This window comes from Pseudophryne corroboree, chromosome 1 (assembly GCF_028390025.1).
Source record: "Pseudophryne corroboree isolate aPseCor3 chromosome 1, aPseCor3.hap2, whole genome shotgun sequence".
Classification (NCBI taxonomy): Eukaryota; Metazoa; Chordata; class Amphibia; order Anura; family Myobatrachidae; genus Pseudophryne; species Pseudophryne corroboree.
The window spans coordinates 299,005,954-299,150,132 of NC_086444.1; positions in this window are offsets into that span (position 1 = coordinate 299,005,954).

Genomic DNA, 144,179 nt, shown 5'->3' on the forward strand with positions numbered 1-144,179 from the left:
TACACTTCAACTGTGAGAGACAGAATCTGAAAAAAAAGCAGGAAATCACATTGTATGTGTCACAACTGAGGGCCTGAGCTGACGGGAGGCAGCCTCAGTTGTAGGGGCTGAGATGTACCGGAACCTGGGAGGTTGTATCAGACCCCTGGACATGTAAGTAACATGAATAATAACTGCCCGAAGGCGTGACCACGACAACTTGGATAAAAGTCAATGATGTTTATTATGACAACTCCGCAACACAGCAGCAGTAAAAGAAAACGTAAAAAGTCAGCAAAGAATAAATACAGTTCCTGGGTACTACAGGATGGCAGGAGCCACAGGGCACTGGTAGTGTGAGATAGTTCTTATGATCTTCTAGATGGAAAGTCCTTACCAGGCCCGACTGTAGCAATGGAGATAACCCAGGATTGTGCCAGCTGGTGTTCCAGGAAAAGCTGGGTTGCTGAAGATAAAACAGCTGCTGTGGATACTGGCTGGAACCAGACTGTTGTTAGCACGGAGTGGATACTGGCTGGAACCAGTTAAATAATAAATGAACTTGGGAGCGATGAAATATGAACTGAAATGTAGAACTTGAGAGCGGAGAAATAATAATACCGGTGGAGAGTGGTAAAGTGTAGAAAGGACACCGGCCCTTTAAGGGAAGCTGTACTCTGCTGGAAGCTGAGCTGGAAGCAGGTAATGTTGTAGCTGGAAACAGATGAATCCACAATGGATTGGAGAGTCAGGCTACACCGCAGGTGGAATGCTGGTGCGGGTCTCTATGGTGGAAGTCTTGAGACAGGAGCTGGAACCTGGAAGACAATCACAGGAGAGAGACAAACAGGAACTAGGTTTGACAACCAAAGCACTGACGCCTTCCTTGCTCAGGCACAGTGTATTTATACCTGCAGCAAGGAAGGGATTGGCTAGGCAATTATGCAGATTATCAATACTGAGAACAGATTGGTGGAAATGATCAGCTGACAGAATCCAAGATGGCTGCGCCCATGCAGACACTTGGAGGGAAGTTTGGTTTGTAATCCATGTGGTAATGAAAACAGTAATGGCGGCGCCGGCCACCGGAGACAGGAGGCGCCAGGCTGACAGATGCACATCCAACCACGCGGACACAGCGGAGGCCGCGGCTGACGTAATCGCCACTCAGACACTCTGCATGCAGAAGTTCAGGGACGGCGGCGGAGGCCGCGGGAGACGCCATGCCAGGTGTAATATGGCGTTTACTGTGACAGCGTCCCAGAGTGACAGGAGAGGATACAGGAATGTACACATCAGGATAACAGATGGGATCCGGTCCTGGAGCACTGAGCCAGCCTTAGGAGGCATCTGATGGGTAAGAAATGGCGTCCAGATACCCGGATCGTGACAGCACCCCCCCCTTTAGGAGTGGCCCCAGGACACTTCTTTGGCTTTTGAGGAAACTTGGAATGGAATCTCCGGGCCAAGGCAGGAGCATGGACATCAGAAGCATTGGTCCATGAACGTTCCTCAGGGCCATAACCCTTCCAGTCAATAAGATATTGTAGTTGACCGTAACGGTGACGTGAGTCCAGGATCTTGGCCACTTCATACTCAACGCCTCGTTGAGTTTGGACTTTCGGAGTTGGAGGAAGTGAGGAATGAAACCGATTCAAGATCAGCGGTTTCAACAGGGAAACATGGAATGTCCTGGGTATTTTTAAGAAGGGAGGCAACTGGAGTCTGTAAGCAACAGGATTGATGACTTGTTCAATCTTGAAAGGACCGATATAGCGAGGTGCAAACTTCATACTGGGAACTCTTAACCTCAAATTCTTCGTGGATAACCATACCCGATCACCCACCTTGAGAGCAGGAACTGCTCGACGCTTCTTATCCGCAAACTTCTTGTACCTGAACGATGCCTTGAGCAGAGCTGATCGTACGCTCTTCCAGATATTGGCAAATTGATGCAAGGTGATATCCACTGCGGGAACAGAAGTTGCTGGAAGCGGTTGGAACTCAGGGACTTTAGGGTGGAATCCAAAGTTAGTGAAGAATGGTGTTGAAGCAGATGAAGAATGATACTGGTTGTTATGACAGAACTCGGCCCAGGGAAGTAATTGAACCCAGTCATCTTGAGAGGAGGACACATAGATGCGGAGGAAGGCCTCCAAGTCCTGATTCACCCTCTCGGTTTGACCATTGGTCTGAGGATGGTAAGCCGTGGAAAACTTTAGCTTGACTTGGAGGACTTGACATAAACTTCGCCAGAATTTGGCTGTGAATTGAACTCCTCGATCTGAGATAATTTCTTCAGGAAGACCGTGGAGTCGGAAGATCTCTTGTATGAATACTTGAGCCAACTTGGAAGCTGACGGAAGACCGGTGAGAGGAATGAAGTGTGCCATCTTGGTGAACCGGTCAACTACCACCCAGATGGTATTGAACTTGTTGCACATGGGTAAGTCTGTAATGAAATCCATCGACAAGTGGGTCCATGGTCGACGGGGAACGGATAGTGGAACCAGTTGCCCCGCAGGCGACTGGCGGGATACTTTATGTTGGGCACACTTTGGGCAAGATGCAATAAACTCCAAGACGTCCTTTTTCAGAGTTGGCCACCAATAGGACCTAGAGATAAACTCCAGGGTTTTTTGGATACCTGTATGTCCGGCAAAACGGGAAGCATGGGCCCAATGCATGAGCTTCTTCCTTAGCATCGGCTTCACAAAACTTTTCCCTGATGGGGGCGTAGAGTCCATCCCTACCGTGGAGAATGCCAACGGATTTATAATAGGATGCTTGTCTGAAGACTCTGACTCATTTTCTTGCTCCCATGAGCGGGAAAGGGCATCGGCCTTGCGATTCTGAGAGCCCGGACAGAACTGGAGTTTAAAGTCGAACCTGGAAAAGAAAAGTGCCCATCTGGCCTGACGAGGGTTGAGACATTGTGCGCCCTTCAGGTATAAAAGGTTCTTGTGGTCTGTAAGTATGGTGATTGAATGAGAAGCTCCCTCCAACAGATACCTCCACTCTTCTAGAGCGAGCTTGATGGCTAGCAACTCCTGGTCGCCAATGGCATAGTTGCGCTCAGCTGGGGAGAACTTCCGGGAGAAGAAACTGCAAGGGTGTAAATGGCCATCTTTAGCCCTCTGAGATAACACCGCTCCTACTCCAACGGAGGAGGCATCCACCTCTAAGATGAAAGGAGAGTCGATGTCAGGCTGTTTCAGAACAGGCGCAGAGATGAACCTTTGTTTTAAAAGATGGAATGCTTGCATGGCTTCTTCAGACCACTTGGACGGGTTAGCACCCTTCTTAGTGAAAGCAGTAATAGGCGCCACAATGGTGGAAAAGTCTCGTATAAACTTTCGGTAATAGTTGGCGAACCCTAAGAACCTCTGGACCCCTTTGAGGGTTAAGGGTACCGGCCAATTTTGGATTGCTTGTAGTTTCTCAGGATCCATCTCTAGTCCGGAACCGGACACAATGTACCCTAGAAACGGAATGGACTTGACTTCAAAGACGCATTTTTCTAATTTGCAATAGAGATGATTGACACGGAGACGGGACAGAACCTCTTTAACCCAAAAACGATGTTCCTCTAAATCGTTGGCAAAAATGAGGATATCGTCTAGATAGACCACGACATGACGGTATAGAATGTCTCTGAAGATCTCATTGACAAAATGCTGGAAGACAGCTGGAGCATTGCTCAATCCGAAGGGCATGACGAGGTACTCATAATGTCCGTCACGGGTGTTAAAGGCGGTCTTCCACTCGTCACCCTCACGGATCCGGATGAGATTGTATGCACCTCGCAAGTCCAGCTTTGTAAAGATGGTAGCTCCGCTAACTCTGTCAAAGAGCTCAGTAATCAGGGGTAAAGGATAACGGTTCTTGATGGTAATGTCGTTCAAACCTCTGTAGTCGATGCACGGCCGCAGACCACCATCTTTCTTTTTTACAAAAAAGAAGCCTGCGCCGGCTGGAGAAGAAGAAGGTCGAATGAACCCCTTTGCTAGGTTCTCTTTAATATATTCCTCCATAGAATGCGTCTCAGGCAGAGACAATGGATAAGTTCGGCCTCGAGGTGGAACCTTCCCTGGAACGAGATCAATCGGACAGTCCCATTCTCTATGAGGAGGAAGGATATCAGCAGAAGCTTTACTGAACACATCCGTGAAATCTTGATATGGAGGAGGTGGAACATCAGACGACCTGGGGGAGGAAGAACAGACAGGCAATACTTTAAACAAACATGTCTCAGCACAGGAGGAACCCCATGCCAGGATTTGCGTAGTCGTCCAATCAATTGTAGGATTGTGAAGACGGAGCCATGGAAGGCCCAGGACCACAGGATGTGTGGCTCTTGGAATCACTAAAAAAGAAATAAGTTCGGAATGAAGAACTCCCACTCTCAGACGAACTGGTAGAGTCCTTAAAGAAATAACTGCATCAAAAATTTTGCTGCCATCCACGGCAGTTAAAGAAATGGACGAAGGAAGTCTCTCGGTGGGTAGGGACCACCGTTTAACATAGGCTTCGGTAATAAAGTTCCCAGCTGCTCCGGAATCAAGGAGGGCAAGGACGTTCCGATAACGTTGAGCAACTTGAAGCGAGACTGGGAGATTACAATCTTGAGGAGATGGAGAGGAGATCATTACTCCTAGCCGGCCCTCTCCTTGGCGAGCTAGGATTTGGAGTTTCCCGGACGTTTGGGACAGGCATTAATGGTGTGAGACGGAGCTGCACAATAGAGACAGAGAAACTCGGAGAGACGTCTTCGGCGCTCAGCAGGAGTTAAACGGGAACGGCCAAGTTGCATGGGCTCATCTTTAGATGGTGACAGTTGACGAGGAGGAGGAGCAGAAGATTTTGGAGCAGATGATCTTCCACGCTCAGTTGCTCTCTCTCTGAAACGTAAATCAACTTTCGTGCAGAGTGAGATTAGCTCATCTAACTTAGAAGGTAAGTCTCTGATAGCTAACTTATCTTTAATACGCTCAGATAAGCCATGCCAGAATGCAGCATACAGGGCCTCGTCGTTCCATGCCAGTTCGGATGCCAGGATCTGGAACTGTATCAGATATTGTCCTACAGTACGTGACCCCTGGCGTAAACGGAGAATCTCGGATGAAGCTGAGGTTACCCGGCCTGGCTCGTCGAAGATGCGCCTGAATGTTGACACGAAGGCAGTGTAGGAAGATAGCAGGGTGTCGGACCTCTCCCATAACGGTGATGCCCAATCAAGGGCTGAGCCACTGAGAAGAGAAATAATGTAGGCAATTTTTGTACGGTCACTGGGAAAATTGCCAGGTTGTAGCTCAAACTGAATCTCACACTGGTTGAGAAATCCCCTGCAGAATCTTGGAGATCCGTCAAATTTTGCTGGCGTTGGAAGATGAAGACGTGGAGCAGAAATGGGTAAGGTGGGTGGGGTTATAGCTGGAGTCACTGTGGTTGACGCACCAGACGCGCCTGATCCACGGAGAGTTGTCTGAATCCCATCCAGCCGAGTAGAGAGATCCTGGAGACAGCGGATGATGTGGCCCTGTGCAGCCTCCTGATGTTCTAGTCGGGCTGCCAGTTCTTGCATCGGCCTGGCCGCTTGATCCTGGTCTCCGGCTGGATTCATTAGGTCAGTGCTTACTGTCACAACTGAGGGCCTGAGCTGACGGGAGGCAGCCTCAGTTGTAGGGGCTGAGATGTACCGGAACCTGGGAGGTTGTATCAGACCCCTGGACATGTAAGTAACATGAATAATAACTGCCCGAAGGCGTGACCACGACAACTTGGATAAAAGTCAATGATGTTTATTATGACAACTCCGCAACACAGCAGCAGTAAAAGAAAACGTAAAAAGTCAGCAAAGAATAAATACAGTTCCTGGGTACTACAGGATGGCAGGAGCCACAGGGCACTGGTAGTGTGAGATAGTTCTTATGATCTTCTAGATGGAAAGTCCTTACCAGGCCCGACTGTAGCAATGGAGATAACCCAGGATTGTGCCAGCTGGTGTTCCAGGAAAAGCTGGGTTGCTGAAGATAAAACAGCTGCTGTGGATACTGGCTGGAACCAGACTGTTGTTAGCACGGAGTGGATACTGGCTGGAACCAGTTAAATAATAAATGAACTTGGGAGCGATGAAATATGAACTGAAATGTAGAACTTGAGAGCGGAGAAATAATAATACCGGTGGAGAGTGGTAAAGTGTAGAAAGGACACCGGCCCTTTAAGGGAAGCTGTACTCTGCTGGAAGCTGAGCTGGAAGCAGGTAATGTTGTAGCTGGAAACAGATGAATCCACAATGGATTGGAGAGTCAGGCTACACCGCAGGTGGAATGCTGGTGCGGGTCTCTATGGTGGAAGTCTTGAGACAGGAGCTGGAACCTGGAAGACAATCACAGGAGAGAGACAAACAGGAACTAGGTTTGACAACCAAAGCACTGACGCCTTCCTTGCTCAGGCACAGTGTATTTATACCTGCAGCAAGGAAGGGATTGGCTAGGCAATTATGCAGATTATCAATACTGAGAACAGATTGGTGGAAATGATCAGCTGACAGAATCCAAGATGGCTGCGCCCATGCAGACACTTGGAGGGAAGTTTGGTTTGTAATCCATGTGGTAATGAAAACAGTAATGGCGGCGCCGGCCACCAGAGACAGGAGGCGCCAGGCTGACAGATGCACATCCAACCACGCGGACACAGCGGAGGCCGCGGCTGACGTAATTGCCACTCAGACACTCTGCATGCAGAAGTTCAGGGACGGCGGCGGAGGCCGCGGGAGACGCCATGCCAGGTGTAATATGGCGTTTACTGTGACAGCGTCCCAGAGTGACAGGAGAGGATACAGGAATGTACACATCAGGATAACAGATGGGATCCGGTCCTGGAGCGCTGAGCCAGCCTTAGGAGGCATCTGATGGGTAAGAAATGGCGTCCAGATACCCGGATCGTGACAGTATGACTTTTAAACAATTTATTTGTATATTCTTGCGGAAAATAAATATTTGGACAATCAAAAAGTTTAACTCAATACTTTGTAATATAACCTCGGTTGGCAATTACAGAGGTCAAACGTTTCCTGTAGTGCTTGACCAGGTTTGCATACACTGTAGCAGGTATTTTGGCCCACTCTTCCATGCAGATCTTCTCTAGATCTGTCATGTTTTGGGGCTGTCGCCGGGCAACACGGACTTTCAACTCCCTCCACAGATTTTCTATTGGGTTGAGGTCTGGAGACTGGCTAGGCCACTCCAGGACCTTGAAATGCTTCTTATGGAGCCACTCCTTAGTTGCCCAGGCGGTGTGTTTGGGGTCATTGTCATGCTGGAAGACCCAGCTATGTTCCATCTTCAATGCTCTTACTGAGGTAAGGAGATTTTTGACCAAAGTCTCACGATACATCCTCTCCTTAATACGGATCAGTCGTCCTGTCCCCTTTGCAGAAAAGCAACCCCAAAGCATGATGTTTCCACCCCATGCTTCACAGTGGGTATGGTGTTCTTGGGATGCCATTCATCATTCTTCTCCCTCCAAACACGGCAAGGGGAGTTTATACCAAAAAGTTAAATTTTACTCTCATCTGACCACATGACATTCTCCCAATCCTCCTCTGGTTCATCCAGATGGTCACTGGCAAACTTTAGACGGGCCTGGACATGTGCTGGTTTAAGCAGGGGGACCTTTCGAGCGCTGCAGGATTTCAATCCATGACGATGTAGTGGGTTAATAATGGTAACCTTTGTGACTGTGGTCCCAGCTCTCTTGAGGTCATTGACCAGGTCCCCCCGTTTAGTTCTGGGCTGATTCCTCACCATTCTCAAGATCATTGATACCCCACAAGGTGAAATCTTGCATGGAGCCCCAGGTCGAGGGAGATTGTCAGTGATCTTGTATTTCTTCCATTTTGTAATAATTGCGCCAACAGTTGATCTGTTCTCACCAAGCTGCTTTCCTATTGTCGAGTAGCTCATCCCAGTCTTGTGCAGCTCTACAATTTTCTCCCTGGTGTCCTTAGATAGCTCTCTGGTCTTGGCCATGGTGGAGAGGTAGCAGTCTGACTGTTTGATCGTGTGGACAGGTGTCTTTTATACAGATAACCAGTTGAAACAGCTGCCATTAATACAGGTAACGAGTGGAGGCTAGAAGAGCTTCTTAAAGAAGAAGTAACAGGTCTGTGAGAGCAGGAAATCTTGCTGCTTGGTAGGTGTCCAAATATTTATTTTCCACAAGAATATACAAGTAAATTGTTTAAAAATCATACAATGTGATTTCCTTTTTTTTTTTTTTCAGATTCAGTCTCTCACAGTTGAAGTGTACCTATGATGGAAATTACAGACCTCTTTCATCTTTTTAAGTGGGTCAACTTGCTCAATCGGTGGCTATCCAAATACTTTTTTTCCCCCACTGTATATATATCATATTTTTTTACGGTGACTACAATAATGGAGCCTTTTTCTGACCAGATTGTGATGTTCATGAAGTCGAATCCCGGCCGCCCACAATCTGATCATTGGTCCCTTTCCGACCGGAGGCTTGTCAAATCCTTTTCAAATTGAATATGTCGAATTCAGTGCCTGGGAAGGAGGGCTTCGACAGTCGAATGCTGTAGAATCGGAAAACTGTTGAATCCACTGCGGGATTCGGCACCAATTAAATATACCCCATAGAGGTGGTCCAACCACTTAGAAGTGTGCATCTATGGACAGATACTGGTGTTTGGTGTTACCTGTCCTCTGGGGATTCAAGGAGTGTGGAATAAGTTTCTGGATGTGCAGTGCATAGGTAGAGTAGAAACAATGTGAAGGCACACCAGAGTTGTAATTAGTGGCAGTGCAGCTGGTGCATTGTACCATGGCCTGCCACAGTGAAGGTGCCCACAGCATTACATTGAGTCATACTGCCTCATTATGCTGTATGCTGGCGAGCCGCATGCCCATCCCTGCTCTACGGGCCACCAGTCCCCCAGTAATGTACTGCAGCTGCCTGAGACTGAGCTGGCAGCTGCTGCCTGTCTGATTACGGTATGGCCGGAGGGTGAGGAGGGGCCTCGATCCCCTCTCCTCTCTCAATTGCTCCCACCCCGGCTTCCTTTATCAGAGGAGTACATCTGGGAAATGCTACTGAAGTACAGAAACAAGAAAGGTGCTCACTTAGCGCATGCAAAGATATGTAAAGGCAGTAAGAAAAGATGGGGAGGTGAATGTCATTGTTGACCTAGGGACAAATTACCTGGCTAATGCTGAAATCATGGCCGCAAAAGATGAATTTGGGAAGTTGGTGACTGCTCTAAAGGAGGTGACAACCACTGTAACCTTTTCAGAAGTATAGCCAGTACACAAGTTTCCAAACCACTGGGTGTGAGTGGTACAGTGCATCTGGAAAGTATTCACAGCGCTTCACTTTTTCCACATTTTGTTATGTTACAGGCTTACAGCCTTATTCAAAAATGGAATAAATTCATTTTTCCCTCAAAATTATACACACAATGGGGGTCATTCCGAGTTGATCGCTCGCTAGCAGATTTTAGCAGCATTGCACACGCTAGGCCGTTGCCCTCTGGGAGTGTATCTTAGCTCGGCAGAATTGTGAACGAAAGATTAGCAGAATTGCGAATAGAAAATTCTTAGCAGTTTCTGAGTAGCTCGAGACTTACTCCTACACTGCGATCAGCTCAGCCCATTTCATTCCTGGTTTGACGTCACAAACACGCCCTGCGTTCGGCCAGCTACTCCCCCGTTTCTCCAGACACTCCCGCGTTTTTTCCTGGCACGCCTGCGTTTTTCCGCACACTCCCAGAAAACGGTCAGTTTCCGCCCAGAAACACCCACTTCCTGTCAATCACACTCCGATCACTTCAACAATGGAAATTCTTCATTCGGACGTGAGTAAATCTACTAAGTTTTGTGCTAAAATACTTAGCGCATGCGCACTGTGTACCATGCGCATGCGCATTTTCGCATTAATCGCTGCGTTGCAAAAATCGGCAACAAGCGAACAACTCGGAATGACCCCCCCATACCCCATAATGACAATGTGAAAAAAAAGTTTTTTTGAGATTTTTGCAATTTTATTAAAAATAAAAAACTAAGAAATCACATGTACATAAGTATTCACTGTCACAACTGAGGGCCTGAGCTGACGGGAAGCAGCCTCAGTTGTAGGGGCTGAGATGTACCGGAACCTGGGAGGTTGTATCAGACCCCTGGACATGTAAGTAACATGAATAATAACTGCCCGAAGGCGTGACCACGACAACTTGGATAAGAGTCAATGATGTTTATTATGACAACTCCGCAACACAGCAGCAGTAAAAGAAAACATAAAAGTCAGCAAAGAATAAATACAGTTCCTGGGTACTACAGGGTGGCAGGAGCCACAGGGCACTGGTAGTGTGAGATAGTTCTTATAATCTTCTAGATGGAAAGTCCTTACCAGGCCCGACTGTTGCAATGGAGATAACCCAGGATTGTACCAGCTGGTGTTCCAGGAAAAGCTGGGTTGCTGAAGATAAAACGGCTGCTGTGGATACTGGCTGGAACCAGACTGTTGTTAGCACGGAGTGGATACTGTCTGGAACCAGTTAAATAATAAATGAACTTGGGAGCGATGAAATATGAACTGAAATGTAGAACTTGAGAGCGGAGAAATAATAATACCGGTGGAGAGTGGTAAAGTGTAGAAAGGACACCGGCCCTTTAAGAGAAGCTGTACTCTGCTGGAAGCTGGGCTGGAAGCAGGTAATGTTGTAGCTGGAAACAGATGAATCCACAATGGATCAGAGAGTCAGGCTACACCGCAGGTGGAATGCTGGTGCGGGTCTCTATGGTGGAAGTCTTGAGACAGGAGCTGGAACCTGGAAGACAATCACAGGAGAGAGACAAACAGGAACTAGGTTTGACAACCAAAGCACTGACGCCTTCCTTGCTCAGGCACAGTGTATTTATACCTGCAGCAAGGAAGGGATTGGCTAGGCAATTATGCAGATTAACAATACTGACAACAGATTGGAGGAAATGATCAGCTGACAGAATCCAAGATGGCTGCGCCCATGCAGACACTTGGAGGGAAGTTTGGTTTGTAATCCATGTGGTAATGAAAACAGTAATGGCGGCGCCGGCCACCGGAGACAGGAGGCGCCAAGCTGACAGGTGCACATCCAACCACGCGGACACAGCGGAGGCCGCGGCTGACGTAATCGCCACTCAGACACTCTGCATGCAGAAGCTCAGGGACGGCTGCGGAGGCCGTGGGAGACGCCATGCCAGGTGTAATATGGCGTTTACTGTGACCGTGTCTACGAGTGACAGGAGAGGATACAGGAATGTAAACATCAGGATAACAGATGGGATCCGGTCCTGGAGCGCTGAGCCAGCCTTAGGAGGCATCTGATGGGTAAGAAATGGCGTCCAGATACCCGGATCGTGACAGCACCCCCCCCTTTAGGAGTGGCCCCAGGACACTTCTTTGGCTTTTGAGGAAACTTGGAATGGAATCTCCGGACCAAGGCAGGAGCATGGACATCAGAAGCATTGGTCCATGAACGTTCCTCAGGGCCATAACCCTTCCAGTCAATAAGATATTGTAGTTGACCGTAACGGTGACGTGAGTCCAGGATCTTGGCTACTTCATACTCAACGCCTCGTTGAGTTTGGACTTTCGGAGTTGGAGGAAGTGAGGAATGAAACCGATTCAAGATCAGCGGTTTCAACAGGGAAACATGGAATGTCCTGGGTATTTTTAAGAAGGGAGGCAACTGAAGTCTGTAAGCAACAGGATTGATGACTTGTTCAATCTTGAAAGGACCGATATAGCAAGGTGCAAAATTCATACTGGGAACTCTTAACCTCAAATTCTTCGTGGATAACCATACCCGATCACCCACCTTGAGAGCAGGAACTGCTCGACGCTTCTTATCCGCAAACTTCTTGTACCTGAACGATGCCTTGAGCAGAGCTGATCGTACGCTCTTCCAGATATTGGCAAACTGATGCAAGGTGATATCCACTGCGGGAACAGAAGTTGCTGGAAGCGGTTGGAACTCAGGGACTTTAGGGTGGAATCCAAAGTTAGTGAAGAATGGTGTTGAAGCAGATGAAGAATGATACTGGTTTTTATGACAGAACTCGGCCCAGGGAAGTAATTGAACCCAGTCATCTTGAGAGGAGGACACATAGATGCGGAGGAAGGCCTCCAAGTCCTGATTCACCCTCTCGGTTTAACCATTGGTCTGAGGATGGTAAGCCGTGGAAAACTTTAGCTTGACTTGAAGGACTTGACATAAACTTCGCCAGAATTTGGCTGTGAATTGAACTCCTCGATCTGAGATAATTTCTTCAGGAAGACCGTGGAGTCGGAAGATCTCTTGTATGAATACTTGAGCCAACTTGGAAGCTGACGGAAGACCGGTGAGAGGAATGAAGTGTGCCATCTTGGTGAACCGGTCAACTACCACCCAGATGGTATTGAACTTGTTGCACATGGGTAAATCTGTAATAAAATCCATCGACAAATGGGTCCAAGGTCGACGGGGAACAGATAGTGGAACCAGTTGCCCCGCAGGCGACTGGCGGGATACCTTATGTTGAGCACACTTTGGGCAAGATGCAATAAACTCCAAGACGTCCTTTTTCAGAGTTGGCCACCAATAGGACCTAGAGATAAACTCCAGGGTTTTTTGGATACCTGTATGTCCGGAAAAACGGGAAGCATGGGCCCAATGCATGAGCTTCTTCCTTAGCATCGGTTTCACAAGACTTTTCCCTGATGGGGGCGTAGAGTCCATCCCTACCGTAGAGAATGCCAACGGATTTATAATAGGATGCTTGTCTGAAGACTCTGACTCATTTTCTTGCTCCCATGAGCGGGAAAGGGCATCGGCCTTGCGATTCTGAGAGCCCGGACAGAACTGGAGTTTAAAATCGAACCTGGAAAATTAAAGTGCCCATCTGGCCTGACGAGGGTTGAGACATTGTGCGCCTTTCAGATATAAAAGGTTCTTGTGGTCTGTAAGTATGGTGATTGAATGAGAAGCTCCCTCCAACAGATACCTCCACTTTTCTAGAGCGAGCTTGATGGCTAGCAACTCCTGGTCGCCAATGGCATAGTTGCGCTCAGCTGGAGAGAACTTCCGGGAGAAGAAACTGCAAGGGTGTAAATGGCCATCTTTAGCCCTCTGAGATAACACCGCTCCTACTCCAACGGAGGAGGCATCCACCTCTAAGATAAAAGGAGAGTCGATGTCAGGCTGTTTCAGAACAGGCGCAGAGATGAACCTTTGTTTTAAAAGATGAAATGCTTGCATGGCTTCTTCAGACCACTTGGACGGGTTAGCACCCTTCTTAGTGAAAGCAGTAATAGGCGCCACAATGGTGGAAAAGTCTCGTATAAACTTTCGGTAATAGTTGGCGAACCCTAAGAACCTCTGGACCCCTTTGAGGGTTAAGGGTACCGGCCAATTTTGGATTGCTTGTAGTTTCTCAGGATCCATCTCTAGTCCGGAACCGGACACAATGTACCCTAGAAACGGAATGGACTTGACTTCAAAGACGCATTTCTCTAATTTGCAATAGAGATGATTGACACGGAGACGGGACAGAACCTCTTTAACCCAAAAACGATGTTCCTCTAAATCGTTGGCAAAAATGAGGATATCGTCTAGATAGACCACGACATGACGGTATAGAATGTCTCTGAAGATCTCATTGACAAAATGCTGGAAGACAGCTGGAGCATTGCTCAATCCGAAGGGCATGACGAGGTACTCATAATGTCCGTCACGGGTGTTAAAGGCGGTCTTCCACTCGTCACCCTCACGGATCCGGATGAGATTGTATGCACCTCTCAAGTCCAGCTTTGTAAAGATGGTAGCTCCGCTAACTCTGTCAAAGAGCTCAGTAATCAGGGGTAAAGGATAACGGTTCTTGATGGTAATGTCGTTCAAACCTCTGTAGTCGATGCACGGCCGCAGACCACCATCTTTCTTTTTTACAAAAAAGAAGCCTGCGCCGGCTGGGGAAGAAGAAGGTCGAATGAACCCCTTTGCTAGGTTCTCTTTAATGTATTCCTCCATAGAATGCGTCTCAGGCAGAGACAACGGATAAGTTCGGCCTCGAGGTGGAACCTTCCCTGGAACGAGATCAATCGGGCAGTCCCATTCTCTATGAGGAGGAAGGATATCAGCAGAAGCTTTACTGAACACATCCGTGAAATCTTGATATGGAGGAGGTGGAACATCAGACGACCTGGGGGAGGAAGAACAGTCAGGCAATACTTTAAACAAACATGTCTCAGCACAGGAGGAACCCCATGCCAGGATTTGCGTAGTCGTCCAATCAATTGTAGGATTGTGAAGACGGAGCCATGGAAGGCCCAGGACCACAGGATGTGTGGCTCTTGGAATCACTAAAAAAGAAATAAATTCGGAATGAAGAACTCCCACTCTCAGACGAACTGGTAGAGTCCTTAGGGAAATAACTGCATCAAAAATCTTGCTGCCATCCACGGCAGTTAAGGAGATGGACGAAGGAAGTCTCTCGGTGGGTAGGGACCACCGTTTAACATAGGCTTCGGTAATAAAGTTCCCAGCTGCTCCGGAATCAAGGAGGGCAATGACGTTCCGATAACGTTGAGCAACTTGAAGCGAGACTGGGAGATTACAATCTTGAGGAGATGGAGAGGAGATCATTACTCCTAGCCGGCCCTCTCCTTGGCGAGCTAGGATTTGGAGTTTCCCGGACGTTTGGGACAGGCATTAATGGTGTGAGACGGAGCTGCACAATAAAGACAGAGAGACTCGGAGAGACGTCTTCGGCGCTCAGCAGGAGTTAAACGGGAACGGCCAATTTGCATGGGCTCATCTTTAGTTGGTGACAGTTGGCGAGGAGGAGGAGCAGAAGATTTTGGAGCAGATGATCTTCCACGCTCAGTTGCTCTCTCTCTGAAACGTAAATCAACTTTCGTGCAGAGTGAGATTAGCTCATCTAACTTAGAGGGTAAGTCTCTGGTAGCTAACTCATCTTTAATACGCTCAGATAAGCCATGCCAGAATGCAGCATACAGGGCCTCGTCGTTCCATGCCAGTTCGGATGCCAGGATCTGGAACTGTATCAGATATTGTCCTACAGTACGTGACCCCTGGCGTAAACGGAGAATCTCAGATGAAGCTGAGGTTACCCGGCCTGGCTCGTCGAAGATGCGCCTGAATGTTGACACGAAGGCAGTGTAGGAAGATAGCAGGGTGTCGGACCTCTCCCATAACGGTGATGCCCAATCAAGGGCTGAGCCACTGAGAAGAGAAATAATGTAGGCAATTTTTGTACGGTCACTGGGAAAATTGCCAGGTTGTAGCTCAAACTGAATCTCACACTGGTTGAGAAATCCCCTGCAGAATCTTGGAGATCCGTCAAATTTTGCTGGCGTTGGAAGATAAAGACGTGGAGCAGAAATGGGTAAGGTGGGTGGGGTTATAGCTGGAGTCACTGTGGTTGACGCACCAGACGCGCCTGATCCACGGAGAGTTGTCTGAATCCCATCCAGCCGAGTAGAGAAATCCTGGAGACAGCGGATGATGTGGCCCTGTGCAGCCTCCTGATGTTCTAGTCAGGCTGCCAGTTCTTGCATCGGCCTGGCCGCTTGATCCTGGTCTCCGGCTGGATTCATTAGGTCAGTGCTTACTGTCACAACTGAGGGCCTGAGCTGACGGGAGGCAGCCTCAGTTGTAGGGGCTGAGATGTACCGGAACCTGGGAGGTTGTATCAGACCCCTGGACATGTAAGTAACATGAATAATAACTGCCCGAAGGCGTGACCACGACAACTTGGATAAAAGTCAATGATGTTTATTATGACAACTCCGCAACACAGCAGCAGTAAAAGAAAACATAAAAGTCAGCAAAGAATAAATACAGTTCCTGGGTACTACAGGGTGGCAGGAGCCACAGGGCACTGGTAGTGTGAGATAGTTCTTATAATCTTCTAGATGGAAAGTCCTTACCAGGCCCGACTGTAGCAATGGAGATAACCCAGGATTGTACCAGCTGGTGTTCCAGGAAAAGCTGGGTTGCTGAAGATAAAACGGCTGCTGTGGATACTGGCTGGAACCAGACTGTTGTTAGCACGGAGTGGATACTGGCTGGAACCAGTTAAATAATAAATGAACTTGGGAGCGATGAAATATGAACTGAAATGTAGAACTTGAGAGCGGAGAAATAATAATACCGGTGGAGAGTGGTAAAGTGTAGAAAGGACACCGGCCCTTTAAGAGAAGCTGTACTCTGCTGGAAGCTGGGCTGGAAGCAGGTAATGTTGTAGCTGGAAACAGATGAATCCACAATGGATCAGAGAGTCAGGCTACACCGCAGGTGGAATGCTGGTGCGGGTCTCTATGGTGGAAGTCTTGAGACAGGAGCTGGAACCTGGAAGACAATCACAGGAGAGAGACAAACAGGAACTAGGTTTGACAACCAAAGCACTGACGCCTTCCTTGCTCAGGCACAGTGTATTTATACCTGCAGCAAGGAAGGGATTGGCTAGGCAATTATGCAGATTAACAATACTGACAACAGATTGGAGGAAATGATCAGCTGACAGAATCCAAGATGGCTGCGCCCATGCAGACACTTGGAGGGAAGTTTGGTTTGTAATCCATGTGGTAATGAAAACAGTAATGGCGGCGCCGGCCACCGGAGACAGGAGGCGCCAAGCTGACAGGTGCACATCCAACCACGCGGACACAGCGGAGGCCGCGGCTGACGTAATCGCCACTCAGACACTCTGCATGCAGAAGCTCAGGGACGGCGGCGGAGGCCGCGGGAGACGCCATGCCAGGTGTAATATGGCGTTTACTGTGACCGCGTCTCAGAGTGACAGGAGAGGATACAGGAATGTAAACATCAGGATAACAGATGGGATCCGGTCCTGGAGCGCTGAGCCAGCCTTAGGAGGCATCTGATGGGTAAGAAATGGCGTCCAGATACCCGGATCGTGACATTCACAGCCAAAATTGAGCTCAGGTGCACCCTGTTTCCACTGATCATCCTTGAAATGTTCCTACAGCTTAATTGGAGTCCCCCTGTGGTAAATTCAGTTGATTGGACATGATTTAGAAAGGCACACGCCTGTCTATATAAGGTCCCACACTTGACTGTGCATGTCTGAGCACAAACCTCAAAGGAATTGTCTGTAGACCTCTGAGACAGGATTGTCTCGAGGCACAAATCTGGGGAAGGGTACAGAAAAATATCTGCTGCTTTGAAGGTCCCAATGAGCACAGTGGTCTCCATCATCCGTAAATGGAAGAAGTTCTGAACCACCTCTTCCTAGAGCTGGCCGGCCATCTACACTGTGCAATCGGCGGAGAAGGGCCCTAGTCAGGGAGGTGACCAAGAACCCAATGGTCACACAAGGAGCAATGCAGCCAACCTGTGTCCGTCATCACCTAGGACAACGTTGCTGCCATGTCAGCCATAGTTAAGGTGGATGCCACGGTGACCATGGCCCAGTTAGAGAAGGAGATGGGCATCTCATCGGAATCCATTCACTTGATAGTCCACAAAAAACTTGGCCTGAGCAGGTTCTCTGCATGCTGGGTGCACCATCAGCTGACTCAAGAACAGAAGGAGGCTCAGGTATGTCACGTCCTGGGTCCCTTTGTACTCAGCTGATGGTTTCCGGGATGCGTTTATGGAATCAGACTGCCACATTTAACTAGGAGGACGAATATAAGACTTTCTCATGTGTTGCTATAACCGAGTGTTGGCGAGACCTGACCAGAGGCACGGAGTCTAACGCACCGGCAGGTTTTCACCAGTGACCCCTCCAATGAGGATTTGGGTTTCGCTGCTTCAGATAGGCAGGTTGCAGCCCCCTGGACAGGTGCTCAGAAATAGCTGAGGAATCTTAAAGGAATTAACTAGTGGCAGATTCCAAAGATCACAGTAAGTAATTGGAGGGTACTGAACATCTAAGTGTTATGTGAAATTGGAGGTCTTTCTGGGTGCCGGTTGTTAAAATCTGCAGCTATGACATGGAAACTTTGTTCTCCAGATATCAAAATGACCTAAATTCTCTCCTCTTTTGTTAAAGCCATCTTCAGTTACCTGCAACAACCAAAAAAGTGTTGTAACTTTTGAACCATAACTGCTATTTCAATTCTGTTTTTAGCAATAAACTTTTCAGCAAATTGTGATGTTGTTTGACATGATACACGACCCCCTTTCCCTTTGAAAAAACTGACTTAGATTCAATATGGCAGATTACAAGATGGCGCCCATGTTCGGGACATATCCTGAAAGATAGCCCACCTCACCCATACCTTACTGGAGTATTAAATGTTCCCAGTTCCTGTACAGTTTTTGAAACAAAAGGGTGTACTGCAACTTTTGAATCACCCTGTGCTTACCTCACCCCTGTCGGGATATTCTCCATCAAGATGCCGCTGTCGGTCATTTGACCGCCAGCATACCGACCACCAGTAAATAGTATCACACCCGTTCTGACTCTAGTGTGTGCCTTCTGTCTCTGATCTGCTGCCTAACCCTGCGCCTCTGCTCCTGGGAACTGTGCAAGCTGCTTCCATCCTGCATACAGTGAGGCTATTACCTTCACTCTGCAGGTCATCGCTATTACCAGTGACCAAGGCTGCATTGTCTTAGCTCTGTTCGGTGCCGCTGTTCACCTCCAGTTCCAGTCTGGTTCAGCCTGCTATTCACCTCCAGTTTCAGTCTGGTTAAGTCTACAGTTCTCTAGTTCCAGTCTGGTTTCACCTGCTGTTCCCTCTGGTTCCAGCCTAGTTTCACCTGTTGTTATCCTTTGGTTCCAGTCTGGTTCAGCCTGCTGTACTTCTCCGGGTCCAGTCTGGCTTCACCTGTTGTTATCCTCGGAATCCAGTCTGGTTCAGTCTGCTGTACTTCTCTGGTTTCAGTCCAGTTCTACCAGCTGTATTACTCCTGTTCCAGTCTGGATCAAGCCTGCTCCACCCTGCTACCTTCACTCCAGTTTCCAGTTCAGTCCAGCCTGTTTCCTACACTTAAGTTCCAGTACAGTTCGATCTGAGCTTTGACCACATTACTCTGAGGTATCTAGATATATCATTAACTGTTATAGTGCTCTCAAGTGCCAAGTGTCCAGTCTGCTTTCAGTTTGTGATTTCAAGCAAGTCTTCTGTATTTCAACTCAACTACTCATCGTAGGTTTTAGTGGATTGTCTCTGGTTATGAATGCTTCAGTCTGTTCACTGTCCTTTACATCACCTTCTCATCATGACAGCTCCAAGACTATCTCTAGGATTCTCGGTATACCATCGATGGGGGTTGTGTTCTGAGGGTCCTCTGAGTTTTGGGGTTTGTGCTCGCCACTAGGGTGGTTAACTCTGGCTCTTGGTGTCTGGGTATTGGATCTATGTCCCTTTCTGAGGGTTTAGACTCCAGGCATCCAGCTCTGGTATCTGGGTTGTAATTCTTAGTGGATTCCAGGCGGACTATTGATTACCTTTTTATCCCATTCTGCTTCTGAGTTATCAAGTATTGGTTAATAGCCTCATTGTCCTGAGGATCCAGGCCTGAGTTCCTCTCACTTGGTTCCAGGTGATGGCAAGGAGTGTCCAGTGATTGCCAAACTCTTTGATGACCTATGGTCACTTCCTAATATGATGGCTAATTCATGAGTAAGCATGGGGTGTCCAGTGGTCATTGAACTCTTTGATGACCCATGGTCACTTCCTTAATTGGTGGCTAATCCATAACTGAGCATCTGATACACTTACTCTGATTCCAGTGTAATTCATAAACCCAGTCAATGGGTCCTGACTGGCATCTGATAACCAAACCCGTGACACAGTAAGTCAAAGCATGATGACGTGATTTACAATGAAATGTGCGACCATGCTCCCAGCCCAGCGAAGTGGATAGGAATCAATAAACTTGACTACTCTCCCAGGAGTTTGGGAGAAATCTAAAAAAATTGGGAGTCTTACAGATATTCCAGGAGAGTAGGTAAATATGCTCTTAACAAACCTGCATGTTTAACAGATCTCAGTATCACAATTGAAATAATTAGCTACACCAGTGGATCTTTTAAAATGTGTCAGTCAGTAATGAATACACCTGAGGTCTGGAGCTAAGCTGGGTACACACTGACTGGTCGACATATGGGAACCTGGGTACACATTGAGCGATGTTAATGAAGGACGGAACGATCACTGTTCCATCCTTCATTAGCATACATGGTGTAGCTAGCGATATCATCAGGTTTGATGTGCAGCACATCAAACCTGACAACACCGCTAGCGATCGTGGCCGCCACATATCACGCATACACAAAGCCTGATATGCGCCATATGTCGGTCCGGTCCACCGGAACAGACGACATATAGCTCAGTGTATACCCAGCTTTTGGGAAACACTAGACATAAGCTGTCCATACTTAAAGAGTTATCTTTCCAATTATCCAATTAGTTGGCTGATTTTAACGAAAATCTGGTAATGTATGGGAGCAAATGAAACACTGGACAATTGCCAAAAATGGTTTTTCAGACAAATTGGTTAAATCCATTTGATTTAACCAAATTGCCTGATTGACCCTTTTCATCCAATTGTTATACAATTCACCAATTGTTATACAAGCCTCCAATAGAGATGACACTTGAATTGTAAATCAGGGCCAATGTAATATATTATAAGGAAAGCAATATAGCAGCAATAGGAATGACATAATTTTCTTACAAAAAAAGTAGCAACTCCTGCACTCTGGAGGCTAAATATATCTTGAGCAATTGGAGTTTTCTCTGGAACACAGCTCTGCAGCATGTTGATTTGGATCCAGTGGCTTTGTGCACGATGCTGGCAAGATGACAGCAGCAGCAAGGGTTGAATGTGCTTGGAAAAGGTGCTGCAGTCTGTGTGAAGAGCTCATCCCTCCCAAGTCACATCCCTTGCTCAGTCTGTTTTGGCATTGCTGTGCCTTCTCTATATTTGTTTTTAAAATGAAGAACAGATTTCCATCTCTATGTTTGACAATAACACAATTAAATGTGTGATGTAAGAGATTTTTCAGTGGATAAACTAAATATATGTGGATGATACAAAGGATAGCTATCAACCACTGTTAGGAGACAATAAATCCGAAAAGGCTATATAATGTGTATCCAAGGCCTGAATTGATGCAAAGCCCAAGATAAAGGTAAGGGGTTGTAGGTGTGACACCGCTCTAATTTTGCATTGTTAATTTTTATTTTACAACGATATTGTATCTGCACACTCACTCTTTTTATCAGATAGAAATCTGGAACATAAGTTCCATAGCAAAACCCCTATTAGATTATTGGTAACTACCATTCACTGCGGGGGTGCTACCAACTACAGCTATAGTAAACACAAAAAGAGAAAGGAGGAAAGGGCTGTATTATCAGTGCACGTAAAGAGGATTGGACCTGGTTATCACATCCCCCTATATTAATTTAAAATTTAACTTTTATTCATATCTATTAAAAAAAATAATTTTAGCAATTCATTGATTACAAACTATTATTACTTTATGTAATGCCAACATATTATGGGATCCGGTCAGGATCCCGGCAGCCGAAACACCGATGCCGGAATCCCGACACTGCTCGGAATGCTCGCACCAGCATCCCGCCAGGGATCACAATCCCAGAGCCGGAATCCCGACCGCTGGGATCACGAACGAGCGTTTACTGGGGCTGCGTTCATGTAAGCCATGCTGGGGGTTAGGTTTAAGCTGCAGGAGGTGGGCTAGGGCTAGGCTCTGGGAAAGGGAGGGTTAGGGTTAGGCTGCAGGGAGGGCGGTTAGGTTTAAGCTGTGAAAAGGGAGGGTTAGGGGGGCATTGGGTGCAGGTTAGTATACTTACCTAGCACCTGTTGAGATTCTAAGCATAAGTATACAGTGGTCGGTCTTCTGACACCCGGCATCCCGAATGCCGGCATATCGCCATATTACATATTGCTTTGCTTAGAATGTTTCACCATACATATCTGTGTCTGCCCAGTGGAACTTACCATCTACATTCAACCGAGTAACCATTAGAATTACTTAAATTACTGATGGTCTTACAGATGATCCGATGCTGTGTCTTAGGATGCAGCACTCGGATCAGCGATGCTAGCAGGAGGCGTCTTTTTCCCGTAGACATCTTTCTGCATTAGCAAATGGCCATAACTAGGGGGTGCTAAGGGGCGCCGGACTTGAGGGTGACACGGAGAACTCTTCCCAGCTCCCTCACACAGTTGCTCCTCTCCACCTACCCGCCGCGATCACCTCCTGCAGCCGCGTATGACACCGTCACGTCATGGTCCCACCGCTGCTGCAAAGTCTCTTTCTCCCTCTGCCTCCCTCTGCATGTGCGGCCACCGGACTCCGGAGCCTCCCTCTGCACACTCTCCTGCCCAGCTGCCTAACTGCTTACCAGGACCTCCAGGGAGAAGCTGGGAGAGTACAGAGCCGGCAAAAAAGTTAATCGCATCCTCCACTTTGAGCTGAGGAAAGTGGGCATTGGGAGGTAGGAGGCTGGGAATTACAATATATGTATATACAGTATATGTGTGTGTGTATATATGTGTGTATATATATATATATATATATATATATACACTGCTCAAAAAAATAAAGGGAACACTTAAACAACACAATGTAACTCCAAGTCAATCACACTTCTGTGAAATCAAACTGTCCACTTAGGAAGCAACAATGATTGACAATCAATTTCACATGCTGTTGTGTAAATGGAATAGACAACAGGCGGAAATTATAGGCAATTAGCAAGACACCCCCAATAAAGGAGTTGTTCTGTAGGTGGTGACCATAGACCACTTCTCAGCTCCTATGCTTTCTGGCTGATGTTTTGGTCACTTTTGAAATCTGGCGGTGCTTTCACTCTAGTGGTAGCATGAGACGGAGTCTACAACCCACACAAGTGGCTCAGGTAGTGCAGCTCATCCAGGATGGCACATCAATGAGAGCTGTGGCAAGAAGGTTTGCTGTGTCTGTCAGCGTAGTGTCCAGAGCATAGAGGCGCTACCAGGAGACAGGCCAGTCAGGAGACGTGGAGGAGGCCGTAGGAGGGCAACAACCCAGCAGCAGGACCGCTACCTCCGCCTTTGTGCAAGGAGGAACAGGAGGAGCACTGCCAGAGCCCTGCAAAATGACCTCCAGCAAGCCACAAATGTGCATGTGTCTACTCAAACGATCAGAAACAGACTCCATGAGGGTGGTATGAGAGCCCGACGTCCACAGGTGGGGGTTGTGCTTACAGCCCAACACCGTGCAGGACGTTTGGCATTTGCCAGAGAACACCAAGATTGGCAAATTCGCAACTGGCGCCCTGTGCTCTTCACAGATGAAAGCAGGTTCTCACTGAGCACATGTGACAGCCGTGACAGTCTGGAGACGCCAAGGAGAACGTTCTGCTGCCTGCAACATCCTCCAGCATGACTGGTTTGGCAGTGGGTCAGTAATGGTGTTGGGTGGCATTTCTTTGCTCGCCAGAGGTAGCCTGACTGCCATTAGGTACCGAGATGAGATCCTCAGACCCCTTGTGAGACCATATGCTGGTGCGGTTGGCCCTGGGTTCCTCCTAATGCAAGACAATGCTAGACCTCATGTGGCTGGAGTGTGTCAGCAGTTCCTGCAAGACGAAGGCATTGATGCTATGGACTGGCCCGCCCGTTCCCCAGACCTGAATCCAATTGAGCACATCTGGGACATCATGTCTCGCTCCATCCACCAACGCCACGTTGCACCACAGACTGTCCAGGAGTTGGCAGATGCTTTAGTCCAGGTCTGGGAGGAGATCCCTCAGGAGACCATCCGCCACCTCATCAGGAGCATAGTAACATAGTAACATAGTAACATAGTATCTAAGGTTGAAAAAAGACAATTGTCCATCGAGTTCAACCTATTTGTGGTCTCCTGTGCACGATTATTTTGTAGAAAATTTGGACTGAAGTTGATGACTGCCGTTACGTTTTACCCCTCTTTTTTATAATAACCATAGTGCGTGACTATGCCCCGTAACCCTGGATATCCTTATCCATTAGGAATTTATCTAACCCATTCTTAAAGGTGTTGACTGAGTCTGCCATTACAACTCCCTCAGGCAGGGAATTCCAAACACGTATCGTCCTTACCATAAAAAAGCCTTTACGCCGTATAGTGCGGAATCTCCTCTCCTTTAACCTGAGCAAGTGTCCACGAGTTCTCTGTGTTGATCTAACCAAAAACAGGTCCTGCGCAAGATCTGTATAATGTCCCCTTATATATTTGTAAATGTTGATCATGTCCCCTCTTAATCTCCTCTTTTCCAGTGTAAACATGCCTAGTCTTGCAAGCCTTTCCTCGTATTCCAGCGTCTCCATACCCTTAATTAGTTTGGTCGCCCGCCTTTGAACCTTTTCTAGCTCCAGGATATCCATTTGTAGTAAGGTGCCCAGAATTGTACACAGTATTCAAGGTGTGGCCTCACAAGTGATTTATATAATGGGAGTATAATACTCTCGTCCCTAGCATCAATTCCCCGTTTTATGCATGCTAATATCTTATTAGCTTTCTTTGCTGCAGTCCTACTTTGGGTACTACTGCTTAGTTTGCTATCTATGAGGACACCTAAGTCCTTTTCCAGTACAGAATCCCCTAATTTTACCCCATTTAGTAGGTAGGTGTTAGTTTTGTTCTTGTTACCACAGTGCATTACCTTACACTTGTCTGTATTGAAGCGCATTCTACATTTCACTGCCCAAGCTTCTAATTTAACTAAGTCATTCTGAAGCGACTCAGCATCCCCCTCCGCATTTATAACTTTACACAATTTGGTATCATCTGCAAAAATTGACACCATGCTCTCTAGACCTTCTGTTAGGTCATTAATGAAAATATTGAACAATAGCGGTCCTAATACTGAGCCTTGTGGCACACCACTTAGCACTTCAGTCCAAGTTGAAAAAGATCCATTAACCACAACGCGCTGCTCCCTATTATCTAACCAGTTTTTGACCCAAGTGCATATTGTGCTTCCTAACACTGATTCTTGTAGCTTGTAGATAAGTCTCATGTGTGGTACAGTGTCGAATGCTTTGGAAAAATCTAAAAAGATTACATCCACCTCTTTACCCTGATCTAGGTTTACGCTTACTGTTTCATAAAAGCCAAGTAAATTGGTTTGACAGGATCTGTCCTTCATAAACCCACATTGATTCCTTTTAATGACCTTATTGACTTCAAGGAACTTCTGAATACTATCTCTTAGAATACCTTCCAAAACTTTCCCCACTATAGAGGTAAGACTAACTGGTCTATAATTACCTGGTTCAGCTTTACTTCCCTTTTTGAATATAGGCACTACTTCCGCTATACGCCAGTCTTTGGGAACCATGCCTGATATTACTGAGTCCTTAAAGATCAAAAATAGCGGTTTTGCAAGTTCAGAGTGAAGCTCCATTAGAACCCTTGGGTGAATACCATCGGAACCTGGTGACTTATTAATCTTTAAATGTTTTAATCGGTCACAGACTACTTCCTCGCATAAAAAAGTACCTATCAGTGGGATATTCTCATTATTGAGATTATGTGTTAGTCCCTGAATTGGGTCCTCTCTAGTAAATACTGTTGAAAAAAACTCATTTAGTGTGTCCGCTATGTCATTATCATTTTTGCTTAAGACTCCCAATTTGTCTTTTAAAGGGCCTATACTCTGCTTCTTTAATCTCTTGCTATTAATGTATTTAAAGATTTTTTGGGGATTCGCTTTGCTTTCCTTTGCTACTAGTTTTTCAGTTTCTACTTTAGCTGCTCTTATTTCCATTTTGCATATTTTGTTACATTCCTTATAGTGCTGAAATGACTCTGCTTCCCCGTCAGATTTGTATTTTTTTTTTTTTTTTAAATAAGTTTTATTGATTTATGCATAAGGAGTCTCAAAGGTATAAACGTTAGACAACATTTTTTGGATCATTACAGAATGTGTAACATTTTGAGGCAATATAAAAGATAAAAATCGGTATGTATACTTTCTAACAGCATTGGGCGTGATGATCCATTTTATCGAATAACAAAGAGCGTAAGTGGAAACTTCAATATAGTTACGGAAAAAACAAAACGTTAGAAGAAAGAAAAAGAGTAAGAGAAGATAAAGAGGGGTAGGGGGGTTGGGGGGGGGGTCGGCCACACAGGGCTGGTCACTAGGTCGGTTCCTATCATCCGTATCTAGAGCGAATCAAATGGTTGTCAATGGCAATTCAGCTTTAAAGTGCGTTGTCCAAGGCGTCCAGGTGCGTATGAAAGTGACGGAAGTGTCATGTAGGGCAGCTGTAATGCGTTCTAGTTTATATGTAGTCCATATAGCATTAACAGTGGCGGGAAGAGTAGGTGGTGAGGTGGACTTCCAATTCGCTGCAATTTGGCATTTGGCCGTATTTAGGATGTGTTTGATTAGTTTTAGTAGATGGCTAGGTGTGTCTGGGATTGGGCGTGAAAGTAGAGAGTAAGAAGGGGAGGCTGGAACAACCACCTCAGTAATTTCTAGTATTAATTTATGAATTTGTCGCCAGTAGCGTCGGGCGATCCCACAGGACCACCAAACATGCAGCATGGTTCCCCTCTGTCCACAATGTCTCCAACATCTGTCAGAGCAGGACGGATATATAGCCTGGAGTCTAGATGGCACAAGGTACCATCGATAGTAAATTTTATAAGAATTTTCTTTGATACGAACCGATAAGGAGCTCTTAGCGATTTCCTGTCTGATATCAACCCACTCCTCTATCGTCAATGCCTCTCCCATATCCCTTTCCCATGCTATTTCATGAGACTCTTTGGCAGGGGAATTGTATGATAGCAAAATTTGATAAATAGCAGACAGCAAACCTTTTGTGGAACGTTGCCCACAACATAAAGATTCAAATGCCGTTTTAGGTGAAGGGTGAGCATTGTGTCTTAAAGTAGAGTAAAGGTGACGAATTTGTAGGAATTGATAGAAGGATGATTGGGGAAGAGCGAATCGCGATTGCAGGTCCGCAAACATGGGGAATGAAGAAAGGGGGGCCAGATCGAACAAGAAAAGGATATTGTGAGAAGTCCAGTGCTTAAAAGCAAGGTGGTTGGTGCCGGGGGGGAACTTGGAATTGTTCCATAGGGGGGTCAGCAACGGGTTATAGGAACGAAGGCGATAATAGCGGGTGCATTGATCCCAGACCGATAGAGCAAATCGCATTGTCGGCAATAGGAGAGACGAAGCCGGGCGGCAGCGGGGCTCGCACCATAGCAGGGTTGAAGGAGAGTATACATTTATCACTTGAGCTTCCAAGAGAGTCCATAATCTCTGTTCAGGGGGTGAGTGCCATAATGCACAAGAGGCCAGATGTGTGGCACGATAGTAATTGATCAGGTCCGGCATACCTAGGCCCCCTGAGTCTCTATGCTGCTGGATTATTCGTATCTTAACTCTGGGCTTCTTTCCAGCCCAAATGAAAATCGAAAGATCTCTTTGCAGATTCTTCAATATTTTGGTCGGGATATGGATAGGGAGGGTCTGCCAAAGATATAGCAAGCGTGGGAGTATATTCATTTTAATAGCAGCTATACGCCCAAGCCAAGAGATAAAGAATTTATTCCAGCCCCCCAGGTCAGTACGTATGGAAGCGAATAGACGCGGAAAGTTTGCCGTGTATAATGATGTGTGAGACTTTGTTAAATAGATTCCTAGATACTTAATTTTGGTGTGTTGCCACTTAAATGGGTAGGAGGACTGAAGGAGGCGTAGGTCCCGAGGAGTCACATGTATATCTAAGATTTCTGTTTTGCTAGCGTTAAGTTTGTAATTAGATAGCGAGCTATAAGATTGAATCTCCTCAAACAGGTGTTGTAGAGATACATGTGGGTCAGTCAAGGTAAGAATGACGTCATCCGCATATAGCGCTATCTTGAAGTCATGATTTCCCACCTTGATGCCCGAGATGTTGGTATTCAATCTGATTTTGGCCGCCAACGGTTCCATCACCAGAGCAAATAGCAATGGAGAAAGTGGGCAGCCCTGCCGGGTGCCATTTCTAATTGAGAGTGATGGGGAAGCTAGGCCGTTGACGAGGATGGAGGCTGAGGGATTGTAGTAAAGTGCAATAACGGCATTATAAAAGGCTCCATGCAAGCCCATGTTCTTCAAAGTTTGACGGATAAAGGGCCATGCCACAATATCAAAGGCTTTTTCTGCATCCAAAGCCACCACCAGGGTCGGAAGGGACTCTCGTTGAGAGAGATGTATAAGGTTGATAAGCCGGCGAGTATTGTCCGCCGCCTGTCGATTAGGTATAAAGCCGACTTGGTCTGGATGTATCAGGGTCGGTAGAAATGGGGCTAATCTGTTCACCAGAATTTTGGCGAATAGTTTAAGGTCTGTATTTAACAATGAGATGGGCCTATAATTTGTCATTTCAAGCGGGTCACGGTCAGGTTTGGGTATAACGATAATGTTAGCCCTGGTGGTTGCTGCGTCCAGGGAGCCCAGTTCTAATAAAGAGTTGAATAACGAGTGAAGCATGGGGAGAAGTGAGTGCGCAAATTTTTTGTAATAGATGGCCGTATAGCCATCGGGACCTGGGGCCGAGGAACGGCGCAATTGAGATATTGTGACCAGAATTTCCTCGTTGGAGATAGGGGCGTTAAGCGTTTCCAAGTCTGAAGCCGTAAGTTTTGGTAAGCGACATGTGGTGAGGTAATGTTGGATGTTGGAAATGTGAGATGAATCATTGGGAGTAGGTGGGGGTAAGTTATAGAGTGATTCATAATAATCATGAAATTGCGAGGCCATAATTTTGGGGTCACAGGTCACGGTTCCGTCAGAGCATTTCAGAGCAAGTATGCGGTTTTGCGTCCTTTTAGCTCGGAGGCGGCGAGCCAGTAGAGTGTCAGCTCTATCAGATTTTTCATAGAATTTCTGGCGGATCCATAGAAGAGATTTAACCGTTTTCTTCGTGAGAATTTGTGATAGCTGTCCCTTAAGTGAGAGAATTTTGGTGTAAAGACGCTTTTTCGGAAAGCGCTGGTGAAGAAGGGTTAGAGAAGTTAGTTCCGTTTCCAAGTCATGAATACGTTTAATCTCTATCTTCTTATGTGTTGAGGCAAGATTGATAAGTTGGCCACGAAGCGTAGCCTTATGAGCCTCCCATAACACTGCAGGAGATATATCCGTAGAGCTATTTTCAGCACAGTAAGTCTGAATCATGGCGGTGATGTCAATAATGTTAGAGGGTTTAAGGAAAAGGGACTCTTGTAAACGCCATGTCCGAGGGGACGATAAAGTATGAGGGACAGTAACGTCCAAAAGAAGGGCGTAGTGATCTGACCAAGTAGTGGGGATTACTTGTGCCCCGTGGAGATTCTGAGTGGAATCACGGTCCACAAAGATGTAATCTATACGGGTGTAGAGATCGTGTGGGGGTGAGTAGTGTGTGAAGCCTCTGGCAGAGGGATATAAGGTCCTCCAGCTATCGTACAAGTTGTGAGAGGAGATACAATTTCGCAGGGGCTTAGACAATCTCATGTGTGATGATGTCCCTATTACCGGGCGGGACCTATCAAATCGAGGGTCAAGAGTTACATTACAATCCCCTGCAATTATAATTTTGGAGTTCGGGAATTTAGCGAGCTGGTCAGAGAAGGACCCATAAAAGGAACCATGCTGCATGCCTGGGGCATATATGGACGCTAGAGTAATAGATTGCTGATTGAGGGTGCCTGAGAGAATTACAAATCTACCCTTATCGTCATGATAAGAGTCTTGTATGACTATAGGAAGGTCTTTGTGGAGCAGTATAGCAGTTCCCCTGCGTTTGGCTGACATAGTAGAGTGAAAAGTGTGGGGGTATTTTTTGCTGTTTAAGGAAGGATGGGGGGACTTGAAGTGTTTCTCTTGGAGAAATACTATATCTGGCTTGTGTCTGGCAAAAAAGTGAAACGCCATGGAGCGCTTTGTCGGAGAATTGAGGCCATTGACATTCATAGAGAGTCATTTCAGAGTCATGGTGGGTAGTAATCACCCATGCGGAACATAGCGAGCAACCACTGATGCGGCCAACTGCAGAGCAGAGAAAGGGACAGTGAAGAAAGAATGAGAAGAAGAGCAGAAAGAAACTCTAAGTGCAGGCCCATGTCTTATGAGCGGGTTGGGCCTGCAAGAGGAAGGGGTAGTGCCACAAAGGCAGCCCCTTCAATGTGGGGGGTAATGACAGTATAAGAAAAAAATAATTAGAGAACCAGGACGTGAACAACACAAACTAAGACATCCCGCGGTCAAGCGCGAGGGAGTAAAGATAAACAGGTCATGGGCTAAAAGAGAGCAAATTGACTTCACAGCTTATCTAGGCAAACACATAACTAAATGAGCACAGCGGCAATATCTAATTGCGGAGCGGGGGTGGGGGGGAGGGAAGGAAGGAGAAAATAGGAAGCAAATAGGGTCACATGATAACATTTAGTGAGTAACTGTAGTAGATAATAACGGGAAGCAACTTAGGGGTGATAATAGGTACGGGTATGCAGTCAGTGCCAGGCCCAAGTTACTGAAATAAATCCTAGCCTTCCCACTTCAAGGCACCGTAAGCACATTTTTATTTCCCCCGAGTCTAGGCACGACCAACACCCGTATGACCGATAAATCCAACAGTCCGTAGAGTAATATGAGTAATATTAATAAGGTAAAAAAAAAAAAAGGGGAGGGGGGGAGGGGCAAGTGTCCCGCAATCAGCGAAATATAGTTACGTGTCTGCAATCCTCAAAGTGTCACGTTATTTCGTAGACCAATCTGGAGTCGGTGCCACAGGTCTAGGTGAAGATGTGGAAGCGAGTTGATTTCTGAGGTCGCTAGGTAAAGAATCAAAAATGCCAAGAGTCTTGAGGAGGTCATAGCCCTGAGCAGGGGTTCTAATGGAGTGATGGGACCCATCCTTGGTCACGTGGAGTTGGAAAGGGAATCCCCATTTGTATTTAATAGAGTTAGAACGAAGGGCTCTAGTAATCTCCGCAAGGTCTCGGCGTTTCTTGAGTGTAGAAGGAGCCAGATCTTGATAAATTTGAAGTTGGGTGCCTAAATAATCCACAGACTGGAGTTCCCGCGCTGCCGACATCACTTTTTCCTTAGATTTATAATAGTGGAATCGGAGGATGACGTCACGGGGCGGTTGGGAGGGTGGAGGTCGAGGGCGGAGCGCTCTGTGCGCTCTATCCAGAAGGAACAGGTCTTTCGGAGTATCAGGGAGTAGATTCAGGAACAGGCCTTCCAAAAAACCCGGGAGGGCGTCCAATGCAACGCTCTCAGGGATGTTACGGATTCTGATATTATTTCTCCTGTTCCGGTTGTCCAAATCCTCTAGGTGGTCCTCATGCACGTCGACATCAGTGCGGAGGTCAAGCATCTCCTGTTCAAGCACGGCCTGGTACTGGCACACTTCGTCCACCTTGCGTTCCAACGCATCCGTACGGGTGCCCAAATCGGTCAGATCTTTTCTGAATTCTGCCAGCGCCGATCTCATTTCGGTTTGAATAGTTTTAGTCACAATAGCGACGACATCTTGGGTGGTGAGGGAAGCTCTTGGTGATGAAGCATCCTCCGAGTCGGACATGCGTTCCGCAGTTGATGAGTTACGAGAAGTGGCTCCCGCTTTCTCCCATGCTCGCAGGATGCTGGGTTTATTAGCAGCATTTGATTTACGATTTTTTTGCGACATAATGGGGCGGGAGAGAAGGTATTCAAGGTATCCAATTCGCGGAGGGGAGTTCCAATGTTGGTAAAAAAGAGTTATGCAAGACCTGGGCTAAAGCATTAGCTGACCCTCATGCGCTAGCTGACCGCAGGATAGGCTAGGGTCGGGCCGATATCATGGGCGCCATGAGGCGCTTTGGAGAGCTCGGGCCGTCGTCAGTTGAGCTGTACTGTGTGGAGGAGTGAGGCCCTTCAGTGCCCCGGGGTCTGTGTCAACAGCAGTTATAATATAATGAGCCAGTCAGCAGGCCACTACAGGGACCAGCCACGTCTCTCCCAAGTTACCCCACTGCCGAGGGGAGGGTATTCTTTACCTCCTGCGCCCCCACTGCAGTAAATAGGGGGAGGGAGAGAGACAGGTGCCGCTGGTGTGTTGTATGATAGAGGTGAGTCACTTTGTGGCCGAGTGCTGCAATATGGATGCCAGCACATGAAAGTTCCTCCGGGCCTGATATAAGCAGCCAGCCCCTATCTCAGCTCACCTGTGATCGGTAACCAGAGATCCTGACAAGCGGCAGTCCCAGCCGCTAAGGAGGGGGCGCCGGGTAAAGTGCGGTAAACCGCTGGCGGGGATCTGGGCCTCCCGTCCCTCTCCCTTGATCAGGCCGCGGTGAGATGGCGGCCGCACTCACGCTGCTGCTGTCCTCGGCTGTACGGAGCTCCGGGCGCCAGGTGCTGTTAAGGGCTGCTGCCGGGCCGAGGCAAGGTCCCGCTATTCCCCTCACTGATCTCACTTACTGTGAGAGGTGGATCCGAGTGCGCGGCTCCGGGACGACAGAACGGGACCCGCTTCTAATCTAGGCCCCGGCTTCGGTCTGGGGAGAGGGCCGCAACCCGCAGGAGCGCTGAAAAGCAGATGGGGCACAGCGGGAAAGGTAAAAGGGTGTAGGTGGGGGACCCAGGTGCACTTAAAAAGGGGCCTTTTGGCAGCTTTATGCACAGGAGCTCTTGAGCTGCACGTCTGCCTCCTGTGGTAGTTAGGCCACGCCCTCCAGATCTAATAAATCTAATAAAGTGCACTGTATACACAAAAGAGAGAGATATGGGGTAGGAAGCCTCAGTGCAGTGCTTGCAGGCAGTTATCTGTATAGAGCTTAAGGGTTGATTCAATGTCCCACTGAAATATGAAGCCTGCTGCCCAGCGAGCACATCAGGAGCAGCACAATTCAGAGGAGCCTGCTCCGCCACCTCCAAGATGGCCGCCGTCAGCCCCAGTGAGTCCCTGCTCCGTCCGCCACTGCCAGCGATCTGCAGGTTCAGGGGCCAGCCCGTGCCCCCGCTGTCTTCAGCAAGGCCCCACCAGTAAGCCCAGGTCACTAACGGGCCGCTCGTACGAGCGCTGCGTCCGCACCGCACCCGCCGCCACAACCAATATGGCCGCCGCCACCGGATCCCCTCAGCTCGGCACGGCACAGCTAGTTACTCATGGCTCCAGGGGCTCTCCTCACCGCCGCGTCTATTCAGCAAAGGCTCCCAGGTAGGAGGCCTGCAGTGGGGCAGGCCGTTGAGCGGTGTGCAGCGCCCGGCGGTCGTCGGAGCGCGGACGGAGGGCTCCCAAATTTAGGTCCCGGCTTCAACGTGGGGGGAAGGCCGCAACCTGCAAGCATAGGACGAGCCTATGCCCCGGCTCCGCAGCGCACCCCCAGTACACACAGAGCAGCAAGGGCCGCTGTAGGATGTTTTGGGGAACAGGTAGATGGGGTTAGGTAGATATAAAGGGGTTTAAGAGGGTTTTTTTCAGCAGGAGCTCTCCTGGGACACTTCCTTCCAGTTCAGGCCACAAGCCACACCCCCCCAGATTTGTATTTTTTAAATGCTTTCCTTTTCTTGCCCATAAGTTCCTTTATCTTTTTGTTAAGCCACATCAGTTTGTGATTTTTATTCCTTTTTTTGCTGCTCGTAGGAATAAATTTGAGTGTATTTTTAGCTAGCAGGAATTTTAGTACCTCCCATTTCTCCGTAGTATTTTTTCCTAAAAACAAACCTTCCCATTCAATATCCCTAAAAAATACCCTCATCTTTTCAAAATTCGCTTTGCTAAAGTTTAGAGTCCTAGTTGAGCCAGTATAGGGCTGTTTATGAAAACTGATATTGAATGTGACCATATTGTGGTCGCTGTTTCCTGTGGGTTCCCCTACTGTAATACCTGATACCAAATCCCCATTGTTTGTTAATACCAGGTCTAAGATTGCATTGTACCTAGTTGGTTCCTCAATTAGTTGAAGTAAGTAGTTATCATTAAGTGTGTTTAAAAACATATTGCCCCCAGCAGTATCACATGAATCGTTTTTCCAGTTTATCTCTGGATAGTTAAAATCTCCCATCACTGCTATGTCTCCTACTCCTGCTGCTCTTTCAATTTGCTTTAGTAACAGTTCCTCATCAGATACGTTGATACCAGGCGGCCTATAGCATACACCCAATACTATCTTTTTTATTTCTTTTCCCCCGGATGCAATTTCAACCCATAATGTTTCGACAGTGTCTACAGTCCCCTCCTGAATATCTTCCCGTATATTAGGTTTCAAAAACGGCTTTACGTAAAGACACACCCCTCCACCCTTTTAATTTAGTCTGTCTCTCCTAAACAGTGTATACCCCTCTAGATTGACTGTCCAATCATGAGATTCGTCCCACCAAGTTTCAGTAATGCCTATAATATCATACTGTTTGCTTGCTGCAAGTATTTCTAGTTCGCCCTTTTTACCAGTAATGCTTCTAGCGTTTACATACATACAACTAAGATAAGTATTTTCCCTTGGGTTAGGGACATCTTTCACCTTATGTAGCAATGATTACCTGTAATCGTCATTGGTTAGTGCTTTGGTAAAATCTCTTTTAGTACCCATGTTAGTAACCTTACCGCCTGCTCTTACCCTCAATTACCCAGGCATTGTAGGGAGGTCATACAGGCACGTGGAGGCCACACACACTACTGAGCCTCATTTTGACTTGTTTTAAGGACATTACATCAAAGTTGGATCAGCCTGTAGTGTGTTTTTCCACTTTAATTTTGAGTGTGACTCCAAATCCAGATCTCCATGAGTTAATAAATTTGATTTCCATTGATAATTTTTGTGTGATTTTGTTGTCAGCACATTCAACTATGTAAAGAACAAAGTATTTAATAAGAATATTTCATTCATTCAGATTTCAGATCTAGGATGTGTTGTTTAAGTGTTCCCTTTATTTTTTTGAGCAGTGTGTATGTATGTATGTATGTATATATATATATATATATATATATATATATATATATATATATATATACATATATACAAGAAATCCCTGCACTCTCACAAATACTACAGCCAACAGCTGGGGTGCCAATCAGAGTCCCACCCTTTTTGTGGCAGGGCCCATAGTACAATACAGGTTATCCCGCACTGATGGGAAAAGATAGCACTCTCCAGACTTAGCATCCAATAAATCAAAATAGTAAATTTTAATGTAAGGGTAATCTCACAGTTCCAAAGTGGTTTCAAAAACGATTTCCAACGTTTCGGTCCCCAGCGGGACCTTTTTCAAGGAATATACAGTCCAGTCAGCAGGGTCAGCAATACAGCATAAATAAGCTTGGCAGGAAACCGGAGACACAGATATTTCCTCACCGGTCCCTGCTAAATACCCATCTAAAAGGCGCCAAACACGCCCCCAACACGGCCGTGGGCCGTGTGGAACGCATAGATGGAACGCAAGCGTGTCACTTCCGCCGGAAGTGGGCTGCGTCCAAAGATATGGCCCATACACTGAATCAAACTAGCGGTCACCATTCACGAGTGAACCGCAATTGGAACGCAGCGCGTCACTTCCGGTATTACCGGTGACGAGCTGCGTCCATGGCAACCGATGTCCACAGTCATCACAGTCTCGGTTGCGGACATCACTTCCGCCAACGTCACAGGTTGCGGCGCCGGGTAAACATAGCACATTAGTTTCAGAACAAAGGGTAACACCCTTAGTAATATTTTATTGGGGCTCTTTAGTGAATATTGTTAATAGGGATCAGAACGGCCTGCGTTCCACAGGCCGGAAGTGAATTGATCCGGTTGCCATGGCGACCCTTAGGTAATATAGCACACAATTAGAGTATAGCAGAGGCCAGTGAGGTCACTCAATTGGGAAATATACACTGCTAAGAAAGCATAGAACCAAGGATAGAGCATAATGTAACAATCAAAATTGGAGAAACAATCAAAAAATAGAAACATTATTATAAACTCATACAGATACATTTTAGTGAAATCAAAAAGACATCATGTATTTCAACAATTCCTGGTTCCATACTCAGCAGTGTGTGGGCTATGCAGAACTGTAATAATATAAAATGAAAAGTCTTTTATAAAGTTTCTCAAAAAATAAAGTGGAATGCTATTTCAAAAAAATTGACAGAGGGTTATTCTCATTCATACCCCTCGGGGCTATTGTATCAAGTCTGTGTATCCACAGGCTCTCCCTCTTCTTCAACAAGAGGGCACGGTCTCCACCCCTGGGCGGTGGGGGTATCCAATCAATCAATTTAGACCTTAGATCAGAGACTTGATGTCTCAATGTCATGAAGTGTCTGGCTACCGGCAAAACTGCTGACCCCGTAGCGATGGCTTGATGTATCAACGTCCTGTGGTTTGCCATGCGATCTCGAAAGCGTCTCGTGGTCATGCCCACATAATACAGCCCGCAGGGGCAGGTCAAAATATAAATCAAGTGGTCCATGCAATCTAAATTTTATGGCTATGGGGCGACCAGAATGCGGGTGCGGAAAGCAGGGACCAGTTAACATGGCCCTATATGTGGTGCAACCAGTGCACTTGAAGCATCCAGGGCGTCTTTCATGTAGCCATGTAGTGCTCTGCGTCCCTTCATTACCGACCATGGGTCTCAGAAGTAGCTGTTTTAAATTAGCCGATCTTCGATAGGCCATCGTGGGTGGAGGACTCCTTTTCAATGTTAGGCGATCATCCGTGACCAGAATGGGCCAGTTCCTACGTATGGTCCCCTTGAGTCTATTGGAGAAATTGTCATATGTGGTGGTGAAAACCATTCACTCTGGTGTATGCGTAGTCCGAGTTGTAGTTACGGTTGAATCAAACTTATTCCTTGCTTTAGTTATACATCTTAGCACATTCTTCTTCTCATAGCCCCGTTCCAGGAATCTTGAAGTCATCTCGGACAATCCATGTTGCTATTGTCAGAGTTATTACGCATGACTCTTAGAAATTGTGAAATGGGAAGATTGTCCTTGAGGGCGGGCGGATGCTGACTGCTTGGATGCAACAAGGTATTCCTGTCTGTTGGCTTTCTATAGAGACTAGTACTGATCCGACCCCCTTCTAAGGAGATTGAGATGTCTAGGAAGTAAACATTGTGCGGATCAATCTGGTATGTGAAGTTAACCGGATTATCCAGCTCGTTCAGCGAGGTGATCATCTGATGGAAGGATTCAATCGTCCCTTTCCACAACATGAAAATGTCATCTATAAATCTCTTATAGAACAATATGTGTGCTCCAAACCGGGGTAGGATGTGTTGTTGCTCATATTCAGACATGAAAATATTCGCGTACGCCGGCACTAAGTTGGATCCCATCGCTGTCCCTTTGTATTGTAGGTAGTAGTTTCCTTGGTACAAAAAATGATTGTGCTTGAGGACTAGACTTGTCAGCTCCAATAAGAAGTGTACTGGTGGTCCAATCGGCGGTTGTTGTTGCCAGGCATTAGCCAATGCCCGTAAACCTTGGTCATGCAGAATGATGGTGTATAAAGAGCAGACGTCCATAGTCACAAGCAGGATATCATCAAATTCATCAGGGAGGGCATGGAGCTTTTGTAGGAAATCCGTTGAATCTCGTAAGTAACTATCTCCCTGTTGTACTATGGGCTGGAGAAAAGTGTCAACGTAAATAGCTAGTGGCTGTAGTAATGAATTTCTAGATGAAATAATAGGTCTACCGGGTGGTTTCATGGACTTTAGGGAGGGTGTAGATGATGGGACATACCGGATATTCAACAGTAAGGAAATCATGTGTATTTTTGTCTATATAGTGTTCTTTATAAGCCCTGTTCAGTAAGTGATCAACTGCTGCTTTGATCTCTTGAATGGGATTATGGGATAAGCAAACGTAGGTTGTCTCATCGGTCAACTGCCTCATGATCTCGGTATTATAGTCCACCCAGTCCTGCACTACCACTGCTCCCCCTTTGTCGGCGGGTCTAATCACAATGCTTGTGTCTTGTTTCAATGAATTTAATGCTTTACGCTCGGCCAAGGTCAAGTTGTCAAAACGTTTAGTGGATGCAAGTGATAGAGCATCATACTCGATCATGCGGGTGAATGTTTTTATGCTCGCGTTGGAGGAGGTTGGATCAAATGTGGAGGGTTTCTGAAACTGGATCTTATCCATACCTATATCAGTGGCAAAGTGTTCCCTTAACCTAAGCTTACGTCCAAACTTATAAATGTCAACCGCAGTATCAAACTGCCGATGGGGGGCCGTAGGTATGAAAGACAGACCCCTGGAGAGGAGTTTTACAGTGGCCTCATCCAGTGTTTTACTCGAAAGGTTAAAGACTAGGTTCTGGTCTTGTCCCTGCACCTTCGCCAGGTGTCTCCCCTTCCTTGGGTGCGGCCTCCGTGGCTTGCAACTGGAGGGAGGTCGGGGGTGGTGGTATGGTCTAAGAAAGGCCTGTGTGCTGGGCGACCATCTGATAACTCTGTATCTGAGGCCGAAGAGCCAGTATCCTGAGTGTAAGGTTGTCTACGTCCCTGGCGCCGTGGTCTAAATGGTCTCTGTTGTCTATTGGACCTAGAGTCACTTAGTAGCCACATGTAAACCGTATGGTTTTGATAATCCGAGGTGACCGTGGTCAGCTTACTGCGCTTAAATATATATATATATATATATATATATAGTGGGGCAAAAAAGTATTTGGACAGCCACTGATTGCGCAAGTTGACCCACTTAAAAAGATGAGAGAGGTCTGTAATTTCCTTCATAGGTACACTTCAACTGTGAACGACAGAATCTGAAAAAAAAAAAACTAGGAAATCACATTGTATGATTTCTAAACAATTTATTTGTATATTCTTGCAGAAAATAAATATTTGGACAATCAAAACGTTTAACTCAATACTTTGTAATATAACCTCGGATGGCAATTACAAAGGTCAAACGTTTCCTGTAGTTCTTGACCAGGTTTGCACACACTGTAGCAGGTATTTTGGCCCACTCTTCCATCCAGATCTTCTCTAGATCTGTCATGTTTTGGGGCTGTCGCCGGGCAACATGGACTTTCAACTCCCTCCACAGATTTTCTATTGGGTTGAGGTCTGGAGACTGGCTAGGCCACTCCAGGACCTTGAAATGCTTCTTACGGAGCCACTCCTTAGTTGCCCAGCCGGTGTGTTTGGGGTCATTGTCATGCTGGAAGACCCAGCCACGTTCCATCTTCACTGCTCTTACTGAGGGAAGGAGGTTTTTGCCCAAAATACATGGCCCCATTCATCCTCTCCTTAATACGGATCAATCGTCCTGTCCCCTTTGCAGAAAAGCAGCCCCAAAGCATGATGTTTCCATCCCCATGCTTCACAGTGGGTATGGTGTTCTTGGGATGCCATTCATCATTCTTCTCACTCCAAACACGGCGAGTGGAGTTTATACCAAAAAGTTTGATTTTGCTCTCATCTGACCACATTACATTCTCCCAGTCCTCCTCTGGATCATCCAGATGGTCACTGGCAAACTTTAGACGGGCCTGGACATGTGCTGGCTTAAGCAGGGGGACATTTTGGGTGCTGCAGGATTTCAATCCATGACGACGCAGTGTGTTACTAATGGTAACCTTTGTGACTGTGGTCCCAGCTCTCTTGAGGTCATTGACCAGGCCCCCCATGTAGTTCTGGGCTGATTCCTCACCGATCTCAAGATCATTGACACCCTACGAGGTGAGATCTGGCATGGAGCCCCAGGTCGAGGGAGATTGTCAGTGATCTTGTATTTCTTCCATTTTTTAATAATTGCGCCAACAGTTGATCTCTTCTCACCAAGCTGTTTGCCTATTGTCGAGTAGCTCATCCTAGCCTTGTGCAGCTCTACAATTTTGTCCCTGGTGTCCTTAGACAGCTCTCTTGTCTTGCCCATGGTGAGGAGGTAGCAGTCTGACTGTTTGAGGGTGTGGACAGGTGTCTTTTATACAGATAACCAGTTCAAACAGGTGCCATTAATACAGGTAACGAGTGGAGGATAGAAGAGCAGGTCTGTGAGAGACAGAAATCTTGCTGCTTGGTAGGTGTCCAAATATTTATTTCCCACAGGAATATACAAGTTAATTGTTTAAAAATCATACAATGTGATTTCCTGTTTTTTTTTTTTTTTTTCCAGATTACGTCTCTCACAGTTGAAGTGTACCTATGATGGAAATTACAGACCTCTCTCATTTTTTTAAGTGGGTCAACTTGCATAATCGGTGGGTGTCCAAATACTTTTTTGCCCCACTGTATTTATAGACATATTATGTGTATATATGTGTATATATAGATATATTATGCCCCACTGTATATATAGATATTTTTGCCCCACTGTATATATAGATATATTATGTGTATATATATATATATATAAATAAATAGACATATACATATGTGTGTGTGTATGTATATATATATATATATATAATAAGGGCACGGTCGTGCCCTTATATTAAGGCTGAATCGAACAAACGGAATTCTCCCATAGGGAATTTCTGAGATGGGGGCATGGTGTTTGAGGGGCTACAACTCAAAAGTGACTGGACGTACTGAGCTGAAATTTGGCATGGGCGCGTAGAATCGTCACCCGGTGCTGCATGCCAAATTTCAGGGCAAAATAATAAAAAGTGAGGAATTGGGAGTAACCTAAAGTTCCAACTGTCAGTTTTTTTCTGCGATTTCCTCTGTGGCTTTTTGACAACGTTTTCCCATAGAGTGAATCAGAATTTTTTTTGGGAAGGCATAACTCAGGATAGAGGACAAATTAAGACTTGGGGTTTGTTTTATTAGATAGATCTTGCCCCAGTGTAGTGCCTTTTGGGGTTGTGGTTTTTCATAAAGTTATAATTTTTTTAATTAAGTAAAATATGCCCCATTATAAAGATAGGGCTTTTCAATTTGTTGCGGCTGCGCAGTGGCCGCCAGCAGGGGGTGAACACAGATGAGCTTCACTGGCTTGTACTGGCAGTTGGGCACGAGGAGCGGGCGGGAAGCAGTGTCTCGTGCATGACGAGGACAGCTGCAGGCGGCGGGAGGATGAGAAGGAGGGAGCGTCTACAAGATCCGGAGGAGATCGCGGGACGTGAGCGACGGAGGGAGCCTTACTGGGGGAGGAGAACGACGGAGCAGTCACACCGGAAGAAGCCGGAGGAAGCCGGGTCCCCTTCAGGAGTGTCAGCGGGAGGAGATAGCCGCAGGTCCACTTACCTCAGCGGGAGCGTCGCCCTCCCTGCTGTGTCCGTCCATCCCCCCCCCGCCCTCCCTGCTGTGTCCGTCCATCCCCCCCCCGCCCTCCCTGCTGTGTCCGTCCATCCCCCCCCGCCCTCCCTGCTGTGTCCGTCCATCCCCCCCGCCCTCCCTGCTGAGTCCGTCCATCCCCCCCGCCCTCCCTGCTGTGTCCGTCCATCCCCCCCCGCCCTCCCTGCTGTGTCCGTCCATCCCCCCCCGCCCTCCCTGCTGTGTCCCCCCCCGCCCTCCCTGCTGTGTCCGTCCATCCCCCCCCCGCCCTCCCTGCTGTGTCCGTCCATCCGCCCTTCCTGCTGTGTCCGTCCATCCCCCCCCCGCCCTCCCTGCTGTGTCCGTCCACCCCCCCCGCCCTCCCTGCTGTGTCCGTCCATCCCCCCCCGCCCTCCCTGCTGAGTCCGTCCATCCCCCCCACCCTCCCTGCTGTGTCCGTCCATCCCCCCCGCCCTCCCTGCTGTGTCCGTCCATCCCCCCCCGCCCTCCCTGCTGTGTCCCCCCCCCCGCCCTCCCTGCTGTGTCCGTCCATCCCCCCCCCGCCCTCCCTGCTGTGTCCGTCCATCCGCCCTTCCTGCTGTGTCCGTCCATCCCCCCCCCGCCCTCCCTGCTGTGTCCGTCCACCCCCCCCCGCCCTCCCTGCTGTGTCCGTCCATCCCCCCCCCGCCCTCCCTGCTGAGTCCGTCCATCCCCCCCACCCTCCCTGCTGTGTCTGTCCATCCCCCCCCGCCCTCCCTGCTGTGTCTGTCCATCCCCCCCCGCCCTCCCTGCTGTGTCCCCCCCCCCGCCCTCCCTGCTGTGTCCGTCCATCCCCCCCCCCGCCCTCCCTGCTGTGTCCGTCCATCCGCCCTCCCTGCTGTGTCCGTCCATCCCCCCCCCTCCCTGCTGTGTCCGTCCATCCCGCCCCTCCCTGCTGTGTCCGTCCATCCCCCCCCGCCCTCCCTGCTGTGTCCGTCCATCCCCCCCCGCCCTCCCTGCTGTGTCCGTCCATCCCCCCCCCGCCCTCCCTGCTGTGTCCGTCCATCCCCCCCCCGCCCTCCCTGCTGTGTCCGTCCATCCCCCCCCGCCCTCCCTGCTGTGTCCGTCCATCCCCCCCGCCCTTCCTGCTGTGTCCGTCCATCCCCCCCCGCCCTCCCTGCTGTGTCCGTCCAACCCCCCCCCCGCCCTCCCTCCCTCCCTGCTGTGTCCGTCCATCCTGCCCTCCCTGCTGTGTCCGTCCATCCATCCTGCCCTCCCTGCTGTGTCCGTCCATCCCCCCCCCGCCCTCCCTGCTGTGTCCGTCCATCCCCCCCCACCTCCCTGCTGTGTCCGTCCATCCCCCCGCCCTCCCTGCTGTGTCCGTCCATCCCCCCCGCCCTCCCTGCTGTGTCCGTCCATCCCCCCCCCGCCCTCCCTGCTGTGTCCGTCCATCCCCCCCGCCCTCCCTGCTGTGTCCGTCCACCCCCCCCGCCCTCCCTGCTGTGTCCGTCCATCCCCCTCCGCCCTCCCTGCTGTGTCCGTCCATCCCCCCCCGCCCTCCCTGCTGTGTCCGTCCATCCCCCCCCGCCCTCCCTGCTGTGTCTGTACATCCCCCCCCGCCCTCCCTGCTGTGTCCGTCCATCCTGCCCTCCCTGCTGTGTCCGTCCATCCCCCCCCGCCCTCCCTGCTGTGTCCGTCCATCCCCCCCCCGCCGTCCCTGCTGTGTCCGTCCATCCTGCCCTCCCTGCTGTGTCCGTCCATCCCCCCCGCCCTCCCTGCTGTGTCCGTCCATCCCCCCGCCCTCCCTGCTGTGTCCGTCCATCCCCCCCGCCCTCCCTGCTGTGTCCGTCCATCCCCCCGCCCTCCCTGCTGTGTCCGTCCACCCCCCCGCCCTCCCTGCTGTGTCCGTCCATCCCCCCGCCCTCCCTGCTGTGTCCGTCCATCCCCCCGCCCTCCCTGCTGTGTCCGTCCATCCCCCCCGCCCTCCCTGCTGTGTCCGTCCATCCCCCCCGCCCTCCCTGCTGTCCGTCCATCCCCCCTGCCCTCCCTGCTGTGTCCGTCCATCCCCCCCCGCCCTCCCTGCTGTGTCCGTCCATCCCCCCCGCCCTCCCTGCTGTCCGTCCATCCCCCCTGCCCTCCCTGCTGTGTCCGTCCATCCCCCCCCGCCCTCCCTGCTGTGTCCGTCCATCCCCCCCCCCGCCCTCCCTGCTGTGTCCGTCCATCCCCCCCGCCCTCCCTGCTGTGTCCGTCCATCCCCCCCCACCCTCCCTGCTGTGTCCGTCCATCCATCCCCCCCCCGCCCTCCCTGCTGTGTCCGTCCATCCCCCCCGCCCTCCCTGCCGCGTGTCTGTCCATCCCCCCGCCCTCCCTGCCGTGTGTCCGTCCATCCCCCCCGCCCTCCCCGCCGCGTGTTTGTCCATCCCCCCCTGCCCTCCCCGCCGTGTGTCCGTCCATCCCCCCCCGCCCTCCCCGCCGTGTGTCCGTCCATCCCCCCCCGCCCTCCCCGCCGTGTGTCCGTCCATCCCCCCCGCCCTCCCCGCCGTGTGTCCGTCCATCCCCACCCGCCCTCCCCATCGTGTGTCCGTCCATCCCTCCCCGCCGTGTGTCCGTCCATCCCCCCCGCCCTCCCCGCCGTGTGTCCGTCCATCCCCCCCGCCCTCCCCGCCGTGTGTCCGTCCATCCCCCCCCCCCCGCCGTCCCCAGACGCAGCACCTGACACTCACACGGACCTGACACACACGCACACACTCACTCACATGCAGCACCTGACACACAGACACGCAGTACCTGACACACACACACAGACGCGCAGCGCCTGACACACACAGACACGCAGCGCCTGACACACACAGACACGCAGCGCCTGACACACACAGACACGCAGCACCTGACACACACGCAGCGCCTGACACACACAGACACGCAGCACCTGACACACACGCAGCGCCTGACACACGCAGCACCTGACACACACGCAGCACCTGACACACACACTCACACGCACCTGACACACACTCACACGCACCTGACACACACACGCAGCACCTGACACACACACGCAGCACCTGACACACACGCAGCACCTGACACACACACTCACACGCACCTGACACACACACGCAGCACCTGACACACACACGCAGCACCTGACACACACACTCACGCACCTGACACATGCACTCACATGCAGCACCTGACACACACGCAGACACGCAGCACCTGACGCAGACACGCAGCACCTGACACACACACGCAGCACCTGACACACGCAGCACCTGACACACGCAGACACGCAGCACCTGACACACGCAGACACGCAGCACCTGACACATGCAGACACGCAGCACCTGACACACGCAGCACCTGACACACGCAGACACGCAGCACTTGACACACACACACACACACACACACAGCACCTGACACACACACACACACACACACACATACACACAGCACCTGACACGCAGACATGCAGCGCCTGACACACACATGCAGACATGCAGCGCCTGACAGACACACGCAGATATGCAGCACCTGACACACCCACACACATACAGACATGCAGCACCTGACACACACACACACACACACACACACACACACACACACGCAGCACCTGACACACACACACACAGACGCAGCACCTGACACTCACACGGACCTGACACACGCACACACTCACACGCAGCACCTGACACACACACACGCAGCACCTGACACACAGACACGCAGCACCTGACACACACACACAGACGCGCAGCGCCTGACACACACAGACACGCAGCACCTGACACACACACACAGATGCGCAGCGCCTGACACACACAGATGCGCAGCGCCTGACACACACAGACGCGCAGCGCCTGAAACACACAGACACGCAGCGCCTGACACACACAGACACGCAGTGCCTGACACACACAGACACGCAGCACCTGACAGACACGCAGCGCCTGACAGACACGCTCACACGCACTCACGCGCAGCGCCTGACGCTCACACGCACTCCCACGCAGCGCCTGACGCTGACACGCACTCCCACGCAGCGCCTGACGCTGACACGCACTCCCACGCAGCGCCTGACACACACACGCACTCACACGCAGCGCCTGACACGCACACGCACTCACACGCAGCGCCTGACACGCACACGCACTGACACGCAGCGCCTGACACGCACTGACACGCACACGCACTGACACGCAGCGCCTGACACGCACTCACACGCAGCGCCTGACACGCACACGCACTCACACGCAGCGCCTGACACGCACACGCAGCGCCTGACACGCACACGCAGCGCCTGACACACACACGCACATACTAGTGATGAGTGGGTTCGGTTCGTCGGAATCCGGACCCCCCGAACTTCACCCATTTTACACGAGGCAGGTTCGAACCTTCCCGCCTTGCTCGGCTAACCCGAGCGCGCCCGAACGTCATCATCCCGCTGTCGGATTCTCACGAGATTCGGATGTCTGCATTCGTGGAAAGGGGTCCCATGTGTAAACATGGGACCCCTTTCAGTCCGTCTGGTCCGGGTGTTCGGTTTGTTGTTTTGCCAAGTACGTGGATTTAATCTGGAACCTGGATCAGGTGAGTATAATTATCTTTTATTTTCAGGTACCCGTGGATTCTACTTGGAGAAGAGGACCGACTGCTTCGTGTCAACATAGGTAAGTATGTGTGTGTCGGCAGGTGTGAAATAAAGTTATACTTTCACGGTGTCTGTGTCCTGTTTTTATTTGGGTATTTTTTCCCCAGTAGAACTACAGGTACCAGCGGGCCCGTTTTTCTCCCGCATGCCGGTACTTGTGGTTCTCCAAGTACCAGCTTGCGGGGGAGGCTTGCTGGGACTTGTAGTACTACTGGAAAAAACAATATTCTTTCAATTTTCTCAAGGCTATCAGCCTCCCATCCGCAGCCCTTGGATGGGGGGGACAGCCTCGGGCTTCACCCCTGGCCCTTGGGTGGCTGGGGGGGGGACCCCTTGATTGAAGGGGTCCCCACTCCCCCAGGGTACCCCGGCCAGGGGTGACTAGTTGGATATTTAATGTCACGGCCGCAGGGCACTGTATAAAAGTGACCCCCGGCTGTGGCATTATCTGTCCAGCTAGTAGAGCCCGATGCTGGTGTAAAAAATACGGGGGACCCCTACTCTTTTTGTCCCCCGTATTTTTTGCACCAGCACCAGGCGCAGAGCCCGGTGCTGGTTTTAAAAATACGGGGGATCCTCTGTCTGTTTCTTCCCCGGATTTTTAGAACCAGGACCGGCTCGAAGAGCCCGAGGTCGGTTATGCTTTGGAGGGGGGACCCCACGCAATTTTTTTTTTCCGGGTTTTTTACATTCCATTTTTAAAAAAATTATAATCTTTTAAAAAATATATAAATAATACTTGTGCCTCCAAAAAAGACAAACCAAGTACCTAATCCCTTCTAATATAGATATGCTATTACCAAAAAAAAAACCTTTTATTTATTAGATTCCGCCTGCAAAGTGTGGCGGATTGAAAATGACGAATTTACTGTTTAAAAGCACTGTTGTCGAATTTACAAACTTCAATTGAATATACTTTTGTCGAATTGCCGCATTTGTACCATTGCAGAAAAGTCGAATTTTTCAAATGTCGAATTTTTAAAAAAATCGAATTTTGAAAGCCTGTAAGAATAGGCCCGCCCCCTTCACATCAGCCGTCCCCTTCTACCCCTGTACCTTGCTCTCTCCTGTCTGTGCTCTCTCCCGTCTGTAGGACTAGGCCCCGCCCCCTTCTTACCCTCCAGTGACTGCTCTCTCCTGACAAGTGGACCAGGCCTGCCCCCTACACGCTGCTGGTGTCTTCATTGTTACTTGGTCTGGAGCTCCGTTGGGGAGAGAACTCACGTGAGCTCATTAAGAATGAGGAACTGGGATGTTTTAATTTTATTGTGAGTAGTGTAGTGTGGTGATGTAGTATGTTGTATGGGGGGTATAGTGTAATTATGAAGTGCAGCATATGGGAGGGCTATAGCATAGTGATGTAGTGTGGCATATGGGGGGTGGTAGCGCATAGGCGTGCGTACAGGGGGTGCCTGGTGCGCACAGGCACTCCCTAATGTCCAGCACCGCTGCACGCCACGCTTGCTGTAGCACAGTGATCGCTGAGTGTGTGATCGGTGGAGTCTAGACTGCAGCTCATTTCCGTACCTCCCACCACCGCTGCGCCCGCCCCCCTCTGCCTGCTGCTAATACTATGCTGAGTGCATTTGTCGGCGGCCTCACTGGGGGGACTGGCGTCACCTTGCAATGTGACGTGGTGATGTCCGCCCATGCTCTCCTCCCGCCCACCTGTGCTTTCCTCCCGCTGCGGTCTCTCAGTCTTAGTGTGCCGCGGCCGCCACACCACTGGGGACTGGGAGCCGCCGGCAGACACATTCTGCTGAGACTTACTTGTCAGTGCGGGTTCCGGATGGCAGGCGGCGGGTGGGAGGGCAGACGGGGAGCAGGTGTCACAAGGAGTGTGTGGGTAACTAATCCACAATACTTCCGCTCAACGTGGCACTGCTGGTCCTTCATCTCCCATGTCTCTTCACCAGGTGGCGGGCGGCCCGGAAATTAAGTGATGTGTTGTGCAGCAGTCAGTGTGAAGTGACTGTGAGTAACACTGGTGGTGCTGATGATGCTGCTGCAGAATCGGGAAGCAATTAATTCATAAATATAATGTACTGTATCAATGTATTATACATACATAAACATGTATATATGGGTATTTGTGTATACATGTATATACATGAGTGTGTGTGTGTGTGTGTGTGTATATATATATATATATATATATATATATATATGTATATGACTTGGGGTTTGTTTTATTAGATAGAGCATGTCCCAGTGAAGTGCCTTTTGGGGTTGTGGTTTTTCAGAAAGTTACAGGTTTTTTTTAATTAAGAGAAATATGCCCCATTATAGAGATCGGGCATTTCAATTTGTTGCGTCTGCACAGTGGCCGCCAGCAGGGGGTGTACTAGAGTGCCTTCACTTGAGAGCTGCAATATGGCCGCCTTCTCCCCGGTTATTCTGTTAATAGGAAAATAACCTCACAGGTTCACATAGGGCAGAGTTGCCACTACTAGTGCAGGGCTGTAACGTACAGTACTAAGGAAAAGCCATATACTAAAGCGGCACGGTGACCTCACCCCTCTCAGAGACACCAGGGCGCAGCACACTGTACGGGGTACACTTGGTACACACACCTGTTAGCTCAGGGCAGCACTATAGGACCCTCCTGTAATGCTGTGCTGGCGGCGTGTAGTGATCAGGGCACTGGGAGAATTGGCTGGCTGGTCTCCGTCTCTGCTGCCTATAGAACTTCCACCTCTGTTATATATCAGGGCTGCTCTCCTGTGTGTTCTCTTCCTCTCCTACCTCACACTGGAACTGGCCGCCCAGAGAACGAGAGGGCAGCGGCTGACATCAGAGAGGGTGCAGCAATCTGTGTGGACAGAGCCCCTCACAGCAAGGTGTCCTTATGCTGTGCCCCGTGTAATCACTGTGATCCATACAGACTCTCACCCTGGTATGCTCTCTATTTATTATTTATTTTTTTACACTGCGGCATGCTCGAGGGAAGGGAGCAGGCACCCAGCCCCCCACCCCACCCCACCGCCACTACTCCTCCGCCAGCATCACTGCCGAGCCGGTCAGTGTTCCGGCGGCAATGAGCAGTAGGCAGCCACCAGCAACAACAGCCAGGAAGCTGTTACTCCCGGCAGCAGTAGCGTCAAGCTGCAATTCAGCCAGCGGCACGATGATCCGGGAGACAGTGGCAGCACAGTACCCCCTCCAATCGCAGCACCAACCTGGAGACTGAGGCAGCAACCCACCCCCAGCAGCAGCACCACCCTGATGATAGGTAAGATGCATTTTGGTGTCACAAGAAGGTGGCCGGAGTAGTGGCTGGCTGTGGTCACACCCCGGGCAAAAGTGATAGTGATTTCAGTGTTCCCTTGCGCGGGGATTGGATGTGTAGATGTATGGAGGCTATGTTTGTATAGATGTGAGCGGCAGTGTGCGGATGTATGAGAGCGGCAGTGTGCGGATGTATGAGAGCGGCAATGTACGGCTGTATAACTGCGTCGGTGTGCGGCTGTATGAGTGCGATGGTGTGCGGCTGTAAGAGTGCGATGGTGTGCGGCTGTAAGAGTGTGATGGTGTGCGGCTGTAAGAGTGCGATGGTGTGCGGCTGTAAGAGTGCGATGGTGTGCGGCTGTAAGAGTGCGATGGTGTGCGGCTGTAAGAGTGCGATGGTGTGCGGCTGTAAGAGTGCGATAGTGTGCGGCTGTAAGAGTGTGATAGTGTGCGGCTGTAAGAGTGCGGCAGTGTGCGGCTGTAAGAGTGCGGCAGTGTGTGGATGTATGAGAGCGGGGTTGTACGGATGTATGAGAGCGGCAGTGTATGGATGTATGAGAACAGCAGTGTACAGTTGTGTGAGAGCGGCAGTGTGCGGATGTATGAGAGTGGCGGTGTACGGATGTATGAGAGCGGCAGTGTATGGATGGCAGCGTCATAGGGAGGGATGTCGGAATGCTGTTAGGGTTCCTAATACAAAATGGAATCCGTATAGTGGGCGGGGCTGGCACCATGGCACCACGTTGGGCTTGATGGGCAGGTAGTGCGGCAAGCACACCCAAATTGGCGTCTGACGTCGCCCGCAGTCCACACTGTTGTGAGGAGTCAGAGTTAATTTTGACTGTGTAGTGTACTCACAGAGGACCTACTGCCCGTCCCCTCCTCGCATCTGAGCAGCAGGTCAGGCTCTTATTTTCTTTTTAATCAGGAGAGGCCGAGTGAACTGTGAGCAGGGGGGCAGAGCTACATGGGACCCAGAAGGGCTGCTGTGCTGTCAGAGAGGGAGAGGAAGAGAGAGATGAAGCTACTGCAGATCCCCAGCTGATTGTGAGGTGCCGGGTTGAAGGGTGATGTGATCACCCTTCTCCCTTGCTGCCGCTGGGGACCGCATCTAGGCTTCCTCCATCGAGGGCATGCGGCGCAGCAGTGGGCAGCGTGTAATGAGTTTGTCTGACTCATTATACTGCTGCCTGTTGTGGAAACCTCCGTCCTTACGGACTGGTGTACATGCCCAGCACAGAGGTGACAGTGTTGGTGGAAGTGCTGCCCAGCTCTGACCCTGCAGGCCTCCGTGATCTGGCTGCGGCCGCTGCTGCTGCGGCCTGAAACCCCTGCCGGTCCCCTCCATAGACTTCCGCCTGGCCAGCGCTGAGGTACTAGGGGTAGCCCAGCTGCGGGAAGGGTATGTCTCTGGATTTCTCTCCGGCAGGGGAAGGTGACAGCGGCGGAGGAAGTGCTGCCCACCTCAGACACTACAGGCCTCCCCGATCCAGCTGCGGCCACAGCTGATGCTGCCAGAACCCCCTGCTGGTCTCCTTTGTTGACTGCCGCATGGCCAGTGCTGAAGTACTGGGGGTAAGCCAGCTACGGGAAGAGTGTCTCTGCCTCGGGCTCTCTCTCTCTGGCAGGGGAAGGAAGGGCTGATTCTCTGGCACAACAGGGAGGGTTGGGCTGCAGGAACACAGCACTGGAAGAAACAGGAGGCCGAACTCATGACCAAAAAGTGAGCAGTGCAGTGATCAGCCCCCTGGTCTTTCCCTATCTCTGGGTAGAGCTGTATTCTACAGAGAGAGCTGGGATGGGAAGAAGGGGAACGGCACTTGACATACACATACACGCGCAACACCTGACACACACACACATACACGTGCGGCACCTGACACACACACACGTAGCATCAGACACAATAAAATAAACATGCAGCACCTGACCCACACATACACACGCAACACCTGACACACACACATACACGTGAGGCACCTGACACACACACGTAGCATCAGGCACAATAAAATAAACATGCAGCATCTGACACATACATATACACGCACACCATCAGACACACACATACACATGCAGCACTTTACTCACACACACATAGACACGTGTAGCACCTGACGCACACACATGTACACGCGCAGCACCTGACGCACACTCATGTACACACGCAGCACCTGACGCACACTCATGTACACGCGCAGCACCTAATGCACACTCATGTACACATGCAGCACCCGACGCACACTCATGTACACGCGCAGCACCTAATGCACACTCATGTACACGCGCAGCACCTGACGCACACTCATGTACACGCGCAGCACCTGACACAGACATACGTATTCATGCACAGCACCAGACATACACTTGTACACACGCGGAGCACCTGATACTCACACACATATACACCCGCAACACCTGACACACACACACGTGCGGCAGTTGACGCATACACACGCACCATCAGACACACTCATATATACACGCAGCACCTGACACACACATACACACACACAGGCAGCACCTGACACACACACACATATACACGCACAGCACCTGACACCACGCACTCACACGTACAAGCAATGCATTTCACGTCTACCTCCAGCCTCAGTCACAGGCTGCTGCCGCCTACCCCCCTCCCTGCATCAGCTGCAAAGGCAGCAAAATATTTTGACCAAAGTCTAAAGGCCCATACACATTAAACGATGTCGCTCTGTGAGCGACATCGTCTAATGTTTCCCCCTCCCGGGCCGGCCGGCGGCCGACTGTACACACTGAGCGATATGACCGCTCATATCGCTCAGTGACATCACGCCCCCGCCAGCCCTGCATGAAGGTCGTGGACGACAGTCCACATCCTTCATGCATGACCTACCGACAGCGACGATTGTTGCCGACCCGCGGGGCCGCGCATCGTCCATCGCCGGCGGCATACACACTTAACGATAAAACGAGCGATGTCGCTCAAGGAGGGGGAAAATGAGCGACGTTGCTCATTAAATCGTTAAGTGTGTATGGACCTTAAACAATTCGGTTTGGTTAATAAAATAATTTTGCACAGAACAGTGATGTTATACGAACATTTTCATTAAACATTTAAAAAATCAAATGTTTATTCTTACAGTGAAATTTTACATTTCTGAATAAAAAAAATACATTTAAAAAAAGCGATGAAATTCCATAGACAAAAAACCTTACGGTTTCACATGTCCCATTAAGGCTTCTTAGACATGATCGAAATTTCAGAAACCTGTTGTAACTCTTCCACTCAAACTCCAAAAAGCAATGAAATTCCGATCATTAAGGCTGACGCCTTAATGGACGTGTTCCTTGCGCAATACAGATATGGTATGCCATCACAGCCTGTGGGTAAGTGCAGATTCAGCACTCTCACAGAGTGAGATTGCTGTCACTCACACAATGGTGGAGCTGCTAATTCACAGATTTGTGTGCTCATTGGAATACACACATGCAGTCTATGCAACTGAAGGTCTGAGCGGAAGACAAAGCTGCACGGATGAGGTAAGAGTGTTGTTGATTGGAGGGAGGAGAGCGGTGTGGATGGGGGAACAGAAGTGTGTGGATAGAGGGAACACTAAGCAGCACTGATGGGGGGGACAAAGAAACACAGGGGGTAATTCAGACCGCAGCAGCAGCAATCGCAGTCTGAATTAGTTTGTGAGGGCGGACATTACTGCTCCGATCTGTCCGTGACTTCCGGCGGTCACGGCGGACGGGGGCATAACAACCGCTCCAAACAGGCAGCACACATCTGGCCAAACACATGAACCTGAGAATCATGTGTTTGGCGCAATATGCGCTTTGAAATAATACTAATAGATAAATTTTTCCGGACGGAAATGACGTCACTTCCGGTAAACCAGGAAAAACATCAATTCCATGTGTAATTGAATTAATTAAGAGGGGTATAAATATGTGTCCACACATTCACTATCATCACACTCCTGAGGAAGTCCAGGCTGATTGCGTAGGACGAAACGCGTTGAGTGTTTACACGTATGGACGACTTAAAATACAGATAAGCTGTTTTTAATTTATTATATGGTACGGGCAATGTTTTTACTGTCGGACTAGTTCCAAATAAATGTGTATTGTTGTGTAAAAAGTATTACACTATCGGTCCTTTTTCCACTTTTATTCTGACCATGTGAGCAACAAGAAGGAGGAACATTAACAGAACATCACTGATGACGTCGCTCAGATTATGACCCTATGTTATTTTAAAGGTGGTTGGAATTCCACCATATACGGTACAGTTCCACTTTACAGGGTGATACTAAGGGTGATGGTCATATCATACATTTAATACTACACTAGGAGGCGCCTATTCTCACTTTTTATTTTCCAGACTTACAATTGGTGGGCTTGAACAGCTAACCACTGGAGAAAAGGGCTGCCACCCCACGAAATAGAATATTGGGGGAGTGTACTTTAGACACTGGAAATTTATCATTGCGAAAAGGATAGGTCGTTTTAAGAAGGACTCAGCGCCATTTACCACCACCACTAGCATATATATATATGTGTGTGTGTGTGTGTGTGTGTGTGTGTGTGTGTGTGTGTGTGTATATATATATATATATATATATAAATATAAAAAATATTATTACTTTTTAAAAATGTTATTGTTTAGATTTTATTTATTTATTTGTTCATTTATTTATTTGGGGGGGGGGGGCGGGTATCGCTAAATTGCCACCTTGCCTCGGGTGCCGAAAATCCTAGTTTCAGCCCTGATTAGCATATTTTCTTGTTGTGTACAAAGCAGCTCTGTGCACTGTGTCCATCTCTGAATGAGGCCCAGAATTCCTACAGCCACAGTGCACCATATGTTGGCTCCCTTTTATTAGAAATGTGTGCAGACACTCAAATGTTTTGGTATGGGATCTGGATCAGGGTTTCTTTATAATCTGATAAAACAGATAAAATCATGTTATTTGTATCAGTGTTAGTTCCTACACTATTGTTAGCATCAATACCATGAATTTCCAGTCATTCCCAGCTGTAATCCTGAGGGAGGGATTTACATGCAATCCAAAATCTGTGAGATTCAGTTTTAACTCCAAGATCTGAACTTGTATTCGGTTTTCAGCAAAATCGTCCCAATCATCTCAACTTTTATAATGAAGGTTTAGAAAATAGAATGTGTTTCATAATTGAAAAATATCTGTCACTTAGGGCCTGATTCATTAAGGATCACTAATGTGATCCTCAGCGCAGTTTCCCAATGTTCAGGGACTGCACACGCGCAGGATCTGTTCTGCGCATGTGCAAAATGGGTCCTGCGATCACGTCACTAAAAATGCAAATGCCTCTGGGAGTGACAAGGACAAGGACTACGCTGCAAGCCACACTGCGACAGCAAGACTTAGTAAGCCTGTCGTCGCAGATGAAAATCATGACCGATGGTCGTGATGTTCATGTTCATCTGATGCACCTCCTCTTGCATTTGCATTGATAAGGACTACAAATGCAAAGCTGCTGCGAGCAGCTTCCCATTTGCAACCCTTAATTAATCAAGCCCTTAGCCTACTGATTTGTCTGTCGACTTGTCTATCTGTCTACCATTTTTAAAAATTATTATTTTAATTTAGTGTTGATTTTCAAATCGTCTGTTTGTAAATTTACAGTTTTTTTTATATTTCAAGGGAAAAACATCAATGTTGATCGGGAATTAAAAGGTCTATTTACTAAGCCTTGGGTGGAGATAAAGTGGATGGAGATAAAGTACCAGCCAATCAGCTCCTAACTGTCATTTTTTCAAACCCAGCCTGTAACATGGCAGTTAGGAGCTTATTGGCTGGTACTTTGTCCATTTTTTTTTTTAAACATTTCTTTCTTTATTGAAGCATTTCCGCAAAGAAATCAACAGTAGTTACAGGAACATTGTGGAATAATTGAAAAGACACAATGGGGTATATTTACTAAGCTCCCGATTTTGACCGAGATGCCGTTTTTTCTTCAAAGTGTCATCTCGGTTAATCTCGGTCATTTACTAAACACTAATCACGGCAGTGATGAGGGCATTCGTAATTTTTTGCAAGTTCAGGTAAAAAATTACGAATGAATACACCATCGGTCAAAACGCGGCTGTTTAAGTATGAATCTCGGTCATTTACTAAGAAGTGCAAAGCCAAAAAAGAACAAACACTGCCGTGAAAAATTTCAACTCGTAAAAAAGTGCTAAAAAAAAACAGAACTTTTTTTTTTATTCGTGATTGGATAGGCATGCACGGATCCATGAGATCCGTGCATGTATATCAGTGGGAAGGGGTGGGAAAGTGCTTATTTGTAAAAAAAAAATTGCGTGGGGTCCCCCCTCCTAAGCATAACCAGCCTCGGGCTCTTTGAGCCGATCCTGGTTGCAGAAATATGGTGAAAAAAATGACAGGGGTTCCCCCATATTTAAGCAACCAGCATCGGGCTCTGCGCCTGGTCCTGGTCCCAAAAATACGGGGGACAAAAAGAGTAGGGGTCCCCCGTATTTTTAAAACCAGCACCGGGCTCCACTAGCTGGACAGATAATGCCACAGCCGGGGGTCACTTTTATACAGCGCCCTGCGGCCGTGGCATCAAAAATCCAACTAGTCACCCCTGGCCGGGGTACCCTGGGGGAGTGGGAACCCCTTCAATCAAGGGGTCCCCCCCCCCCAGCCACCCAAGGGCCAGGGGTGAAGCCCGAGGCTGTCCCCCCCCATCCAATGGGCTGCGGATGGGAGGGCTGATAGCCTTTGTTGTAAAATAAAAGATATTGTTTTTAGTAGCAGTACTACAAGTCCCAGCAAGCCTCCCCCGCATGCTGGTACTTGGAGAACCACAAGTACCAGCATGCGGCGGAAAAACGGGCCCGCTGGTACCTGTAGTACTACCACTAAAAAAATACCCAAAAAAACACAAGACACACACACCGTGAAAGTATAATTTTATTACATACATACACACATACATACATACTTACCTTAAGTTCCCACGCAGGTCGGTCCTCTTCTCCAGTAGAATCCAAGGGGTACCTGTTGAATAAATTCTACTCACGAGATCCAGGGGTCCAGGCTCCTCGGCAAATCCAGGGATAATCCACGTACTTGAATAAAACAAAAAAACGGTTGCCCGACCACGAACTGAAAGGTGACCCATGTTTGCACATGGGTCACCTTTCCACGAATGCCAGAAACCCACTTTGCCTTCTGGCTAAGTGGGTTTCTTCAGCCAATCAGGGAGTGCCACGTTGTAGCACTCTCCTGATCAGCTGTGTGGTCCTGTCCTCACTGACAGGCGGCACACGGCAGTGTTACAATGTAGCGCCTATGCGCTACATTGTAACCAATGATGGGAACTTTCTGCCCTGCGGTTGACCTAAAGTGACGTCACCGCTGAGCAGAAAGTTCCCATCATTGGTTACAATGTAGCGCATAGGCGCTACATTGTAACACTGCCGTGTGCCGCCTGTCAGTGAGGACAGGACCACACAGCTGATCAGGAGAGTGCTACAACGTGGCACTCCCTGATTGGCTGAAGAAACCCACTTAGCCAGAAGGCAAAGTTGGTTTCTGGCATTCGTGGGAAGGTGACCCATGTGCAAACATGGGTCACCTTTCAGTTCGTGGTCGGGCAACCGTTTTTTTGTTTTATTCAAGTACGTGGATTATCCCTGGATTTGCCGAGGAGCCTGGACCCCTGGATCTCGTGAGTAGAATTTATTCAACAGGTACCCCTTGGATTCTACTGGAGAAGAGGACCGACCTGCGTGGGAACATAAGGTAAGTATGTATGTATGTGTGTATGTATGTAATAAAATTATACTTTCACGGTGTGTGTGTCTTGTGTTTTTTTGGGTATTTTTTTAGTGGTAGTACTACAGGTACCAGCGGGCCCGTTTTTCCGCCGCATGCTGGTACTTGTGGTTCTCCAAGTACCAGCATGCGGGGGAGGCTTGCTGGGACTTGTAGTACTGCTACTAAAAACAATATCTTTTATTTTACAACAAAGGCTATCAGCCCTCCCATCCGCAGCCCATTGGATGGGGGGGGACAGCCTCGGGCTTCACCACTGGCCCTTGGGTGGCTGGGGGGGACGGACCCCTTGATTGAAGGGGTTCCCACTCCCCCAGGGTACCCCGGCCAGGGGTGACTAGTTGGATTTTTGATGCCACGGCCGCAGGGCACTATATAAAAGTGACCCCCGGCTGTGGCATTATCTGTCCAGCTAGTGGAGCCCGGTGCTGGTTTTAAAAATACGGGGGACCCCTACTCTTTTTGTCCCCCGTATTTTTGGGACCAGGACCAGGCGCAGAGCCCGATGCTGGTTGCTTAAATATGGGGGAACCCCTGTCATTTTTTTCCCCATATTTCTGCAACCAGGATCGGCTCAAAGAGCCCGAGGCTGGTTATGCTTAGGAGGGGGGACCCCACGCATTTTTTGGGGGGATTTTACATTGTTTAATTAAAAATAAAAAAAAAAAAGAACCCCAGCACGGATCACACAGATCCGGCCGAGATTGATTGTAAAAAAAAACGGCAGTGTTTTGCTAATCACTGCCGTAAAATTAGGTAAAAAAAAAACGAATGACATCGACATCGGAAGAAAAGAAAAACACGAATACGACAGCTTAGTAAATCCATCGTAATAAATTCAAAAAGTTGCAGTTTTACACTGTCGATGTCATTCGTGATTGAACTTTGACCTATTTTCGGAAATTACGAATGTTAGTAAATGTACCCCAATGCTATAAATACAGAACATAGTGCGTGATGTAGGGAGGAGTACAAAAAAAAAGGATAACATGTACAATATCATGAAATAACAAATGACACTCGCAGGTACATTCTGGATCCGTAGAGAGACGGGAGCACGCTACGACCGCTAGCCAGCGCTATCAAGAGTGATGGGAGGGTCTCTAAGAAAAATCCTGGTTTCATACCAGAGTGTGTTGCGAAAGCATTGACTAATGGCCTCTCTAGTATGAGTGGGTAGTGTTTCAATAAAACTTTCCCATGTTTCGAAAAAGGATTCGGTGCGGGATTCTTTTTGAAGTGAAGCCTCCAACCAATCCATATGACAAATAAAAAATCGTTTTTCCTTAAACATTTCTAGAGTCGGGACGGAGCTATGAACCCACATGTATAAAACAGCTTTTCTAGCTGCCGATGAAATTGCTAAAAGTAATTTTTTAACGGCTTTGGGAGCTCTGGTATCAGGGGGTATAATGCCAAATATAGCCCATTCCGGTGTAAAGGGGATGTAGTTCACTAAATGTTGTGAGGCAAAGCGCCAAACTGCTAACCAGAATCGTCTTAAAAGCGGACAGGCCCATAGGCAATGATAGAGGTCTGCCGAGTGATGACCACATTTGGGACAAGAGGGATCGCTTAAAAGGCCTATTAAGAAACCTCTATGGGGAGAAATATAGGATCTGTGAAAAATTTTAAGATACATTTCTCTGTATTTAGCAGCGGGGAACATAGCTATTGAGAAATGTAGCATGTGCAGTAACCCATCAACATCTAAATTAGGAACATTTTCCAACCATTGGGCTATCCCAGTTTTATATGAAGAATAGTCTATTATAGTGTGAAGTTGTTTATAGTAAAAGGAAATAGCACCTTTGGACAGTTCCGGTCGCAATAATATTCGGTTTAGTTGATTATCCCAATCAGTCACGGGTATTAGTCTGGAGATCGTGCTAACATAATGTTGGGCTTGAAAAAAAGCAAAGTTTTGGGGACCAATATCTGGGTATTTAGATAGGGCCTCCGTGTAAGATAGAGGTTTAAGGGAGTCAAGATTGATTAGCTGTCCTACACTATGAATTCCTAACAATTTCCATTCATTAAAAGAATAGGTGGCCTCTCCATTTTGAAAACCCGGATTCTGTAAGAACGGCAAATGGATAGATAGGTGTTTGTGCAATTTGTATTTATGTCTCAGGGATAGCCAAACTTTCCTTGTGGTCATTAGGAGGGGATTATTAGTTAAATCTGTAGAAATCTCAGCATCGGTTAAGTGTAGAAAGGCTATCAGGGACACATGAGGAATGAAATTTTGTTCGAGAAGTGAGTCAGTGTAAATTTGAGTACTAGACAACCAGTCCTTGATATAGTGAATATGGGAAGCATAGCTATACGTCAGAATGTCTGGAAAGTTAACTCCCCCATTTGTTCTAGGCTGACCCAATTTAAACAGACCAATTCTCGCACGCTTATTGTTCCAAATAAATTTCCTAAAAGCTGATGTTATCTGTAAGAGGTCTTGCCTAGAGAGCAAAAGGGGAAGAACTTGTAATGGGTAAAGGAGTTTTGGATAATATATCATTTTAATTATATTTGTCCTTCCTAAAAAAGAAAGCTGTAAGTGGACCATTGCCCCAAGATCTCCCGTAATTTTGGAAAGCGTTTTCTTAATATTGATATCATAGAGATCTACAATATGTCACAACTGAGGGCCTGAGCTGACGGGAGGCAGCCTCAGTTGTAGGGGCTGAGATGTAACGGAACCTGGGAGGTTGTATCAGACCCCTAGACATGTAAGTAACATGTAGAAAAACTGCCCGAAGGCGTGACCACGACAACCAGGATAAAAGTCAATGATGTTTATTATGACAAACTCCGTAACACAGCAGCAGTAAAGGAAACATAAAAGTCAACAGAGGATAAATACAATTCCTGGGTACTACAGGGTGGCAAGGGCCACAGGCACTGGTAGAGTGAGACAGTTCTAATAATCTTCTAGTTGGAAAGTCCTTAAAAGACCTGACTGTAGCAATGGAGAGAACCCAGGATCGTACCAGCTGGTGTTCCAGGAAAGGCTGGGTTGCTGAAGATAAAACGGCTGCTGTGGATACTGGCTGGAACCAGACTGTTGTTGGTACGGAGTGGATACTGGCTGGAACCAGTTAAATAATAAACGAACTTGAGAGCGATGAAATAATAATGAAGTTTGGAGTTTGAGAGCGGTGAAATAATAATACCGGTGGAGAGTGGTAAACTGCAGAAAGGACACCGGCCCTTTAAGAGAAGCTGTACACTGCTGGAAGCTGGGCTGGAAGCAGGTGATTGATGAAGTTTGGAGTTTGAGAGCGGTGAAATAATAATACCGGTGGAGAGTGGTAAACTGCAGAAAGGACACCGGCCCTTTAAGAGAAGCTGTACACTGCTGGAAGCTGGGCTGGAAGCAGGTGATTGATGTAACTGGAAACAGGTGAGTCCAGAATGGATCGGAGAGTCAGGCTACACCGCAGATGGAATGCTGGTGCGGGTCTCTATAGCAGAAGTCTGGAGACAGGAGCTGGAACCTGGAAGACAACCACAGGAGAGAGACAAACTGGAACTAGGTTAGACAACCAAAGCACTGACGCCTTCCTTGCTCAGGCACAGCTTACTTATACCTGCAGCAAGGAAGGGGTTGGCTAGGAAATTATGCAAATCAACAATACAGACAGCAGATTGGTGGAAATGCTCAGATGACAAAATCCAAGATGGCTGCGCCCATGCAGACACTTGGAGGGAAGTTTGGTTTGTAATCCATGTGAGAATTGAAACAGTAATGGCGACGCCGGCCACAGGAGACAGGAGACGCCAGACTGACAAGCGCACATTTAACCATGCGGGCACAGCGGAGGCCGCGGCTAATGAAATCACCACTCTGACATTCTGCATGTGGAAACTCAGGAACAGCGGGATCCGGACCTGGAACGCTGAGCCAGCCTTAGGAGGCATCTGAAGGGTAAGTAATGGCGTCCAGATACCCGGATCGTGACAGCACCCCCCCCTTTAGGAGTGGCCCCAGGACACTTCTTAGGCTTTAAAGGAAACTTTGCGTGGAAATTTCGGACCAAGGCAGGAGCATGGACGTCTGAGGCATTGGTCCAAGAGCGTTCTTCAGGACCATAGCCCTTCCAGTCAATGAGGTATTGTAACTGACCGTAACGGAAACGTGAGTCCAAAATCTTGGCCACCTCGTACTCGACTCCCCGTTGAGTCTGAACTTTGGGAGCTGGAGGAAGTGCGGAATGAAACCGATTCAGGATCAGCGGTTTCAACAAAGAAACATGAAATGTCCTGGGTATTTTCAAGAAGGATGGTAACTGTAACCTGTAGGCAACAGGATTGATGACTTGTTCAATCTTGAAGGGTCCGATGTAGCGAGGTGCAAATTTCATGCTGGGAACTCTCAACCTCAAATTCTTCGTGGACAGCCACACACGATCACCCACCTTGAGAGCAGGAACCGCTCTACGCTTTCTATCGGCAAACTTCTTATACCTGAATGAGGCTTTAAGCAGGGCTGCGCGGACGTTCCTCCAGTTATTTGAAAACTGACGCAAGGTGACATCCACTGCTGGAACAGAAGTTGCGGGAAGCGGTTGGAATTCTGGGACTTTAGGGTGGAATCCATAATTAATGAAGAATGGTGTAGAAGAAGATGAGGAATGGTATTGATTGTTGTGGCTGAACTCGGCCCAAGGAAGGAGTTGAACCCAGTCATCTTGAGAGGAAGACACATATATACGGAGGAAGGCCTCCAAGTCCTGATTCACCCTCTCGGTTTGACCATTGGTCTGAGGATGGTAAGCCGTGGAAAACTTTAACTTGACTTGGAGGGCTTGACACAAACTTCGCCAAAATTTGGCTACAAATTGTACTCCACGATCCGAGATGATCTCTTCAGGAAGGCCGTGAAGTCGGAAGATCTCTTGTATAAACACTTGAGCCAACTTGGAAGCTGACGGAAGACCGGTGAGAGGGATGAAATGTGCCATCTTGGTGAACCGGTCAACTACCACCCAGATGGTATTAAACTTGTTGCAGATAGGTAGATCGGAAACAAAGTCCATCGACAAATGGGTCCAAGGTCGACGGGGAACAGATAATGGAACCAGTTGCCCCGCAGGCGACTGGCGGGAGACTTTGTGTTGGGCACACTTTGGGCAGGAGGCAATAAATTCCATAACGTCCTTCTTCAGAGTTGGCCACCAGTAGGACCTAGAAATAAATTCAAGGGTTTTCTGAATGCCTGTATGTCCAGCAAAACGGGAAGCATGGGCCCAATGCATGAGCTTCTTCCTTAGAACTGGCTTAACAAAACTTTTCCCTGGTGGAGGCGTAGAGTCCATCCCTACCGTGGAGAATGCCAACGGATTAATAATAGGATGCTTGTCTGCAGACTCGGACTCATTTTCTTGCTCCCATGAGCGGGAAAGGGCATCGGCCTTACGATTCTGAGAACCCGGACAGAACTGGAGTTTAAAGTCAAACCTAGAGAAGAAAAGTGCCCATCTGGCCTGACGAGGATTCAGACATTGTGCGCCTTTGAGATATAAAAGATTTTTGTGGTCGGTAAGTATGGTGATTGAGTGGGAAGCTCCCTCCAACAGGTATCTCCACTCCTCCAGAGTGAGCTTGATGGCTAGCAACTCCTGATCGCCAATGGCATAGTTGCGCTCAGCTGGGGAGAACTTCCGGGAGAAGAAACTGCAAGGATGTAGATGTCCATCTTTGGCCCTCTGGGATAACACTGCTCCTACTCCAACGGAGGAGGCATCTACCTCTAAGATAAAAGGAGAGTCGGTGTCGGGCTGTTTCAGAACTGGTGCAGAGATGAACCGTTGCTTCAGAAGGTGAAAGGCCTGTGTAGCTTCCTCGGACCACTTGGACGGATTAGCACCTTTCTTGGTTAATGCAGTGATAGGCGCCACAATGGTGGAAAAGTCTCGTATAAATTTTCTATAATAATTGGCGAACCCTAAGAACCTCTGGACCCCTTTGAGGCTTAAGGGTATAGGCCAATTCTGGATTGCTTGGAGTTTCTCAGGATCCATCTCTAGTCCGGAACCGGACACAATGTAACCTAGAAACGGAATGGTTTTAACTTCAAACACACACTTCTCCAATTTACAATAGAGGTGATTGACAAGGAGACGGGAAAGAACCTCTTTTACCCAGAAACGATGATCTTCGAGATTATTAGCAAAGATGAGGATGTCGTCTAGATAAACCACGACATGGCGGTACAAGATGTCCCTGAAAATCTCATTCACGAAGTGCTGGAAGACTGCTGGAGCGTTGCTCAATCCGAAGGGCATGACGAGGTACTCATAATGTCCGTCACGGGTGTTAAAGGCGGTCTTCCACTCGTCACCCTCACGGATTCGGATGAGATTATAGGCACCCCTCAAGTCCAGCTTTGTGAAAATAGTTGCACCACTAACTCTATCAAAGAGCTCGGTAATCAGGGGTAAAGGGTATCGGTTCTTGACGGTAATGTCGTTCAGACCTCTGTAGTCGATGCACGGACGCAGGCCACCGTCTTTCTTCTTAACGAAGAAGAAGCCTGCGCCGGCTGGAGAAGAAGATGGTCGGATGAAACCCTTCGCCAGGTTCTCTTTGATGTACTCTTCCATGGAGTGTGTCTCAGGCAGAGACAACGGATAAGTTCGGCCTCGCGGTGGAACCTTCCCTGGAATGAGGTCGATTGGGCAGTCCCATTCTCTATGAGGAGGAAGGATATCAGCAGAGGCTTTACTGAACACGTCCGTGAAGTCTTGATATGGAGGAGGCGGAACATCAGATGACCTGGGGAAGGAAGAACACACAGGAAGAACTTTGGCTAAACAAGTCTCAGCACAGGAGGAACCCCATGCCAGTATTTGCGTAGTCGTCCAGTCAATTGATGGCTTGTGGAGACGGAGCCATGGAAGGCCTAAAACCACTGGATGTGTGGCTCTTGGAATCACTAAAAAAGAAATATACTCAGAATGAAGAACTCCCACTCTCAGACGAACTGGAAGAGTCCTTAAGGAAATGACTGCGTCAAAAATCTTGCTGCCATCCACGGCAGTCAAAGAGATGGACGAGGACAGTCTCTCGGTGGGTAGGGACCACCGTTTAACATAGGCTTCGGTTATGAAATTCCCAGCTGCTCCGGAATCAAGGAGGGCAATGACGTTCCTGTAACGTTGAGCAATTTGGAGCGACACTGGGAGGTTACAGTCATGAGGAGATGGAGAGGAGATCATTACTCCTAGCCGGCCCTCTCCTTGGCGAGCTAGGATCTGGAGTTTCCCGGACGTTTGGGACAGGCATTGATAGTGTGCGACGGAGCTGCACAGTAGAGACAGAGAGACTCAGAGAGACGTCTTCGGCGCTCAGCGGGAGATAGACGGGAACGACTAATTTGCATAGGCTCATCCTTGGATGGAGATGGTTGACGAGGAGGAGGAGCAGAAGATTTAGGAGTAGATGATCTTCCTCGCTCAGTTGCTCTCTCTCTGAAACGTAGATCAACCTTCGTGCAAAGAGAAATTAGCTCATCCAACTTAGAGGGCAAGTCTCTGGTAGCTAACTCATCCTTGATGCGTTCTGATAAGCCATGCCAGAATGCAGCATACAGGGCCTCGTCGTTCCATGCCAGTTCGGATGCCAGGATTTTAAACTGTATAAGATACTGTCCCACAGTACGTGTTCCCTGGCGTAAACGGAGAATCTCAGATGAAGCAGATGTTATCCGGCCTGGCTCGTCGAAGATGCGCCTGAATGTAGCTACAAAGTCAGTATAGGAGGATAGCAGGGGATCAGACTTCTCCCATAAAGGTGATGCCCAGTCAAGGGCTGAGCCACTGAGAAGGGAGATGATATAGGCAATTTTGGTACGGTCACTGAAGAAATTGCCAGGTAGAAGCTCAAAGTGGATTTCACATTGATTGAGAAATCCCCTGCAGAACCTTGGAGATCCATCAAATTTTGCTGGCGTTGGAAGATGAAGATGTGGACTGGAAATGGGTAAGGTGGGTGGGGTTACAGCTGGTGTCACTGTAGTGGACGCACCGGACGTGCCAGGTCCACGGAGGGTCGTTTGAATCCCATCCAGCCGTGTAGAGAGATCCTGGAGACAGCGGATGATGTGGCCCTGTGCAGCCTCCTGATGTTCAAGTCGGGCTGCCAGTTCTTGCATTGGCCTGGCCGCTTGATCCTGGTCTCCGGCTGGATTCATTAGGTCAGTGCTTACTGTCACAACTGAGGGCCTGAGCTGACGGGAGGCAGCCTCAGTTGTAGGGGCTGAGATGTAACGGAACCTGGGAGGTTGTATCAGACCCCTAGACATGTAAGTAACATGTAGAAAAACTGCCCGAAGGCGTGACCACGACAACCAGGATAAAAGTCAATGATGTTTATTATGACAAACTCCGTAACACAGCAGCAGTAAAGGAAACATAAAAGTCAACAGAGGATAAATACAATTCCTGGGTACTACAGGGTCGCAAGGGCCACAGGCACTGGTAGAGTGAGACAGTTCTAATAATCTTCTAGTTGGAAAGTCCTTAAAAGACCTGACTGTAGCAATGGAGAGAACCCAGGATCGTACCAGCTGGTGTTCCAGGAAAGGCTGGGTTGCTGAATATAAAACGGCTGCTGTGGATACTGGCTGGAACCAGACTGTTGTTGGTACGGAGTGGATACTGGCTGGAACCAGTTAAATAATAAACGAACTTGAGAGCGATGAAATAATAATGAAGTTTGGAGTTTGAGAGCGGTGAAATAATAATACCGGTGGAGAGTGGTAAACTGCAGAAAGGACACCGGCCCTTTAAGAGAAGCTGTACACTGCTGGAAGCTGGGCTGGAAGCAGGTGATTGATGAAGTTTGGAGTTTGAGAGCGGTGAAATAATAATACCGGTGGAGAGTGGTAAACTGCAGAAAGGACACCGGCCCTTTAAGAGAAGCTGTACACTGCTGGAAGCTGGGCTGGAAGCAGGTGATTGATGTAACTGGAAACAGGTGAGTCCAGAATGGATCGGAGAGTCAGGCTACACCGCAGATGGAATGCTGGTGCGGGTCTCTATAGCAGAAGTCTGGAGACAGGAGCTGGAACCTGGAAGACAACCACAGGAGAGAGACAAACTGGAACTAGGTTAGACAACCAAAGCACTGACGCCTTCCTTGCTCAGGCACAGCTTACTTATACCTGCAGCAAGGAAGGGGTTGGCTAGGAAATTATGCAAATCAACAATACAGACAGCAGATTGGTGGAAATGCTCAGATGACAAAATCCAAGATGGCTGCGCCCATGCAGACACTTGGAGGGAAGTTTGGTTTGTAATCCATGTGAGAATTGAAACAGTAATGGCGACGCCGGCCACAGGAGACAGGAGACGCCAGACTGACAAGCGCACATTTAACCATGCGGGCACAGCGGAGGCCGCGGCTAATGAAATCACCACTCTGACATTCTGCATGTGGAAACTCAGGAACAGCGGGATCCGGACCTGGAACGCTGAGCCAGCCTTAGGAGGCATCTGAAGGGTAAGTAATGGCGTCCAGATACCCGGATCGTGACACAATATTTTTGGGGAGAAAAATACCCAAATACGGGAGTTTCTTTCTCGCCCAGTTCAAAGGTAAGTGTGTCGCCCACAGGGGTCTATAAAAGCCTTGTTTCAGATAAAGTGCACTAGATTTTTCAAAATTAATAAAAAAGCCAGAAAGAGACCCCACCCTATCAAGCAATTCTAACAGCGGTTTAAGGGAGTGTTTAGGATCAGACATATAGATCAAAACATCATCCGCAAATGCAGTGAGTTTCACTTCCATCGTACCAACCGATATGCCTTTCAAGGTCGGCCAGGATTCAATTATGCAAAGTAAGGGGTCAAGGGACAAATTAAAAAGTAGGGGAGATAGAGGGCAACCTTGGCGGGTGCCTCTAGACATAATAATAGGATCACTTCTTGTGCCGTTGACCGAAAGGAAAGTCGTAGGGGAACTATAGAAGAACTTTATTAGATTAATGAAATCTGAACCGAAATTTCGAGTTAATAAAACTTTAAATAAAAAGGGCCAGGACACCGTGTCAAAAGCTTTCTGAGCGTCGAGGCTCAGAAGCATATTGGGAACGGAGGGATTGTTGTTGGAAGCAATTATAGAAGCAATAGCTGTGCGAATACCCTTAACCAATTGTCTGCCTCGGGTGAAACCTAGTTGGTGAGATGTGCAAAGAGAGGAGGAGAATATTTGTAGTCGAGAGGACATGATTTTGGACAAAATTTTAAAGTCCACATTTAGCAGAGTAATGGGACGGTAAGAACTCAACAGTGTAGGGTCGCGGTCGGGTTTTGGAATAAGGGTAGTAAAGGCATCATTAAAACAGGGATAGGATGGGCATTTTTTATGTATAGTGCGATAAAGTTCTAATAAAGTCGGTACAATGTCAGTAGACAAGATTTTAAAATATTCTCCCGAGAAGCCATCCGGTCCCGGGGCTTTACAGGTATGTAAGGAAGAGATCGCCGACTTTATTTCCTCTTCGGTAATTTCCGTGTTTAGAAGGTCTATTTGGTCTGCCTCTAGACTAGGTAAATTGGCCTCTCTTATGATATCATCTAAAGACTCTGGGGTCGATGGTCTAGCGGAGTATAGATTACAATAATAGTCATGGAACGCCCTTGATATGTCAGACGTCCTTGTCAGACAAGAGGAAGTCCCAGTCCCTTTAATAGAGACGATATGGTATCTCCGTTTATATCCTTTAGTTAGTGAGGCCAATAAACATCCCGTCCTGGCACCCCACCTATAATATCTATTTTTCGTAAAGTCTAACCGCGACTGTGCTTGGGAAAGTAGGACATTTTCCAATACAGATTTAGCTTGATTATATATAGTGAATTTTTCCTCCAAGGGGTCTGCCACATAATCAGCAAACGTAGTCTGCAATGTATGGGAGAGGGAACGATACTGGTCCCTTTGAATTTTATCACGACTAGACACATAGGAGATGATACTACCTCGCATCACAGACTTCGATGCTTCCCAGAAAAGAACCGGGTTGTCCCAGTGGGCAATATTATTATCCACATAGTCCAGCCAGTTACATTTTAAGTAGTCCCGGAATTTTTCTGATTGGAACAAATGTGCAGGAAACTTCCAAGTGCGGTGCGTGGGACCCGTATGTGGTAGTCTAAACGAGAATTCAATCGGTGCATGATCCGAGACCAATATTTCAGCAATATTTGCGGATGTCACCTCGGATACCAAGGAGTCCGCTACTAAAAAATAATCTATGCGGGAAACCGTGTGGTGAACCCCTGAATGGAAAGTAAAAGATTTATCTGATGGATTAAAAAGTCTCCAAACATCAGTCACTTGGAGTCCTAACATGAATTTCACAAGTGTAGACCAGATTGTGGAGTGTCGATTGGATGGAATTGGAGTTTTATCCAAGATCGGGTCATGCACCGTATTGAAGTCACCCCCAATTATCAGTGGAAAAGCCTCCCGCTGTTGTATCAAGAAAGTGATCTGTGTCAAAAATTCCGATACCTGAGTATGGGGAGCGTATATGTTTAAAAGTGTGTATGTGGCGTCTCCAATCTTAACGTTTATCAGTAAATATCGACCATCAGGGTCCGGGACAGTGTTCAAAATGGTGTATGGGAGGTGTCGTGCAAAGAGGATAGCCACCCCTCTAGACTTATTGGCATACGGGGCCGAGAGGCAATCACCCAACCAACCACCCTCCTTCCAGTGTGTCTCCTGCAGAAAAATGATGTCTGGGCTAAATTTCTTAAAATGGGTTAAAATTCTTTGACGCTTAACGGGAGAATTGAGCCCTCCAACATTCCATGAAATACATTTGAGTGAGTTGTGGGAAGGTGAGTACGGTAAATTATAGGTACTATTTGCCATCATCCAATCCCAACCTTCGCTGCGCAAGGTCTGTAGTACAATCTCATTGATACGTGGCAGGGTCCCCTATCCCAGCGAGCAGGGGGCAACCCACAGGACACAGTCACGAATACGTGCTCCCATCTCCCCACCCCCACCGCACCGAAACGTAACACAAAAAATTTAAAATATAGCAGTTTGAACATATCACAATGACCAAAAGACATAGAACCATGCTTCAATAACCTTTTCTGAATTTTCTCAATCCAAAAATTGTCCTGGAGGGTCACAGTAATGGCACTGCGACCGACCATTAGACTCAACAAAAACCAAACAGTGAATAGAAAAAGGAAAGCCAGTTTCCTAAATAACAACATAACAGCCATTATCCCAGGAGGGGCATATGAAAAGTAAAACCCCATCCCCCATTGCCAAATGGATAATAGAGTGAAGAAAAAAGAACATCACATGTTTCAGCACAAATATTCAGCGATTGGGAGACCTCAGGGATGATGCTACTGGTGAACTCAGTGGGGAGGGAGAGGGCAAAAAGTGTCTACGGGCCTCATCTGGGCAATCAAAAAATAAGGTACGACCATTATCAGTGACCCTCAACTTAGCAGGGTAGAGAAGGGCAAAACGTTTCTGCGATTCCACTAGGAATTTGCAAACTGATGAAAATGCCCTGCATTTCTGGGTAACCATTACTGAAAAATCCTGGAAAATCAAAATGCGGTTACCATCAATGGCCAATTTGCCCAATTTCTTATATGCTCGTAATATTATTTCCTTCGTCCTTTAATCCAAATAGCGGGCTACCACCGGTCTGGGAGGAGGATTAGGACCATCCCTCTCAATCCCCACCCTATGGACTCTTTCAACCTGGGGAAACTCAATCTTTTCAGAAATACAAAGAGCGGGAGCCACTTGAGATGCCAGGTAGTCTCCCAGGAGGGAAGTTTTGACATGTACCGGGATACCAACAAAACGGAGGTCATTTCTACGGTTTCTATTATCTAGATCATCTAATTTTTCTTGGAGCTCCCGGATCATGCCAATGGACAAGTCAGCCGAGGACTCCACATTGTGGACCGTATCCTCTAGATCAGTGGTTCTCAAACTCGGTCTTCAGGACCCCACACAGTGCATGTTTTGCAGGTAACCCAGCAGGTGCACAGGTGTATTAATTACTCACTGACACATTCTAAAAGGTCCACAGGTGTATCTAATTATGTAACTTGTGATTCTGTGAGGAGACCTGCAAAACATGCACTGTGTGGGGTCCTGAGGACCGAGTTTGAGAACCTGTGCTCTAGATCACTAACCCTCTGCTCCACCTCCGATATTCTTGAAGTATTTTAGGCCACTTCTCGTAGGGTGGACTGAAACGAATCCCTAAATTCGTCCAATTTCCTATCAATATGGGGCATGAGTACCGAAAGAATCTCTTTAGCAGTTTGGGACACCAGGGGGATCATGTCAGGTTGGGGCGTGGGGTCGGTATTTCCAGCCATATTCGTTGCGGGTTGTGAATGAGAAGGAGAAAAACCACCGGTCTTTTGTGACTTCTTTCTAACCATATTGTCAGAAACAGTCCTATGTAGAAACCTCTCCATCAATTATTAAGTGCCTAAAAAGGAAGATCCAGAAGGATCGGACACGGTTCACCAGTAAATAGGAGTATCAGATGAGATACATCTGAAATCGTAAAGTATAATGCCCCAAAGGGATATGTAAAATTTCACATTATAACATACAAGTATCACACCCCCTATCTACAGAATAATTGACCTACGAGTAGCATATTCAGATAGTGCGTAGGAAGTATCGTTGACACCAAAGTGGTGAATATCGCAGACAGCAATAATAATAATAATAATAATAATAATAAAAAATATATATATAAAGAGATATATAAAAGATATATAGGCACTTAAATATATGTGATTTTAGCCCATATAGAGGCAGTGCGGAAAAAAACCCAGGTAAGAACAGGCGAGAGCAAGTAAATGGGGATGAAAGACAGAGCTACAGGAGGGGAGAGGGCAATGCAATAGAGGGGGGGGGGGAGAAAGGAAAAGAGTATGAGGGAAACTAAAAGAAAAAGTATGATCAACAGAGGGGGGCACGACAATGGTACCAAGCAGGAACCCAGTGGAGAGCAATTCAGCAATGTCCCGGGATCCCAGCAGTGTCCAAGGCCAGCAGCAGCAGCCGCAGGGGTCCAAGATCGCAGCGTCCAAATGGCAGCACCACAAGTCCAGGTCACCACAGCAGAGCCAGAGATGTAGTACGGTCGGCCGCCCAAAAGTCCAAACTGGCTGTAGGTAATGCAAAGGTAACTCAGTAGGGGCGGAAAACTAGGAAAGCTGCAAAGTCAATGGGACTCCTCAGGGAGAATGCAGCCTCAGGTTAAACAGCAAGTATATAGGCATATTAGCATCAGGATAATAGGAGCCATATATAGCCCACATGTGCATGGTGGGAGAATAGGGGACTCCCATTCCACCCCGCAGCAATAACTCCGTCAGCCAGGCCCCCCCCCCCCCCCCCCGAGTAACGTACAGGCACAGCAGGAGTTATGGGTTGTGAAATTAGACAGGAACAGCACTTCACATAGGGTAGCCCCCGTTACAGCACAGCAGACGTAGGGGTGACACTGTATAGGTGGGAAATCAGGGAGGCTGTAGGGGCGATGGGTCCCCTCAGGGGGAATGCAGCCACTGGTCAGAATCCCGACCCCCCCCGCAGTATGTCCGCAAGCCAGGCCCCCCCAGATAATGTATAAGCTCAGCGGAGGTGAGGGGTATGCAGCTCACAGCACACTGCTGGATGGCTGGTGGATCACACAGGGCAGCCCTTATGGTAGTACAGCGGGCCTAGACAGTCAGCCTCTGGGGGGAAGAGAGGGGAGGGAGGGAGACACTCACTCGGGTCAGCGGTTGGGAGGATTTCGTCCAGGCAGGGGCGCCAGACCATCCAGCCCGATGGTCCAGGCACAGCGGCAGTACAGGTCACACAAGCTCCCAATCTCCTAGCGGCCAGCGCGCCGCACCAGGAAACCTCCTCACGGCAGTACAGCAGGCAGGTGGAAGTGAAGAGGGTGCAAGCCGGAGGAAGACGGAGAGAGCAGCGCCGCCGTCCCAGCGATAATGACCCCCGCAGCGTCAGAGGAGGATCCGGACAGGTCGAGGCCCCGGGAAGCTTCACCTCATAGCGGTACAGGAGCGAGGCACGGCAGTCCTGGCCCCCAGCAAGGCGGGCGGGTGGGCAATCACTGCAATCCCGGGCAGGGGAGGCACAGCAGACGGCTCCGAGGCATCGGGGGAAGGCAGCAGTCTCCGAGGTAAAGCAGCGCCGGGGGGGAGATCCAGCCAGGCAGAAGGGGAGGCAGCGTCGGCACCCACCATGTGGCGGCCCGGTCACGGGCCGGACTCTGGGGAATTGGGCTCCCAGCCACGCCACCCGTCCACACAGGGCACCGCTGGGATCCGTCAGCCCTCGGGGAGCATATTGCGAGCAATATGCCAAACCAGGCAGTATAGGAGCGGGCGGATGGCAGTGGATAGGGCCTGGTTGAGCTGAGCTCCTCTAAAACGTGGCCATCTTGGATGCGCCACCCACCGGAAGTCTCACTTTGTCCATTTTATCATCATCCAAGGCTTAGTAAATAGACCCCCAAATTCGTTATTTTTCAGTCATTTTGCCTTTAGTAAAATGACTGAAAAATCTGTAAAAACCACAAAATCAAATACAAATCTTCAGTAAATATATACCCCTTGATGTTTCATTCCTATTACACTGGAGTCACAGTTAATAAATTGCACTGCCTGTGACCAGCAATGCTGGCCTACCATAGACATACCTGCCAATAAAGAGCTTGTCTCTGGAAACATTATAAAAAATAATTTTGCACTTTGGCTTCAGTGGTTTATTTTATTCAAATACTGCAGTTGTCTCAGCATGGCTACTTTTCTATTATTATTATTATTATTATTAGTAGTAGTAGTAGTAGTAGTAGTAGTAGTAGTAGTAGTAGTAGTAGTAGTAGTAGTAGTAGTAGTTTCCTTGCCACAGTTCCTTACATAATACATAAAAAGAAGCAGTGCAAACAACATGAAAAAAGTGCAAAAGTATGACACATTGCATAACATGGGATACAAGCTACAAGATATAACCATTGCTGCATATGCAGTTATAGTACAGGTTGAGTATCCCTTATCCAAATTGCTCGGGACCAGAAGTATTCTGGATATCGGATTTTTCCATATTTTGGAATAATTGCATACCATAATGAGATATTATGGCAATGGGACCCAAGTCTAAGCATAGAATGCATTTATGTTTCATGTACACCTTATACACACAGCCTGAAGGTAATTTTAGCCAATATTTTTAATAACTTTTTGCATTAAACAAAGTGTGTGTACATTCACACAATTCATTTGTGTTTCATATACACCTTATACACACAGCCTGAAGGTAATTTAATACAATATTTTTAATAACTTTGTGTGTTAAACAAAGCTTGTGTACATTGAGCCATTTCACTATCTCACTCTCACTCAAAAAATTCTGTATTTCGGAATATTCCGTATTTCGGAATATTTGGATATGGGATACTCAACCTGTACCAACAAAGGCAGTGTGGCTGAAACTAAGTTTCAGTGCAGCAGCTGCCGCTGTTGGCAGGGGGAAGGAGATGATAGTATAAGGAAGGGAAGAAAAGCATATGAGGAAAGAGGACTCTGCTTATCAGAACTTACAATTTAAAGGGGAGTGGCAGACAGACAGGGGTATCACGCATGGGAAAGACAGCGAGAAAGGAATATTGACCAGTGGGTTCGGATGACAGTTGGGAGGCTTTAATAAAGAAGTGGGTTTTTAGAGCCTGTTTGTAACTTTGGAAAGAACTTGCGAGTCTGATCAGAGAGCGTTCCAATGGTTGGGAGCAGCACAGGCAAAATCTTGGAAATGGTTGGGACGAAATAGCATCGCTGGTGACTAAGGTGATCATCTTCTACCCACCCAAGGACCGGGGTTGCAAAAAAATTAAATAGGATTTTTTTTATTAACATTTTTAAAGTAAACTGTTTAATTTTAAATGTTTACACCTTGTTTTAGTAATACGTGAACAATTTTTGAAGTAAGAACAGTAACAAAATGAACACAGTAATAGAATAAATGCACACTAAACAGTTGCATCAAGAAGTACAATTAGGCTCTGAATTTCACTCAATCAGTTGTTTGAGTCTAAGTCAACCATGCACATGTCTTTGTCCAAGTTCTCACATTTGTCCTCAACAGAAAACGCTCTGTAGCATGCAACCAGCTTAGCTGCATTTTCATTTTCTAATCTGTTGTGTGTTTTAACTTGTACAAAACCGTACATTGAAAAAATCCTTTCAATTCCTGCACTTGATGAAACTGTTGTGAACATCTGCTTCAGAAGATTTACTACAGAAGTGTCTAACTGAGGTTGGGCCACGTAGGACATCCACCAAGCTAGAGGAGATACTTGGCGTAAAGTGTCCACTTCAAACATGTATGGTGCAAATGGTTTCATGGATGCACGAAAGTTGATGATGACCGGCATAATTTGACAATTACTGACATGAGCAAACTCTATAGCAGTCTCAATATCAGCAGGACTAAGCTTTTTCCCCTGTACCTAGGATCAACTAGATTAGCCAGCAAGTGGGCATCTGTGAGTGCAATTTTAGCTCTTGCCTTTGCCATCGTTACTACAGTGCTGTGGTGTCCAATCTCTTCAAGATCATCTAACATCCTCTTCCACACATGTATGACCTCACTGATTGTGCAGTTGCATCTTTGTGCACATTCCAGGGCTACAGCTACAGGTTTCAGTCGAGCTAAATAATCTTCAACACTCCGCTTAATACCAAACTTACTAACTTTGTTAATAATGTCTTGTGGGATATCATCTTTGTTTTCACCACATACTCTAACAAGAATGGGCCAGTTTTTCAGAAAGGACTCCAAACAGTCTACCATAGTATTCCAGCGAACGTCACTTGGTAGTATATACTTGGCAGAATCTCCTATACGCCATCCATTATTCTCCACAACTGAGCTAAAAAAAAGGACTGCCCCCGCCTACACGTCTATCTCTTTCTAAGCAAAAGTTGTAGTTTTTTGATGTTTTTTTTAAATCATGATTTAATCATTTGATCTAAATTGTTGATTTAATAATTTGATTTAAATCATTGATTCAATCATTTGATTTAAATCGTGCAACCCTGCCAAGGACCCCTTACATTCGCTACTGTGCAAACCTGTTAGATCTCTATCTAAACCCCAGAACAAACTTTGTGGCCACATTTACAACGTGGCTAAGCTTTTAGTTGCTGCTAACTGCAAGCAAATCGAGGCTTTGTCAATGTCAGCCCTGCTTAATACAATTTGGTATTTAGCTTCTATGAAATGTATAGAACCCCCCATCAGGACACTGTGTTAAAATGTTATACTACTTGGGACCATTACTACTCTACATTCCACAGACAGTTACCTGGAATAACATGAAGCTGGTCTTCTCTAGGGTCTGCTGTTCTTCTCTGGTCTTCTCTAACCCTCCTTTTCATCTCACCCCTTTCCCCCATTATACCATTGCACTACATTTGCTATGTTATATTCTTGAGTTGTCTCGGCTCTGTTACTATAGTTAAGAAAAATACAATAGTTCTTAGACAGCACAGCTGTACACATTTTGTTTTTCGTGACAATATTTTATTTGTTATTATTTGTACTTGACGTGATTGTTTTCTGTTGTACATCTCTTGTCAACTATTATGTTAAATAAAGAGATTACATATTTTTTCTTGGAAATGGGAGTTGGAGGAGTTAATAACTTGGAGGAGAGACAGCAGTCATTGGCGTAGCAAAGTGGGTAGATGGGATTGTGGAGGGAGTTGAGGTCAGAAATGTATGGGGAAAGGATTTAGTGAGGTCTTTATAGGAGACTGTGAAAAGTTTGAATTGGTTTCTAAAATGGAAGGGTAGCCAGTGTAAGGCCTAGTGGAGAAGAAAGGCAGAAGCAATTCATTGGGAGAGGAAGATGAGCCAGCAGCAGCATTGAGGATATATTAAAGTTGAGAGAGGTGGGAGTCAGGGAGGCCAGATAACAAGAGGTTACTATAGTCCAGTTTAGAGATGACCAGTGGGTGGATGAGAGGAGAGGTCAGGAGAGGAGATAGATCTTAGTGTCATAAGCATGATATTGGAGGCCAAGAGAGCTCACATAAGAAGGAAGTAGAGAGGGAGATAGAAGTGAACAAAAAAAAAAACAGAACATTGGTGAACACCAACTGGTAAAGGAAAAAATTAAGTGTAGCCATGAGATGAGAAAAAGCAGCAAGAGAGGTACGAGGATAGCCAGGAGAAGGCAGTGTCATGCAAACCAAGGGAGAGAAGGATTTTCAGAGAAAGAGTGGTCCATATTGTCCAATACAGCATAGAGTTTCAGCAGAATAAGCAGAAAGTAATGCTCCATTTAATTGACAGAAAGTCCATTTCTAATTTTAGTAAGTGCAATTTCTGTAGTGGAGTGGACAAAAGCCAGACTAAAGTGAATCAAGCAGGGAGTGGGAGGAAAGAAAGGTGGCAAGGCAGTCCTAGACAACCTTCTTGAGGAGCTTGGAGGATAAAGATGGGGCAGGAGATGGTAGAGGAAGGAGGATATGGTAGGAGGAGATGTCCTGATGGATGGAATATAAATTTGGATGTGGGAGGCAAAGTCAATGGTGGAGAGGAGGCAGGGATGGAAGGTCAGACAAAGGAGTTAAAGGAAGAAAAGAGATGACACGTTTTGGAGGACTGAGAGGAGATAAGGGTTTTGAAGTAAGACTTTTGAGATGGAAAGGGCAGCACTTTATGAAGAGTTCCTATATTTGAAATGGGTGAAGCCTGCAGTGGAGTGCAATTTCCTCCAGTGTTACTCAGTGGTTAGTGAACACTTTTGCGAGTGTCTGGTGCATTTGGAATGCCAGGATTATGCATGGATCTGCAAAGGTTTGTAGTGACAACCAGAGCAACATAGTCCAGAACAGAAGTAATGTTGCTATTATATAGGTAAATGCCTTGGTCAGAACAGGAGATGGTGACAATAGGTGGACAGTAGTAAGTCAAGCAGGGAAGAGAAGATAATAGGGTTAATTGCCACAAGATTACGCTTGATGATGGTAGCCTTGGGAAGTAGATGTGAGAAGGGGTGAGTGATAGGTTAGATGATGCTCAGAGAGGTATTGGGAAATTGGTAAAGTTACGTATATCACAAGGGTAAGTAAAGACAAGATCAAGGAACTGCCTACTCACATGTGAGGGCAAAGAAGTCTGTTGAGAGAGACCAAAAGATAAAGTGATAGAAAGCAATGCATAGGCAGCTGGGTCAGTGGGGACATCAACACATTTATTAAAGTCACCTAAGATGAGATAGGGATGGTCAAAAGAAAAAGAAGGTGACCCATGAGGCAAATACATTTGGAGATAGGAGTGGTGGTGGTGGTGGTGGTGGTGGTGGTTATGGTGGTGGTGGTGGGGGTTTTGAATTAAGTGCTCTACTGACCGCAATATTGGTTCTTTCCAGAATCTGGCCATCCAGCCTAAGTGCTGGATCATTGGATTCTTGTGACTGTATGGCCAAAAGTAAAAGTGGGCACTGATTTCTCTAAACAACAGGATCCTCCTATGTTTCAGGTTGCCTAAGTCTAGAGAAAGGGTAGGGACATGTTAGCATCCCAACAGTAGCCACCATAATCTGTGGTATGTTGTCTAACACAATGAGAGAACACAAGTCAAAAAGGTGCAGTGAGTGTGCCCCTAAAGTTTGCTGATAAGGAGTTCACATAGTTCGTCCTGATAAACTGTGGTCAGTTTGTACAGATCTGCCCATTCTGTGGTCAGAATTAATTACTTGATCCCAAGGGCTTTAATCTTCCTAGTTGGTCTAGGACATACTGAACAAATTTTCTTTCCTGGCTCACCAGATCTGATCAGAATGGATTAAGAAAAATGTCCTAGGTGATTTTAATTAATATATGTCCTTACATATGCTGTCTACATATTGAAATGGCCACTATTATGTATGTCCTGGATACATTTATATAATGTGTTAGTATTAGGGATGTAGAAACCACCTACTGAGGTTTACTTTGACATGGTAGGTGGGCATGCATTTTTGGCCAAACATGTTCTAAGAACCTTATTTGTACTCCATGTTAAATTGTAGAGTTTATTGTAATTGTTTTGATTATCAGTATTCTTGGTGCTTAGAGTGTGCATTTACAGTACTTTTCCTGTTTTCCTGTGAGGGTTTCAGATTGTTATGATTGTTTTGTGACACATATAATGTACAAAATCATTCTCGTTTGGTTGAAAACTGACACATTTACAGTATTTTAGTGTATAGCCAGCTTTACTCTTAGTTGGTTGTAGTACAGGCATTAACTGGAGTTATAAACTTATTATAACTTCTGGCTTAACAAATGAAGAGAGCAGTTCCCCTCCCAGAACAAACATTTATCTTGTGCATAAGGAGGATTATTAAGTTATGATGCAAGAAGTATTACAGGCTTGCAGGAGAAACAAAAGCAAACGTACTTAACCCAGTGGTTCCCAAACTCGGTTCTCAAGGCACACGAACAGTCCAGGTTTTAGGGATATCCACGCTCGAGCACAGATGATTAAATCAAATTAACTGAGATGCCAATTAAGTCACCTGTACGCAAGCATGGATATAGCTAGTGGTGTAACTATAGGGTGGCTAGGTTGGCAAATGTCCAGGGGCCCACAAGTTGAAGGAGACCCTGGTTCTCCGGCATCTGGATAGGCATGAAGCCGTCGCCTTGATTTACGGACTCCCAGATCATCGTCTGCCATGCTCACGTCAATGCTGCTACCTGTTGGCCCGCCTGACCCACTAAGCTGTCTGACGCTTACCTGAGGAGGCTCCTCTGTCATTGGGCTCCTCTTGTGGAGGTTGGGCCTGATTCTTTGTTGGGAATACAACCAACAGAAAAAGAGGGAAATAAATTGAATTGCCCTAGGGTGGTGCATCATTCTGAGCATTGTTAAAACATAATTTTTAATTATTTATTAGATCATGTGATAAAAAGTAGCGAAGTATAGAATAAAATCATTAAAGATCAGTGAGAGAAATAAAGATTGTGATTTAAACACATTATATTCTTTGCACTGGATGCCACTGTAATAAATTATTAATAAAGTTTAATTCTGTTTACAGGGAATGTGTCCATATGTCTTATTTGTGCCATTTCTTCTAGTCTAAATTGCTGTTTCTGTGTAGCTTCAGTTATGTATTACCTATTGTCACATTAATCACATTTTAATAAACAGATACTTTGGTGGAAATTTACTAAGGTCTCGATTTGATTCAAGATTGCATTTTTGTCCGAAAATGCAACTCTGAAATGTACTAAACACAAATGACGGCAGTGTTGGGGCAATTCATATTGAGATACACTGCTGTCCACACAAATATGAATCAATAGACCATCGGTCAAACACGGTTGTTTGTTCACATACAGTACACCTCATACAACACGGGAATTTACTAAGAATTTGTATTCTCTATCACTGCCAACAATAGCCAAACACTTGGAATTCGTACAGAAATAGAACATTCAAATAGACCTACTTTTGGCTGGCGTGTTTGCAGAATCATGCATGGATCAGTTAGATACGTGCATGCTTCTCTGTGTAAAAGTGAGTGAAATAGTTAAAAATAAAAAAATAAAATTGGGTGGGGTTCCCCCTCCTAAGCATAACCAGCCCCAGCCCTGGTTGTTAAAATACTAAGGAGGGGGGGGGGGAATTGCGTAGGGGTTCCCCAGTATTTATACAACCAGCACCGGGCCCTTGGACCGGTCCTGGTTCTAAAAATATGGGGGACAAAAGACGTAGGGGTCCCCGTATTTTTGGAACCAGCACTGGGCTCCACTAGCTAAGACGTTAATGCCACAGCCGGGGGACACATTTATGTAGGTCCCTACGGCTAAGGCATTACCCCCCCCCCCCCCCCCAACTAGTCATCCCTGGCCGGGGTTCCCTGGGGGAGTGGGATAGTCAATGGTGGGAACTTTGTGGTCTGTGGTAGACTCTGCAGTAGTCAAGGTCACTCTTGTGTTGATACTGAAATTATATTAATAAATTATACCAATGGCACTGCTGATACATGATGCTGAATAAACAAAAACAACCAGGTACTATGTACCTCCTGGCGCCAATTAGCAAGCTCAGTATTTAATAATAGTTGACCTGCAGCTCTCAAGTACAAAAGGGACTACTCCACCCTTCACAACAAGAAACAACAAAAAAGAAGTCTAGAGAGCGCTGGCTAACTATATTTAAAATATACGTTATGGTAAGAACTTACTATTGATAACAGTATTTCTCCTATGTCCACAGGTTTCCACAGGATAACATTGGGATATGATGGAGCGACAGCGGATTGGCACCAAATGATCACAAGCTTTCTGGCCTCCCAGGATGCAACGGGCTCGTCCATATATTCTCGCCCACTGGCTCAGTCAAATCAGTTGTATTCCAAAGCATTTAGGTAGGAGCATTATGTAGAACTCTATTCAGGCAAGAAGAACACACATGCACACCCTTCCATGCAAGAGGGAAGAGGTTAGTGAGTATAGAGATTCTTAAATCAGGTGCGTCAGGGTGGGATCCCTATGGAAATCTGTGGACATAGGAGAAATACCGTTATCAATGGTAAGTTCTTACCATAACATATATTTCTCCGGCAGGGTCCACAGGTTATCCACAGGATAACATTGGGACTTCCCAAAGCAATTTTTAGTGGTGGGGACGCTCCTGATTAGACAGGAGAACCTTTCGCCCGAATTCAGCGTCATGAGAGGCAAAGGTATCCAAGGCATAATGTCTAATGAATGTGTTAATGGAAGACCATGTGGCTGCCTTACATATCTGTTCTGCTGAAGCACCATGTTGTGCTGCCCATGAAGGACCTACCTTACGTGTAGAGTGAGCAGAGACATTAGCCGGAACAGGGAGATCAGCTCGAGAATATGCTTCTGAAATCGTCATTCGAGGCCATCTTGCTAGCGTCTGTTTAGTAGCAGGCCATCCCCTCTTGTGAAATCAGTAGAGAATGAAGAGAGAACCTGTCTTTCTGATGGCACTGGTACGATCCACGTAGATTCTTAATGCACGGACTACGTCCAGCGACGCTTCTCCCGCAGAAAGTCCCGCCACCTGAAAAGGTGGGTGTCACAACTGAGGGCTGGTATTGGTAACGGGAAGCTTCAGTTGTAGGGGCTGACGGGTACGGAAACTTAGGAGGTATGATGGGACTCCTACACATGTGCAGGAGCTGCAGCACCAATGCCCGAAGGCGTGACCAGGACAACTGCAGTGACTTTAAGGTTTTATTAAATAATAAAAGTCATGAAAAGGTGCAACAGAACAATAAACATGAAGAGAGTCTCTGGACTTCAACTGGTTTGAGACCAGAACTTGAAAAGTAGTTGAAGGTATTTAAAGATACTTGAGAACGTTGAAGAAATATAAGAATGATGCTAGAGATCGCAAGAATAGCAGTTATCTGTAATGTCAAATACTGAGAACAATGTGAACAGAGTTCCGCTGGAGAATAGCTACTGTTAGCCAAAGCATATACTCTGCCGACACAGGGTGCAGTAACAGGAAAGCCAGACTGCACTGCAGAGAGTTATCACAGGAGAGGCAGGCTGCTCCACAGAGAGCTATCACAGGAGAAGCAGACTGCACCGCAGGGAGGTATCACAGGAGAAGCAGACTGCACCACAGAGAGTTATCACAGGGGAGTCAGGCTGTACTGCAGAGTATAACACTGGAGAGTCTCTAGTGAAGCTGAAGACTGGAATCACTGAGAAGACAATTGAAGCACTGACAATTTCCTGGGTGTTGAGACAGGATATTTATACCCACTGGTGAACAGGCATTGGCTGACAACTTGACACAGGCACCAGCAGCGCTGCGGATTGGTAAGAAGAATGACATGTGACTTTATCCAGCATGGCTGCGCCCATTGACAGTGTTTGAAGGGGAAAAGAACCATGTGCCAAACAACAATGGCGTCGGAGGCCACGGCAGCAGAAGATTCCACGCTACACGCACAGCGGCCACAGGGATGACAGCAGCGGCCGTGGTTCACAGAGGACGCCACACTCAGTCTCCATGCATCAGGACCACGGGTGCGGCGGCGACGGCCGTGACGTTAACTGGTAGAAACTGGCGACCAGACACCCGGATCGTGACAGCAACCCCCTTTAGGAGTGGCTCCAGGGCACTTCTTGGGTTTCCGAGGAAGTCTGGCATGGAAATCCCGGACCAATTTAGGAGCATTGACATCTGATGCATTCGTCCAGGAACGTTCCTCAGGACCGTAGCCCTTCCAATCAATCAGATATTGAAGACGACCATATCGGAGGCGTGAATCTAGGATCTTGGCAACCTCATACTCAACACCACGTTGAGTCTGGACTTTGGTAGCAGAGGGAAGCACTGAGTGAAAGCGATTCAGAATTACTGTCTTGAGGAGTGAGACATGGAATGTTTTAGGAACTTTTAGAAATGGAGGCAGCTGAAGTTTGTAAGCCACTGGATTAATGATTTGTTCAATCAGGAAAGGTCCAATATAGCGGGGGAGCGAACTTCATGCTTGGGACCCTCAATCTTAAATTCTTTGTAGATAACCAGACACGATCACTAACTTTAAGGAGGATGCTTTCAAAAGAGCTGCTCGGACGTTCTTCCAGTTATCTGAAAACTGCCGAAGCGTGATATCAGCTGCAGGCACTGATGTTGTTGGAAGCAGTTGGAACTCTGGAACTATTGGGTGAAACCCATAGTTGGTTAAGAATGGTATAGAGGAAGATGAAGAATGGTACTGATTGTTGTGGCAAAATTCAGCCCATGGGAGAAGTTGAACCCAATCATCTTGAGAAGATGATAAGTAGATACGGAGGAAGGCCTCCAAGTCCTGATTCACCCTCTCAGTTTGCCCATTGGTTTGGGGGTGATAGGCTGTAGAGAATTTCAATTTGACTTGGAGAGCCTGGCAGAGACTTCACCAGAACTTGGCCACAAACTGAACTCCTCTGTCGGAAATTATCTCCTCTGGAAGACCATGTAATCTGAAGATCTCTTGAATGAAGACTTGTGCCAACTTAGAAGCTGAGGAAGACCGGTGAGAGGAATGAAATGAGCAATCTTGGTGAACCGGTCAACTACCACCCAGAAGGTGTTAAACTTGTTACACATAGGGAGATCCGTGATGAAATCCATAGATAAATGAGTCCACGGATGATGAGGAACAGATAACGGAACCAGTTGCCCAATGGGTGATTGGCGGGGCACTTTGTGTTGAGCACATTTTGGACATAATGCAACAAACTCAGTAATGTCCTTCTTCAGGGTCGGCCACCAGTATGATCTGGAAATGAATTCTAAGGTCTTCTGAATGCCTGCGTGTCCGGCAAAGCGGGAGGAATGTGCCCAATGCAAGAGCTTCCTTCTGAGAGCCGGCTTTACCAAACTTTTCCCTGATGGGGGCATAGAGTCCATCCTCACTGCGGAGAACGCCACTGGATCAATAATGTAATGCTTGTCAGTAGACTCAGACTCATTTTCTTGCTCCCAAGAGTGGGAGAGGGCATCAGCCTTACGATTCTGTGACCCAGGACAAAACTGAAGTTTTAAGTCAAATCTGGAGAAAAAGAGTGCCCACCTGGCTTCTCGAGGGTTAAGACATTGAGCGTTTTTCAAATACAAAAGGTTCTTGTGATCCGTCAAAATGGTGATGGTATGAGTAGCGCCTTCTAACAAATATCTCCACTCCTCCAGTGCAAGTTTGATAGCCAAAAGCTATTGGTCACCAATGGCATAGTTACACTCGGCCGGGGAAAACTTCAGAGAGAAAAACCCACAGGGATGTAAATGACCATTATTGGCTCTTTGAGACAGGACTGCACCCACTCCAACAGAGGAGGCATCTACCTCTAGGGTAAAGTGTGAGCTAGTATCTGGCTGTTTTAATACTGGAGCAGAGATAAACCTCTGTTTCAACTGATGGAAGGCTTGAATGGCTTCTTCTGACCACTTGGAAGGATTAGCACCTTTCTTTGTAAGCGCAGTAATAGGTGCTGCGATGGCGGAGAAGTCTCTAATAAATTTCCTGTAATAGTGGGCGAAACCTAGAAATCTCTGGATGCCTTTAAGGGTTTCAGGAATCGGCCAATCTTGAATAGCTTGAAGCTTCTCAGGATCCATCTCCAGGCCAGAACCAAACACAACATACCCCAGGAATGGGATGGATTTAACTTCAAAGATGCATTTTTCCAGTTTGCAATACAGATGATTGGTACGGAGACGGGACAAAACCTCTTTCACCCAGAATCGATGTTCCTCCAGATCATTCGCAAAGATAAGGATATCATCGAGATAAACCACAACGTGTCGATAGAGAATGTCCCTAAAGATTTAATTCACGAAGTGTTGAAATACCGCTGGAGCATTGCTGAGTCCGAAGGCCATGACGAGGTACTCATAATGTCCATCACGGGTGTTCAAAGCAGTCTTCCACTCGTCTCCCTTTCGGATTCGGATGAGATTATAAGCGCCCCTTAAATCTAACTTTGTAAAAATGGTGGCTCCACTGACGCGGTCAAACAACTCGGTGATAAGCGGCAGAGGGTACCGATTTTTCACTGTGATGTCATTCAGACCCCGGTAGTCGATACAAGGCCGCAGGCCACCATCTTTCTTCTTTACGAAGAAGAAGCCTGCGCCAGCTGGAGAAGATGAAGGCCGGATAAACCCTTTAGCCAGATTTTCCTTAATATACTCTTCCATAGAGTGGGTCTCAGGCAATGACAATGGATATGTGCATCCACGAGGAGGAGTTTTTCCTGGGATGAGATTAATAGGGCAGTCCCACTCTCTATGGGGAGGAAGAATATCAGCTGAAGATTTACTGAATACATCGGTGAAATCCTGATATGGAATTGGTGGAACATCAGGAGACTTAGAAGAAGATTTGCAAACTGGAAGCACTTTACGTAGACATGACTCAGAACAGGAAGGACCCCATGCCAGGATATGGGTAGTCCTCCAATCAACTTGGGGGTTATGCAAGCGAAGCCATGGGAGACCTAGAACCACAGGATGCATGGCCCTTGGGATTACCAGGAAAGAGATCAGTTCGGTGTGCAGAACCCCTGCCATCAGACGGATAGGTAGGGTCTTGGAGGTAATCACTGCATCAGAAATCTTACTACCATCCACGGCAGTTAAAGATATAGGAAATGAAAGTCTCTCAGTGGGTAGAGACCACTGCTTAACAAACTTCTCAGTTATAAAGTTTCCGGCTGCTCCAGAATCCAACAAAGCAACGAGATTTTTGGTATGTTGAGCCACCTGAAGAAAAACTGAGAGGTTGCAGTCACTTGGAGATGGAGAGGAATTCATTGCTCCTAGCTGACCCTCTCCTTGGCGGGCTAGGACTTGGAGTTTCCCAGACGCTCGGGACAGGCGTTAATGAGGTGGGACGGTGCAGCACAATACAGGCAAAGATGGTGAGATAGACGTCTTCTTCGCTCAGCGGGAGATAAACGTGAGTGACCTATCTGCATAGGTTCATCTTTGGGCGGAGATGGCTGGTGAGGAGGAGGAGCAGAAGGAGTCTTATGAACTGTTGACCTGCCTCGCTCTATAGCCCTTTCACGGAACCTTAGGTCAACCTTGGTGCAGAGCGATATGAGCTCATTCAATTTCGAGGGCAAGTCTCTAGTAGCGAGCTCATCTTTAATACAGTCAGACAGGCCTTGTCAGAAAGCTGCATAGAGGGCTTCCTCATTCCAGGAAACTTCTGATGCCAAAGTCTGGAATTGAGCTAAATACTGGCTGACAGTTCGTGTCCCCTGATGTAGCCGGAGGATTTCAGAAGAGGCTGATGATACTCGACCTGGCTCATCAAAGATGCGTCTAAATGTTGCCACGAAGTCAGAGTAGGATGACAACAGCGTATCTGATCTTTCCCATAAGGGTGATGCCTCGTCGAAGGCGGAGCCAGTGAGAAGAGAGATTATATAAGTAACTTTAGTGCGGTCTGTAGGAAAACTGCCCGGTTGCAACTCAAAGTGGATCTCACACTGGTTTAAGAAACCCCTGCAGGCTTGCGGGGATCCGTCATATTTAGCAGTTGTCGGCAAGTGGAGACGTGGAACAAAAATGGGTATGGCGGGTGGGGACACCACCGTAGGTGCTACAGTCGGTACACTGGATGCCCCTGACACACGGAGGGTTGCTTGAATTTCATCCAGCCAGGTGGAGAGGTCCTGAAGACATCGGATGACATGGCCTTGTGCAGCCTCCTGATGTTCAAGGCGGGCTGTCAGTTCTTGCATTGGCCTAGTCCCTTGGACTTGATCTCCGACTGGCTCCATTAGGTCAGTGCTTACTGTCACAACTGAGGGCTGGTGTTGGTAGCAGGAAGCCTCAGTTGTAGGGGCTGACGGTACTGAATCTTAGGAGGTATGATGGGACTCCTAGTCATGTGCAGGAGCTGTAGCACCAATGCCCGAAGGCGAGACCACGACAACTGCAGTGACTTTAAGGTTTTTATTAAATAATAAAAGTCATGAAAAGGTGCAACAGATTAATAAACATGAGAGTCTCTTAACTTCAACTGGTTTGAGACCAGAGCTTGAAAAGTAGTTGAAGGTATTTAAAGATACTTGAGAATGTTGAAGAAATATAAGAATGATGCTAGAGATCGCAAGAATAGCAGTTAGCTGTAATGTCGAATACTGAGAACAATGTGAGCAGAGTTCCGCTGGAGAATAGCTACTGTTAGCCAAAGCATATACTCTGCCGACACAGGGTGCAATAACAGGAAAGTCAGACTGCACTGCAGAGAGTTATCACAGGAGAGGCAGGCTGCTCCACAGAGAGCTATCACAGGAGAAGCAGACTGCACCGCAGGGAGGTATCACAGGAGAAGCAGACTGCACCGCAGAGAGTTATCACAGGGGAGTCAGGCTGTACTGCTGAGTATAACACTGGAGAGTCTCTAGTGAAGATGAAGACTGGAATCACTGAGAAGACAATTGAAGCACTGACAATTTCCTGGGTGTTGAGACAGGATATTTATACCCACTGGTGAACAGGCATTGGCTGACAACTTGACACAGGCACCAGCAGCGGATTGGTAAGAAGAATGACATGTGACTTTATCCAACATGGCTGTGCCCATTGACAGCATTTGAAGGGGAAAAGAAATATGTGCCAAACAACAATGGCGGCGGAGGCCGCGGCAGCAGAAGACTCCACGCTACATGCACAGCGGCCACAGGGATGACAGCAGTGGCCGCGGTTCACAGAGGATGCCACACTCAGTCCCCATGCGGCAGGACCACGGGTGCGGCGGCCGCGACTGGGCTGAGAGCGCCATACCAAGCCAAGTGCAAACACCAAGAAGGCCGCTGAGCCGGCGCTGCGGGTAACACAAAAATGAAATGTAAGACAAAACATAGTTATGACCCGGGCCTAGCGCGCTGAGCCAATCTCAGGAGGCACCTAACTGCTAGAAACTGGCGACCAGGATCGTGACACTGGGACTACAATTTCTTTGTTAAAGTGAAACTTAGAGACCACCTTAGGAAGATAACCAGACCTAGTTCTGAGAACTGCTTTATTTGGATAAAAAAAACAGAAAAGGAGACATGACAGCGCTACCAAATCTGATACTCTTCTAGCTGATGTCATAGTCAGTAGAAAGAGTACTTTAGCTGTCAACCATTTAAGATCCACTTTATTAAGTGGTTCGAACGGAGCCTCTTGAAGGGCTTTGAGGACTAGACTTAAATCTCAAGGTACTGCAGGAGGAACAAAGGGTGGTTGAATGCGCAGCATTCCCTGGAAAAAAGTATGCATATCCTGTAAAGTGGCAATTTTCTTTTGAAACCATACAGTCAATGCTGAAACTTGAACTCTCAAGGAAGCCACCTTCAAACCCTTATCCATTTCTGCCTGAAGGAAATCTAAGATTCTGGATACTCTGAAAGATCTTGGATCCATACTTCTTTCACTGAACCAATGAATATAGGTTTGCCATATTCGGTGATAAATGCGAACCGAGGAGGGTTTCCTTGCTCTGAGCATAATTTGAATTACCTGTTGTGAGAAACCTCTTGACTTCAGGATAGAGGTTTCAACAGCCATGCCGTCAAAGACAGCCGATCCTGATGCCTGTGATAACAAGGACCCTGCATTAGTAGATCTGGACGTTGAGGAAGCAGAATTGGAGCATCCATCGACATTCTCTGCAGATCTATGTACCAATGCCTTCTGGGCCAAGCCGGAGCTATTAGAATCACTGCACCCCTTGCTTGTTTTATTTTCCTCGCCACCCTGGGTAACAGGGTGATCGGAGGAAACAGATATGCCAGATGAAAGTCCCATTTCACTGACAGTGCGTCCACAAGGATCGCTCCGGGGTCTTTTGTTCTTGACCCTTATGCCGGAACTTTGTTGTTCAGATGGGACGCCATGAGATCTATCTCTGGCAACCCCCACTTTGCTACTAGAGTCTGAAATACTTCCGGGTGTAGAGCCCATTCGGTTGCACGAATTTTGTGTCGACTGAGAAAGTCCGCTTCCCAGTTTAGGACTCCTGGAACGAACACTGCGGACAATGCTGGAAGATGGAGTTCTGCCCACTTTAGTATGCGACTTACCTCCTTCATTGCTTTTTGGCTGCGAGTTCCTCCCTGATGGTTGAGGTACGCTACTGCCGTTGCATTGTCCGAGCGGATCTGGACTGGTTTTCCTTGCAGAATGTCCTTTGCCTGAATCAGTGCCATGTATATGGCCCGAAGTTCTAACAGGTTTATTGGCAGGCAACTTTCTTCTGTGGTCCTTTGTCCCTGGAACCATAATTTTCCGGACACTGCTCCCCAGCCCTGTAGACTGGCATCTGTTGTCAGGATCTCCCAATCTGATATCCAAAAGGGTCTCCCCTTGTCTAGATGGGATGTCTGTAGCCACCAGGCTAATGACCTTTTTACCTTTACTGGAAGTATCATCATCTGTTTCTTTATTGTCTGATGTACTCCATTCCATCTAGCCAGAATCAGATGCTGCAGAGGTCTTGAGTGGAATTGTGCATATTCCACCATGTCGAATGTTGACACCATCAACCCCATCAGTCGCATTGCTGCGTGAATTGATATTGTTTGACTGTGCAACAAATCCTGAGTCATTAACTGCACCTTGGATATCTTTTCCAGAGGTAAAAATATTTTCTGCAGACTTGAATCCAATACAGCCCCCAAGTGAATCATCCGTTGTGACGGAATCAGAGACGACTTTGCCCAATTTATGATCAATCCGTGTTTCTGTAGACAACTTATTGTCTTTTTTTTGTATAATCTGTTTTTATTCAAGAAAACATAAGGATTACATCACATTTAGACAAAGAAGCATCAGAACGTATAATTAAGGTCAATTGCATTATAGCCATAAGGAGCAGGGTAGCGTACCACCCCAGACACTTGGGGTCGGTATAGGTACAGGCATTAATAGGTTGTCCTATAGTGTCAATGTGGTATCCACTCGCTATCTGTCTATACAGTGATTGCAATCGTGATATCTTAAGTAAACATAGTAGAAAAGTTATAGAAAGAGTGAAGTATGAAATGAAGGAAGGGAGAGAGAAAGAACACAGTGTGACCAAATCTGGGGGCCCTCGAACTGAGGGGGAGGTATAATGCAGTCTCTTTAATCAATCAACTGTGAGGCCAAGTCATTTGGTGGCGGAGATGTAGTCTTTGTAGTCTTTGTAGGACGTATATTCTATCCAAGGTAGCCAGGTGGTCATGAACTCTAGGAGTTTATCTCTGGAAACCAGGAGGATGTTCTCCATATTCATATAATAATTAATTCTAGTGAACCATAGTTTCCTTGTGGGCGGAGATGGGGATCTCCATAGAGTGGGGATAACTGCCCGTGCTGCATTAGACAGGTGGCGGAGTAATGATGTTTTGTGCTGAGCCAGTGAAATTGAGGAGTGGGAAAGCAACCAAAAGGCCGGGTCAGTAGGGACAGGGGTGTGGAGTATGTCTTGAGAAATGGAGATGACCTAAACCCAGAATGGTCGGAGTAGGGGACAGTTCCACCAGATGTGCATTAGGGAGCCAGTGGCGTTGAGACATCTCCAACATCTGTCCGTCACTCCAGGATACATGAAGTGAAGGAGAGAGGGGTGTCTATACCATCTCATTAAAAGTTTATATTGGGTTTCCCTAACTTGTATACAAACTGAACTTTTATGAGATTTGAGGAATATCATCCGCCAATCTTTATCTGTTAATTGAATCCCAAGATCCTTCTCCCAGGCCAACTGGAAGGGTGTGGGCGTCTGAGCAGCGGAGCTCTGTAATAGTTTGTAAAGTGTGGAGACAGTGTGTTGGGGGGTGCATGTAGAGACGCACAACCTCTCAAACTGTGTTAATTCCCGTGAGGCCTGGAGATATCTGTGTTTGGAGTGCAGAAAATGTCTAAGCTGTAGATATTTCCAGAAATCATGTTGTGGGATTTCCCATTTAGATCGCACCTCTGAAAACTGTCTAACTCCTGAGGAGGTCGCCAACTAGCCTACCCTAAAGAGACCCTCAAGGGCCCAATCACGAAAGTGAGAGGGTATTAAGCCAGTTAGAAAGTCGGGGTTAGCTAGAAAAGAGGTCAACGGGACGAAATCGGAAGAGAGGAAGGGCCAGCGGCGCGCTTTTTTCCAGAAGGAGAGGGTCGCGGAGATAGTTGGGTGAGGGGAGAGAGGCCTGGGGAGAGGAGGGAGCCAAGGGAATATCTCTGGGAATTGTTGCATATAAAGCCCCTCCAAAGCCACCCACTGCTTTGTGTCTCGACTCCTCGTCCAATCCAAAACCCTATTAAGCATAATTGCCCAATAGTAGCCTCTGATATCAGGTAACTGGAAACCACCACTTCGGGTGAAACGAATCATAGTGGACCGGCTAATTCTAGGCCATCTCCGGGACCAAATAAATTGTTGTATCAAGAGTTGGATGGACTTGAACCAGGAGTCTGGGATCCGTACGGGGAGAGCCTGTAATTTGTAGAGTAGCTTGGGGAGAGTATTCATCTTCACAACATTCACCTTCCCCAGCCAAGAGAGTGGTTTGAGATACCACCTGCTATAATCAGCTCTAAGTGTTCGGAGAAGGGGCACAAAATTCAATGTGAACAAACAGGACAGATCGCTCGGCAGCTGTATTCCCAGGTAAGACAGATGGGAGGTATTCCAAGTAAAGGGGAAGGATTGTTTAAGTTTGGCCACTGTGTCGGGGGGAGTGGAGATGTTCAGGACGCAGGATTTGGACATGTTGATCTTAAAGTTGGAGAGTGACCCGAAGTGGGACAGCTCCTGCATGAGATGATGAAGGGAGGAAATCGGGTGTGTTATTGTAGCTAATAAATCATCAGCAAACAGGGAGAGTTTGTGCTCTGTATCACCAACCCTCAGGCCAGTAATGCGGTCATTGGCCCTAATAGCTCTCGCGAAGGCTTCGATACAGAGGACAAAGAGTAAAGGGGATAGTGGGCAGCCCTGTCGTGTCCCATTACTTATGGAAAAGGGGTCGGACAAGGATCCGTTAACTCGGACCCGAGCTGTGGGTGATCTATAAAGTCCCATAATTCTGCCGAGCGCTAGGGGGCCTAATCCGATGTGCCCCAGTACAGACCTCATAAAACCCCAACTGACTCTATCAAAAGCCTTTTCGGCATCGGTGGGTAGCAGCACAGTAGGAGAACCACCCTGGGATGCTATATGGATTAGGCTCAGGACCTTAGTGGTGTTATCCTTAGCCTCGCGGTTCGGGACAAAGCCCACCTGGTCGTTGTGGATTAGGGAAGGCAAGAATACATTCAGTCTATTTGCCATTAGTTTTGCGAAAAGCTTGACATCGACATTTAGAAGAGATATGGGCCTATAACTGGAGCACATCGAGGGGTCTTTACCGGATTTAGGTAGAACGGAAATGTGAGCCTCCAAGGACTGGCTTGAGAAATGGGTATCTGCGGAGATAGAATTAAAGGTCTGGAGAAGATAGGGGGAGATGAGATCTTTAAATTGTTTATAGTAGGTGAGCGTGAAGCCATCCGGCCCTGGACTCTTGCCAGAGGGTGTCGAGGTCAGAGCGTTTTCCAGTTCTAGCTGGGTAAAAGGTAGTTCCAGTGCTTCCCTGTCCGAAGGTGATAGGACGGGGTAGGACACCTTTTCTAAATATGCCTTCGCCTGTAGAAAGTCGTAAGGGGAGGCGGTGCCATCAGGTCGTTTCTCCAAATTATATAAAAGGGATTAATACTGTTTGAAGCATGCAGCAATTTCAGGGGTTTTGAATCGGAGAGCATCCCCAGGATCTTTTACGTTGTTAATATACAAAGAGGAGCGTTGGGCCCTGAGAGCCTGGGCCAGGAGGCGACCAGGTTTATTACCCCAATGGTAGTATTTGGAGTTGCATTTACGGACTGAGAGCTGGATACTATCAGTAAGGGTTTTCTTTAGTTGGGCCCGTGTGTCAATTAGTTCTAGGTAGTCAGTCTCTGATAGAGACGTTTTGTGCGAGGACTCGAGGTGGTGGAGTCGTTCTAATAGTTTGGTAATTAGTGCTGACCTCTGTTTCTTCATAAATGTCCCCAACTGTCCGGAGGGACAGTCTGGACTCTCCTCAAACTCCAGGTCCTGGCTTCCGTCTGGGGGAAAAGGCCTCAATCCGCAGGAGCGCTTAAAAGCGCTTCCCGACTCCGCGGGTCCCCCAGACACCAGTAGCTAGGTAGGGGGGGTCCCCAGGGTGTCTCCCAACCACTTAGGGATCAGATAAAGAGGGTGATAAGTCCTTTTATGTGCTACTGCTGGAGGAGCTGGGGAGAAGCACAGCCACCTTCCATGCCAGCCAGGCATAATAATTACCCCGGACTGAAGCAATTTCTGAACTGCTTTTTGCAGGGCCCTGGCCTTCGCCTCTATATGAGACGGGCTGGTGCAAAAAAACCTTTGAGGAGGCTGCTTTTTTAAAGGGAAAACATTACCCAGAGATACCACTTCTTGCACCCAAGCATCTGTTGTCGACTGCTGCCATATGTGTGCAAACTGAAGAAGTCAGCCCCCTACCTTGGAGTCCCCCAGGTGGAGGCCCGCACCATCAGGCTGATGGTTTCTGTTCTGGTTTGGAAGCTGGACCTCTTGTGGCCCATTGCTTCTTTGCTTTACCAGACTTATTGTACTGGGTTTGCTTCGATTCATTTTTACCTTTTGTTTTACCTTGCCACCGAAAATGGCCGAAACCCTGAACCCCTAGGCTTAGGCTTATAACTGGCAGGAAACCTGACCTTCTTGGATTCTGCTTCTGACTCCAGAATATCTGTCACTTCCTTACCAAAAAGAATGTTCCCAACAAAAAGCAAAGCTTCCAGAACCTTCTTGGATTCTGAATCAACTTTCCATGTACGTAGCCAAATTGCTCTACGAGCAGCTACCGTTAAGGCTGATGCTTTAGAAGCAATCGTACCCATATCCATTGCTGCTTCTTCTAAGAATAGTGCAGCCTGTTTCATACAAGCTATATGGGACTCCTGCTCCCTAGTAGGTGCTGAGAGTCCATTTTCCAGTTCGTCAGCCCTTTCAACTACCGCTTTTGCCATCTAGGCTGAGGCCATAGGCGGCCTTATGACTGCCCCTGACAGAGAAAATATGTTTTTAAAAAAACCATCCACTCTTCTGTCTGTGACATAATTTAATGATGTCGATGGCAAAGGCAAAATAGATTTCCGCACTAATCGAATGACGTGCTTATCTACCTTAGGAGGTACTTCTCTTTTTAAACAGTCCCCAGTTGGAAAAGGGTAGTAAGAATCCCACTTTTTTGGAATTCTATATTTCCTATTGGGTGTAGCCCAAGCTTCCTCCATAATTTCCGTCAGTTCCTCTGACCCTGGAAACTCAACCCTAACTGTTTTGGGACGTTTAAACACAGGTGCCTTAGTTTTTATTATTGGCTCCGCTGAATCCTCTAGAGACAGAATAGCCTTCATTGCTCCAATTAACTCAGCTATATGCTCTGGGCTGAAACCTTCCACTTGTTCTTCATATGGTGAGGTAGAGTATATGGAGCTATCCTCATCTGATGTATCATCCTGTGTAGCCTGTGAATTTGATGATATATTTACCCTTGGCTTATCAGCTTGTTGATTTGTAGAAGCTGTAGGGGCTATACCATAAGATGGGAGCTGCATGTATGGGTTAATAGTGTACCCTATTCCTGAAGTTGAAGCTGTAGGGACCAACTTGTCAGCTATACTGGATAAGGTTTGTGCAAACATAGCCCAAGGTGGATCTATTTGTCGTTGAACAGGGATCTGCCTTGCAATCTGCTGAAACGCAAAACAATTTGCACATAACCCATCATGTGCCAGATGCTGAGTTGATAACCTCACCTTGCAGGATAAACATGTTATGAGTGTTGGTGTTACTGTTAATGTAACCTCGTCACCTTTGCCGCTCTTAGACATGATAAACAATCAGCTTTTCACAGTATACTACACAATCTGTAACTGTAATCACTTTACTTGTATAAAAGTGATATCAATCTGACCCCAACCCAAGCACCAGCATTGAGGCTTAGAAGAAACCACTGACAAACATATATAAAGTCAGCAATCACACTAGCAGTCAGTCACATGTTATATATTAGTCAGATATTTGTCATATGAGCATATTATCAACTACGAACACATTTCAAGTATGTAGGACTACATTTACTGAATTCTGTTTTATACAGTTATTTAACGTATTCAGACGCATTGCGAAGAAAACCACAGTAATGTACACAAACTCATACGCAATAGGCACTAAACTTAACTATTCATACTGACAAATAGTAGATAGAAATTTAGTGCTGTATAACCCTTACTCTGTAGAGTGGGATACAGGGAGACTCACCCCACTCCCAGGATCGATCAATACGTTAGCGAACGCTGAGTGGATCCAGGTGCTACTAGTGTACACTGCCGCTCCGGTAACTTTTAGTGGACACAGATGCTCAGTGAACGCTAGTGCATGCAGACGCTCATGTCTGCGACCCGGTCTCTTAGCGGTAAACATTAGTGTACACAGACACAGCGGCCTATGCTGCGACCGAGACCCCTCATGGCAGCTTCTGAGATGGAAGTGAGGCAATCAGTTCATGGCGGGAGACGCACGGAAACTGGTCATGAACTGGGGGGAGGGGCGTCCAGGAGAGCATCTTACTCCCCAATGCTGACATCAACCCTAGGGATCGCAGCCTCAAACTAATCCTGGTGCCTTATGATCCCTAAGGCCTAGCGCTAGAGCACCCGTGGTGGCGGCACGCCAGCTACTGTTTTGTAGTCTCCTCCCAAAACAGTGCGGCTGTGTCCGTATTCCCCTTCTAAGCAGAACCGATGCCTTACCTTCTCCCCGTGCTCCGGCCACAGCCTGGTAACGTCTGTTGGACCTGCTAGTATATCCGACACAGACGCCCGTCGAGACATCACTTGTACCGTGGGTAAGCGTTGTTGCGACCTGGCAGAGAGTTGTTGGAGCGACTCTTTCCAAAATGCGTGTAAGACGCTGTTAGGATAGATCACTCAAAACAATGTAGTAAGACTATAAAAATAAAATAATAAAGCTTAGGGCTGCCAAACACAGCAGCCCTGTGACCATGGTCCGGCTCCTGCCGCACCAAACAAAAAACTGATTTGACTGAGCCAGTGGGCGGGAATATATGGACGAGCCCATTGCATCCTGGGAGGCCAGAAAGCTTGTGATTGTTTGGTGCCAATCCGCTGTCGCTCCATCATATCCCAATGTTATCCTGTGGATAACCTGTGGACCCTGCCGGAGAAAAGATTTTTTATTTTATATTTCCTTTTAGTCTTGTAACTTGGTGGTCACAATAGAGACAAATATCCGACGCATTTCGTCTCATAGATACTTCATCAGTGGTGTGTCTTGCTGTATGAAAGGCACCCTCCTATAAACTAGGAACGGGTGAACAATATTTAGGCATTTGTCTTTATTGTGACCACCAAGTTACAAGAATAAAAGGAAGAGTCAATAAGGATATTGGTCCGAGCAATGTAAAACTTGCTGTTATCATATTTTTCATGTATTTTAAATAAATATTTGTATCAAGTGGAACCTCTTTTTTATTTTTATATTATATATGTGAAAAACTGTATATTTGTGCATGAACAATATATTCCACCGTTAGGTGGTAAGGATTGATGGAAGTAATGGTTTAGAACTGTAGAGCGCCAGTATACTACGTATTGCCTTATATCCAGTGTCGGACTGGGGCATGTAGTGCCCACCGGGGGAATGCAGTGGTAGGGGCCCATGTTTAGGGGTGTGGCTAGTCTGCTGAGGGGGTGTGGTCATTGGTTTGACTAACCATTAGAGAGTGCAACATCTGTAGCCTTTCATAAATATATACAGTAAATCCAGCTGCTGCATGCATGACAATGTACCAGATCAATAACAAATTAATAACAGCAATGCACTGTAGAAAATACACCATAGTCCAGTATTAGGTAACATATGTATAATGTACAATTCAAGTGCACAGTCTAGAACCTGATCCTTATAGTAGGAGGTGGGCCCCCAGGCAATGGGGCCACCGGTGGTTTCCCCTGTACCCCTGTGGGCCAGTCAAAGCCTGCTTATATCTACCTTTATCTAGTTCTTTCTAACAGGGAACTCAGTGTCATACAACTGCCCACTATTATTTTTATAGACTTGAATATATACTTTAATAGCACAAAAAAAGAGTATTGTATGTTTATATACGATTACTTCAGCCAGTGAATCGGAGGTGGCATCCTCATCTAATACATCACGGGGAGCATCTATCCCTTTAGAACAGACACCAGGAGGGATACAGACTCGGTCCAACCAGACCCCTACCTCCGGGCGCGGAAGAGGACGAGGCGCTCGCAACAAAATCAAAGGATCCTACGGTCCAAAACAGTCGCGAGCTTGAGGGAACTAATTTTTAACCTGTCCTCCACCCCCCATTCTGACCAGGAATACAAACTGCTGGTCAAGGGCCTATCATTCATCCCAGCCAGTGAACTGGACCCACTTGAAGGGAAAGTGGAGATGCACCGGTTGGGTAGGACTCTGAGGCGCAAACAATATTTCAACAATCGCCCACAGAACGCTCCTAGCCAGTCTATCCCACATCAGCTACGTAGTATAACTCCAGGTTCTAATTTTGATCCCCCCAGTTTAAATTCCTCCATCAGGACTTTTCTGAGGATGTTGGAAAGTGAGGGCAACAGCAAACCCACGAACGGTCCTGGTATGAATGTATCTAGGGACGAGATGGACACCCTCAGAGGCTTAGCAGCAAGAACGGACATCATAATACGAAAAGCTGATAAGGGGGGGGTCCATAGTCGTACAGGACCTGGATGCTTACGTTGAGGAGTGTGACCGTCAGTTGAATAATACCTCCACTTATAGGAAGTTGCCTAGAGATCCAACTCGTGATTATAAAACCGTGTTGGATCAATATCTATCAAGTGTGGGGGATCAAGGTTTGATTTCTTTGGAAGTTAGGTCAGCCTTGAGTGTGGAATTTCCAAAGGTCCCTCTCTTTTACACAGTACCTAAGGTACACAAATCATATTGGTGTGGAACAGAAAGGACTTCAACCAAGCAAATATATCATTATTAATTACCATATTACTGGACAAACTGAAAAACTAGGGGCCAAAACCTCCAAAATTGTACCCCCTTCTCCATTTTCAGGGATTAAGATAATCTCGGATTTAATGCTGGGATGCAAGTAAACTGGCATATACCACAGGATCAAGATTGGATATTTTCCCCTCCACGGAGTCTGGAGATTTGTGAAAATCTCGTGGGTTTCTTCCCCCCCCCCATTTTTTGTTGCATTTTTATTTACATATTTTGTGGCAGATGCCTTATTTTTGTTTTTCACAGCTCCCAGTTACACACATGTAAGCATACCTGTGTGTCTTGTTTATTTTATTCATATTTTATTTTTAAATAAAGCAGCCCCTTAGATGTTTTAGCAGCACCGGATGGGGCAAGTTGAGTTCAAGTGGGTTCGGTAAAGTACTAAGCACAACTGTGCAGTATATTTTTTTGTTATTGAGCCCCTGCCCTAGTGGAGCTTACCACTCTACCGTCCAAACTCATTTCATACTATAAGTAGGACTGTGGGAGGAAGCAATGCTAACCTCTGGGTCCACAGCATGCCTCAGCCTGGCAAGCCAGACTGTAAGCCACCATGAGACTCCATACTGGGCCTTATTCAGTAACTGTTTGTGCCTCACAGGAGCTCCTGGCTCAGGTCTTGCGATAACCCTATGCAGCCCTTAGGAAAAGAAGACACCTGTACAACAAATGCGCATCTTCTAAATAAATAATCCCAAAATGTGGAACATCAATAATAAATCAAAATTAAGGTTGACTAATTGGAGCCATTCATTTGAGTGAGTCCCTAACATGAAATAATTGAAAAGAACCTCTCTCTAATGCTCTGGCAGAAAATATCACTTTTAGCTCTCCGACAGTCGCGCTGGATTATGATTCAGTCTCTTCTGAGTCACACTGACTTTGGCCATGAATGTGGTCTCTCCCCACTTTATTTAAAATCACTTCGGCAATTTCCATTTCCACCTTTGCGGCTAGTTTTCACAAATCTGTTTATGATGTTGAAGCTTGTTTCATATCTGCTCTAAGCTTTTATTTAAACCGAGGATCAAGTACAGCAGCACCCCTGGAATTATACCGCAACACCCCTGAAATTATACAGCATAGGCAGCACCCCTGGAGAATTACACAGCACAGCAGACAAACAACAGCACTCCTGGACTTAAATGGCAGTGGGGCAGCACCCCTGGACTGATAGGGCAGAGGGGAAGCACCCCATATAGGGCATCACCCCTGAAATGATGTGGCAAAGAAAAGACGTGCAAGATGGAATTGTCCTTGGGCCCTCCCTCCCACCCTTATGTTGTATAAACAGGACATGCACACTTGCACCAAAAAAGAAGCAATTAATCTCTCCTTGCACAAACTGGCTCTACAGCAGCAAGATGTCGTCCTCATCCTCAGATTACCCCCCTTTAGTGTTTACATCCCCATCCTCACAGAGAATATACTATTCAAACAAACCACATAATTTTGGTGTCAGTGGACTGCTTACGCTATTATCCAAAGTTTCTGAACTTGACAATAACTTATGATGAATGCACAGCAGGTGACGTTTAAGGGTGGATGTTCTAGGTCAGGGGTGTCCAACCTTTCACCTTCCCTGGGCCACATTAGAAGATGAAAATTTGGTTTGGGCCGCACATAAAATAAAATAACAGTAACGATACCTGATCGTCCAAAAAAACCATAGAAAACACAGTTAACATATTAAACTTACTTGTAGCTGTGCCCCTGTAGCTGCGTCCCTTGTAGTTGTGCCCTTGTAGCTGCGCCCCTTGTAGCTGTGCCACTATAGCTGCGCCCCTTGTAGTTGTGCCCCTGTAGCTGCCCCCTTGTAGCTGTGCCACTATAGCTGCGCCCCTTGTAGTTGTGCCCCTGTAGCTGCGCCCCTTGTACTGTGCCCCTTGTAGTTGTGCCCCTGTAGCTGCGCCCTTGTACTGTGCCCCTTGTAGCTGCCACCTTGTACTGTGCCCCTGTAGCTGTGCCCCTGTAGCTGCGCCCCTTGTAGTTGTGCCCCTGTAGCTGCGCCCCTTGTAGTTGTGCCCCTGTAGCTGCCCCCTTGTACTGTGCCCCTTGTAGCTGTGCCCCTGTAGCTGCGTCCCTTGTAGTTGTGCCCCTGTAGCTGCCCCCTTGTACTGTGCCCCTTGTAGCTGCCCCCTTGTAGTTGTGCCCCTGTAGCTGCCCCCTTGTAGCTGTGCCACTATAGCTGCGCCCCTTGTAGTTGTGCCCCTGTAGCTGCGCCCCTTGTACTGTGCCCCTTGTAGTTGTGCCCCTGTAGCTGCCCCCTTGTACTGTGCCCCTTGTAGCTGCCACCTTGTACTGTGCCCCTGTAGCTGTGCCCCTGTAGCTGCGCCCCTTGTAGTTGTGCCCCTGTAGCTGCGCCCCTTGTAGTTGTGCCCCTGTAGCTGCCCCCTTGTACTGTGCCCCTTGTAGCTGCCCCCTTGTACTGTGCCCCTTGTAGTTGTGCCCCTGTATCTGCGCCCCTTGTACTGTGCCCCTTGTAGCTGTGCCCCTGTAGCTGCGTCCCTTGTAGTTGTGCCCCTGTAGCTGCGCCCCTTGTAATTGTGCCCCTGTAGCTGTGCCCCTTGTACTGTGCCCCTTGTAGTTGTGGCCCTGTAGCTGCCCCCTTGTACTGTGCCCCTTGTAGCTGCCCCCTTGTACTGTGCCCCTTGTAGTTGTGGCCCTGTAGCTGCCCCCTTGTACTGTGCCCCTTGTAGTTGTGCCCCTGTAGCTGCGCCCCTTGTACTGTGCCCCTTGTAGCTGTGCCCCTGTAGCTGCATCTCTTGTAGTTGTGCCCCTGTAGCTGCGCCCCTTGTAGCTGTGCCACTATAGCTGCGCCCCTTGTAGTTGTGCCCCTGTAGCTATGCCCCTCATACTGTGCCCCTTGTAGTTGTGCCCCTTGTAGTTGTGGCCCTGTAGCTGCCCCCTTGTACTGTGCCCCTTGTAGCTGCCCCCTTGTACTGTGCCCCTTGTAGTTGTGGCCCTGTAGCTGCCCCCTTGTACTGTGCCCCTTGTAGCTGCCCCCTTGTAGTTGTGGCCCTGTAGCTGCCCCCTTGTACTGTGCCCCTTGTAGCTGCGCCCTTGTACTGTGCCCCTTGTAGCTGTAAAAAAAAAACACACACACGCACAGACACATACTTACCGCTCCTGCAGCGCTGCCTCCGTCTCCGTCCGCCGCTCCACGTGTTCTTGTACAACCAACTTCTCCGCTGGGCTCCTCTACTCTCGCGCTGCTCAGTCACGTGTGCCGCTATGCAGCGGAGGAGGGCTACATTGTGACTGACAGCGGAGAGGGCGTGAGCTGGTGCTGGTCCCAGCAGCACCAATCCAATCAGGATGTGCTGACAGCCTGCTGGGGCCGGCTCAGCCTCACATGTGGTGTCCGTACTCGGAAAAAAAAAAAAAACCTCTGCTGCAGCGCTGCTCCTGGGCCGCATTACTAGCCGACTTGGGCCGCATGCGGCCCGCGGGCCGCGGGTTGGACAAGCCTGTTCTAGGTGGTTGACGTCCTTACCCCTACTTATTATGGATTGACAAAGGCAACAGATAGCTTGACACCTGTTGTCCGGATTTGTGGAGAAATAATTCCACACCAAAGAGGTGGCTTTTTTGGTATTTTCCCCAGGCATGACAATGGTCTTTTTCATCCCATGGGCAACAACAGTCTCCACTGGTGCCTTATTCAAACAAACCACATCACCATAAGAATCCTCATCGTCAACTTCCTCTGCAGCGCCCACTACACCCATTTCCTCCTCATCCTGGTGTACTTCTACAGTGACATCCTCAATCTCAATATCAGCAACTGGACTGGCGGTGCTCCTCCCAGCACTTGCAGGGGGCGTGCAAATGGTGGTAGGAGCCGCCCCTTCCCATGCAGTGTTGTGAAGGTCAGGCCTAGATATCACAACCGCAGACAGTGCCAGCTCCCCTGTATTTTCACAACACCCCTGTAATTTTACAGCATACAAGACAAGGCCAGTGTACATTTATTTTCACTGCACCCCTGTATTTTTACAGCATACAGGACCAGTGTACTTTTATTTTAACAGAACCCCTGAATTTTTACAGCATACAGGGTCAGTTTACATTTATGTTCACTGCACCCTTGAATTATTACAGCATACAAGCATAGCCAGATTAAGGGGAGGATGCAGGGCATAATCTACCCTGGGCCCCCCTTTATCAGGGGGCCCTCTGACCAGAGCACACTGACAGCACTTGCTTTCCCTCTTAAGCAGCAGCAGTACCAGCAGCCAGAATGCGAGCAGGACAGTATGCAGTACAGGCAGAGACACAGGAATATCATGTTTCATGAGTTACCGACAGACCTTTCTGACCAGAGGAGAGATAGAAGGGTTGAGAGAGCTGTAAGTGACACAGGGATCCCAGCTTCTCCTCCTCCCCGCCTGGGTGTCTGAGTCCTGTGTAAACTGTTATGTAACTAAACCATTTGGGTCTAGCGATAGAGACACACACAGGGAGTCATCTTGAGTCATGTCCCAGTGTGTACGTAGTACAGAGGCTGCTGCTATTCTTGCATGTGACAAGATAAATTATTTAATTTTCTATGTGTATTTGCAGGTTAAGTTGTCTTTGTTCCACTACAAGAAAAGTTTATAAAATAGTTGTCTTTCAATTAGGTGGAGCTATAAACAGTACCCAGGCATTATTAATCTATTAGTTAAAACTAATATACACCACTACAATTGGTTTAAATTTAATTTACACAATCTATACCTCCCACCATGACCCATTCCAGGAGGGACAAAATGCTGTCTACCTGGACTTCCTTCTTAATTTATGATTATAATCACCTGTGTTGAAGTACCTTTCTTATCAATTAAATATTTCAACACAGGTGACGCCAATCATATATTAAGTGGGAAGTCCAAGTAGAGAGCATTTGTCCCTCCTAGAATGGGACATGTTGGGATGTATGCCCAATTTAATCTACATCTCCCATCTTCCATCGGGGCCCCCTGTCTTAAGTGCTCTGGGCAACCCCAAGGCTTAATTGGGCCCTGCATACAAGACAGAGCCAGTATACATTGATTTCACTGCACCCTAGAATTATTACAGCATACAAGACAGGGCAAGTGTACATTTATTTTCACTGCACTCCTGAATTTATACAGCATACAGGGCACATTTATTTTTACTGCACCCCTGAATTTTTACAGCATACAAGACAGGGCCAGTGTACATTGATTTTCACTGCACCCTAGAATTATTACAGCATACAAGACAGGGCCAGAGTACATTTATTTTTATTGCTCCCCTGAATTTTAAAGCATACAGGGCCAGTGTACATTTATTTTCACTGCACCCCAGAATTTTTACAGCATACAAGACAGGGCCAGTGTACATAGATTTTACTGCATCCCTGAATTTTTCCAGCAAACAGGGCCAGTGTAATATTATTTTAACAGCACCACCCCTACATTTTTACAGCGTACAGGACCAGTGTGCTTTCAATTTTTAACAACTGCACCCCTGAATTTTTACAATATACAGGGCCAGTGTAATGTTATTTCAACATCAGCACCCCTATATTTTTACAGCATGCAGGATCAGTGTGCTTTTAATTTTTAACAACTGCACCCCTGAATTTTTGCAGAGTACAGGGCCAGTGTAATGTTATTTTAACAGCAGCACCCTATATGTTTACAGCATACAAGACCATTGTGCTTTTAATTTTTAACAACTGCACCCCTGAATTTTTACAACATACAGGGCCAGTGTAATGTTATTTTAACAGCAGCACCCCTATATTTTTACAGAATACAGGAGCAGTGTGATTTAAATTTTTAACAACTGCACCCCTGAATTTTTACAGCATACAGGGCTAGTGTAGTTATTTTAACAGCAGCACCCCTATATTTTTACAGCATACAGGAGCAGTGTGCTTTTAATTTTTAATAACTGCAACCCTGAATTTTTATAGCAAACAGGGTATGAGGGTCTGTCTACCTCACTCTCCAAGTCCGGAGTGAAAATGGCGGAGATGCACAGTTGTTTATATGGAATCCAAAACTCGCGAGAATCTGACAGCAGGATGATGACGTTTTGCCTCGTTCTGGTTTCCGAGTCTGGCGGGAAGTCCCGAGCTGGGCTCAGATACCGGCTAGGAGCATGAAGTTTGGGGGGATTCGGTTCTCAGGGAACCGAACCCGCTCATCTCTAGCAGAAACCAAATGGATCTACAGATTGGGGACACATGCCCCAAAGGGCCTAAATGAACACCTTGGGTTGAATAATTTACAGTAATATTATTATCATTTTGAGTGGTGTTTAGTGTAATTGCCACGGGATGCCATTAGATATACATATGGGATGGCAGTATCCCTCTCATATGCTTTGCATATCATAGAACTAGGTTGTGATATTAGATCCTTGTTAGATAGGATTTATGCTCCTCTATTAAGTATGTATGATATACATTGGGATATGTGATAGTAGTTTGGCCATTGGAAATTAACTGTGGATATACTTGCCAGCAGTTTGTTATATCAGTATAATGTAGCCACGCCAATATGTAAGACGGCAGTGTAAGCCTAAGTTCATTACATTAGCACAGATTCGAGGACCCTCTTAATATGCTACGTGATTATTGTTAACAGCACAGTGTTAGTTGCAGCCTATTAACAATACTCGATATGTGTGGTGTGTGAAGTCTACACACTGTTTATACTGTTTACTTTGTATTGCAGCTCCCAGACTCCGTTGTTATGGTGATGGGTCTAGCACTGATGACCCATCACCATAGTGATGAGGTCATTCAATATGGGCCGACGGCCGGGTGAAGTCCCGATCCCGGAAGGACGCCTACACGTGGGATGTGTGAGTTACCTTTTTAACTTTGTATGTATCTGTTAGCCTGATGACAGTTCTGTGAATAAAGGAACTGAAATGTTGCTAAGTTAATACTATGGCAGCAAAGAGATTGTTTGGAGTCTAGGAGTGCTGCACCCCCTGGGAGTATATGTGCACTTGAACAGTGCGGGCACCTGGCAAGTTACAGTCATACCTGGGTGAGCTGGACCTCAGACGCAATAAGGAGATTTATGGTAAGAACTTACCTTTGTTAAATCTATTACTGCTAGGTACACTGGATTCCACAGGGAATAACATCGGGGGGGGGGGGGGGGGGGTGTAGAGTAGGATCTTGATCTGAGGCACCAACAGGCTAAAAGCTTTGACTGTTCCCAAGATGCTCAGTGCCGCCTCCTCTATAACCTCCTCTATAACTCCATGTACAGGAGCTCAGTTTTGTTAACCAGTCCAATGCAGTAACAGGTAAAAGAGACGACAACAGTTAGTAGCCACAGACACCACATTCTCACAACAGGAGAAGGTATTAGCAGCTAATGCCATACCAACCCAAAGAAGCTAAGTGCGTCAGGGTGGGCGCCCTGTGGAATCCAGTGTACCTCACAGAAAGAGATTTAACAAAGGTAAGTTCTTACCATAAATCTCCTTTTCTGCAGCTGGGTACACTGGTATTCCACAGGGAATAACATCGGGGGTGTCCTAAAGCAGTTCCTTATGGGAGGGGATGCACGGTAGAGGGCACAAGAACCCGGCTTCCAAAGGAAGCATCCTTGGAGGTGGAAGTATCGAAGGCATAGAACCTTATGAACGTGTTCACTGAGGACCACGTAGCCACCTTGCACAAATGTTCAAGGGTCGCACCACGGTGGGCCGCCCAAGAAGGTCCAACAGACCGAGTAGAATGGGCTTTGATGGTAGCAGGGGCTGGAAGGCCAGCCTGTACATAAGCATGTGCAATCACCATTCTAATCCATCTGGCCAAGGTCTGCTTATTAGCAGGCCAGCCACGTTTGTGAAAAACATACAGTACAAAGAGAGAATCAGACTTCCTAATGGAGGCTGTCCTCTTCACATAGATACGGAGAGCCCGTACCACATCCAAAGACCGCTCTTTGGAGGATAAATCTGGAGAGACAAATGCCGGAACCACAATCTCCTGGTTAAGGTGGAAAGAAGACACCACCTTAGGTAGATAACCAGGGCACGTCCAAAGAACCGCCTGGTCATGGTGAAAAATCAGATAGGGGGAACTACAAGACAAGGCACCCAAATCTGATACCCGTCTAGCAGAGGCAATAGCCAGCAGAAACAAGACCTTGAGGGATAGCCACTTAAGGTCCGCAGATTCAAGAGGTTCAAACCGAGACTCTTGCAAAGCCTCAAGAACCACCGACAAATCCCAAAGAGCCATAGGTGGGACATAGGGAGGTTAAATCCGTAAAACACCCTGGGCAATATTTACTAATATTCGTGTTTGAGTCGGTTTGTGTAGTGTTTAAACTCGTTTTGTATCGGGTGCATTTTCATGCAACTTTTTGAAACTATGGCCCTCATTCCGAGTTGTTCGCTCGTTATTTTCTTTCGCATCGGTGCGATTTTCCGCTAACTGCGCATGCGCAATGTTCGCACTGCGGCTGCGCCAAGTAAATTTGCTAAGAAGTTTGGTTTTTTACTCATGGCATTACGAGGTTTTTTCTTCGTTCTGGTGATCGGAGTGTGATTGATAGGAAGTGGGTGTTTCTGAGCGGAAACTGGCCGTTTTCTGGGAGTGTTTGAAAAAACGCTGCCGTTTCTGGGAAAAACGCGGGAGTGGCTGGAGAAACGGGGGAGTGTCTGGGCGAACGCTGGGCGTGTGTGTGACGTCAAACCAGGAACGAAACTGACTGAACTGATCGCAGTGGCAGAGTAAGTCTCAAGCTACTCAGAAACTGCTAAGAAATTTCTATTCGCAATTTTGAGAATCTTTCATTCACAATTCTGCTAAGCTAAGATTCACTCCCAGTAGGCGGCGGCATAGCGTGTGCAATGCTGCTAAAAGCTCGGAATGAGGGCCTATATACGCAAAGTTACGAAGCAGTCGACTTTATGGTTTTTGTGTTTTCCGATGTCGATGCCAGTCAGTTTTTTTTTTGGACCATTCTCGGCCGCCATTGTCATTTGCGTACGTCTTTTGGTTGTTTTTACCGGTATTTTTTCTAAGTTAAACGCGGCAGGGTTTTTTAAGACCCCGGCCGCATTTTCACTTTTAGTTTCGTTTTTCATCCCCGTTCGTGATTGGTTGTGTTTCAGATGTAGGAGTGTCTGTGCGCAACCATATAAATACGCCCCAAACCATCCGCACCTCGTGGGTTTAGTTAGTGGTGAGGAGGAGGGAGGTTGTGCTGTGGAGGTAGGTGAATTTGTGGTTTGGTGAGGAGTGGTGGTAGCGATTTCTGAGTGTGGTATTGTGTTTGAAAGTCGTCTTGTCATTCTTGTAGTCTTGTTTTTTGTGGTTTTGTCTAATTTTTTGTCCAAGTTATTTTTCTTTATAGTCCCTTGTCAGTGTGTGTGTGTGTGTGTGTGTGTGTGTGTGTGTGTGTGTGTGTGTGTGTGTGAGTTGTGTAGTGGTAGTGGAGGAGTGTGTTGTTTGTCTATTTTTTTTTCTGTGTTAAGTGTTTAGACACACAATTATGTGTGACTCAGAGGTGGGTGAGGTGGAGGGTGTGAGTGAGGGGGAGGAGGTCGGTCAGGTGGAGGAGGTGGGTGAGGTTGCTGCAGCAGCCTCAAGTGACAGTGATAGTCAGACAGCTCCGCAGCCGCTCACCACTACTAAGACTGGGCGGAATGTAAAGTTTAGTTTTGCTGAAAATGTGGCATTGGTGCGTGAGCTGATGAAGTATCAGCGGCAGCTATTTGGGCCTGAGTCCGCCAAGGTGCCAACACGGAGGAAGATGGTGTTGTGGGCGAAAGTTGTTGCTGCTGTCAATAGTGAGGGGGTGGTCAAGCGGACGGAGGACACGTGCCGCAAACGGTACTATGACATAAAGCGACGTGTCAAGTCCAAAATGGCCAAGGAGGCGAAGTCGGCTCGAAAAACCGGTGGTGGCCAGCCCTATATTGCAAGATATCTGGAGTATGAGGAGTGTAATACCTCCTGAAGTAGTCTCTGCAACCCATGTCCGGGATTCAGATAGGCCCAGGAAGAATGGTGAGCATGTGTATTTGCATTAACATTCTATTACCTTATTTATTTATTTTTTAAATGTGTGTCATGTCACGTTGCATATTACTCCCATCTTCAAGTGTGTGTCAGCAAATACATTGTTTTGGGTAATGTTTTATACAAAAGCCAATGTAACATCTTACTTTATTGTATGTCATGTGTTTTTTCCAGTATATTTTGCATGTGTAGTTTGGACTTGGTGTGTCATTGAATTGTCCTGCAATAATGTTTTCCTTTTGGACATTTTTTGTTTTTTAATTTGGACTATGTTTTATATTTAGGTTATCCATGTGCAATGTTTCAAAAACAGTGGTTGTCATGTTAGAGGCTGGAGTAGTGGAAAGTGGTTTGGAAACCACTTACATGTGTAATGTCATTATTACAGAATGTAATATTTTTTATTGTAAAAACCACTATTTGTTTGTTCAGTTTAAGTTTGTATTTGTACCGTGACACAATACTGCAGTGTAATTTTTTAATTTTTTTTGTTTGGCTCATATAGTGGTAATGTGTGTTTGGAGTGCCACATCACAGAGCAATTTATATATTGCATCTGTAATATTTTTCCTTTCATTACAAAATGAAGATGTGTGTGTTTGTGGTTGTTAATGTTTGTATTTTTACTTGTGGCCTATGTCAGTGTCCTGTACATGTTTTCCTGTGTTAAATTTTCCATAGTGCATATGGCTATTGGACAATGTTTATTGTTTTATGTAGTGGTTTTTTTTGTTTCCGGTCCTTATGTTTTTCATAAAAATAAAGCAAGCATTTCTTAAAGAATACATGTTTAGAAGCATAATGGGTGGATGTATCAACAATGGCATGAATACATGAGTGTTTTGTTTTTTTACAGTGTTTGAAAAAAGCAGTACTACTCGTCCTCCAGTAATTCCCATCACATCTGATGATGATGACGCTGCGGAAGCAGGTAAAGTGTCCATTGTAGTATAGGGTGTTTGTAAAGGAATGGCCATAACATAATTTCACTTTCATTAATAGGTCCATCAAAAGAAGTCTGGAGCAGCAGAAGTGGAACTTCTGTAAGACATCACCACAAAAAACCTGTGGCAGCAAAGAAAGCAAGGTCTGATGTCCAGGGCCAACCACAGCAGGCTACCCCGCCACGAAGATTATCGACAGTATGTTCGGTCCCCCCACTCCAAATTTTGGACACACCTCCAAGACATCATCCACACTCCCCTCATCTTGATTGTGAGTATCAAACTGAAATAAATGTAAACAATTTTAGATCGTAATCTAACTTTTTCTTAACCGCCTTAAGTCAAAACACATCAAAAACTTATATACTTACCGAAGTAAGTAAAACATGAAATGGAATCCAAGCAAAATGGCCTTGTCTACATCCAGTAAAGATATGTATGTCCACTTGAGCCATACAGTAGCACATTGTGTGTAAGATGCTGCAACAGAAACTCATGTTTAATGTTTGCAAATAGTAAGGTTGTTTATCAAATTTTCACATGTGTGTTTGAGCTCACATTGCCAAATACATATAAAAACATTACTATGTTTGTTTTAGAAAAGTTATAAGGTAACACATTATGGATTACAATGTGTTTTTATGGTGGAGTATGTCTGATCTACAATAAAACTAAAGTGTTTGCTTTCACAATCAAGTAACCAGACACATTTGCCACAAACAGCCATATGTATGTATTTAAGTTATGAGTGATGATGTTGCTAGGCAGAATATCTGAAAGCAACAGTGAATGACATGTGTTCCATGTGTAGTGATTTGTTTTCATTTATCAAACATATGGATAGCTAACTGCGAATTTTTCGACATTTCAGCTTCTAGTCCTGGTAACAGCATCCCTCCGCAACAACAGCAACACAGTGACATGGAGGAGACAATCATCTTAGAAATGCAGCCATTAAGCCAAGGAATCAGCCTCCCAGCACCTGTGAGTACACCACCACAGCAAAGCACACCACCACCACAACACAGCCCAACAACACCAGTAACACAAGGCCCTGATCAGGTGTTTTGGACCATTTGGGCTAGACAGCAGGCCACTAATGAAGATTGCCTGCGTAGGCAGACACAAATGTTTGCAAGCCTACCATGTCACCTCAGAAGAATAACCAGAAATATGAGTAGACAAAATGAACAAACAACCAGAATTGGCAATACCATGGAACTCATGCGTACAGACATTACACAGGTCATGGGCAACTTACAGCGCATAATGGAAAAACAGCACAGACTAATGGAAGAACAGCACAGACAACAGTAAAGTTATATGAACATTTTTCAAAACAATCAAAAGATTCATGAAAGTTTATTCCGAATTGTAGACAATCAAAATGCTGCTACACGTGAACTCAATGCCACCCTTACTAACCTGAATGAAACACTCAGATCCATGCACCAACAGCAAACAAGCAGCAGTTCTGGTACGACTACTCCAAATATCACGCCAGTCTCATCACCACGAAGATGCTCCACCAGAGCACGACAACATGACAGTGCTAAAGGCAAAGGGCAGGACAAGCAGCGACCCAATAAAAATTTACACAAAACAAACACATTTAACATTTCTGAGAAGTAATTCAAAATAGTTAGTAAGTGTATGTTTGGCAAAATATATATAACACTTAGCTCCTTGACAATTTATACAACATCATTAATTATAAGTGGTACAAACAACAGCATAAAATTTGTACGCACATTTATTCTTTACCATCTTTGTTTTCTTTTGGAGGAGGGAAATGTTGGAGCTGCACATACATGTTAGCAGGAAGTAACCAGACCACTTGATTTTTTTCTAATCATTACTCTTTCTAGATTCCAATCACTCTCCTATCCTGCACACACAATCATTGCCAGGCAGCCACATACATGTTAGCAGGAAGTAACCAGACCACTTGATTTTTTTCTAATCATTACTCTTTCTAGATTCCAATCATTCTCATATCCTGCAGCCAATCCACATTACAATGTGATTGTTAACTATTTTACCTTTCTTCTCTATACAACATTACAAGAATAACACAATTGAGTTGCGTAAAAAGCTTTTAATATGTTGTCATTGAATTGAGATAATTCATTGCCAAAAGGAATGTCATTATTGTTGGGCCATGTTTGTGTGTGTTAAAAATGAGTAATAATGTTATTACACATGATGCAGAAACCAAAAAATAATAAATTTTTAACAAAAAAATAATAATAATGTGTATAATAATGTATATATGTGGCAAACTGTGTATTTACTTACAATCAGAATCAGAATCAGAATCAGCTTTATTGGCCAGGTATACTTACGTATACTAGGAATTTGTCTTCGGTTTGCTATACAACAGCCAAGTAGGTAACAGGTAAGCAGGTGTGTGTGTGTGTGTGTGTGTGTGTGTGTGTGTGTGTGTGTGTGTGTGTGTGGGGGGGGGGGGGGGGGGCAAGTAAAGTTACACAGATAGGTATACCGTAGGGACACAAGTGAGTTACATGTACGTCTAGTCAGTCAATGTTCAGGAGTTCAGCAGGCAGACAGCTTGGGGAAAGAAACTTTTGAGGCTTCTGGTGGATCTGGCGGGGACAGCCCTGTAACGCCTGCCTGAAGGAAGCAAGTTAAACATGCTGTGGCCGGGGTGTAGCTGGTCTTTTACTATCTTCATTGCCCGCTTTTTAGCTCTGGACAAGTACAGGTCCTGGACTGAGGGAAGGTCGGCCCCGATGATCTTCTCTGCGGTTCTGACCACCTTTTGGAGCCTGCATATGTCCCTCGCGCTGGCGGAGCTGTACCATACGAGTATCGAGGAGCACAGTACCGACTCCACAATCGCGGAGTAGAAGAGGAGCAGGAGCTTCTGTGGGATGTTGAACTTCCTTAGTTGCCTGAGGAAGAACAACCTCTGCTGCGCTTTCCCAACAGTGGCGTCAGTGTTGGACCCCCATTTAAGGTCCCTGGAGATTGTGGTCCCTAGAAACTTGAAGGAGTCCACTAGCGATACCACACTGTCAGCAATCGTTAGCGGAGGTGCACTAGATGACTTCTTCCTGAAGTCCACTATCATCTCAACAGTTTTGAGGGGGTTGAGGTCAAGGTTGTTGTGGATGCACCACTGGGCCAGCCGGTCTACTTCCCGTCTATAGGCCGATTCGTCCCCATCCTTGATGAGGCCGATGACGGTGGTGTCATCGGCAAATTTGATGATCCTTACTGATTGCGCCTCTGAGGTACAGTCATTTGTGTACAGGGAGAAGAGCAGGGGTGAGAGGACACAGCCCTGAGGGGCCCCTGTACTGATGGACCGCGCTTGAGAGGTGAATTCCCCCGCTTTCACCACCTGTGTCCTATCTGTCAGGAAGTCTATTATCCAGGAACAGGTAGCTTCTGGGACCCCTAGGCGAAGTAATTTGGGGTGGAGGATGCTGGGGACGATTGTATTGAAGGCCGAGCTGAAATCGACAAACAGGACCCTCGCGTAGGTACCGGGAATGTCTAGATGCTGTAGAATGTAGTGCAGGCCCAGGTTGACTGCATCCTCGACACACCGATTCGAGCGATAGGCGAACTGCTGGGGGTCCAGTTGGGGGCCAGTCACAGTTTTCAGGTGATTCAAAACCAGACGCTCGAACGTTTTCATGACCACAGACGTCAGTGCTATCGGCCTGTAGTCGTTCAGGTTCGTGATAGTGGGTTTCTTGGGGATCAGCAAGTTTACTGCAGCAAACATTACGAAAATAAATTATTTTGGATGAGAGTAAGTTTGTGTCCCTTAAATATGATGGAGCATCACACATAGGGACACATGTATTCCTCAAGGCTAACATATTATATGTTGAGGACTGTTTATTTAGAACACAGGTTCTCAAACTCGGCCCTCAGGACCCCACACAGTGCATGTTTTGCAGGTCCCCTCACAGAATCACAAGTGACATAATTAGCTCCACCTGTGAACCTTTTAAAATGTGTATGTGAGTAATTCATACACCTGTGCTTCTACTGGGTTACCTGCAAAACATGCACTGTGTGGGGTCCTGAGGGCCGAGTTTGAGAACCTGTGCATTAGGACGTTACACACAATCATAAAGTAAAATACTAAATAAATTACTATGTGGATTATGTGTGCTTGTAATAAATTATCAGTGCAAGTTTACGAACACTTATCCAGACTTAATGCATGCCACTCATAATCTGTTGCTTTGATTTTTAAAATAAACACAATACACATGCGACATTAGTTTTGCATAAAGCGAGGGTATGTTTGTATGTCTCAAGGTGACAGACACATTCTGAGTAATGTTTTTTACAATAAAAATGGGCCAACATCTATTTATGATTACACAACAAATGAAATAAGCAAACCAAACTTACCTTAGAAATAGCGAGTGATGAGCTCTTGCCTAACCTGCCTCCCTACATCTGTACTCCAAGTATCACCAGATGTCTCTAATTCCTCTGCTTGCTGGCTGCTTTCTTCATCCTCCTCCTCAACATGTGGCAGATGTTGTTGCAAACACATGTTATGAAGAAAGCAGCAGCAGAACACAATTTGAGTCACCTTCGCGGGACTATACAACAAAAGGCCACCAGACTTATCCAGACACCGAAACCTAGATTTCAGCACACCAAAACATCTTTCTATCACATTCCGCATGGACTTATGTGCATGATTGTAATTGTGTTCAGCAGGGGTATCAGGTCGGGACAATGGAGTTAGAAACCAAGAGAAACAGCCATATCCTCCATCACCTAAAAGATAGATATAGTAACGTGATTCATGTTAAGATACAGCAACACATAAGTAACGCACTGTGGGGCAGATGTATTAACCTGTAGAAGGCATAAGGAAGTGATAAACCAGTGATATGTGCAAGGTAATAAAGGCAGCGGACAATCTGTTCCTAAATGTTCATTAACATATTGGAGCTGATTGGCTGGTGCCTTTATCACCTTGCACATATCACTGGTTTCTCACTTCCTTATGCCTTCTACAGGTTAATACATCTGCCCCTGTATTTGGACAAAGTATACGCAGGCCTACACATATCAAATTACATACCCAGCAGCCATCCATCTGGCATTTGTCCATACTCAAACTTATCAAAGAGGGATGACTGACTGAGGATGAAGGAGTCATGGCAGCCCCCAGGGTAACCAGCAACAACACTCATTATTTTGAGATTTGCATCACAAACCACCTGCACATTTGTGGAGTGTTCTTGATGGCGATTAGTATATATGTGCTGCCTGCCCCTAGGTGGTCTCAGCTGAATGTGTGTGCAATCTATGGCTCCAAGCACATTGGGCATGCCAGCCAGCTCATAGAAATCTACCCTGACGGCATGCCACTGAGACTCCTGGGTAGGGAAGCAGATTGAGGCATCGATGTGGGGCTGCAAAACAGCCAACACCTGTGTGTATATTTGAAAGAACAATAAACATGAGATTTTAGGACAGAACTGTCCACCGAGAAATAAAAAAAAAAAAAAAAAGATGAGGTAGTTAGGTATACATCACCTGTGTTAATATTCTCGAAAATGAGGGCTGTGAGATTCCTATGACATCCCCAGACACAGCCTGAAAGCTACTAGTAGCCATAAAGTGCAACACAGCCAGGAGTTTGTGCAGGCCTGAGACAGAGCGAGAGCGTGCTGTCTAAGGGTCTAGGCCCAGCTTGACAAGGTCATACAGACGGAAAATGTTGTTACGATTTAGACGGAACATCTGTATGACCATATCATCGGACAATGCGTTCAAGTTTAAACGCCCCCTAAAAAAACGAGGCCTGCGCAGCCTCCGCAGAACCTGTACAACCTGCTGACCATGTTGAGTTTGTTGGCCCTGGTTACTTACAGGCTGATGTCTGACACACAAAAATTAACCAGGCGCTAATACATCACAACCCAACTATAATGGTTGTGCTAATAGAGTATTTAATATCGATAATTAAAACAATACAATATATATTCAAGCTGCAAGGAAAACTTGACTTGGGGTAAATCAAGTCAAAAAAAGAGAAACCGGCACTTTATAGTCTCCGGTAACTTAGGAACAACAAACACATTTACTCCTGCGCTAATTAATTCTACAATATGATATGGCTCAGAGTTTGCTTGACTCAATAAAAACAAAACAAAAGGATAATTTATTAAATTTTATATGATTCTTTTTTATTTATTTTTTATCACACATACATATATGTATATTAAGAATTATTTAAGAATAAATTGATTAGACCGGTCTAAATAAACCACTAATCAAAAAACAAAAAATAATAATAAGCTAAAGGAGGTGGATCATAGGTAAACTACTGTGCACAGAAAAAATCATTAAAATTGCTAAAAATCAGTCCATGTATAGGATCATGCAGATAGTTTAACCAGCTATAAATTGCACCTACGTTGTAGACAGCGTAACGTTGTGTTTTATTGTATTAAATACTCTTCATCAAATTGCCACTCAGCCAAAATGCAATAGGTAAGTGCAACAAACGCTCCACAACGGAGCTTTATATATGGTTCGCACCTGAAGCTGTCATGCGGAAAAGGAGAATAATATAAGAGACGGTCTCGGGCTGCGGGAAAGGCGCTTCGCTGGCGCCTGCTGTGTTGTTAATGTTAATTACCCCGACTTCCAGGCTCTGTGAGTCCGCGTCTCCGGGTGCCGTATGCAGACACCTGCGTCCCGTTGGTAAGCACACGTTCACCGTTAATTCTCCAGATGATGCCGCTGAAGCCCGACTTCCAGGCTCTGTGAGTCCGCGTCTCCGGGTGCCGTATGCAGACACCTGCGTCTCAATGGTACTCACACGTTCATTGTTAATTCTCCAGATAATGCCGCTGAAAATGATATGTTGTATAAGTGCAATTTAGCTGGTACAAAAGGTCCAAATAGGACCTTTTGTACCAGCAGGTGTCTGCATACGGCACCCGGAGACGCGGACTCACAGAGCCTGGAAGTCGGGCTTCAGCGGCATCATCTGGAGAATTAACGGTGAACGTGTGCTTACCAACGGGACGCAGGTGTCTGCATACGGCACCCGGAGACGCGGACTCACAGAGCCTGGAAGTCGGGGTAATTAACATTAACAACACAGCAGGCGCCAGCGAAGCGCCTTTCCCGCAGCCCGAGACCGTCTCTTATATTATTCTCCTTTTCCGCATGACAGCTTCAGGTGCGAACCATATGTAAAGCTCCGTTGTGGAGCGTTTGTTGCACTTACCTATTGCATTTTGGCTGAGTGGCAATTTGATGAAGAGTATTTAATACAATAAAACACAACGTTACGCTGTCTACAACGTAGGTGCAATTTATAGCTGGTTAAACTATCTGCATGATCCTATACATGGACTGATTTTTAGCAATTTTAATGATTTTTTCTGTGCACAGTAGTTTACCTATGATCCACCTCCTTTAGCTTATTATTATTTTTTGTTTTTTGATTAGTGGTTTATTTAGACCGGTCTAATCAATTTATTCTTAATTAATTCTTAATATACATATATGTATGTGTGATAAAAATAAATAAAAAAGAATCATAAAATTTAATAAATTATCCTTTTGTTTTGTTTTTATTGAGTCAAGCAAACTCTGAGCCATATCATATTGTAGAATTAATTAGCGCAGGAGTAAATGTGTTTGTTGTTCCTAGGCTGATGTCTGAGTCTGAGGAATCCCACAGCACACAAAATATCACTGGTCCACAGTCCTGCTGCCATTTCTGAGTGTAGGTGGTTTGAATTGGGCCTAACATCCTTTTATAGGCATCCGTATTCAGGTGTGATTGATTTTTTAGTTGCTATACATGTAAACACGCCTGAAAAAAGCAGGTCTATTTTTTTGCCGCTTTTTTTAACGATTCGCAAAAAAATACGACCGCATTTGAGCACTCAGAGACTAACACCCAAATACGAATGAATAGTGAATTCCCGTATTGTATGAAATAACAGCCGCGTTTGACCGATGGTCTATTCATTCGTATTTCTGAACTTTGCAAATCAAACCATTACGAATAGTCCAAACACTGCCGAGATTGGTGCTTAGTGAATTTCCGGATTGGGACTTAGAAAAAAAAAACACAAATCGGGCAAACTCGGAATTTTTTGTAAATATAGGCCCCTGAGTGAATGTATGAACATCAGGCAAAGTCGCAATTTTTCTCTGAAACCATACCGACAAGGCAGAAATATGAACCTTGAGGGAGGCCAGCCGAAGGTCCAAGGCCAAAAGTTTGGCCGTACTAAACTTGTAAACGTCATGATTGTTAGATGCGCACCAAGCAAAGTAAGAATTCCAGACCCTACGGTAAATCCGAGCAGAAGCCGGCTTACGGGCCTTCAACATAGCTTGAATGACCACCTCAGAAAATCCTTTGGCCCTCAGTACGGAAGCTTCAAGAGCCACGCCGTCAAAGCCAGTCGGGCCAAATCCTGGTAAACACAAGGGCCCTGAACGAGGAGGTCTGGTCATTGCGGAAGCAGAAGAGGACGCTCTAGCGAGAGACCCTGTAGGTCTGAGAACCAATGCCGTCTGGGCCATGCTGGAGCTATTAGAAGGATTCCTCCTTCTTGCTTGAACTTCCTCACTACTCTGGGCAGGAGTGACACCAGAGGGAAAATGTACGGCAGCCGAAAGTTCCATGGAATTGCCAGTGCATCCACGAACGCCGCTTGAGGATCCCTTGTTCTTGCTCTGAAGACCGGAACCTTGTGATTGTGTCGAGACGCCATCAGGTCTACATCTTGGCCCCACTTGTACACTAGGAGTTGAAATACTTCTGGATGAAGGCCCCCCTCTCCAGCGTGTACGTCCTGACAACTGAGGAAGTCCGCTTCCCAGTTGAGGACCCCCGGAAGGATCACTGCCGATATGGCTGGCACATGGCGTTCCGCCCATTGATGAATCTTTGACACTTCCATCATTGCCATGCGGTTTCGAGTGCCACCTTGATGATTTATATACGCCACCGTGGTGGCGTTGTCTGACTGTACTTGAACTGGCCTGTTCAGTACCAGATACTGGGCCAGTTTCAGAGCATTGAACACTGCCCGCAATTCCAGAATGTTTATTGGGAGGAGAGACTCCTCCCTGGTCCACTGACCCTGAAGAGAGTGTTGCTCCAACACCGCGCCCCAACCCCTCAGACTGGCATCTGTCGTCAGAAGGACCTAGTTGTAGATCCAGAAGGGACGACCCCTGCTCAATCGCTGGTCCTGCAGCCACCAGGTCAGTGACAGACGGACCTCCGGAGACAAGGAGATCATTTGAGATCTGATCCGGTGAGGCAGGCCATCCCACTTGGCAAGAATCAGTTTCTGCAGAGGGCGGGAATGAAATTGAGCGTACTCCACCATGTCAAAAGCCGACACCATGAGGCCTACTACTTGCATCGCCAAGTGTATCGACACACGCTGACGAGAGAGGAAGCAACGTATCTTGTACTGAAGCTTCAGGACTTTCCCCTGTGACAAAAACAACCTCTGGTTGTGTGTGTCCAACAACGCTCCCAGATGCACCATGCTCTGGGCAGGGACCAGGGATGATTTCTTCCAGTTGATGAGCCACCCGTCGCCTTGCAGAAACTGGACCGTCAGATCCAAATAATGGAGGAGAACTTCTGGGGAATTGGCCAGGATCAGCAGGTCATCCAGATACGGCAGGATCTTGATGCCCCGACGGCGGAGTGAAGCCGTCATAACTGCCATGACCTCGGTGAAAATTTGCAGAGCCGCGGTCATACCAAACGGTTAGGCCCGGAATTGGTAATGGAGATTGCCAATAGCAAACCGCAGGTATTGCTGATGTGACATGGCAATAGGGATATGCAGTTAAGCATCCTGTTTATCCAGGGATACCATATAGTCTCCTGGTTCCAAAGCCAGGAAAATAGCGCAAAGGGTCTCCATACGAAACTTGGAGACCCTCACAAACTTGTGATTGAGTATGGACTGGGAGGAACCATTCGGTTTTGGGACTAGGAACAGCGTTGAATAGTACCCCCTGCCCCTCTGAACCAGATGCACCGGCACTACCACTCTGGTGTCCAGGAGGGATTGTACCACTAAACGGAGAGTTGTTGCCTTCACCTGATCCAAAGGGATGTCCGTCAGGCAACAGCGAGGAGGGGGACGTGTCTTGAAGGATATAGCGTATCCATGAGTGATGACTTCCCGTACCCAAGCATCTGAAGTGGTCTTCAACCATACCTGGGTGATCTGTAGAAGTCGGCCTCCCACCCTGGGATCCCCCAGGGGGGAGGTCCACCCTGTCATGCTGCAGGCTTGTCAGATTTGGAAGCAGGCTGACGGGCAGCCCAGGCACGTTTAGGCTTGGGCTTGGTGGTTTTGGAAGTGCGAGCCTGTTTTGGATCGCCCAACCCTTTGCTTTACCCGGAGGGTGAAAGGAACGAAAGGTAGTACACTTAGCCTTCGGGGACGAAGGAGTAGTACTAGGTAGACATGGAGTCTTAGCAGACGCCAAGTCAGTGACAATCTTGTTGAGATCCTCACCAAAGAGGATGTTTCCTTTAAACTGGAGGTTTTCTTAGAGTCCAAGTCCATCGACTAGGACAGTAACCAGAGAATTCGGTGAGCCAAAATGGATGTAGTAGCAGCCTTGTCCACCAGAACACCGGCATCTGAAGCTGCTTCTTTAATGTACTGAGATGCCGTGACAATATAAGAGAGACATTGTCTGGCATGTTCAGGAAAATCGGACGGAAACTCAGCCTCCATTTCCTGAGCCCACGCCTCAATAGTTTCTGTGGGACAAAGTCTCTCATTGGACGAAACGCGTTGGACGTGGCTAGATGACGTGGACGTTGTGACGTCACCCGCTGGGTCCGGAGCCAGTGAGAGAGGTCCTGTCCGTGTAATTGGAGGAGTGACGGTCTTGTTTTGCTGTAACAGCTGGTTTTAAACTTTAATGTATGTGGATATGTACCCTTTGTTATAAAAGTTATCAGAGTATATAATGAAGCGTGCGCTCTCCGTTTTTTACTTTATATATATATATATATATATATATATATATATATATAATGTATAGATATAAATAACATAAAATATACTTTATATATATATATATATATAATATGTAAGTATATATACATATTTTATATATTTATATATATATATATATATATATATATATATACACACTGTATGTACACACATATATATATATATATATATATACCCAGAGCGGTAACTTACATTTTCTGTCAAAACATTAAAAAGTGAATGCAGCATGTCTTACTTTTGCTCTGCTTTGCTACAGACAAAGACGGACTGTGGCGACCAGTGACACACACACAGAATAGGAGGAGAGAGAGCTTGCACGTTCCTCTCTCCTCCTCCAGGTACAACCACCTCCACCTGCTGAGGCTGTGCATTCCTGTGATCCAGCCTGCGTCTTCTTTGCAGCCTGCACTCCAACCAGTCACAGAGCTGCACTTTCACATATTAATGGACAGTGGAGCTGTCGCTTGGCTCGGATGCTCAGCAAACCTTTGCAGCGCTGGCGGCTGTGTGCTGATGGCTGTCAGTGGTGGTAGCAGAGAGCCCAGTACCGCAGATCGGATAGAGAATAGAATAGAGATCCGATCTGTGGCAGGTGGCGGAGGGCCCTGTCACAGCGAGGGGACCAGTATACGTCTGAGACATCGGTCACACTACAGCATCATACTGTCAGTGATTGACAGTCTGATGCCATTTGGGAGTTGGTAAGGAGCAGTGATGGACTCGGTTTCACATAACAGGGGCATGTCGCTGCCATTGCTGGGGAGAGACGGGGCCAGGTATCCATCCGAGGATAGTGATTTTCTGGCCTCTTTGTAGTTAATGCAGCTGCTGTCTTGCGCGAGTCCATAGGTCATGCAGCAGCCGACAGAGTTCCAGATGATGCGATACTGTGTCCTAGGATGCAGCTTAGATCAGTAATGCATGCAAGAGCTGTAACGCCTCCTGCTGCATTACCATAAAAGCGCTATTGTTGCTGTTTCTATGTAAGCAGCAGTGACAGCTCCTCAGTCCACGTATCAGGCCCTTGTCATGTGTACAGTATAACATGTATGCTTTAGGCATAGAGTGCAGAGCAGGATATTTAGTGATACCCTGAGTGCTCATTGGTAAAAAAAAATTCAGTTGATTAAGCATTTCTATCTGTACATCATAAACACCACCCCAATATTTAATAACCACAATAATACAATACAAAAGCATGACCCGCACTGGTGGAATGGATGAATGCCTTGGCACCAGATAGTTTTATCAGCTGGGCTGGATTTGTGGAAAGCCATATGATTCTCTGCCTACGAGGACAGAGATTATGTATTATACACATTTAACCGTGATTCGAATTATGGCTCAATTATTGTAATTTATAGATTTTAAGTGTATGGGTTGAGGTGGGGTTAGGAGCACTGAGTGAAATGGAACAGGGTACGGATCAACACAGTCCTGGGATGAGAAAAAATAAATATTGGCCTGCTTATGACAAGGTGATTGAATATGAATCTGTATGGCTTGTCTTACCATTTGCCAGAGGACTCTTTTTATAGCCATCCAGAAAGAAAGGTGACCATGCCAGAGCTACTTTGTAAGGAGCATCACTCAAAAATACACCTATAAAAAGAACCCTTTTCTCTACAACTTCTATCTTCATGAGTTATTGGTTTGCATGGGCAGTCCATAAAGATTAGCTTTTGTTAGCCATTTTTAAGGAATACCCATCAGGAAAAAAAAATAGCCAAATTAACAACCCACAATACAAAACTTCAATCATTTGAATTTAAACACAATCAAGATTATGACTGAAAAACTCTAATCTCAACAAGGTGAGAACTGAATATGGTTGGGACTGACTCTGAATCGTACATAAAGTGTGGATATGTTTACATGATTACGCGGAAGCCAGATGTGCTACCTTCAGGTCATGTCCAGAGAGGTTAACTGCAATCCCATTGATTTTAAACTTATTAATAATATTTGCAAATATAGCCACAGTAACATTAAGCTGCTTGGACATAGTGTTATAGCTATTATATTTAATTTGCTTGTCTATAATTTTCTTTTTGATCTCCTTAGACAACTCTTTACTTTGCTTTCTCTGGTCCATGGCCCTCATTCCGAGTTGATCGCACATAGCAACTTTTTGCTGCTCGTGCGATCAACTTGACGCCGCCTACTTACCCTGTGCGACGGATACAGCGACGAAGGTCCCGGGATTGACATCAAACATCCGCCCTCCAAACGCCTGGACATGCCTGCATTCAGATCTCCCAGCCCGGAAAACGGTGAGTAGGCGCCCCAGAATGCCTCTCCGCTGTCAATCTTCTTGCGATCGCACTAGCGATCACTTTCTTCTTTATTCTGGCCGCTGCCCAGCAACAGCCATCGCCGGGCAACGACGTGCACACGCGCATTGCGGCCACTGTGCATGTGCAGCTCTGACCCGTTCGCACCGCAGCGAAGAACCGCTGCGTGCGAATGGGTCGGAATGACCCCCATGTTCTTTGTGATGCATACAATGATACCATACAGCACAGTGACTACTTTTCTCTATTTAAATAGGCTGAATTAATTGAAGACATGTGATACTAATTCAAGAAAGCAAGTAGTGTGAAATGTCACTAAAATCCAATTATTTATTATATTTTCTGAGGCTGAATGACTGATTAGTAGATTGAAGATGTGTGATGCTAATTCAAGAAAGAAACTGATTTGAAATTTTACTATAGTTTATTATCTTTTCTACGAGGTACCAACAAATCTTTCCAGGCCATTTTAGAATATCTTTGGAGAATAAGCAATAACTTATATGTTTTCACAGTATCTTTGCATTATTCTATAACATATAAAATGCAGGTAAACATGAGACAATAGGGGTCATTCAGACCTGATCGCACACTTGCTTTTTTTGCAGTGCTGCGATCAGGTCAGAACTGCGCATGCATATGCACCACATTGCGCAGGCACATCGCACAGGTGCAAAGCGGATCGTTGCTGTGCAATGGGTTTTATGAAGAATCTATTCGCACAGCCGATTGCAATGTGATTGACAGGGTGGGTGGCAACTGATCTTTATCAGGGAGTGGTTGGGGAAACGCAGGTGTTCCCAAGTGTTTGCAGGGTGGGTGTCTGACGTAAATTCCAGCCCCGGACAGGCTGAAGTGATCGCAGTGGCTGAGTAAGTTCTGGGCAACTCAGAAACTGCACAAAGTTTTTTGTACCGCACGGTTGCACATGTGATCGCACACTTGCACAGCTAAAATACACTCCCCTGTAGGCGGCAACTATCTGATCGCAGGACTGCAAAAAACTGCTAGCGAGCGATTAGGTCTGAATGACCCCCAATAGCTTTTGATTTCATCACTTCTCAGGAGAAATGAAGGATTGTTTCAATGAGCTGTAAGGATACCAACAAATTTTTTCTCATCTGTATATATGATCTCTAAATACCAGCAGAACCTCTGCCAATTTTTTTCCAAACTTCAGGCAGAACCTGGAGCAGGTTAATTATCTTATGGGTAGGCAAAAATAAAAGTCAAATTGAGCAATGTCCCTAAATGTCTAAAGACTCCCAGTAGCTTATCTTGTTATGCAATGTCCAAAAGGTTCTACTATAATTTATTTGGTACTCTAGGCCAATACTCTCAAACATACTAAAAACCTATATCCAGTGGATGGTGAGGCCTCAGCAATGTCAAACCTTACGATTCAGCAGACAGCTCACCGATTGTGGCTTTTTACATCTACCCGAGTACGGTCTCCTGGGTGTATAATGAATCCAGCCTTCTAGCATACAAAACCAACCACATTTGTTGGGGTGGATGCAGTTATGTGACCAGCTGTCGGGAGATCGCCGGTCACTATACCGAAGCCAGAATCCCGCCCAGTGGAAAGCAGGACTGACAGGGACTATTCCCACTCATGGGGCTTTGTTGCAGTCGCCCCACCCCCCTCCCCGCTGGCAATCTAAATAATGGGATCCCAACATCGGTATGGTGATCCGCCGGTCACCCATGTCACGCTCGGCTGAGTTGAGGATCTGACGACTAACAATTGACTGAGGGAGCAGCTTTCGGCAAAGGAAGGAAACGAGGTGGCTGAATATAATTCTTACTCATGGATTGAAAAGTTGGCACAAAGATGAAGAGGGGTAGGCAATGAGTACAATGACTGAAAATGATACACTGAAGAAAGAATAATTCAGTTTTAATGAGACCTCAATCATACACAACGACTAGGAGATAAGTCCAAGTGAGTTCTGAAGAACGAAATGTTCATGACTTGTAGACGGTGCTGAAGAATACTGAATTGAGAAGTGACTTGTGGTTTGTAAATGATGCTGAAATGCACTGAATGAAGAGATGACTTGTGATTGTAAAAGATGCTGAAGAACACTGAATGAAGAGATAACTGGAAGAATGATGTTGAAGAGAGGATCACTGTGATCACCAACAGCAAATGGAGACCCTCTACCAGATAGAGGACCAAGCAGTTAAACCGCAAGAGCAGGTGGATTGGGAGCAAAGGACTGCAATAACAGAACTGACCACTGGGAAGCCTCCACAGAACCAGGATACCAGGAGTTAACCTAGGAGCACAGAGCTTGAGCACCTTACAGCAGCAAGTAACTTGAAGCATTGGCACCATAGCTAAGCAGCAACCCCTTTTTATAAAGGAAGACTGCACTGGATTGGCTGGATGTGAACTGGGATACCTATTGGCTTGGCTTGGTCTCCAACATGGTGGCTCCCTGCACAGAGGACACATGTGGAACTAGCACACAGCCACTACCTCTGGCCTCAGCCTCCCAGACACCGCACTCCAGCAACAGGACACTTGGAAACAGACACCTCCAGCTGCCATGCACTGCTCCCCAGGACCTGAAACCCAGCCTCCAGATGCCCAGCAGGCACACTGGAGGTCCTCGCTGCAGCAGCTCCTATCTGCCACAGCCACACCAACCAGCTAACAGGAAGGCTGCAGGGACCAGAAGCGGAGGTAAGACTCTGGATGCTGACCATACCCCCCCCCCCCTTTTTAGGGTGGTCTCCGAACACAAGTGGGATTCTTGGCATGAAAGGCATGAATCAGTCTTGGAGCATGAACATCCTCTGCAGCCACCCAAGATCTTTCCTTCGATTCATATCCTCTCCAGTCTATGAAATACTGGAGACGACAATACCTCTTGCGGGAGTCAAGAATCTTATGAACCTCAAATTCCTCGCTTGAACCTTGAGAGGTCTAGGGAAAGCTGCCTGAAAATGATTACAAGAGGCTTTAGCAGATAAATGTGAAAGGCTTTGGGAATTTTCAAATAGGGAGGCAGTGTCACCTTGTAAGAAACAGGATTCAACACTTTCAATAGGATATGGACAGATGAATCTTGGAGCAAACTTTTTGGTAGGAACTTTGAGTCTGAGGTTTCTGGTGGATATACAAACATCATCTCCCACTTTGAGACTAGGAACAGCCCTCCGTTTCCGATTGGCGTAGGTCTTATATTTCTGGGAAGTCTTAAGTAGCGCCTTATGAATTTGTCCCCAAATCTTAGTGAACTGACGAAGAGCAGTTTCAGCAGCAGGAACCTCAAGAGCTGGGAGAGATTCGAAGGAAGGAACTCGTGGATGAAACCCATAGTTAATGAAGAAAGGAGTGGAATTGGTAGAAGAATGATATAGGTTATTGTGTGCGAACTCAGCAAATGGGAGGTAATCCATCCAGTCATCCTGAGCTGGGAACATGAACAACCGTAAGAAAGTTTCCAGATCTTAGTTGACTCTTTCAGTCTGTCCGTCAGTCTGGGGATGATAGGCTGAAGAGAAGTTCAACTTGATTCCTAGAACAGAGCTGAGAGCTTTCCAGAACTTGGCCACGAATTATGGACCCCAATCAGAAACTATTTCCTGTGGGAGACCATGCAAACAGAAAATCTCTGAGAAAAACAATTTGGATAGCTGAGGAGCAGAGAGAAGACCAGTGAGGGGTATGAAGTGAGCCATCTTCGAAAATCGGTCCACAATGACCCAAATGTTGTTGTGCCCTCTGGAGACTGGCAAATCGGTTATGAAATCCATAGAAATGTGAGTCCAAGGCTTTTGAGGTGTTGGAAGTGGATGAAGACGACCCAAAGGAGATGTTCGCAGACTTTTATGTTGAGCATACTTGGAACAGGCTGCTACAAATTCAAAGACATCCATTTTAAGATGAGGCCACCAGTAGAATCATTGAATGAACTTGAGAGGTTTCAGACCACCTGCATGACCCATGAAAGGTGAAGAATAAGCCCACGTAAGCAATTTCCTGCAAAGTTTTGGTGTCACAAAAGTTCTCCCAGGGGGAGGAAGAGGAATAGTATGACTTAAAGCAAATGAAGCCGGATTCAGAATAAATTGTTTTTCAGAGGAGTCGAGTGAATCTTTCATTTGAAAAGAATGAGAAAGTGCATCTGCTCTTCGATTTAAGGTTCCTGGTTGGTAAGAGAGTTTGAAGGAGAACCGAGAGAAGAAGAGAGCCCACCTGGCTTGCCGTGGGTTTAAACAACGAGCTGTCTGGAGGTACAAAAGATTCTTGTGATCCGTGATAACAGAGATAGGGTGTTGAGCTCCCTCTAATAAATATCGTCACTCTTCAAAAGCTAATTTTATGGCCAACAGTTCTTGTTCACCAATAGGATAATTTTGCTCTGCTTGGGAGAATCTTCGAGAAAAATATGCACAAGGATGACTTTTCTTATCTTCGAAGAGCTGAGAAAGAACTGCCCGACTCCCACCGAAGACGCATCTACTTCCATGTACAAGGGGCGATTAAGATCAGGCTGGCGAAGAATCGGAGTGGACATGAAGGCCTCTTTTAAGAATGTGAAGGCTTCCAGAGCCTCGGGTGGCCACATTAAAGGATTGGCTCCTTTCCTGTTTAACATGGTAATTGGGGCAATGATAGTGGAGTAGTTCTTGATAAATTCCCCATAAAAGTTGACAAAGCCAAGAAATTGTTGGATCTCTTTTAGAGTGGTAGGAAGAGTCCAATAACAAATTGCTTGGACCTTGGTTGAATCCATCTGTAGCTCCGGTCCAGAGATGACATAACCGAGAAAGGCAACAGTGCACTTTTCCAACTTGCAAAAAAGATGATTCTTCCTAAGATGGCTTAAGACCTCTTTGACTTGCTCACGATGGGTCTTCAAATCTTTAGAAAAAATTATAATATCGTCCAAACATACCACTAGATAACTGTAAAGAAGATCTCTGAATATCTTGTTCACGAAGATCTTGAAGACCGCCGGAGCGTTACAGAGAACGAAGGGCATCACTAGATACTCGTAATGCCCATCCCGGGTGTTAAAGGCAGTCTTCCATTTGTCTCCAGAAGTAATACTTATCAGGTTATAAGCCCCTCGAAGATCCAGCTTAGTGAAAACGGTGGCCGCTTTCACTCTATCGAATAACTCAGGAATCAGGGGCAGAGGATATATGTTCTTCACAGTGATCTCATTTAACCCCCGGTAGTCTATGCATGGCCGCAGACCCCCAACCTTCTTTTTCGTGAAAAAGAAACCTGCTGCGGCCGGAGAGGAAGAGGGGTGAATAAAACTTTTACTGAGATTTTCTGAAATGTAATCTGACATGGCCTGGGTCTCTGGAAGCGATAACGGGTATATTCGACCTCTTGGAGGAGTCTTGCCGGGTATCAAATCAATAGGACAGTCCCAACTACAATGGGGATGCAGAGTGTCAGCTCACTGTTTGCTAAAGACATCTTGAAAGTCCTGATAGACTACCGGGAGTTCAGCAGGATTCAAATTACAAAGAGGTTTCACAGACGCCAAGCACTCATGGAAGCAAGACTCATTCCAAGCGAGCACATCCATAGTCTGCCAATCGATGCAGGGATTATGTCTTTGTAGCCAAGGGAATCCGAGAATTCATTCTTGAGAGGCTTTAGGAATTACTAGGAAAGAGATGTCTTCTGAATGAAGAGCTCCAATCTTTAATCTGAGAGTAACAGTGCGGTGAGTAATGATTCCTTCGGGGATGTGACTTCCATCAACTGCAGTGATTGAAATAGGACGATCCAACTTCACCATCTGAATTCTGGTTTGCTTGACAAGTGCCAAGATGATAAAACTCTCAGCTGCTCCAGAGTCGAGTAGTGCAGAAACAAAAAGAGAAGAAGAGGAGAGCTCTAGACAAGTGGTAAGCACAGATTCTTTCCTGAAAGGTAATTCTCCTGCATAAGTTAGGAGTGGGAGTTTCCCGGCCGATGACTGCAGGACTTTACAAAGTGATCAGCCGCTCCGCAGTACATACAGAGGTTTTCTCGTCTCTGCCTTTGTCGTTCTTCATCAGTGAGACGGGACCGGTTAACCTGCATGGGTTCCTCTGCGGATGGAGAAGATGGTCTAGGAAGAGGAGCAACCAGAGGTCTCGGATGGTCCGACTTTGATCTCTCCAGGCAACACTCTCTATACCAAAGGTTCTCAAACTTGGTCCTCGTGGGCCCACACAGTGCATGTTTTGCAGGTAACCCAGCAGGTGCACAGGTGTATTAATTACTCACCGACACATTTTAAAAGGTCCACAGGTGGAGCTAATTATTTCACTTGTGATTCTGTAAGGAGACCTGCAAAACATGCACTGTGTGGGCCCCCGAGGACCGAATTTGAGAACCTCTGCTCTATACCTTAGATCCAGCTTGTTCCACAGAGAGATTAGTTTGTCCAACTTGTCTGGAATGTCTAGTGTGACTAGATTGTCCTTAATCTTGTCTGAAAGACCATTCCAGAAAGCTGCTATGAGAACTTCTTCATTCCAACCAGTTCGGAAGAGAGGGTATAAAACTGGATAACGTATTGTCTGACGTTTCGAGTTCCCTGTCGTAATCGCAGAATCTCCAAAGAAACTGAAGAAGTCCTGCCTGGTTCGTCAAAAATCTTTCGGAAAGTTGATACAAATTCTGAGTAATTTGAAAGAATGGGATCCGCTCTCTCCCACAGAGGAGATGCCCATTCTAACGCCTGACCGGTCAGCAGAGAAATAATATAAGCTACCCTGGTCCGGGCGGTTGGGAAATTCACTGACTGTAACTCAAACTGAAACTCACATTGGTTGAGAAAACCATGCATTGCTTTGGAGTACTGTCAAACTTACTCAGTGAAGGTAATTGCAACCATGGAAGTGGAACTGGCACAGGAGCTGTTAGAACTGGAGTGGCAGGAACGGAAGCTGGCACTTGAGGTACGGATATGAGTGCATGGAGAGAGTCTAGACGAGCTGAGATACTTTGCATAAACTGCACGATTTGAGTTTGTGTAGCTTCCTGCTTATTTAAATGTGACAGGATGTCTGAGGCTGCATCACCCCCAGAAGCCTGATCATTCGTCGGATCCATGTGGCCAGTGCTTACTGTCACGCTCGGCTTGAGTTGAGGATCTGACGACTGACAATTGACTGAGCCAGAATCCCGCCCAGTGGAAAGCAGGACTGACAGGGACTATTCCCACTCATGGGGCTTTGTTGCAGTCGCCCCACCCCCCTCCCCGCTGGCAATCTAAATAATGGGATCCCAACATCGGTATGGTGATCCGCCGGTCACCCATGTCACGCTCGGCTGAGTTGAGGATCTGACGACTAACAATTGACTGAGGGAGCAGCTTTCAGCAAAGAAAGGAAACGAGGTGGCTAAATATAATTCTTACTCATGGATTGAAAAGTTGGCCCGAAGATGAAAAGGGGTAGGCAATGAGGACAATGACTGAGAACGATGCACTGAAGAAAGATTAATTCAGTTTTAATGAGACCTCAATCATACACAATGACTAGGAGATAAGTCCAAGTGAGTTCTGAAGAACTAAATGTTCGTGACTTGTAGACGGTGCTAAAAAATACTGAATGGAGAAGTGACTTGTGATTTGTAAATGATGCTGAAATGCACTGAATGAAGAGAAGACTTGTGATTTGTGAACAATGCTGAAGAACACTGAATGAGGAGATGACTTGTGATTGTAAAAGATGCTGAAGAACACTGAATGAAGAGATGACTTGTGATTTGTAAATGATGCTGAAGAACACTGAATGAATAAATGACTGGAAGAACGATGTTGAGAGGATCGTTGTGAACACCGACAGCAAACGGAGACCCTTTACCAGATAGAGGACCCAGCAGTTAAACCGTAAGAGCAGGTGGACTGGGAGCAAAGGACTACAATAACAGAACTGGCCACCGGGTGGCCTACACAGAACCAGGATACCAGGGGTTAACCTGGAAGCACAGAGCTTGAGCACCTTACAGCAGCAAGTAACTTGAAGCATTGGCGCCATAGCTAAGCATCAACCCCTTTTTATAAGGGAAGACTGCACTGGATTGGCTGGACGTGAACTGGGATACCTATTGGCTTGGCTTGGTCTCCACCACGGCGGCTCCCTGCACAGAAGACACATGTTGAACCAGCACCCAGCCACTACCTCTGGCCTCAGCCTCCCAGACATCGCACTTTAGCAACAGGACACTTGGAAACAGACACCTCCGGCTGCCATGCTCCACTCCCCAGGACAAGGACCCCGGCCTCCAGATGCCTGGTAGCTGCACCGGGGGACCTCGCTGCCGCAGCTCCTATCTGCCGCAGCCACACCAGCCAGCTAACAGGAAGGTCACAGGTAAGACTGACAAGATGCTGACAACCCATACCCAACCCTGTTGGGTCTATAAAAGTCATTTAGACCTGCCTTTCATGGTTATCACTGATGGTGAATTTATCTGGGATCAGTACAGTATGTATTCAAATGCAATATATCAACGCCTAGTTCTTCCATGTTACCCAACTGGCGATGTCCAGATTTAACTATGGGATTGTCTAATAATGCGGTCAATGGCTCCCCCTGTCAGATCTTCAACAAAAATTTCCCTCCCAAATACCATGTCCATTGGAATTTATCCTTTCTTCCCCGGACCCAAGGTCTAATGGCTCTCTTCAAATTCTAGCTACTTTGCCTTAGCTATCCATTAGGATTTTTCGACTCTACCCCAAGTTATGAAAGTATTTATTTATGCATTAATTCCTATAAAGGGATGGTAGAATTTAAAAAAAAAACACTTACAGACGCATGGGATAACATAATGGAAGTAATGCCATAAAGCACAATCTTAGCTGAAAGTTAGGAAACTCACTAACAATTTTTCAATAGATAGTAGGACAGATGTTTGTGGAATTGTGGCCACATGGTACTTTGGGCCTAATTAAGAAATGTACACTAACCCAATGGTTTGTGGACATCTCTTATGGTTGTAGATCTGTGCATGCGCAAGATCTGTACTGTGCATGAGCAGAACTGTGTCTGTGGCGATGGTCACAGTGCCCCCTAAACCGCAGCATGATTGACATGATGTGGCCGTTTTTTGTGGCAGGGAACAAGCAGGCACAGAAAGTGTTTGTGAAAAAAGTGAGGGTCTCAGCCCTGTTTTTTGGGCATGCTGGGGACAGTGGCTGCCCTCACTGAAAACACTAGCCATCATAAGTAACCTAAGGAAAGATGGTTGGAATATTTGTCACCATGGCTGCAGTCCTCAGTTCTTTTATTACTTGAATCTCAGTGCATCTACCACGTGAAAAACTAGTAGTCATAGATTTGAGCATGGTATTCATCAGTGCCGGTCTCCTGTCCTCACAGTCTTTCGAATGTTTGGGGTGGTGACCTTGAGGACTTTCCCTGTTTGTTGGAGTCATGGTGGTGGAGGAGCCCTGGGCTCTCCAGCTGCCACCTTTGGAGCCCCTCCTGTCATCATCCTTACTGTGCAAGACTGCCTTCTGCTCTCACCTGCTGTTCTGCTGCCTCCTACAATTGAAATTTTGCTCCATGTTTGCCCCCACGATTGGACCTCTGAAAGAGCCAGTAGAACTTTTGTACTTTTTATACCAGTTCGCTTATCCTGAATTTTGGATGCATCCATTGAGACCACACAATAATGTGGAGACTCCCATAATCTTGTGAACTGTATATGAATCCTGCTGTCCACTTTGACCACCATCAACAATAACATCATTTGGAGGCTGTCTGTCGCTTGTCTGTTATCCACATTTTCCACTTCTCTTGTGCTTAATCCTTCACTTTGTGTGTCTTTCCAACCATTCCCCACACCACCACCTTCAATTCTCCTAGCTATATTACCATCACAAGGCTTCTGATGATCCGGATATTGTGGTGTGAGGGGGTTGTGTTCTGAGTAAATGCCTGCATACCTGTTTACAGTAACTTGGCTGGGAATGCTATTTGTCTCCTCATCTATATCTACCTTTTGAATAGTCCTACTTTTGACTTCCTTGCATAGTATAGTGTATTCTTTATATGTATGTTTGATGTTGTTTTGTAGCAATTTTTTGTTGTTGTTGTTTATTTATTTTTTATGTGTATGAACTACTTTTGATTATGTAACAGGGTCAGGGGAACAGGTACCATCTCTTGGGGTAGAAGGCAGGATGCAGCAGCTGAGAGATCACACAAGTCCATTGGCCTTAATCAGTTTTACTGTGCAGAAAAATAGAAATAAACAAAAATAATTATCTTGCAATCTGACTAACTATACACAGGATAATCCGAACTCACTAAAAAAAACAATACAAGAAGTTTTTTTATCAGGCACCTGTTACTGGATTTCAAGAGCAGGTTTCTCTCGCAAAGACTCCATAGTCTCTCCTTTTCCCCAAGCAGTGTGAGAGCAAACAATCACTCTGATAGCCTTTTTAACACACCATACAGCTGAAAGCCCTAATTAGCCATCTGTGAGCTCTCAGCAGAACCAACACAATATCCCTGGTGTTTTAAAACACATAGGTTAGAAACCTGGGGTAAATATACCTGTTGTCACAACTGAGGGCTGGTGATGACGAGGGGGAAGCCTCAGTTGTAGGGGCTGAGGTATATGTGTACCTGGGAGGCAGTACAGGGTTCTTGGACATGCAGGGAACCTTTAGAACAAATGCCCGAAGGCGTGACCAAGACAACATTGTAAATAGTATAAAGAGTTTATTAAACACAGTTCAGAGGAATACTGATGACTTGGTATTGGTAATAGGAAACACAGTTCAGAGGAATACTGATGATAGAAAACTGATGGTGACTTGAGATCGATGACGGAGCACCGATGATGACTTGAGATCGATGACGGAACACCGATGGTGACTTGAGATCGATGACGGAACACCGATGGTGACTTGGGATCGATGGCGGAGCACCGATGGTGACTTGGGATCGATGGCGGAGCACCGATGGTGACTTGGGATCGATGGCGGAGCACCGATGGTGACTTGGGATCGATGGTGGAGCACCGATGGTGACTTGGGATCGATGGCGGAACACCGATGGTTACTGGCAGGGCAGAGCACCGCTGGAAGCTGGAAGCCGGTGTCAGGTAACTGCCAGTCACAGGGTGCAATGATGAGACACTGCAAAGTCAGGCTGTACTGCAGAGAAAGTCCATGGGAGGACTCCACACTGGAATCACTGAAGACAATTGAAGTACTGACATCTTTCTACCCCATGAACAGGATATTTATACCTGCTGGGAAGCAGGGATTGGCTGGCTGATTAAGCAGAGTCTAGAGTGCAGCTGCTGGATAATTAGGCTGAGACCAGAGTGCAGCTGATAGGCTGAAAGGTAACATGTGACTAGGAAAACATGGCTGCGCCCATGTTAGCTTTTGGAGGGAAAGATTGTTTGTAACTTGCATGTCAGTTTTAACCATGAAGCTGCCAGAATCACAGTAAAGAGATTTGAGACAATGAGATGCAGCGTGCTGCATGCAGACAGTGCAGATGGAATCCAGGCTTGGAACACTGGGACAGTCTCAGGAGGCATTTGGAAGGTAAATACTGATAAGGAATTACCTGGATCGTGACACCTGTCTTCCACCACTATTCCAGTGATCTTGTCACACATCCACACCCCCTGTTTCAACTCAGAGAACAGAACACTTGTAGCCTCTACACAGAAGATGCAAGACAATGCATCTGCATTGACTAGTTTTGCCCAGGGTCTATGTTCCACAGTAAATGTAAAGTCTTGCAAGGCTAAAAAACATCATGTTACTCTGGTATTCTGCCCTTTATTTACAGTGCATCCGGAAAGTATTCATAGCGCTTCACTTTTTGCACATTTTGTTATGCTACAGCCTTATTCCAAAATGTAATAAATTTATTCCCCCCCCCCCCAAAACAAAAAAAAATTCTACACACAATACCCCATAATTACAATGTGAAAACAGTTTTTTTGAGATTTTTGCAAATTTATTAAAAATAAAAAACTAAGAAATCACATGTACATAAGTATTCACAGCCTTTGCCTTGAAGCTCAAAATTGAGCTCAGGTGCATACTGTTTCCAATGATCATCCTTGAGCTGTTCCTACAGCATAATTGGAGTCCACCTGTGGTAAATTCAGTTGATTGGACATGATTTGGAAAGGCACACACCTGTCTATATAAGGTCCCACACTTGATAGTGCATGTCTTAGCACAAACCAAGCATGAAGTCAAAGGAATTGTCTGTAGACCTCAGAGACAGAATTGTCTGAAGGCACAAATCTGGGGAAGGGTACAGAAACATATTGTCAGGTTTCTGGTTTTATATGTTCCCAGAGGGGGCACTAGTGGGTCAGGGCTGGTGCAGTGTATAAAACAAGGAGGCTTGATAAAAGTCCTGCGCATAAGCACTGGTGTTTATTGTGTTACAGAGGTCACAGAGTAGTTGGAAACAGATGGGATGATATACAATGGATAGTTACTTGGAAGCCAATAATAACAGAAACTGAAGCATGGATAATAACTGGTACAACTGATAGTAGTAATAATGAACAGAACTGAGTCCAAAGGAAACGTATATTCAAAAGTCACTGGTAACAGAAATAGGTAATAATAATAATAACTTGAATAGCTGGATGCAAAACAGTACTGTAGTAATGAATGAAGAAAAGCAGAACTCCGGTATTTTGTAAAAGCACACAGTCTCTATAACATAGAAACACTTTGGCCTTGCACGGCCCAGGCAGGAGACAGTCCTACTCAGCAAGAGTGTTAAATGCTGGATACAATGCACAGGATGAAATGTTGTTAATTAGGTGCACAGGTTTAGCAGAGAGTAACACCTGAGGAAAGTCTCTTACTGCAGATGGAAGTAGTGAGCTGTGGCTGGAGTCTGAAGCAGGCTGGAATCTGAAGCAGGCTGAAGGAATGAAGACTGAAGACTTGAACGATGAAAGGCACAACAGGGGATCCACTTGGAGACAGGAACACGGGAACCAGGAGAACTAGTACACCGAGTGTGACTCGTTGTCCGAGGCAATGAGAATGAGTCAGAAACTGGAGTTTATACCCCTTGCTCTGTGATGATTGGATGTTGAATCCCTATGAGAACACACCCTGCTGAATTGGGTTCCCAGATCAGAGAGTTAACTGGAACTGATGATTAACCAGGAGAATGATTCTGTAGACAGTTAATGCAATGCACTGCTGGTTGCTGGCAGGGATCAGTAGTGCACCCAGGAGTTAATGCTGTTAACTAGAAGCACTTGTGTACTCCAGGCTGCTGGCTGAAGCCAGTAGTTTACCAAATGATAGTACTGGTTGGGTGGAGCACAGTAAGCTGTAGGCTGCAGGAGACTGAAGACTGGAACTGGAACGGAACTGGAACTGCTGGGACCTGTAGTTCCACAGGTCCAATTCACAGGGGATACTCTGAAGACAGAGGACTGAAGCCAGGAGATGCCTGTTCACTGGAAGTGATGCGATGGAGAATGCAGATTCCTGACAAATATCTGCTGCTTTGAAGGTCGTAATGAGCACATCATCCATAAATGGAAGAAGTTCGGAACCACCATGACTCTTCCTAGAGCTAGCTGGCCGGCCATCTAAACTGAGCAATCGGGGGAGAAGGGCCCTAGTCAGGGAGATGACCAGGATCCCGATGGTCACTCTGTCAGAGCTACAGCATTCCTCTGTGAAGAGAGGAGAACCTTCCAGAAGTACAACCATATCTGAAGCAATCCACCAGTCAGGCCTGTATGGTAGAGTGGCCAGACAGAAGCCACTTCTTAGTAAAAAAAACACATGGCAGCCCACCTGGAGTTTTCCAAAATGCACCTGAAGGACTCTCAGACCATGAGAAACAAAATTTTCTGGTCTGATGAGACAGAGATTGAACACTTTGGCGGGAATACTAAGCGTCATGTTTGGAGGAAACCAGGCACCGCTTATCACCAGGCCAATACCATCCCTACAGTGAAGCATGTGATGGCAGCATCATGCTGTGGGGATGTTTTTCAGTGACAGGAACTGAGAGACTAGTCAGGATAGAGGGAAAGATGAATGCAAGAAAGATGGAAACGTGCTCCAGAGCACTCTTGACCTCAGACTGGGGCGACGGTTCATCTTTCAGCAGGACAACGATCCTTAGTACACAGCCAAGATATCAAAGGAGTGGCTTCAGGACAACTCTGTGAATGTCCTCGAGTGGCCCAGCCAGAGCCCAGACTTGAATCTGATTGAACATCTCTGTTCAATGTGGAGGAGCACCCCATTATTTATTTGAGTAGAAAACTTAATCAACAGGAGAAGAGGTATGCTATTATTGAAAAAGAGGCCTTGGCCATTAAGTGGGCATTAGACACCTTGAGGTATTACATCTTGGGCAGAGGGTTTAAAATTAGTGACTGTTAATGCTCTGTTAAAATGGATGTGTCTAGAGTGCATCCGGACAGTATTCATAGCGCTTCAGTCTTTCCACATTTTGTTATGTTACAGCCTTATTTCAAAATGGAATAAATTCATTTTTTCCCTTAAATTTCTACACACAATACCCCATAATGACAACGTGAAAAAAGTTATTGCTCCTCCACATCTCAGTTTTGGGCAACATGGCACCTACAGCAACCTCTGAGGCATCTGTCTGAACAACAAATTCTTTAGAAAAGACGGGTGTTATCAACATTGGTTGTGTACATAATGCCACTTTTTGTGCCTGAAAAACTTTTTCTGCTTAAGGGTTCCATTCACCATATTTGATTGTTTATCTTTGGTAAAGACTGATTAAGGAACTGCAGTGTGGGCAGAATTAGGAATAAACAGTCGGTAATACCCAGTGAGCCCCAAGAAGGCTCTCATCTATTTTTTATTTACCAGACAGGGGCCAGTTTTGGATAGCCTCAATTTTGTTCAGTTCAGGCTTAATCAGACTTCTACCTATGGCAAACCCCAAGTATTTAACCTCTTCCATTGCTAAGCAGCATTTCTTTGGATTGGCTGTTAGCCCTGCCTTTGTGATTGACTCCAGCACTGCTTGCACTCTCACTAAATGAGACTCCCAGTTTAGACTGTGGATTACTACACCATCCAGATAGGCAGTTGCATACAACCTGTGATGCTTCAAAATTCTATCCATTGCCCGTTGGAAGGTTGCTGAGGCCCCATGCAACCCAAAAGGCATCATACTATACTGAAACAGCCTTCTGGAACACTCATCAACCGACACCCTGTTGGTTAATTGGATCTGCCATGCAGTAACCTTTTGTCAGGTTCAGTGTGGTGAGATATCTGGCTGTTCTTAGCTTTTCTATCAACTCATCCACATGAGTAACAGACACTGCATTTAACTTACGAAAATCATTGCAAAAGTGTAGGCTGCTATCTGGTTTTGGAAGTAGAACTATGGGGCTGGACCATTCACTGTCGGACACCAAGTTATATCATATTCTTAATCTCTTTAGATTAAGCCTCTCACTGTATTTCAGGAATTCAGTATGGCTTTATGTTGACCTTAACCCCTGGTTATGTGACTATGTCATGTTTTACTATGGCTGTTGGGCCAGGAAGTGATGATCCCTGTTCTTAGAGGGTCATTCAGCCCCAAACGCAGCCACGCGTCTGTATGCAGTGCACGTGCCTGACCTTACACATTGCAGCCACATCCTGGAAGGATTTTCGGGGCGGCTGCGTGACGTCACATGCAGCCGCTCCAATTAAAAAAATGGCAGCCAACCATCTGACAGAGCAGCCAGGCTGCGCTGGCAGGGGTCAACCTTAATTTGATGCATCTATATTGGGAGGCAGCCTATCACACATGCTGGGCGGCCCCCAGCGTGTGAGGAGATGAACGCAGATCTGGCTGCGTTTTCAGCAATCTGCATCCATCTCTGAATAAGGTACTTAATGCAGAATTCTTTCGCCTTGCTCTTTTGAGTAGCTGACAGTGTTTGCCATTTAGCCAAAAACTTGCTTTCCACTGTGGGTATCAAAACAAGAACTCTATCCCCAGGAACAAATGTATCTACCTGGGCATTTTGATTATACACTCTCTGTTGAGCTTGTTGGGCTCCATATGTTCCTTGACAATGGGCATCATGGCCACAATTCTGTCCTGTATCTGGGATACATGTTAAATTACAATTTCAAATGTTGTGGCTGCCCTTCCCATGTCTCTTTAGCAACATCTAGCAACCCTCTGTGATGTCTCCCAAACATCAGATCAAAAGGAGAGAATCCCATAAAAAAACTGTGGTGCTTTTCAAATAGCCATCATCAAATATGGCAATAAGTAATCCCAGTTTTTCCCATCCTTATCAACAACCTTTTTCAGCATGCTTTTTAAAGGTTTGTTGAATCTCTCTACCAACCTATCCATTTGGGGATAATAAACTGAGGATCACAAGTGAGTAACTTTAAACAATTTGCATAATTCCTTCATAATTCTAGACAAAAGGGGGTACCTTGTCCAGTCAAACTTTCTTTTGGTATTCCCACCCTACTAAAAACATGCACCAGCTCTCTAGCTATTGTCTTGGTTGACATACATTATGCGAAGGGATTGCCTCAGGATATTGATCAGCATAATCCACTATTACAAAAGTATACTGATGACTCCAAGCAAACTTTAACAAGGGCCCAAACAGATCCATGGCTGTCCTATCAAATGAGACCTCTATAACAGGAATGTGCACTAATGGGCTTTTGAAATGGGGTCTGGTAGCATGGTATTGGCACTCGAGGCAGGAAGAACAATATTCAGGCACATCTTCTTTATGCACCCCAGGCAAAAGAACGGGTAACATTTTTTTGCAGTGGTCCTTTCAGCCCCTGAGTGTCCTGTTGTGACCATGAGCTTGGTCCAACACAGTTCTTCTATACAGCTGGGGAACCACGAACTGTTCTACTACATCCTCACCCCTTTTCATCACTAGGTACAAGAGCTCATTGCGGAGGGCCATATGTCGGTACATAAGACTGTTTTACAGGATCTACTGGTTCCCCATTGATAACTTTCACACTTTCTATGGGTCTTATGTATGCAAGTTACATCAGTTACAACAGTTGTTGGCTGGAACTTTAAAGCAATTACCAACCCATCTTTCACAAGGGTAATTAAGCTTCCCCAGTCTTACAATGCTTCTACATGGTTACCTTCCATAATAGTTTTACCCCTTTTTTTTATTCAGGCTCAGCCGAAGGTGCAATAGTGCAGGCTAACCTGGCTAAGTAAGACATTCTGCGACATTCAAAGACAGCATCACAATGCATGGGTTCTTGAACAGCTAGGTAATTAGCAACATCATGTCCTGGCATACCACACCTAAAGCATTTAATTATACGTCTGTCGAGTCTTTTAGGTGGCTGAGACCTTTCTGGCCCTACTGGCTTGCCTTTGGCCAGAGCACTCCAAATCTCATAATTTTTTAGTTCTCTTAACCACCTAATTGGTGTGGTGTGTTAGATAGACAAGACTTAGGTCGACAGTGTCTAGGTCAACCACTATTTGTCGACAGTAAGTCGACATGGTTTCTAGGTCGACATGACAAAAGGTCGACATGAGTTTCCCCCCACTTTTTTTGGTGTTGTTTTCTCCGTACAGTGACAGGTAATCCCAATTAGTGCACCATGTCCCCTCGCATGCAAGGTGCCTCGCTCCACTGCCGCTGCGCTTGGCACAGGTTACCGTTCCCAATTGTAGTCCACGTGGATCGTAAAGTATGATAAAGTTTAAAAAATGGAAAAAAAAGTGAAAAACTAATGTCAAGCTTTTGTCAACCGACCTATAACATGTCGATCTAGAGTCCCTGTCGACATAGAAACCATGTCAACCTACTTACTGTTGACCAATAGTGGTCGACCTAGACATTGTTGACCTAGAGACCGGATCCCCCACCTTATACCCTTTTCCCACAGAACAGTCTTAACAGGTTTTACAGGAAAGCACTGTTGTGGATCTAGGGGCCACTGCGTTATAGCCAGCAGTTCCTCTGCAGATACCAGATACCTTTCCACCATCTCCACTAGCTGGTCAGCTGTTTTAGGATCCCCATGGCTCATGCGCTCACACAAGGCCAAAGGGCAGGGACGTCAAATAATGGTCCATGACAACTCTTTCCACTATCTGGGGTCCAGTCAATGTCTCTGGTTGTAACCATTTTTTGGTCAGGTGGATGAGGTTGTGCATTTGTGAGTGGGGAAGTTTGTTCATGTAGTACACTCAGTGATGGACACATCATGTTTGGACTGACAGTGTAACTCCAAGGCGAGTCAGAATTTCTGTTTTTAGTTTTCATAGTCCAAAGCATCTGCAGTGCTTAAGTCAACATAAGCTTCTTGAGGCTCACCTGAAAGGGTGCCAGCAGGCCGGCTCACTGTTCTTTAGGCCAACTCTCCTGCTCAGCCTTCCTCTCAAATGTGGTCAGATATGCCTCCACATAATCAATATTTGTAATTTTTTTTGAAGGAATTGACTAGCCCTTATGCGGTTGGAGCTGGTTGGGACATTTGGGGAAGCATTTCCAGGCTGTGCTGTGAGATGCTGCACCACCTCTTTAAGAATCTCAAGACCTTGGTGCTGTTGCCTCGTATTTCCTCAACCTCCAATTGATGTTGCCTGGTGGCTTCCTGCTGCTGCTGTCACTTGTAGCAAGGCCTTAGTTATGTCCTCCATGTTGTTGGGTTTTTCCGGCAGTTTTGTAGCCATTTTCACCCAGGACATGTATCAGTTCTGGTTTTCAAAAAGGGTGGGTCTGGTCCTTTAACTGTACAGGTTTCCACAATTGTACAGACAAAGCACCACTTGAACTTGCATCGGTGTGTGAGCAGGGTCAGACTGGCCCACAGGGGTACAGGGGAAACCACCAGTGGGCCCCACTCCTTCCTCTAGGGATCAGGTTCCAGACTGTGCACTTGTATTATAGATGGTAGATATGTTGCATTATACTGCACAAGACTATTGTGTATTTCAAGCCTCTGTGGAGGCAGGCCACACCCCCTTTGTAGACTGACCACACCCCTAAGTATGGGCCCCTATCACTGCATTCCTCCGGTGGGCCCTTCATACCTCAGTCTGACACTGTGCGTGAGGCACCACAGTTTCCAGCATGTCACACTGTGAAAAAGCCTCTGTAGAGTATCACACCTGCAGTTTTACTCTGTGACATATCTTTAACTTCAGTCCAGGCAGACACAGATCTACTTTCTGCAGGGCTCTCAAAGCTGCTGCTCCTTTCACTTATGCGCAGATTATGCAAGCCAATTCTCCACCATGTTGTAACAGGAACAGGTACCAGCTCCTGTGGTAGATAAGCAAAAGAAAATCTGGTGCTGAAAGTATACAAATAGTTATACACACACCTGTGTCTCCAGCTGCCTCTGATAGGGGGATACTCAAACCCCCAAGTGTTTGGCAAAAAGAGAAAAAAGTAATTAGGGTGCTCAAGATGAAGGTATTTTTTTTATTAATTTCAGTACAATAATTCCGGCCAGTTCACAAGTTAAAAACATTAAAAGATATATGAAATTTCATATAATTCTACATATAGACAGAATGGTACTATTTGAAACGAGTGTGATACGGGATACTGGCATTTGGGATGCCAGTAGTCATAAGACCAACAGCAGCATCCCTATGCTCAGCATCCCGACGGGTAGATGTTGGGGTAGATGGCAGGATGCAGCAGCTGAGAGATCACACAAGTCCGTTGGTTTGGTGCAACTGGCCTTATCCAGTTTTATTGTGCAGAAAAATGGAAATAAACATCAGAATAAATACCTTGCCGCCTGACACTAACTATACACAGGATAATCCTCACTCACTAGCAAAAATAATATTAGAAGTTTTTACCAGGCACAGCTCACTGGACTTCAAGAGCAGGTTTCTCTCACCGAGACTCCATAGTCTCCCCTTTTCCCCAAGCAGTGTGAGAGACAAATGACCAGGCGGATAGCCTTTTTAACACACCCATACAGCTGAAAGCCCTAATTAGCCTCCTGTGAGGTTAAAAGCCCAAAGACCTGGGCTTTTCTTAATCTATACCACATATCTTGGCAAATTAATCAGATCTTTGTTTTATTTCAGTATCATCTATATGCGGGTGATACGCCAATCTACCTATTTTCCACAGATTTGTCACCATCTGTATTGGTCCATGCAGGGACGTGCAGTGAGCTAGAAGGCTAAGAAGGTACTAGCTAGCACCAGAGTCAGATTTACATACAAAATTCGAGCCAAAGGGTACATCTGGCCATTATTCACAGGTGCAGCAGTATAAACTCCTGGAAATTTGGTGAGTTTTGAGTAGAGATGTGCGGAAAAGATAAGCAGTTGAGGCACTGCCTCACCTGCCAAAGACTTTTTACTAGAGTTTTCGCTATAAAAATGAATAGAATATTGCAAAGAAGATATTTCAAACATATTCTTTGTATTTTTCTTATACTCTATACAATCAAAACTCTGGTACAAATGTTAGTATGACAGGAAAGGCTCTGCCTCACCCCACCGCACGTCACTGCGTCCATGTCAATGAATGCCTGCCTGCCATTTCATCTTGGATGTCATCTCGCCACCTCAAACTTAATATTTCCAAAACACAAGTAAAATTATATTTCCACCGGCCAATAATAGTTACCAGCCTGATGTCTCTATCACTGTTGACAGTTCAACAATCAACCCTATACCACAAGCTCGTTGCCTAGGTGTCATTCTTGACTCTGAACTGTCATTTGTTCCCCACGTCCAAAATCATGTTACATGCATCTAAGAAACATATCCAAAATACAACCATATCTTACACAAGATACTGCAAAAAGTCTAATCCATACACTCATCATCTCCCGCACACTGGTATATTTATAATGGGTGCAGTGTTTGCAGTACACACAGGCCCCTGAGTCCAGAGAGACCAACAACGCAGACGCTGCACCCATTTTTTTATACTTACCCCTCTGGAGTCCTGTGCTGATGGCACCAGCGCTGCAGAAATCGCTAAGAAAATGTCTGCCATGCCATTTTCCTAGAGATCTGCACATTCGCATTAAGGTCTGAGCACTCTAGTGCTCAGACTCTCCACAGCGCTGTGCAGCCTCAGGAGCCCAGCAGAGAGGAGGGGGCCTGGACAGAGAAGGCTGCACACGGGCCTCCTCACTTAAAATGCCGCATTGATTATTGTAATAGCCTCCTTGCTGGTCTTCCCGAAAATTTTGAATGTAGCTACGATGTTGATCTTCCTCACAAGACGTTCATCATCTGCAAATCCACTCTATCTGTGCCTCCATTGGTTACCGGTATTCAATATAAAATACTTTTACTTACATACAAGGCTATTAACCAAATTGCACCAACATATATCTCTTCACTCATCTCGAAATATCTCCCTACCCGACCTCTTCGCTCTTCACCAGATCTGCGTCTCTCATCCTCACACATTACTAGTTCCCACTTAAAATTACAGGACATTTTCTGGGATGCATCCATTCTGTGGAATGCCCTCCCACGCACAATAAGACCCTCCTCTAGTCTCCAAACCTTTATGCGTTTCCTGAAAACTCACCTCTTCAGACGAGCTTATCAAATTTCGGACCAATCCACATAACCTTCAATGCCATCCTATCTAATTACATCCTCTCTGTTCAGTCCACACATAACCTCACATATTTTGTTTTTCTTCACTTTTACATCCTCCTGACCCTTGCCTAACATTGCTGGGTGACATTGCTGGGTGACCCCTTAGGAACCTTTGCAATCTAGCCGGATCATTATGCAATGTATCTATGTATCTTTGTGTATCAATGCCTATTACCCTACAGATTTTAAGCTTGCACATCTATGTCTGTTCATTATTTCCCAGTTTTGTTCTATTACTGTTGTTCCAATTATAAAGAGGAACAGAATATGCTGCACTATATAAGAAACTGTTCATAAATAAATCAATCAATCAATCAATCAATCAATCCATGTGTCAGGTACCTGTCTAATGTGAGGCCATGCCATCTACTTCACTAACAGATGTCTCTGTGTGAGTGTTGGAGATGAAGGTGACTAATGTGACTAACCTGGTCACCTTCTCTAACATGAATGTTCCTGACAAAGGCTGATAGACAAAAATTCTGTCCCACTTATGCAGCATCATTCTGTATATAAATGTGTATGTACATATTCATTTTGTAGTACTGTATATGGGTCTAAATTGAGGTGTGAAAATAGAAGCTTTAGAATGAAGTAGCAGAGCTTAATGTGCAATTCATCCTCCGGTGCAGGCTTCTGTAGCCAGTGAGAAAGACCTGTCACTGTATGTGTGTCAACTATTCATTT